We start from the raw sequence: 144,179 nt of genomic DNA, 5'->3' as shown, positions 1-144,179 counted from the left end.
ATTCTTCCCCTCAAGCATGGATCCCTTGTGATCAACTTTTCCTTGCTTTTTATTATTAAACGAATATTGAATTTTTTTTAAAAGAATTTGGCTTTTTGCCCCCTCATTTATATAATTTATGAAGGACAGTCCCATCTAATCTAGTTTCTTTAAAAAGTGTGATTCTGATAATAATAACCAATATCAACAAATATAATTGTTACATAATATTTTAGAGTAATATTTTGGAACGTGATTTAATTTATCTAAATATTTGTTGGAAATTCGATGGTTAATTTTGTTGAAAAATTGAATAACAGGATATAATAATAATATGTATATAACTCTGAATTATTTCTAAATATAAAGAGAGTAAAGTAACACTAGTGCTTTCTATTTCTTAGTTTGCCTTGCTATAGATTTTATATATTTATGTCTAAAAAATGGATGCAAGTACGTATTACCAAGTCATGAACAAAACGCCCCAAAAGCATAATAAACATAGTGGATATAACATATGAGAAATAGTGATATGATGTTCCGTGTGCCTGTTGATCGGAAAGTCTCTCTTTTTTTTCGTTTTTTTTTTTAATTTTTGCTGATTTGCGGAATATCAAAGTAGAAAGAAATGAGGACGCACAAACTACAAAGCCAAAAAAAAAAAATCAGTAACCAGTATAATGTATAAGAAACATGAGAAAATGAACATGTGGATGTGCATATATCTCCTATTATTTTCTATATCTCTTATAATCTCTGATATCTCTCATTATCTCTATATTCTAAATTATCTTATATTATTATGTTATCTTTAAATTCTATCAAAGATGTAAAGCTGTGTTTATAAATAGAGGTCATATATAATGTATTGAGCACATTTGAATGGAATGAGAAATACTCTCTCTTGTTGATCATCTCTTCCTCTGTATGATTCTTTTCTAAATTTCTTCTTTATTTATGACATGTTATTAGCACGAAACTTTATCCAAAGTGCATATGATATATCTTTCTATCCCAGCATAATTTTAGAGCATCATATCTATTATTTTTGTAGAGTATCTTTTGCTCTGTTTAAATAAAAATATCTCGAGCATTACATATATGGTGTTTCAAAGTATCCGTATTCTTATTCAACTTGTTTAGAGTAATTTAAGCCATTATATGGAATTAAAAAGATTATCTTCTGTTGTTTTAAATATCAGGCTCCATAGCTATGATTGGAGATTTTACTTTACTTTTTAGTGCTACATTTAATTTTGATATAGATATTATACCTTCCGAACTAATTATGATGAGAGGATTTTTCCCCTCTATTTTTTATTAACCTAACATCACTATTTTGATGGAACTCAAAGTTCCAATAGATACTAACAATATCCTTAAAGAGTTACCATCTAAAGTTAAATATGGTCAGAAGTCATATAATTCTAAGTTTTCATCTCATCGTAATTAAATGGCCAAAAGCCATATAACTCTGATTTTTCATTCTTTTCAAATTAAGTGACTAAAAACCATATGATTTTGACTTTCTATATTAGAGCCAGAAGCTCTACAACTTTGATTTTTTTATCTTATGGCTAAAAGCCATATATATATAGTTAATTCTCTATTTTTTTTTAAATAGCTTGAAACCATATATATTTGATATTTTATCTTATTAAATAACTAAAAGTATTTAGGTATAAATTTTTCATCTTATGGCTAGAAGCCATATAATTTGAATTTATTTTATGATCAGAAGTCATATATATATAATTTTTCTTTATCTTATTAAATGGCTAGTTGCCATATAACTTTGATTTTCTATCTTATGACCAGAAGCCATATATATTTGAATTTTTTTTATCTCATTAAAAGGCTGGAAGCTATATAATTTGTATTTTCTATTTTATGGCTAGAAGCCATATATATTTAATTTATTTTTATTTATATATATCATGTTGAATTTTCTATTTTATGGCCAGAAGCCATATATATATATATATATATTCTTAAATGACTCACATCCATATAACTTCGATGTTCTATCTTATAGCCAGAAGTCATAAATATTTAATTTTTTATTATTTTATTAATTTGCTAGAAACCTTGTAACATCAAATTTTTATCTTATAGTTAGAAATCATATATCTTAAATTTTTTTTATTTTGAAATTAAATAACTAGATGCATGTATCTTTATTTTCTTTATTAAATGGCCTAAAGCCATATAATTTTGATATTTTCTTTATTAAATGGCCTGAAACCATATAATTTTGATTATGAGAAGGATCATTATATGGTTTGTTTATAAAAAAAATTATGACAATTATAATTATAAATAATGTAGTCCAGAAAACTAATAACTATGTAGTAAAGGATGCGTTGGTAAAGAGTTTACCTTTTCTTGTTATTTCATGTTACATTTACTTAATTTAAAATTTAAGTTTTATTCTTATCTTATTCTTATATATTCTTGTCATTCAATTTGATATTTATTAATATTATAATTTCCTATTACTAAATGGCTAGCAGCCATTACACTCATGTTATTGAATGATATGAAAATAATAACTTATGATTTTTTTTAAAGCCCTGAAGACTTATGGTTTAGATATTAAGGGACACAAATGATTTTTAAAATATATATTTACTATATAGAGTCTTGAAGACTAATGACTTATAAATAGTCCTGAAAGTTTATGATTTAAATTTTCGTAGCTATATAGTTTGATTTTAGTCCTCATAGATCTTTTCAAATTTTGATTGGATTTATAAATTTATAAATAAGTTTTGAAGCATTATATAATATATACAAAGAAATGAAGTTTTTGAATAACGAAATATCCAGAAAATTTTATGTTTTGAAAAAAAAATACTTCATACTTTGAAAAAGCATAACAAGAAGTAAAGTATATCATATAGTGAAAAAATAATATATGTTAGTTCCTGAACAACTATATATAGTATTTTCTGAAGAACTATATATAATCAAAAAATTCATATAGTTCTAGAAGAACTAATAATAAAAGGTTGATATAGTTTCTAAAGAATTGGTAGTTGATAATGAAAATTATGATTCACAAACATATATATTAGAATATTTGTTTATCAAAGAGTCTTAAGGTGATAGCACAATTGGATTGAAATTCATTATTATATCTGAATTATGAAGCATTTGGATTTCCAAGTTAAAGATATATTATTAGCTTACTATATACTATTCACTCTATTTGAAATATAAAAATAAGAAAAATAGATTTATATGACTCACAATTGAGGGGGAGATTGTTGAAATACAAGTGTAAATTATGTTAGATAAAATTTGTTATTATTAATATTAATGTCATCCCTTGTATCGTATATTCATTTTGAAAAAGGCTCCAGAAGCGTCAGGAGCGCTCAACCTTTTATAAGTTTTTACCATTGGGTAAAAGATGAAAAATAACACTTTAGAAGAGCCATATCATGATTTATTATCCTGAAGATAAAATCCATAATCGATACCATATTCCTTATGAAATATTAAAGTGAAAAATGAATAATATGACATGGTAACAAGAAATCTACTAATAATTAAGAATAATTTTATAATAAACCATAAGTTTATATATTTATAGTTTGGTATAACAAGTTAGATCATCCCATATTATAATGATACAAAATATCTTGAAAAATGTTCATTGTCATTTATTAAAGAACCAGAAGATTCTTTAAAAATGATATACGATTCAAGAATTTTTATGTGTTGTTTGTTCTCAAAAGAACTAAATAAGAGAACATCACTAACTATGTTCAAAATCGGATCCGTACAGATTTATAATGTATCAACTTTATATATGGGCTCATTTAGACACCATGTGGATCAAAGTAATACTTTATAAGTGAAAGATGCATCTATAAAATGGTCACAGGTGTTTATGATCAACTTGCAGCCCTGAAATTTGCAAATACGTTCAGATAATTACATTGAGTATATAAGTTTTTGATTATGAAATCAATATGATTCTTGTTGAGATTGCTAGTGATTGTTCCTCACGTTGCTAATAATTATATGCTTAGTAAAAGACTCCATAAGTAGCTAGATCAAAGTTTATGAGAATAGAATTCCCATCTGAGTCTTGGGATGATTAATTTTATATATTTTTTGCACATAAATGCATCAAGCCAACAATGTATTGTGAATTCTCCCATTATAATTGGCTTTTGGTCAGGAGCCAGACATTTTTCATTTTAAAATGTACAATATCTATTATTTCACCACAATAATGCTCATAGATGGATGTTAAAAGTAAGTTAGGATCACCGTTGGATAAGAATCTCCTTATTCTTGTTTCTGTCTAAATGAAACAAAATAATGTTTCTAAAGGAGATTTATAGATTTGTAAGACCTACATTACATGTTCCCAATATGAGGGAGAGAAAATGTGTAATTGGAAAAGAAAACGCATAGAATGCATTTTCACTATCAAATATAGGTTCTTAGACATAGTAATATGAACTAGAAGTTCATAAAGTATTGTATTCGTAAAACATTACTAATATCTGCCAAATGCAATTATTGACCCAAATGAGAATTTTTAATTTTTATCTTCCAGCTAAAAATGCTCTTATTTTTAAGATATGCTAAAAGCATAAGAATATGATCGGTTCCAAAAGGAAAAAAAAAGAGCAAATGATCATGATGATTATACTAAGGAGGCATGAATTGCAAACGAGATTAAAACATAATTGTTTGACCCTTAAAGAAGTTTAAGTGTCTGAAAGTAATAAAGAGATCTTGTTATGTTATGTCATAAAACAAAAAGGGATTGATAAAGAAATAAAATTGTCGATAATAATTTTATTGATGATATCATGTGATCAAATAAGGATCTTATATATAAATCTGTCATGAGATACAGATAGAAAAATGGTTGGCCAACAAAAAAAAAAAGCACAATATAACAGGGATTTGTGTATCCCTAGTCTATGCACTTAAAGTGTAATGCTAGTATTATGGAAGTGGGCATTTGTACAATATAAAGAGAAATAAAGTCTTATGGTGGATTAAATTATATGTCTTATCAATATAGCAGTCTAGTAATAAATAAAGTTTTTAGTCATGTGCGTCTTAGAAATATATAATTATAATGTATGACTCACTTTATAGTGAAATTATATGTGAATCCTAGAAGGATTCAAATCCTCATATAAATTCAAACGATCCAATATATGAACAGATCTGGATCATAATGTATGAAAAATCCTTAAAGGATTTGAGTTTCTAGAAGCATACAATTATGTTCTCAAGAACATTATTCAATTAAGTCTATATACGAGGCATGTGTGGTTAATATCGACTGAAGAAATGATGTAAACATATTCCAACTTGTCTATTTGTGAAAAGATTCAAAATGAGTTCGTTATCAGTACTATTTGTGATGGTAGCATCAAAATTCCTATTGAGTTTTTAAAAGCTACGAATTACTTAAAGAAAAAGTTTGAAATGAAAGTTTTGAGAAGAATACATATGGATAAGTCATATCCATTTTGTAGATAAGTAACATCTATTATGTGTTTTGGTAGTTGCGATATTTTTAGATATGGACTAAAAATCGATTTAGACCTCCAGAAGGTAATGAATAAATACTTGATCTAGAAGTATCATATCTTAGCATCACTGAAGCATTTATATATCTATCTCGCCACACAAAACTTGATATATCATTTGCTAATTAGCATGATATAATTCTTTATCAATATGAAGATGTTAGAATGAAGTTAAAAGTATTCTTTGTTACTTTAAGGGTGTTGTGGAGGTAATATTATTTTATCTAAAGGTACCTAAGACTAATCTTAATGGCTATATATATAAAGTATTCTTGTTTGATCCTCATATCAAGAAATCATAGTATAATCCATGTGTGGGTAAAGCATAAAAGGACTATTCGTCTCATGATTTTCAAAAGATTATGAAATTCAAATTTGACGTTTTTATTTCATTACAAAATTTGGAAGGGTTGTTCATTATATTAGACTTTGCAGGCTCGAAGATGTCAACTGATATTATCAAAAGAGGGAGTTGATACATGCTGTACTTTTTTTTTCTTGTCTATGGTTTTATCACACTAGGTTTTTCTAGCAAGGTTTTTAATGAAGCAGTATTACATAGCGTATTAATGAATGATGTACTCTTTTGTTTTAGCTAGATTTTTATCCCACATGATTTTTCTTAGTTGAAGTTTTTTAACGAGGTATATTCACATATATTGGACATCCAATGAGGAGTGTTATGAATATAATATCTTTGTAGATGTTCATATATCTTCCATTATCTCTTATATCTCTTATAATATCTAATATCTCCCATTATCTCTATATCTCACAATTATCTCATATTCTTATGTAATATGTAGATTCTATCAAAGATGTAAAGCTATGCTTATAAATAGAGGCCATGTATAATGTATTGAGCACACTTGAATGGAATGAGAAATACTCTCTCTTGTTGATCCTCTCTTCCTCTGTATGATTATTCTCTAAATTTTTTTCTCTATTTACGACAGATTTATACTACCTCTATTTTTTAATATAAGAGCTTCTTTGACTTTTAATTTGGTTTTAAATATAAAATCTCAATTTACTTTGTCTTTCATATTTATTTACTTTTTTTAAAATAGTCCTTGTGATAATTGCACACATTATTAAAATATCATTGCATTATACATGATTAGTAAAAGTATTTTAGGATGAATAACACTTATTTATTACAAATAATAATTTAAATAATTTTTTTAATCAACTCAAATTAGTCAATTAACTTTTATATTAAGAATTAGAAGTAGTACTAACAATTTCAAACAGGTATTAGTGGTGTCAGCGGTTATAAATAGGAGCATGTTACGCCTAAAAGAATTTCCATATTAAACAGACCACAAATAGCAATATGATGCGCACAAAGGGATAAGAAAATGGGTCCAAAATGTGTATTTACCTCTTCTTTGGAGATTTCAACTCTATTTGATGAAAAAGCCCATGGCAAAAGAGGAAAAGCAATCAACGAAACAAAAATGAAAAGAATTTGAAGAATCCAAATAGAGGAATATTAGATTAGATCATGTTGATATCACGCGGAGCTAGCGCATACATATATAGCATATACATGCACATGTATATAAGCTTTAATCATACATTTTTCCCCCTCATGTAATGATAATAATTTCGGATTCCATTTTGAGTGCTAATCAAGAATAATGAAAATATAAACTCATCATATTTGGACCATTCAGATCTAAAATTTTTCATTAATTATTTTTAAATGAGAAAATCATTTTTAAAAAAATGATAATTAAGATATTATCTTTATTTTACATTCTATACCTATTGAAACAATAATTTAAAAAATAAAAAATAAATCTGAATGGTTCAAATCTGACTCATTCCACCAAACTATAATCCATGCTCTTTTTTTTAAAAAAAAAAAAAATAGGCAAGTTTCATAAACATTGTGTCCATGTAGTTTACGGATTAGAGCCGGGAATATGGGTTGGGGCCCGCGGGCATGCCCTCCAACCCGCCATAAAAGAGCGGGTTAGGGTTGGTATTTTGCCAGCTCGCCAAAATGCGGGCTGCTCTAGCCCGCACCGTATAACCCGCGGGTTGTGGCGGGCTGGCCCGCGGGTTGGCAGGTTGGCCCGCCTAACCCGCCACCTATATTTTTTTAATAAAATTTTTCATATAAATAATATATTATTATATTTGAAATTTTTCTTCTCTCATTTACATCTCAATTTTCATGTTACATAATACATATGTAAACAATAAATATTTTTTAAAAATAAGCATACCATATTTGTAGCAAAAATTTAATAACTACAATCAAATATAAGATAATATTTATTATAGAAAAAAAGGTATTTTAGAAAAATATGATGAATGAACTTTAAAAAAAGTTAGATAAATGCACTTCTAATTTATTAAGAGATAGTGTTTTGTATCAAACATGACATTTGTATAAAAAATTATAAAACTTATCACTTGATAAGTTGATGTTGAATGTTAGTCATGTAAAATATTTGTAATATATTGTTTTATATTTATATTGACTATTTTAAATGTGGTTAAATATAATTTATACTTGTAATTACTTTTGAAATTTTGGATCACCATTTATTAGTTTAAAAAATTAAATAAAAATAAGATTTAAAAATTGAGAATTGAAAAAAAAAAAAAAAGATGGCGGGCTGGCCCGCCAACCCGCTGTGGCGGGTTAGGGTTGGGACTTTTCCAGCCCGCCAAAATGCGGGCTGCTCTAGCCCACACCGCTAGAGCCGGTAAAACGGGCTGGGCCCGCGGGCCCAGCCCGCCAGCCCGCCTAAAAGAGCAGGTTTGGGTTAGGAAAATGCTAGCCCGCTGAAATCTGAACTTCGTCAGCCCGCTCCGCCTAGAGCCCGCTCCGCCACGGGCTAGCCCGCGGGTTGGCGGGCTAGCCTGCTTTTTTTTTTTTTTTTTTTTTTTTACGCTACCTCACACTCTTGTCTCATGGTCTTATTATCTTATGGTGGTTCTGGTCCAAGTCCAATTTCACCAAGCCTTTTTTAATTTTTAGCCCAACCCAAAAAAATTGTTCCCCGGCTGCCCTGCGCTGCGCCCCTGCTCTCTAAGCCAGTAAGCCTCTAAGTCTCTAACGCCCTAAGTCAGACAGTCAGTAAGTCACTAATTGTCTAATTCGCACTTTGCACTTCACTGTTTCGCAGTTCACGCTTCGCCGTCGCCCCTCGCTGAATCGCCTTCGCCCTTCGGTTGACCTTCACGGCTTCACCCCTACTCCTTCAGCCACCAGCCACCACACAGCAGTCCCCACTCGGCTAATCGGCTATTCCCCACTCCCCAGAAACCAGAATCGCCGGCGCCGACGCTGACCACGCATGTAGCTCACCGCGACACGGCCTCGCTTCTTGTCTCCTTGATTCGCATCGCCATCACCCAGCCCCATCATCTTCGTGTCGCAAGCTCGCAGGCGCAGCAACCTTGTTTCGCGAATCGCAAGACGCAGGCTCGAGGCTTTGGCTGGCTGTCTTCGTCTTTGATTGTTGGCTTGTTGCTCTGCTTTCTTCGTCTTTGATTGTGGCTGGAGCTCAACTCGTCCTCTCAGGCAAATCTTCCTTACCTTCGATTTCTGCTCTGCTTTCTTCGTATTTGATTGTTGCTTGGCTGCTGGATTTGATTTTGGATATCCGCTCCGCCGCTTGTCTTTGATTTGTTCTTTCTGTTGTGGTTGATTTTGCTGGATTATTGGGATTAGACGATTAGTGTTGATATTTGCAAGTTAATTTTAAAGCAAAATGGCTACTGATGGTAGTGGAACCGGAAGAAAGGAAGTTGAGATTACCGTTCCTGATGAAACAAATACGGGGGGGAACCAATCTATACAAGGAAAAACCCCTGAATCTTCTGTGCAAGATAATTCAAATAAGAGGGCAAAGAAAAATACATCTGATGTCTGGAAGTTTTTTACTAAAATTGGTGTGGTTAATGGCAAACAAAAAGCAACCTGTAATGGATGTGGAAAACCATATGTTTGCGGTGGAAAGGAGTATGGAACTTCAACCCTTAGGCGTCATATGGAGATGTGTGTGTCACTGCCAAAATATAAAGACATTGGTGACATGATGATAGACCATGCAGGGAATGTAAGATCCAGGCAACTTGATCATAACAAAGTTCGAGAAATGATTTCTGCTTGTATCATTAAACATGATTTACCATATTCATTTGTTGAGTATGAAGCGGTTAGGGAGTTGCTCAAATATTTGAATGCTGATTATAAGAACATTACTAGAAAAACTGCAGTGATGGATGTTTGGAATTTTTATATTAGTCAAAAAGAAAATCTAAAGAAAGTGATGATAGATTGTCCTAGTAGAATATGTTTAACTAGTGATTGTTGGACATCAATAACTGGTGAAGGTTATCTTTGCTTAACTGCTCATTTTGTTGATGAGAAGTGGTGACTTAATAGTAAGATACTTGCATTCTCTAAAATGGAGCCGCCTCACTCTGGGGTTGAATTAGCTAAAAGGGTGCATGATTTATTGATTGATTGGGGGATTGAAAAGAAAGTATTTTCTATTACTTTGGATAATGCTTCAGCAAATGATGTCATGCAAAATTTATTAAAAGAGAGGTTGAATTTTAATAATGACTTGCTATGCAATGGGGAGTTTTTTCATGTGAGATGTTGTGCCCACATCTTGAATCTCATAGTTCAGGAGGGTATGAAAGTAGCAAGTGATGCTATGCATAAGATTAGGGAGAGCATTAGATATGTAAGGCAATCAGAGGCAAGGAAAATTGTTTTCAAGAGATGTATTGAACAAGTTGAAGTTCCTGAAACAGTGAGTTTGAAGTTAGATGTCCCAACTAGATGGAATTCTACACATGCAATGCTTGAAAGTGCTCTTAAATATCGTCGTGCCTTTGCTAATTTGGCTTTCAATGACACCAATTATCCTCATTGTCCAACCAATGAAGAGTGGGCTAGAGCAGAAGCAATGTGTAAATTCTTGAAGCCATTTGCAGTGATTACAAATTTGATGTCTGGGTCAACATATCCCACTTCTAACATGTACTTCAATCAAATATCAAAAATTGAGTCAATGTTAAAGCATCATATGCATAATGATGATTCTGTGATTCGAGATATGGCTGTTAGAATGCTTGACAAGTTTGAGAAATATTGGGATTCATACTCTGTCATTCTTTCACTTGCAATTATCCTTGATCCACGGATGAAGTTTGATATCGTAAAATTTTCTTACTCAAGACTTGATCCTACAAATTGTCATGAGAAGGTTGAATATGTTAGGAGCAAGTTGTACAGTGTTTTCAATGAGTACAAAAATCTGGTATCATCTTCATCTCCAACCCATATTGTTCAAACTGAATCAAGTTACAATGCTAGATCCATTCATCCTGCAAACATTGTGCCGCCTAATTTCTCTGTGAGGGATCAATCTAACTACTTGGATGCCTTTGATGTAAGTTTTAATTTGTTTAATAGTTAAATATTTTCCTTCAATGTTACTAAATACTAATGTTTTATTCTTATGATGTAGGATTATCTTGAATGCAAGAGCAAAGATAGTGCGACAATAGAAAAGTCTGAATTAGATTATTATTTGGAAGAGGCAACACTTGATCCTACCTTGTTTGTAAACCTACAGGTTTTGGATTATTGGAAGAGTAACTCATCTCGGTTTCCTTGTCTTGCAAAAATGGCATGTGATATTCTTAGCATTCCCATAACCACGGTTGCCAGTGAATCAGCTTTTAGTATTGGTTCACGAGTTCTTACAAAGTATAGAAGTAGTCTTCTTCCGGATAATGTGCAAGCCCTCATTTGTACTCGTAATTGGATTCTTGGTTTTCCATTTAGTGGTAATATAATCATATTTGCTTATTTGTTTTATATATATTAATTTTTCTATTAAGTGTAATTGAGCAGTGCAAATCTAATACTCTTCTTTATGTGTGGCAGAAGATGATCCCGAAGAAGAAATAGTTTCTATCAATCCTGAAGAAGCTTCATTTAATGCTTCAAGTGTCCCACCCGATTAGATCATGTTTGGTTTTTAGATGTGTTTTGTCTGTAATATTTAATTTTTGGACACTTGAATTAATGTTGAATTGTTGCTGGATGTTGGTTGGTGTTTTTTAATTGTTTTGGATGTTTATTTGTCCTTGAATGTTGTAATTTGTAATGAAAAATGCATTCAGGTGTGAAAAGGTGCCAAAAATAGCATGTTTTCGCTTTTTTTTTTTAAAAAAAAAAATACTGGCGGGCTGGCGGGTGCGGGCTTCCACTCTGCCAGCCCGCCAAAATGCGGGCTACTTGAGCCCGCTCCGCTTTCAGCCCGCTCCGCCACGGGCTGGCCCGTATCCGCACCGCCAGCCCGTATTACCAGCTCTACACACCGCATAACCCGCGAGTTGTGGCGGGCTGGCCCGCAACCCGCGGGTTGGCCCATATTCCCAGCTATATTACGGATAGTGTGCCTTGCTATAGATTTTATCACTACTAGGGGGAAAAAAAATCTTTTATACTGTCTAGAATGGACATTTAATACCAAAACATGTGTATGGTATAGAAGCGACCGATGTTAAAAATTTCCTCTTTTTATACTGGTCATGAAACTGGTGTAATAAATGTTACTTTTAAGACTGTTTATTATTTTAACCAAGCCAGTCTGAAAAATAAAACACAAAAATTAAAAAGATCTACAATTTTATTATATCTAATAAAATTCAGATCTCATAACACTGCAATAAACAAGTCAACAACCCAACAAATAAGAAATAGCATAAGAGTAGAAACAATCAAATCTAATGAGATCATTAAAAAAAAAAAACTAGCCGCATTTGCCAAAAATGATCTCGATTCATATTGGTTCATAAAATAAAAATGTATTTGATAAATAAAGTTCAAAATTATTCATTAAACAGCCGAATGGAAAAAGAAAATTGATGCATAAACTTAAAACCAATATGGTGGCAATGAAGACAATTACAAATCTAGGCAAATATGAGCATCTAGACAACAACATAGTGAGAGCTTGAGATAGTGTAGATCTAAATGCAATAAGCACAAATCTTGATGGCATGAGTACAGATATAGATAGATAGTCACAAATCTGGATGTTGTGAGCATGAATCTCTACTTGACGATCATGAAGAAGTTGATAAACTAAAAGAAGATGACAAGTACAAAAAAGATGACGAGTATAGAGAAGATGACACGTTATAAAGGAGACGAGTGCAAGCAAAGGAGAAGAGCATGAAGAAGATGACTAGTAAAAGAGATTGTGAGAGAATGAAATATGATTTAGAAGATGCAGTTGCAAAATAAAATATGTTAAATTTTTATGTTTTAAATCACCTTCCAAAAGCTTGTATTAATTTTTTAAAAAAATTTTAAAATCTTTTTTACACTGGTTGTAATAAATATCTCATGTAGAAAGTTATGTTAGACCGGTTGTATGTGGAACCAGTCTAAAAATTTGCAAATATTATTTTTTTAAAATACTTTTAATACTTTTTACATTGACTGCACAAACAACCGGTGCAAAAAGTACATTTTACCTTGGTTATATGTGAAATAGGTTTAAAAATCTATCAATATTTACAAAGATGTCACTACTCACTTTTTTTGCACTGTTACCACAATAAACAGGCGTATTGTAGATTAGACGGAGTAAAAAGTGTTTTTTCTGATAGTAATTTATATCTAAAAGATGGATGTAAGTACGTAATACCAAGTCATGAACAAAACACAAAATGCATAATAAACATAGAGGATATACCATATGAGAAATAGTGACATGATGAATACAATAAAAATATATGGTAACCCCTTTTTTTTTTTTCCTTTCCTTTTCGGTCTTCCGTGTGCCCGTCGACAGAGAAGTCTTTTCTTTTTTTTTTCAATTTTCGTTTATTTGGGCAATATCAAAGGGAAGAAGTATAAAAGTATAAACACACATGAGAAAATGAACATGTTAAAAAGATAATAGACAGTACTACTATTTTTCAGTCTCTATACTTGAATGGCAGTATGAGTCGATATAATAAGAAAGCAAAGTAGTACGGTATATTGAAAGGAAAATAAGGTGCTGAAAACACCGCTCCGGCAACCTTACCTGAGGGGAAAAAGCAGAACCAACAACGAAAGATGACTCTGAAGTACACAAGGCAAGAGGAGAATGAAAGAACTGAACCAGAGATAGATAGATAGATAGAGAGAGAGAGAGAGAGAGACCAGTCAAGATGAAGATGACTGAAATGGTGAGGACAAGGAAGGGTGCGCGCGCGTTTGGAAAAGAAATATTTTTTAAGGGCAATTTAGGAAACTCACAATTGAGAAAAAGAGCGGAAAATAGGACCATGGAATTAAATTTCCGAGTCTTTCTTCAGTAATTTTGTGGACGCATCCTTCGGCGGCTGTTGAATTTAATAACAATAATAATAATTTGTCATTTGCCAGCCGCTAATCATTGCATAATAAATTATCGTTTCTCCATGTTTCGTTGCTGTCCTCTTTTTTGAATTCAGACTGTATAAATGAGAATAGAAACCTTTGTTTCTCAAAAGGTCATGTGCTACTTAGAATAATTGATTGGAAGGCGGAAAGATAAAAATGCCTTTTGTTTTAATTGATTTCTTTTAATTTCTTATTCCCAATTGCTTAACCCTAATAATTTGTTGTCAACCTAACATCTAATGCTTTGCAACTCACACTTTCTCTCTGCCCCCTCTCCCCTCAAGTTCAAAACTTCAAATAACATCATCTGAGGCTGGTTTCACAATTGAGGCTCTTAATTGAATGGGGGCAGTGATTAGGAGTTGGGTTTGTCTAAATAAAGTTTTTCTAAAGTATTTAATACTCAATATTATTCAATAGACACCAATAAAAATAATTCTACCAAAACATCTTTTACGAATAAAAGCATATTTTTAAATGATCAGCATATTGAGGTATGAGGGAAATGAATAATTTACGCCATCATTGGACATGCGTAGAATCTCAAAGTTAAAACTATTCAACTAATGAAGAAATTCATTTATGTCATTGCAATATATTTCTCTGATCTTATTTATAACTTATAAGACAGAAAGAGAAAGTTTTTTTTTAGTTTTATCATAAGTTACCTCATTAAATTTTTAGCATAAATATATTATTTTGTTTTTTGTTTATTATAATGTAAATAGTTATTTTTTAAAGGTGATGTGTATATATATTAAATAGGATTAAAGTTGAAAAGTTATTATATTTTAAAAGAGAGTTAATGCAGTTTAATATTTTTCTTGGTATGTATAAAACATATTGAAGCTACCCTATAAACAGGACCACAGCAGTTATGTTTATTTGTTTCAAGTAACTGCCATCGATCCCAATTGTATGCATAAAGATTGATGCACAACTAGTGCATGGTATTTATTTGGGTTTACTTTGAGGTTCAAGCGCATATAGCTAGGGTGGGAATGAAAGAAGATTGAATTGAGGAGGAGGATAGATATAGAAAAAAATTCTTAAAAAATAAATAAGCAATATATTATTATCAATTTGAAATGTAAAATCCATAGTACTATTTGTAAATACATAACAGTGCAGCTTATTTTAGGCTTCGAGTAAAATACAGAGGAAAAAAATATATCTAGTTATAAATATTTCTGTAAATTTTTTTATATGTGTGTGTTTTTTGTGTCAATAAACAATACATATTATTTCTTTGAAAAATGCTTTTTTTTTTGTTATAAACTTGAAATCATTCATGCCATTAAGTTCATCGATGTCCTACCCCTAAGCATTTATTAGGACGTACAAGTCATATAAATATATATATTTATATATATAATCTAATGATGCCATCCACGCACAATTTGGATAATAAATAAAAGAAAATTAACTTATTTGAACTTATAATATTTTTTGATTTTAGTAACATTTTTTAACCGATGTCCAGCAATCCCTTTGGTCTGTAAAACAAGAGGTTGAAGACTTAAGCTTCACCATCCACGATGTACCCACCTCTACGAAATCAATTTCAACTACATGTAGAATAATTCTAGCTATTTGAACCATCACTTTTTAGCCTCGCTGTTTCTGCTACGTACTAACATATCGATCATTTTGTACTTTTGCAGAATTTAGGCAACAAGAACTGAACGAACAACGAGATTTTTCTTCCCTTTGTAGATGAAATGATGTTGATAAACCAACATCAAACAAAAAGAAAGAACGAGGTTTTATACGCTCCCTATAATCATGAGGATATCTGCAACACCAAATTATTGAAACACATCAGATTGAAATCATCATCGTCACTTGCGCTTTCAGTTCATCTCTTTCTTCTACTAATGATTCTTTCTGCATATATAACAAAAACGGGTTACGCTGTCCTCGTAAGCTTGGAATATTGGATTTTATATATGCGTGTGTCTGTGTGTGAGAAGACTTGTTAGGAAAGGAGAGATTAGTAGAAATCAGAAATACGTACCCCATATTCACTGGTGATTGGCTGGATATACATGTCCATAACTCCAACATGAAGGTTGATAATTTGCCGATCGGTGACGAGTAGCGTTGTTTGGATTATGTTACAACCAAAATGAAGAAACGATAAACACTAAGGGTTTTGTTGTTTTTACACTAAACCTTACTCATTCTGATTCAAAATATAAGCATTAAATAACTAATAATTCTCACAATTCAAAAAGTTAGTTAAAATTAGTTAAAGATAGTAAATATGTAAAAAAAAAAAAGTAACTTATTTTCCTAAAGCACCCTTATTTATGGAGAGGGTAAGTGGGAGAGAGAATGAATGAAAAAATAGATGGGGGAGAATGACTGAAAAAAAAAAAGGGATGAGGAAGACATATAATTAATTAGGGTAAAAATAAAAAATGTATTAAATGATAAGACAAATCTAAAGTGATGCTTATGGAAAAAAAAAAAATACTTTCAAAGATTTGATGCCTATATTTTGAATTAAAGGAAGTAATTATTAACAAGGGTAAAATTGAAAAATAGTAATGACTAAGTTGGTTTATGATTTATATTTAGAACAAAAAATTCCTGCTAGATGATGCCCTAGACTTCGCCCAAAAAATCTGCTATAGCTCGTAATTAGTTTAATCCAGCATATGAACCTCCACTCGGCAACGACCCATGTGTGTAAACATATACATATATTCCAACATATCAAAACAAAATGAGGATCCTACTAATAGACTATGTGGAGCTTCTAAAGGTAAATACAAGACTTTAGATTTACATGAATAATAAGCAGCCGGTGAAAATAGATCTACAAATTTTTTATTAGCAATGACGACCTTCGCGGCATTAATTGGAAATGTAGTGTTTGTTAGTGATGCTATTTGAGACCAAAATAAAGGATTTACATAAATTGATGAGCACCCAATGCTCATCAGATCTGGACCGTCCAGATCTGATTTGGACGATCCAGATTTATTTTTATTTTTATTTTTAAAAAATAATAATTTTAATAGGTATGGGATAAAAATAAAAATAATCTCTTAACTATCATTCTTTAAAAATATAATTTTTTCTATTTTAAAATAATTATTTAATAATATTAAATCTGGACCGTTCAGATTAGATCTGGACGGTCCAGATTGCTAATCAGGTGATGAGCACTGGGTGCTCATCACCTAATAAGCACCGAATGGGGACCCCAAAATAAATTACTGGTGAATAACATCTCATTAATAAAAATAAGATAAAACAAATGTTAAAATAATAAATTATGCAAATATAAGTTTGTAACTAAATGATTAACCATTGCTTTCAATTTCTGAAAAAGTCAGCAAAACATAAAGAAAGTATATAAAGCATTTTTAATATACAAAATTAACCAAACATTTAAACAACTTATTAAAAAAAAATAAAATCACAAAATAGCGTGAAAAACACTTTTCGACTGAGAAATTCAACAGAACAAGTAAGAAGCTTGGACACACTATTCATGAGGGCAAATAACCAACAAGCATAGCCAAATTCGAGAACACAAGCACAGAAATAATGCCAACGAATATCAAGCAAGCTTGATGAAAACAATGGCACACCAATACAAGTATAGCCAAAACCACGAAAAAAAGTGAGCTCAATGTTAACCATTACTTGCCAAGACTAACAATATTGCTGTTAATAACTAATGTTCTATATTCAATTCTCACAAAAACATTTACAAACATGTGTGGGGTCCTTTTACCTTTAGTCAAAAATTAAAGACTTCCTCTACAAATAAAAACTTATGAAAGAACATTTCGTAACAAAAGAACCCAGTATAAAAGTTCACAAAATCTCAAATATTTTCTTCAACTGGCAGAAATAAACAAAATTATTTCCAAAATGCAAGATCATCTCAACATAAAACTTTACAAAAGTTGTCTCTATATACTTTTCTTATATTTTTCATGCAATTGTAGATTATGATATAAAACAATTGAAGAAAAATCAATAACAATAAATAAAGTCATTGCTTCATATAAATAAACATTGAACATATCAATCCAAGATATTAAATCATTATAATTTCAATAAAATAGAAATGAATCATGATGCAATTCAACTTAAGTTGCTTTGATAAAACAATGCTTGAGAAATGGCCAGCTAATTAATAAACTAGTGTAACAAATAGTAAAATCATTTATAAAATGCACCGAAATAAAATCATTTATAAAACTTTTCAAGGGGACGTTACACCCCTATTGTGCTCCCAAAAATATAACTTACGCCTGTATTCAGCTATGAATTACGATCATTCCTCAATCCCCTAATACCCCATGCACAGTATACTATCATCCCGTTCACAATCTATATACGATATCCACACTAATCTTGTTCAATAAAATCTTTATTATTTTTCATAATAATCTTTGATACAATTTTAAGCTTTCGAGAACCAGAACACAATATCTTGGTTCTCAAATTCCTATAATTTATAATAGAAGGACCACCCCAATACTTTAATCTATTTCAACTAAATTCTCATTGATTGCAATTTCCAACATAACTAACTCTCAAGCTAACTTATCCAACATTACTATACACAATAATTAATTCTAAAGGACAACATAAAAGGAATCAAACTCGGTCCTCAAATTATAAATCAAATATTTCATATTATTTTAACTTCCTGTTTGAATGGAGTAAAAAAGAGGAAAGAAAAAATATTAGGAAGAAAAATAGAAGGAAAAATGAGTTTTTCCTTGTTTGAATGAGGAAGAAAAGGTAAAGAAAAAAATGGAGTGTGATACCCATCTTATTTTCTCTCTAACTTTTCACTCTACAAATAGAGAAAACATGAGAAGAAAATGGACATTCCACTTCTATCCGAGCTTTGGGCTCCCTCATATCAATTGTTAATTAATAGTTACCCCTCATATTCACAAGTTTAATAATAATGGCAAGTGATAAAAAACGTGGGGGCTAAAAGAAAAGGGAAAAAACAAAGAAAGGTAAGGCATCGAAAAAGTACGTGCGTCCCCATTGATTCTATTGTTCAAGCATCGAAAAAAAAAAATTTCTACAAAATCATTTGGTTCTAAGATATAATAACTTGGTAATATATTTTTATCTAATAATTTGATTCTAAATTATTTGATGTTGTTAATGTTAATATATCTGTTTCATTATGATATTTAATATATTTTAATATAGAAGTAAGGATATTTTAGTTATTTAAATATTTACTCATTATTTTTTCTTCTCCGTTTAAAACAGGAGGAATGGTAACATTTTTTTTCTGCCAATTTTTCTTCTCATTCAAACAAAGCATAGCTATTTCATTGATTGAGGAAGATGGAGTCTGCAACAGCTGTCCAGAGAAAACTTCCTAGCACCGCAGAAAAGAGAAAAAAGAAAAACAGACTGCTCTCCTACTTCAACAATTTCAGCAAAGAAGAGGTGGAGACTACCCGCTGAACAGAGTATTAAAAAGAACACAGCAACCAGAAATCAAAGCAAGGACCTTAAGTGGATGGGAAGACGGCGACGGTGCACGGCGTCGATGGCAAGGAAGGACGGAGGTGAAGGGTACCTGGGGTTTTCGCGTTTAGGGTCGAGAACTTCTTCTCTTTCTTCTCTCTCTCGCTAACATGGGGAATCGAAGAGGGGCAAAAAGAAAAAAAAAAACCTGATGTTGATTTTTTCTTTAACTGTGAGAAATTTGCAAATAATAAAAATATTAATTAGCTATTCCATTTTATTTTATTCAGGGTCATTACAACTACAATCTGGGAATGAGGCTAGTCTGGAAAGAGCCATCAGTTCTCAGACTAAAAACCTTAGCTTCAGAGCTCAAGAGCTATATATACATATAGAGAGAGACGCAAATATATGTAACATGATATATATAAGTTTCTGAACAACTTGGCATATGTTAAAAAAAAAAAAAAAGGAAAGAAAGAAATGTACCATGAAGTGAATGTTTGGAATCACTTAAATCATTGATAGAAATGGAAATAGGCTAAGCTTCTGTTAAGGGACTTCAGTCCAACCTATTATAAGTATCGCATAAGCTATTTAGTAAATAGGTTAGACTTAGGCTCAAGCCTACTTTCATAAGACTTAGACTTAGCTTACAGGTTTGATTTATTTAACTTTTTTTTAATTTACATTATTATATTAAAATAGATCAATTTATAAAATTACTAATTTATTCTTAATCCTAAGTTTTACACCCGTCGTTCACTTACAAATTCAACTCTCTCCGTCTTCAGTTATTTACATCTCCTTTTCTTCTCTTCGATCACTCAAGATGGCCACACTAGCTCACTTCTTCTTTCCGAATTTGCGTCATTCGCTGAAGCATAATAATTGCTATAAGTTTATTTTAGTGATATCCAAGTGAATTATTATGATATCAATAGGAAGAGTTTGTTGTTATGGTTTCTGTTGGAAAAATAAAAGAAGTAAAAATCTAATTTCACATGTCGCCTATTGTATTTGATTAATTTTAGAAAATATATCTCCTTAGCTATTAAATAAATGGTTTTTCTCGCTCATACTTGCTAGGACAGTGTCACTAGGCATTTTTTTCCTCTCTAAACTCTTACATTGAAAGTAAGAACGGATCCTAGCTAGAAATAATGAAATCAATCCAATTACTAGCAAAAATTTGTTTCCATATTGAATATGCTCCTTAATATGCTAATTACTTGATTCATTTTGTAAGAGTCATCTAATGAAGAAAAAATTATCTTGAAGTCTAATATTATTATTGTGATTATAATGAATTCTTAGAAGTGTTTCTAACACTATTATAAACAAATTATCCCATCTGTACTATTGTGAACTTGTGTAATTGTATTGAGAATTTGGATTTTTTGGGTAGTGATTGAAAAATTTTAAATTCGGTGGTTATGTTAGTTATTTAATCAACTTATGAATTTAATTTGCAACTTATGTAACGGTTTGTGGAACTTTCGTCTTTAGCTTGCAAGTCTAGCATAGAGTGAAGGTAATTATAGTCAATTTATTTGACATGCTTGATTTGGACTGCAAAATGATTTACGTTATGGGCTAAGAATTAAGATACTATAACCCGCACCAAAAGTTAAAAATGAAAAATCTAACCTTCTAACTTGAGAATATAATTTGGGCATGTCTGTCAAAATTAATGAACTTAAATCAAATTAGAACTTAGAAGATTTTGTATATTTTTCAAATTTATATTTTGTGGGTACTATTTATTATTAATTATGAAAGAACGTGGCTACACATTCATCTTAAAAGTATAAAAACTGCTTTGCGAGGCTCTTAATGCTACCTTGGATTTGGATTCTGGGGTAATGATTTTCCTTCACTGGATGCCTCCATATGTTTGATCCTCTGGAAATGATTACAGGCTCACAGCACTGTAAGATCATCACCTTTATATATAAATAATATATATATATATATATATATATATAAAATACTCTCTTTATCCATTTTTATAAGCAATAACTATCATCTCCTATTTGTCCCTAAATATAAACACTTACAAGTTGTCTTAAATTTTTGCAACAAATTTTTTATTTTGTCCCAATTAAAGACTTATTTTAGTGGCTATATATTTATTTTTTGCTTCCCAAAACATCATTTCTTAGATAATAAATGTTCTAAAGATTATATTTTAATATAACCTTTCTTTATCATACAATCTCTCTTTTTCATAATTTTTTATTCTCTTTTTTATACTCTCTTTCTTGTAAATAAGAGTATTTTGGACAAACAACTTTTAATTTTTAGACATTTATTGTCTTCAACCAGTTCTAATTAACTTTTTAATCTACATGATTTAGTCCAAGGTTACTTATGAAGGGAGTATCAATTTGAGGACGAGTGTATACATCGATTAGTGTGCGTGTGAGAGATATACTCATTCTGATCCATAATATAAGAATATGGTTAACTTTTCTTATATATCAAGAAACGGATGTTTATATATCAAATGTGTCTTAAAATGATAACGAGTGTGTTTGGCAAGCACCCCAAACCATGGTTTGGGAAAAATATTAGCCAAACACCCTTAAAAAAATCAAAACCATGGTTTTGACTCCAAAACCATGGTTTTGGGAAAAGCAGAAATTTTTTACTTTTGGAGAAAAAAGGGAGAGTGTGAGAACCTATAGGATATGTATCTTGTTGTTTTTTTTATAAACATATTTTTTATAAACATATTTAATCTTATATCTTATAAATATATATACATATTAATTATTTATTAATTATATTATGTTATATATTATTAATATATGTTAATAAAAAATATATTATTAACAATTTTATTCCTTCAAATTAAAATATATCACAAAATATATTTTTTCTATAATTATCATATTAATTTATGCCAATTTGTATATATAAAAAGTACTTCTAATAACAACTATCCAAACACTCACACTTCTCAAAATCACTTTTTCACAAAATCTATTCTTCCCAAAATCTATTTTTTTCAGAATCTATTCTCCAGAAGCTATTTTCCAAACCATGGTTTGGTTTCATCCAAACACACCCCACGTTTTCTTATTTTACCTGACAAAAAATGATAAAGTTGCTTTTAATGTCATACTTTTATCATCTCTCATCTGTCTCCTCTGTCTCCTATTTTTTAATAGGGGCAAATGTGAAAAAATCAAATTAATTATCCTCACAGCATCATATATTTTGAACCACAATTTTCTTCTAACCAACTTCTTATATTATGAACTGGAAGGAATATTACTACCTCTAGTCATTGGTATAAGGGCTTGTTAAATGTTCAATTTAATTCTAAATATAAGACCTTAATCTATTTTGTCTTTCATATTTATCTATTTTTCTAGGATAGTTCTTATGGTGGTTGCATATGTTGAAGATTCCATCAAAGATAATTAGCAAGAATATTTTAGAAAAAATAATACTAATTTATTATAAAAAAACCCCCTTAAACTAATATTTTTTAATATTTATAAATTATTTATTTAATTTTTATATTAAGAATTGGAAATATTACATTGCATGAACATTTTGATCCCATTCATCGCACGTCGAGTTGGGTGACGCTGGCTTGTAACTTGATTGGTGACATTAAGGTGATGGAATGGTTAGGCTGTAGTTGAGTGACGGGTGCTAAGCAAAGGCTTGAGGCCAATGGGCCGTGCGAGGCTGGTTTCACAGAGCAGCGGGAACCTCTGCCTCCTCGCATTGGGAGGATCACAGGCTGCTGTGTCTCTAGCCCACTGTATGCTTGGTGAGCCTAGCTGCGTGAACCATCACTATTTAGTCTTCTCCGTTCCTGATACTAACATATCATTTTGCACTTTGCAGAATTTAGACAGCAAGAACAGAACGAATTAGAAGGAGAAATTTCTTCCCTTTTGTGGATGAAATGCTGATAGACCAGCACCAACAAACAAGATGTTTTGTCATGTGTTACCCAGCTCGGCAAACTGTGTGAGATGTTAGACGCTTGTGTAGTGCTAATATATGCTCTGTCCTAAATTATACGATGTGGTATTTGTCAGATGCTTGAAATCCATCAAATACAAAAAGCACAATTACAACCAATTAACAATATCTGCAGATGTAATAGGCATTGGATGGTCAAGCAACGAAAGCATAAGAAGGTTAGTATGAGAATATCCTTTAGAACGACCGTCTCCATCCATGTTGGTGCATATACTGAGCCATTCTTGCAAGGTTGACAGCAATTTCTGTGAAACTTTGAGACATTTCAGAATTATATGCGCACTGCTTCGTTCATCTTCTTCCAAGTTTGGCGCATCAAAGTGTAGAGATATTCATAAGCCTCTTGTTCAGAAGCTCCAGTTTCACTCATTTAGCATTTTAGTGATTTGGGAACGTCATCACCATCAAACTCTTCACTACTTGATGACTTTGAAGCATCACTATTAATCTTGTACTAACTCCGATCCTTATTATAAGAGTTAATTTGACTTTAAATTTGATTCTAAATATAAGACATCAATCCATTTTGTCTATAATATTTATTCGTTTTTTTAAAATAGTCATTGTAATAGTTGCACATGTTAAATATTTTATCAAATAGTAGTTTTAGCTAATACAAATGATTAGTAATGGTATTTTAGGAAAAATAATACTTATTTATTAAAAATAATTAACTTAGCAAATTTTATTAATATACTCAAATTAATCACCTAATTTTTATATTAAAATATTAAAGAGGGGAAGTAGCATGATGTAAGGCATTAGCAACTCATACGACAGCGGAAGAAAGGCGAACGACATTGGGGTATTCTTGTAAATATTCCAAATCCTGGGGCTACTAATTGAATAATCTGGAATCTGTAGAAAGTAACCTTGAACCAGAGCCACAGCCCCTCCCACTGAAAACCATGCATTATCTAAATATTCTTGCATCCTTGGCACGTGCCCATGGTTGTACCGCCTTGCCTTTGTCAGATATGATTCACAGAGATCACCCCACTAGATATAAAACAAATGCACATCATTACATTATATTCCGAAAATGTTAAGATTTGAACCTTGAAATATAACTGTGAAAATCTTCAATAAAATAAAATGAATATATGTATAGATATATACCCACTTTCATGAGGTAATGAATGATGTGGATGCCTATGTGATTGAGGATGCCAAAAGCTACTTTCTTGTTCTTTTTTTCTTTTAACCAAAAGACAAAAGCTACTTCATTAACGGAATTATAGAGCGCAAGAAAAGAAATTTTCATGTAATTTGGAAGATTGTGCATCCCATGTATATCCCATTTACAATTAACAAAATACTCTTATAATCTTTGATGTAAAATCTAATTAATTAATTTAAGTAGATTAAGGATGTTACCTAAATTAGTTAATATGATTTTTTTTCTAAAATTCCTCAATCATCTTTTTTAATTCCTTCTCTCTTTCTCTTATTTAATTATTATTGAGAAAATATCAATTAGGGTTAATTTAGAAAAAATGATAAACGTATAAATCAATATCGATATCAGCTCTCAAATTAGGTCTTATACTAAAGACCGGAGGAGTATATTAATTAACTTATTGGAGATGTAGGGAAGAGGCCATATGTGTGTGTCTATATATATGTAAAAATAATGTGATAAGTAATTAAGAATACATGCTGATCTGTGGACCACTTGAGTGAAGAGTTCAAGTTCTTGCGATGTGCCATAAACGTCATAAATATAATCCATGATGGTTATGAAGAAAGCGATATTGGTCATCTCTCTTCTGAAATATGAAAGCTCAGTTGGGAATTCATTCCCACACCCCAAAAGAAATTTTCTGTTGGCATGTTCCTTACAAAGCTCAGCTTTTCTCCATCTCTCAACGATCTTCGTTGTTTAATTTGTACATAAAACCAAGCACCACTATAAGTATTTAGTTTTTTTTTCCCCCTGAAAAACCAAAACTTTTACAGAGGATAAAAGAGATCTCTTGGTCATATCATGTAATTGTGGTTTTACTTTTTTTTTTTTGGGGGGGGGGGTTAATTCTAGTTCTTATAGTTGTGGTCAACTTTGGTCATAGCGCCCGCTACTATTACCGAATATCATTGCCACATCAATGACACGTCTTTGTCCTATCAGTGACATGCCATTTATAGAAATCTTGATCAAAGTCGATCACATAAGAACCGGAGCTAGTATTAAACAAATGATCCTATAGACAAATTATTTGAATAAGATTGTAGTTTTGGGACAGGTACGTATGACGTGGCGACCAAGCCAGTGATGAGTGGGCCGGGTGAGATAAATATACATTTTGAATGTATTCCTTATCCTTTTGTATGTTTTCCTTGATAAATTTAAGGATAAAAAGTAATTTTGCTACAACATCTACATATATCCTTTTTAGTTTTCAAGAAAAGTAATAAAAGAAAAGGAAATAAAGGACTTGAGGAAATATGTGGATGTGTGTGTGTGTCTCCCACGTTGATAATGGAAAAAAATAGGACCTTCGGCTTTAATTATAAATAGTTCGATTAGAAGGAGAGTAAATATCTAATCACTTTTATGACTACCTCATGAATTCTCTCATTTATCTGGAGCCTGGATGAGGAAGCTTAATTATTAGGGAGTTTTTGAAATTGAGTCCCACAAAACACTCCCCCCCCCCAAAAAAAAAAACAAAAGGTTTTATTCTTTAACTTCTTGTGAAATTTAGAGATCCTTCATGAGAGAGAGAGTAGAATCAGCTGCTTCAACTTCTCATTCTGATCAATTTGCATCTTACATGATTCTCTCGTGACTAGATGCCCAAAAATTCCAGTTTGAGATGTCATCTAGATCTTCATGTTTCTTCCACTTTGAATCATACATTAATTTTTTCTTTGGGTGTTTCTTTCTGACTTTGATTTCCAACATGCCTCAAAGGGACTGATATCCTCTTAGCGGCAGAACCTGATGGCCTTTTTGTGAGCAGAGACAGACATACGCGTGACCCAACATCATCAAACATTAGCCCACAAGGATTCTGAATCCAGTGATGACAGCACTTTAAATCTTTCGTTGGAGCAAAATAGAAAATTAAAAAGCACTCTAAATCTTCAACATGAGCTAACTTTTTTAACTTTTGATATAACTCATAGTATCTTCAAATCACTTTTGATTTGAGGCTAATATCTATCAGGTCGGGAACATAAGGTTAAAGCTCTTCAACAAGTGCGCTTCTCCAAATTTAAACTTGTATTCCCTCTTTACGGGAGTGTAGGATTACTTACCACATTAATTAACTGCTTATTGGTTGGGTTAAAGCATTTTAAGACTGATTCTGAATAGTAATAATTTATTGAAGTCCAATTGGGATATCAGAATCAGGTAACAGCGTAGCTGATGCTGTAATGAACGGGCTAAATCATATAATGGGCCGAGACTGCGAGCCACTGGGCTTATGAGAGGTCGACTGAAATGGTACGAGCAGCCAAGGTACGAGCATCGAAGAATTATCTCAGAATCATTTTCCCTCTGGATTCTCTTCCCTTCCCGTGGCATCTCTTTCATCTCTTCCCCCGAAACTCTTCTTACTGTTATTGGTCTCCGAATTCCATTATTTAGACTTGTAACCGATACAAACATGACTGAATGAATATACGCTGAATATATATATATATATATATGATGTTTTGCAGTTTCTCGGCAGTCTGGCCTAATCACTAATTGTTTCTTCTTTGTTGCGAAGGGTGTTCGTTACGGATTCTCTAGCAAAGAAAGGGATTTCTAAATCCTCGACTTTTGACGCGTGCCCTGCAGATTTAAGAGCCCTTTGCAGAAGGACAGTATGGGATATAATCCCCTTCCTCTTTAGCTTTTAGTTGGGCTTTGCTCTCTTTTGTATAAAAGAAAAAACACTTCTGCCATGGGATCAGACATTCCAAATTTGATCACTGATAGGTGGGCCTAACCGAATGGGTTAATCCTGGCCGAAAAAAAGAGAGAGAGAAAAATACAATGATCACCTTTGTGCTTTACTTAAATTATGAAAACTTCCCTTTTATTTTAAAATGTATATGAATCTTTCTTCAAACTAAAATATATGTTATACAAACCTCCTTTGTATATTTGTGATTTCATTTTCATCTATCTAAAATTTAAGTCTTAATTTTTTATTTTGACCAAAGTATCCCTCTTTAACATAAGAATTATTTAACATTTATTTTTATTTTTATGCTAAACATTTATATCAGTTTAAAAACTAATTTTTATACGACCAAAAATTATTTTAGTACATCTACTTTCAAACCTTCTAACATGTCATAAAATTTATTAATTTTGATTATATTATAAAATTTTATAAGTTTAATTTTTCATCTCATCAATTCAAATCTATTTATTTAGCTTTCTTTTAAATGACCTGGTCAAAAGAAGCTTTCTTTTAAATGACTAAAAATATTTCAAATGAACCTTTTTCCACCATATAATATAAAAAGTAAGTTTGAGACATTATATAAATAATTTTTATTTAGTCATTAAAATTTTTAAACAAAATCTCTGTTACAAACGTTTATAAACATTTTTACTTAATTATAAATTTATTTTAAAAATTAAATGTTAAGTCCATATAAATTAAGATTTTTAAGTTTTTGTCCCAGAAAATTAAAAAATATTTTCAAAAAAAATAAAATTAACGACAAGAACAAACTTTGAAATATTCTTCAAAATAATTTTAATTAGAAATACTGATGAAGTATAAATTAGTAAATAAGAATTTTTTAATAAAAATTTTAATTTAATAAGGATCTTTTTGAAATATTCTCAACGTAGCTAACAATTTATACTTAATTGTATGTTTGCAAAATAGAGAGAAGGTCAATGTAATTAAACTAAAATACAAGAGAGGTTAGCATATTTTATTTTAAGAAAAACATTCGAAATTTGTGAAATCCTTTTTCTTGTCGAAGAAATTTGTGAGATTGAGAGAAAGAAGAGAAACAGGAAGCAAATGATATATTTAAATATATACGATAACATTTATATCAGATTTCTTAGACACATTATATTAAGTTCTTCAATAACACATATTCATGTGTTATTAGATAAAATGGACGCTAAGAACTTGATATGAGCACTTTCTATATATTTATTAATTAAAAAAAGTAAAAACATATAAAGACAATCTTTCCCTGCAAGTAATTCAAATGACTATAATTTAATCATAATAATTTTTCTATTTTGATTGAAAAATGAATTTGAGTATATAATTAATCCAGCCAATCGTTTATTAACAAAATTCCAACTAATCAATTTTATATCCTTTTGATCAAGAAATTGATTTTTGAATCTACTTTATTACAAAAATCTTATAATAACCAATGAAGCTAAAATGGGAGGAGCACACCATTTAGATAAAACGAAATGGGTGGGCTGAATTATAATTATGAGGTACTCGTAATATTTAGTTCAAGTTTGTTATATCCGTTAGGCCAAATTTATGAGCAAGTTTGTAAGTACACATACATAATTTAACAATTAACAGTATCTGAATACCAGAAATTTATACTCCTCCAGTTCTTAATATAAGACTCATTTAACTAATTTGATTAGATTAAAAAAGTTAGATAAGTTAGTTAATTATAAAAAATATGACACGTTTTTCTTAAAATACCACAATCATCTTTCTTAATATCCTCTCTTCCTCTTCTATTTGATTATAGTTGAAGGAGTATCCATACGGGTAATTTAGAGAAAATTGATAAATATGTCTTATATTTAGGATTAAAACAAACTCAACAATTGAGTCCTGTATTAAAGACCGGAGGAGTATTTCATATGTGAATTTATAAATACATATTAGAGAGTGAGACGAAGTAGGAGGCGAGGGTGAGAAATGTAAGAATGGAAAAGGGTGACGAGTGATGATATATAACAGTTTTATCACATAAAAAAAGGAGCCATATGATAAGAGAATGAGACATGGAGTATGAAGTGGAGAGTAAGGGTGCTCAATTTCATTCATTTTACAACGAGATAGTTCCGTCTTAACAATTTTTGGAACATGCTGTTCTAATCTCATCATAATATCCTACCTTTTATTAATTTTATAAATTTATTTTACTTATCGTTATAATAATATTATAATTTTTATAATTATGTTGGTTACAATTTATAATTTTTTTATGGGTTATATGAGTTTTTAACTGGATGTTTTGATTCATAAGTAAACTTTCTTCTTCAATTACTGCCAATTTTTACCCTATTCTTTATCTATTTTCTTCGTATAATTTTTAAAATAAGTTCTTATATTCTAAATATATTTGGTTTTGAAATAAAAAAATATAAAAAAAATTAAAAACAAATATGGGACACTCTGGTCCCATTTTAGGATGGGACACAAGAAAGAAAGCTGATCTTATCTTAATTATTGGGATGGGATCAGAATAAGGCTGTCTCGGTTTTATCCCATCCTATGAACATCCTAAATTCCTAATAGAAAGGCATGAAGGTGTTGATAGTTGAAATTTAAATCTCTAAATTGTAATTAATCAATTCAAATCTCTTCATTATCAAACTAATTCTTATTTTATTAGTGACGGAAAGATTTTTTTTTTCGCAATTAAAATTATCACATATTTTTTTCCCAGTAACATTTTCGGAATGGGCCGTTGAGTCTCTTTATATTTTAAATACACAATTTAAATAATGAATTCATTGAGATGACAACAATATTTTTACACCCCAATTCCTATCTGCTTCGTTTGGGAATGCGTTCAAACATGATAAAAACCATGTTAATAACTGCATCTATTCCATCTCTCATCCCCCTCTCCCATTCCCAATTCTTCTAAAATTCTTTTCAGACTACCAGACTAGAAAATAATAAAAGTGAGATATGATGAAAGTGTGAAAATATTTTTAATATTTATTATCAAATTAGTTAAAAAAATTGTGACAGTACACTTCATAATAACTAGAGAAATTGAAGAATTCGTAGGCAGTCATCATTAATATGATGATAGTTCAAGCAAACTCTAGCTCAGAGCAAAATCATGTCCCATTAAGATGACAAGTGGGATCAATTATAACAAGTCACAACACATTCATATTATTGATAATGAAAAGAGATAACACATATTCCATGTCCAATGTATAACGAAATCCTAGATAACGATAATATTTAGTGGGCATCATAATGTCTGTTATGCCCATGGCAAATACCCGGGGGGGGGCCCAAAAAAGGTCCTTGAAAAGAAAAATATGATAAAACACATGCCAAAGCAAAGTTCAGACAAGAGTCATATCTCATTACTAAGAATGCTTAAAAACGAATTACATGACCAAACTTGCTCTTGCATCACTAAGGTGCTTACTTGAGAATCCGACTGAACCAGCTAATTCACCTTGTGACTGTGTTCACTTATGGCGAATAGATGCCACCCAGTCCTTGTCAAAGCCAAAATGTTCCAATAAATCACACAGATATTCAAATTGCTTCCTTTTTGATTCATCCATCATTGTCTTTGGAATGTCTGATTTTAGAAATTCCAACATGTTAGCTAAGGTTTCGTATCCCAACTTGCAGGTCATGGGATCCTTTTGCGAGATCTTCCATTCCAGTAATTGTGGATATTTGACAAAAGCCTCTTTTAGCAAAAGAGCTCGTCTTGCCTCAATCTTGAATAGACCATGAAAATCAACCAGGTCCTCTTCTGAAGGGTGTTGATCAGATATCGCAGAGGAAGTCGATGCTTCTATACTTGGTGAAAGCATGGTTGGATGCAAAGGCAAAGGAGCTATAAATAAAAAGGATATATCAGAAATTATGGGCAACTTTGAATGATATATTATGGTATTAGTTCTGTTTTGGGCAGTTCAAAAGATACCTTTGTATTTTTCTTGAGCATCTTTTGAGTCCTTCACAACCAGTGGTTTTTCAAGTTCAACATGTGCTTGTGTCTCAATCAAGTCCTATATATCAGCCAACAATTTAAGTCTTTCAGCTTGTATTCTACATAACGTTGACCTATAAAGAACAGTGTAATGAACCTACCAGTGATGAAGTTCCCACTTTTGATCCTTCTGCTGCAGGATCTTTACGAAGGATTTCCTCCTCTGCACATCAATTGTCAAATGATATAGTTTAAATGCTAAGTTGACTTCAACGAGAAAACTTAGTACTTAAGTTCACTGTATATTTTTAATATAGTTTTGCACGAGACCCAAAAATGTTTTGACGGCAAGCATTAAATTAATTTTTCAAAGTAGAGGAATATAGATAGTTAAGAATTGAGTGAAACAATGACTACCAAAATAATAATTTAACTCTTAAAAAAAAAAAAAGAAGCTGTGTACTGAGAGTAGTTGGCTAATAGTGAAAAGTAATACGGGTCAAGATACACCTGCTCTCGACAGCCTCATTGGAGGGTCGACAACTTTAGATTCTTGTAACTGAGGATGATTCTCTGCAGCCGCTAGAACTTCTTAATGTAAAATTTTCAGAAACTATTTGTTGATATAAGAAGCATCAAAAGAATATGCAGATAAAAATAATCAAGAAATCCATACCAGAAATGCCATCCTGCTTCAGAAGGTAAAAACTTGAATTACTTGTGCCAACGCTACTTGGATTATCAACTGGAATTGTAGAAGCGACAGTAGCAACACCTTTGCCTTTCTTTGAATATGTTAACGCAGCACGTGATGGCAAGGAGTAGTTTCCTGCAGAAGAATTTCCAATCACTGTCTCATAGACTGCATCTTCTGAAAGCAAACTTAGAGAAGACAATTTTTTAATGAATTGTTTCGCGAGCTATGTAAATGAGGTCTTCTACACACCTGGGCTTTTGTGTTCTCTTGGCAAGTCTTCTGGCTCTAACATAGCAGATAATGTTTGTTTTAGATTCGGACAGTCACATACACGAAGTAGCTCACATCGCAGTCTAATCCCTTGGCAGAAAATAATCAGATTTGGCAGCTTAACCAAACGTAAAGTTTTGAGACTTGGAACCAGGTCTTTAGAACCACCTTGAGAAATTTCCTTGCTCTTGCCCTTTATTACATACTCCAAATCAAAGCAATCTTCTATTTCCAAAGTGTTCAACCATGTCATTGTTTCTGCGGTCGATTCTGTGAACAGAGATCTCAGCCTTGGACATGATTTTACAGTCAGCCTTTGAAGATTTGATAGATTGAACGAGTCTGCAAACAGTAGACCTTTGATAGTTTTGGACCTGTCCCCTTCACATACTTGGATAAGACTAGGAAGATCTTTCAAATTTAGGTAGCTAAGCTCTGGAAGTATAGCTTGGACACGGTCTTCCCTTGCTTCCTCGCTTGAACATGCTATCCCTTCATTCATTAGAACTTCCATTCCATGACACCCTACTATCTTCAAAGTTCTAATTGTTCTCAATGTTTTAGCTGTTGATACACTGAACAACGACCTCAACATCGGGCAAGATTTTACTGTTAACCTTTCGAGTCTGCATATGTCGCTGAACGGCCCTGAAAGTAATCATACAAAGATGCTATTATACCAAATGTATAAAAAATATTATTTAAATATTTTGTCCTTCTGAAAAAAGTGTATCTGAGTGTACCCGTGTACCCACTATCACTATCATTGTCAGCAATGATTTGCACCAGCTGAGAACAGTCTTCTATTGCTAGATCACGCAGTGAAGATATGTATGTCATCATCCAGAGCGGGATGAGTTTTAATTCCCCACATTTATAAAATTTCACTCTTCGAAGGCTGAGAAGTTGTTTATGACCATCACATATGTACCTCACATGAGGCAGATTGTTCAAAGCCAAACTTTGGAGGGATGACAGTAAAAGTGAATTTGATTCCATATTAATGGCAGCATGTTGCGTAAATTGAAAAATGCCTTCCACTTCGCAGTTTTCAAGATGAATGCTTTCTACACTTTGCACAGCTATTTCGCTGTTATGTCTTGGCGCAAATTCCAACTCCTATAACAGGGTCCATATGATCAATAAAATAAAAATATCATGAAGGGTAAAAAAGAAAATAATTATCCCTCAAAGAAGCAAGCTTCTTATATGAGTGTGCGTGTATACATCAACAAACTAGTATTACCTTTGTAAACTTGTCACCATCTTGCTGACTCACTTTTGAATCTAAATTAGATATGCTACTCAGCTGTGAACATCTCCTAATGCATGCTTTAACAATATTTGGCCATGTTATTTGACAATTTTGCGGACAGATGTTAATGATACTTGGCAAGTCAGTCAGCTTCAACACTTTTAGAACGGGAAGATCAATGATCATCTGAATTCCATTCCGACTTTGAATTCCTTCATGATTGTATATGCCAAATATGTACTTCAACTCACCAGCATCTTCGACTTCAAGACTTTCCAGCTCCAAAAAGCCAACAAAAGATGCTGGCAATATGAATTCCAGATGGTCACATCCCTTAACGCTGACTTGTTTCAGCTGTGGGAACAGAGGCCCTAACGAAATAATGTCATCTTCCTCCTCATCTTTTATGACATGTTTCAGTGCACTGCAATCTCTTACTTTGAGAACTTCCAACAATACCATAGTTCGAGCAGTGGCACATGTGAAGATAGATGTCAGCTTTGGACAATCCTCCAATTGTAAGTGCTTGAGATTACACAGGTTAAGCGTGCCCACGGAGACAATGCAATGCAATTGGCTACTTTCCACAATAAATAGCTCCTCTAATTTCTCAAAAAGACCAAAAGGAGGCGAACCTCGGCACAAGACTTCCAAGCACTTCATGCTTCTAATTCTCAGCTTCAGTAACCTGGGGAAGACACTTTTAGCCTCATATAGCTTGTAATGAGTGGTGTCAATCAGACATTCTATGTTGTCTGAATCATGAAGCAAAAGTTCTGTTAACTCGCTCATACAATCTCCGTTTGCTGGAATCATGTCAGGAATGATGTTTTTGCAATCTCCATGGATTTTTTCCTGGTAAAAAACCTCCAGTTGCTGTGCCAGATTCTTGATAGCTTCATTTGCCGTAGAGACATTAAAACCATTTAAAGATATGAATTTGGAGGTCGCTTCATGCTTCATGGTATCAATGGAGCTTCCAATTTCTAGATGATACTTTTTCAATACCTTCGAAGAGCCAATTCCATGAAATAATTCGATGATATTCTGATCATTTGACTCCGCTTCCTGAAGATTGTTTTCAATAAAATACAGCTCTTCCAGTCGAGAACATCTTGCCAACACATCAAAAGGATTGCCTCCCATTTTGCTCCCTGATATTTCCAACAATTTTAACTTCTCTAGATCCACTAATTCTTTCGGTAACTCGCTGATTACACAGTATAATAGCTCAATGGTATCAAGCATCTCCAGGTTTCCCAAAACAGATATGTCGCCCAACGTCCATCCTCTCAGGCAAAGAGTTCGCAGCTTTTTTAAACTTCTAATTGATGGGGGTAGCAATAGTTTTGGGGTTGTCAATACAGAAGCAGATATTATGGCGAGCACCTTGAGCTTTGTTGTCTGCTCGAAAAAATTATCTGGAAATCTTGGTGAGCGACCATCATTATGGGAGACAACTAAAATCTCAAGTTGAGGGCAGTTTAAATGATGTCGAAATTCATTTACATCTTGGCAATATAATCTTCTTTTATCTTTCACTGAATCCCTCTTTATTAGGGCATTTATATTCTTTTTATGCCCCATAATCAGTTGCGTATCTTTTGCTGACGACAATGCTACCTTAAGCACCAAGGTGTGCATGTGACAGTGTCCTTCTTTGGATTGCAGTAACAAACAACAGTTATCCATTTCGGTGATGGCTCCATGCACGATGTCTCTAGCTCTTTGATGTGAGTCAATATTTTCAAATAGACTCGATCCAAATGCAAATCTGGTCAAGATTTCAGGGGAAATTTTTGAACCTTTCGGGAAGAGAGCACATAATAAGAAAAGTGAGCTTGCTTGATCCTGCAACTCATCAACACTAAATTTCAAGCTACGATAAACCATTTCTTGTTCGCTTCCGAAACCAAGGGCTGTAGAATCCCTCAGTTCTTCCAATGCTTCCTCCCACACAGTTGCGTCTTTGCCCTTTAAAGCTCGAGCAATAGCTAAAATTGCAACCGGTAATCCTTGACACTCTTCAACAATCTGTCGTGCCACACCTTCAGAGCTATCTTCTATTACACCAACATGCCTTTGGAATAAACTCGAAGCTTCCTCTTTGGTTAGAAGTGACAAGCAGACCTCTTTTTGACAACCCATCAAGGGAAATGTTTGGTGTTGCCCAGAAGCCAGAATAACCTTGCAATTTGCATGAAGGGGAATCCCTATCTCTTTAAGATCAATCAGGCTCCACATATCATCTAGGACTAGAAGAAATTTGCCACCCATTTTAAATCTTTGGTGCAATCTTGCAGCCTTTCCTTCTTCAGTTTCCTCTATAAGCAGCAAGCCTAACCAGTCTGCGATAGTGGCTCGAACACTTCTGACATTTGGATACGGCCCTGTCACATATATCACGTCGTCAAAAAGTTTCAAGCCTTTTACAGCTTTGCACACTCCCATGAGCAGGGATGTCTTACCGCAACCTGCTATTCCAGAAAGCCCAATGATATTTATGCGATCATCATTTAGTGCCATTAAGAGTTCGTCGCTGGCCTTTTTTGTAGACTCAAAAAAAAAGAAATCTTCAGAACTGCTGCTTTGGTATTGGGCTATGGGCTGTGAGTCCTGTACAGAAGAGGATTTGCCTTTATGATCCGTCTGCGATGGATGAATTGCTGGGGAGCATGCATTCAGCCGCTTCATTTTCTTTGTCGTCTTTGCTAAACGCTTGCCTTCATTAAATGGACACATCCAGTTGGGGGAAATCCCACAAGAATAACTCTTGCTTGCTTCCGCTTCGCCTTCCAGTTTCTTCACTTCTTCTATGACCTGTTCTGCTTTCTTCAGCCATGGCTGAACATCTCCAGAAAGCTTTACAGTTTTAGCTTTGACTTCCTCAATTTGAGCCAGTAAATTCCTTTTTCCATTTTCAAAATCTGTAACATTAGCATTAAATCGAGCTTTCCGCGTTGCTGATCGTGCTATAGACTTAATTCTTAAGTCCTAAAAAGTGAACACAATAATAGATAATTAGGTAGCCATTGATGCAATAGCTAGGCTAAGTCTATCTAATTATAATCACACACAGATTAAACATTTGCATTACCCGCTTTGTGGCTTCAACACCATCTGAAGGCGCAGACACGCTGCTTAGTTGTGGACATCTCACTATATATGGTTTATTCAAAGATGGATATTCCATCACATAATTTTGTGGGCAATAATCAATGATACTTGGTAAGCCAATGAGCTTGAATACTTTCAAAGCAGCAAGTTCAATGAGTTGGGTCTGATTTTGATCAGCTTCGTAATTGGATTTACCAAATACATGTGTCAACTCAGCAGCATTTTCTATTTCCAAAGACTCTAGTTGTGAGAGCCCACCAGCAACGGAGGCTGGCATTATGCATTCCAGATTATTACATTCTTTGACAGTGACATGTTTCAAGTTTGGGAACACATGCCTGTCTGGAGTCACGTATCCCTCCTTCTCATCTGCTAGTATATGCTTCAATTTAATGCAACCTGTGACTTTCAACACCTGTAACGTCTTAATTTTCTGAGCAGTAGCAGCTGTGAAGAGAGATATCAACTTTGGACAATCTTCCAATTCTATGAGCTCGAGATTGAGTAACTCCAGCTTGCCTAAAGATGCCAATAGACCACAGTGCTTTAAAAATAGCTCCTTTAGATTCTGGAGAAGGCGACGAGGAGGTGGACCAATACACAATGCTTTCATGCCCTTCATGGCTTCAAGTTTTAGCTTTGCCAACCTGGAGAAAACAGGTGTAGGTGATTGATGCTTCATGGCGTCAATTAGGCATTCAATGATGTCAGAATCACGAAGTGTAAATTCAGTTAACTCGTCCATATATTCTCCTTCTGATAAAATCAAGCCAGGAATGATACTTGTACAATCTCCTGGAACTTTTTCCAAGAAAAGAACATTCGGTTTCCGTGCTAGACCTTGGATTGCTTTCTTTACGATAGAGATGTCAAAGTTATTTATAGACAAGCATTTTGATGTTGAATCATCACTGAAAGTATCTACAGAACTTCCAAATTCTAAATGATATCTTTGCAATTCCTGATAGGAGGCAAGTTGCTGAATTAATGTCCCAACATTTTGATTATTTGACACCATGTTTTGAACGGAATTTTTAACAAAATACAGCTCCTTCAATTGTGAACACCTTGCTAGCAGCCCATAAGGATTAGCACCTATTATGCAATATGATACTTCCAACAATTTTAACTTCTTCAATGTCGCTTCAGGCAACTCCATTATTTCACAATACGATAGCTCAATACTATCAAGCATCTTTAGTTTTTCAAAAAATGACGTATTGTCTACTTTCCATCCATTCAAGCAAAGAGTTCGGAGCTCTTTTAGTCCTTCAGGTGATTGCGGCAACGACAAAGTTGGACTTGTCCAGCGAGTAGTATTCTTTATGACTAGCACTTTGAGCTTTATCATCCCTTTGAAAAAGGCAGGGGGAAATTTTGATGAAGATCCATTGTCATTGGACATATGTAGAATCTCAAGTTCAGGACTATCCAATTGATCTGGCATCTCTTCTGTAACATGGCAATATAATCTTCTTGTTTCTCTAAAATAATGTTTCCCATCTAGGTCCTTTAGATTCTGGCCAGGCCCCGTAATCACTCGAATCTTCTCATTTGCCTCTGATAAAGCCACAGCACGAAACATATCATGCATTTTGATATATTGTCCCTTTTCTTGTAGCAACAAAGAGTTGTCCTTGAAATGGTCAATGACTGTACGTACTTTGCTCCTAGCTCTTTGATATGTGTCGACATCTTGAAAAACGCCCAACCCAAATGCAAATCTGATCAAGGTTTCAAGAGTAAGCTCCGAATCATTAGGGAACAGAGCACATAGTAAGAAAAGTGATATCTCTTCTTTATTCTCTAAATTTTCAAAACTAAACTTCAAACATTTGTAGGGATTGTCCTCTTTACTATCCGCACGCCATAAAGCATGATTTTTTAACTGAGTCAATGCTTCCCTCATCGCATATACAGGTTTACCTTTCAAAGTACTAGCCACAGCTCTAATGGCAACAGGTAACCCTTGACAGTTATTTGCAATGACCTCTTCTGCCTCTTCTCTGATTTCATCTATTATTGCACCAGCACGCCTTTGGAATAAGGTCCAAGCGTCCTCTTTTTCTAAAAGTGGCAGATGAATGACTTCCTGACAATCCATAAAGCTACATTTTTCCCGCTGCCGAGTACTTAAAAGAACCTTGCAACTTTTACGAAAAGGAATCCCCATGTCCTGAAAATTAAGCATTCTCCACACATTATCCAGGATTATAAGATAGCTTGTATCCTCTTCAAACGCCATCGACAGTCTTGCAGCTCTGGTGTGTTTAATCGTCTCTGTCTCAAAATCCAAATCGAACCAGTCTGCAATGGCTTGTTGAATATCAGGGATATTTGGAGGATCGGACACTTCAACAAAGGCAATCTTGTCAAAAAGTTTCCTGTCCTGCGCTTCCTTGTGCACTAGTTTTAACATGGAGGATTTACCACAACCCCCCATCCCATAAAGCCCAATCTTTATCTTCGTATCATCTTTCAGTGCCGTTATGATTTCATCACGCGCCTTTTTAATAGTCTCAAAGAAAATGAAATCTTCCGGAACGGACATCGCTTGAAGTGACGAACGGTGTGCAAAATCTAGCTTTTTTTGCAATTCAACTTTGAGTTCCTTCATCTTGATCGTCATATTTTCTGCTTGCCTGCCTACAATACAACGACATATCAAGTTAGGGAGAACCCCATTACAACGGCTATAGCTTCCTTTTGCTTTCTCTCGAAGTTCCCTTGCATTGTTTAAGAAATATTTTGCTTTATTCAAATTCGGGTCAGTGTCTCCTGCAGGAACTCGACTATTAGCCTTGGCTTTTTTAACTTGGACTTGCATGCTTTTAGTTGTTGATTCTAACAATTCTATTTCACCACCCAGATCTTCAACAAGGTCTTTGAATTCCCACCAATAACGGTGAGCTTGCTTTACTGCCTCTATGAATGTAGTTGCCCCAACTCCACCCGCACAATTGACTAAAATGTCTATCCACGGCGCCATTGAAAGCGGCTTAACCTGATTAAGAACGACAATATGTATATATTTAGAAAGCCATTCATGCAATAGACAGACAATTACATTAGACAAGTACATATCCATCAAAAATTCAACTTTTGGGTTTTAAACGTTGGTAGTAACAACTATTTATATAACTTTGGCACATGGAGTTTCAATGACAAGTTCAGCGTAACAAATAACAGTTGTGTTTATAATTGATGACAACTGCAAGTTCAGCAGTAACATCTATCTTTTGAAAAGGGGAGAATTCTGCCGAATGATTAAATTCACAAATCATTTATTGAAAAGGTTCCTAAATTGACCACTCATATAAAGTAAATTTACCAATAAAATTATGAGTTTTTGTGATAGGAATCACAGTAGAACAGTAGGAAAAATAATGTTAAAACTGATGTTGATTCCACAAAGTATTTCCTCCTCGAGAGCAGAAGGAAAATTACAGCAGATAACTCACACTAACCTCACAAAAAGGCACAAAGGACTAGCACACTGAAACTAAAATGGAAAATGACGGGGAAAGACCCTCTTTCTCCGCCCCTAACCTAGCTTTTGAGAGGCCAGTCCTCTTCTCACTACACCCACAATACAAAATAAGTCCTTCCTTCGCTAAGACACACCAACGGGCCAATATATGTATATATAAATCAAAAAGTGATGCACACAGTCCCCAAAATACCCTTTTGACCACACGTAGTTTGGGTCTGAAATATCCTCAATAATACTGGCTTTTTACTCCTTCTCCAAAATAGGATGGTAAACATCTGGTTATTAAAAAGAGATTCTATCAATTTGTCACTCACATAACATAATTTATTTAACACTGTTTACCACTCAAACATAAAACAAATCATTATTACAAGCGGAACAATGAGCATTTACCATCATTAGCCCTTAGGAATAATATATTTGTGAATTTTATCCTTAGGCTAGATTCTACCTATTTTATTACTTATTATCAAGAGGATCGATATGGTAATTTGGCAAAACAATTTAATGTCAAAATAGTTCGAGGATCTGCAGTGTAATTGGTTTCGTTTCATGGGGCTAATATATCTTCTTTTTTTTTTTTTGCCAACATGGGACTAATATATCAATACCCTGTTTCAGTGATTTTCATATGTCATTCTTCATATTTTTATTTCTGGTATTTTGAAATTCAGAAAAGAACAATCAGTTGCGGGAAGGAAACAGAAAGCAAAATTGCTTGATTTTAAAGTACCCTCCGGGTAAATATCAAGTCGCCCTGTTCCATGCCTTACAACCATGCATATTGACTACTCTACTTTTTGATAGAACCAATGGCAAAATATTATTTATATCATGGTATGTCTTTTCTTCGCTTCAATTCATCCTTTCTATAGATCAGACCTGGCCTTTTTATTTAGTTAACTGGAAATCCGTTATTTTTGTCTTTATTTTTGGATAACCTTTTCTCGGCCAGTATTTATGTTTTTTCATCATTTAGAATTAATTATTTTAAGTAGAGCATATTACTGCTATAATTTGTACTCCTCCAATCTTTAATATAGGACCTAATTATTCAATTGATTTTGGTCCTAAATATAAAATCAATTTCTCATATTTATCAATTTTTTTAAATTATCTCTATGAATACTCTCTCAACCATAATCGAGTAGAAAAGGGAGGGAGGATATTAAGAAAGATGATTATGATGTTTTAGGAAAAACATGTCATATTTCTTATAATTAACTAACTTATCTAACTTCCTTAATCTAATCAAATTAATTAAATAAGTCTTATATTAAAGACCGAAGTAGATTGTACATTCTCATTGTTATTTATCAATCTTTAGAATTAGCAATAGGCTTAGCATTAAATTAGGCTTTATTAGATTTGATTGGATATTAGATATGGATGAGATTGAATAAAAATCTAATTTAATTTTCTTACCTAATTAAATTAGTTTACAGGGAGAATCCCATAAAAAAAAAGTTTAAAATTACCATGTCTTAAATGAGGTTTGATTCTTACATTTTAATAAGTTTTTACAATACTTAACTTACAAATAACAATACTTTTTTTTAAAAAAAATTTATTTAGCATTTAGTAATTTCAAGTTTTTTTCCTGATTCTCCCTAGTTTATATAGTATTTTTATTTTTATTATATAGTAGTATATTTCAAAGGGAGAAGGTCACCATAGTGCCTTGAAACTCGTGAAATTTCTCATTTCATGGGTTTTAGTGGAATAAGGTACTTGTTAATTCTCTATACCAATGTTGTGAACTCTTATACTTTACTTATAAATAGCTATGTTCTATCAATAATAAGTTAATTTTTTTGAAGGTAATTGTTAATTTCCTGTACGATTGTTGTATATTATTATGCTTTACCTTTTTCAGGGAGAAAAAAAGGCACGTGTATCCTCTTGTTTTCAAGACGCTATTAAACCCTAAATATGGATACTTTCAAATATGAGTTCCCCACTATATGGGTGACCAGCTCTTTTCACTAATCTCAATTCTGTTTTAGGACTGTGTTTTGTCTAAGCCAAAAAAAAAAGATTCATAAGGTTGCTTGTTAATTCCCCATTCCCGTGTTACGAATCCTTCTGCTTTACTTGTTTATTATTGTATTTTAGTACTCCCTCCGTTCCTTATTATAAGAGACAAATAACTAAATTACGTTGATAAAAAAAACAGTTAAAATTAGTTGAGCACAATTAATATGTAAAAAGTATAATGGCTTTTCCAACAATGCCCCTATTAATAAGGAGAGAGAGTATGAAAGAGAATAATTAAATTATTAAAAGAAAGAGAAGTGGGAGGGAGAAAGAATATGAGTTGGAGACAAAATAAATAGGGGTAAAATAGGACATCAATACAAAAAAATAGAGACAACTTTTAAGTGTCTCTTATATATGGGAACATGTCATAAACATCAAATGTCTCTTATAATAAGGAACGGAGGGAGTAGTTTCAAAACTGTATGTGAATATTTTATTTTAGAGTAAAATATTCTGGTTATCCTTTTAATTTGTATCAATTACACGGATCTCCCTTTTATTTTAAAAATATACTGTTTAATCTAATAAGTTAACACTGTTAAAAATATTCTTAAAAAATTTTTAAAAAATTATTTTTAACTAAGATTTATATTAAATAAATTTTACTTACTATATTTTACCCTTCATTCTAATAAATTCTAAAATAATGTTTTTACAGTTAAATAAATTTCATTTATTTAAGGCAAACATAAAATACTTGATTAAAAATTTAACTATTTTTTTAATAAATATATATATACTTTGACTAAACTTGTTCATAAATTTTTGAAATAAAGATGTGTTTAAAAATTTTGAATTATAAATTTAAATAATTTATAAAATCTTTTAAATTTATATTACTTAAACTCTACGATAAACAAAAACTATGTATGTGAAATATGTTTTTATTATTTAAAAGAAATCAAAGTAAATAATTTGTAATGAATATGATAAAATATTAAAATTATAAAGTTTTATGATTTAGATCAAAATTAATAAATTTTATAAGATATTAGAAATTTTAAAAATATACATATTAGAATTATTTTTATTTTATAAAAAATATTTTTTTCAGAAAATATAAATGTATAAATAACTATGATATTAAAAAGGGGCATTTTGATTTAAAAAAATAATTTAAAATCAAACTTAACGGTCAACTAATGATTTGAATGGATGAAAATTGAATATTAAATATAAGAGGGAAGTTTGTGTAACATATATTTTAATTGTAAGGTAGATTTATATATGTTTTCAGAATAGAAAAAAAATTTCTATAATTAAAATAAAATAGAAAGATGGTCCGCGTACTTTACTTTTTATTTTACTTTATAAAAATTAAGTAGTTGGTCTAGTAATGATCAGACTTTTATGGGGGCAAGCATCGGGTCAAGGGGTTCAAATATTTAGTCACCCTTGACATGCCTGCCAATGGCCGAAGCTTGAAAATTGGTCTGACCTGTAGTGGCCGAGCCCCAATGATCGATAGCAGTGACTCCGGCGTTGGTGACAGAGTTCCGGCAGTGGTGGCTCTACCAACGTTGACGGAAGGAGTTTTTCATCCTAAGGGGAAAAAAAAACAGTTATGTAAATGTGCTGTAAATTTTCATTTCATTTGAGTGTCTTGGAGTGAAATTTCTACATTTGGCAGCATTTTAGTGGAATAAGGTTCCTTCCATGAAATTAGGATGTAGTCATTCTCCCTATTTTATTGGGGAGGAAGTTTTTTACCTATATCAGCTCCCTTGGAGGAATTTCTCACTGCTTCTACTCAGGATGCTTATTTAACGGTTATAGTCAAAATAATAAGTACTGGAACCTGAATTGTAATTAATGATCAACAATTGGTCATGTTTTAAATTTCTCACTGCTTCTACTCAGGATTTGCATTCCGCGATTTACTCATCACCATGACAGTCTGGTCTCCGCTGGTCAAGTTATGAATTTCCAACAGTACCCGGCCCAGCGGTTTTCCAGTACGAGTTCTATCCACAACGCCCTCGTCTTAGGACAATCCCCAAGGGTATGATGAAGATTTTCAGGTGCGTCGTTGCATTAGCATTAGTGCCTAGGCCTCCTCAGACGTCCTTCATTGGTTAATAACCTGACGTGCAGAGCCAGCCACATAAACATTTTCCCCCACCATAGGCTATTTTCCAAACCTTCGACGACATGGCGTCACTCGCTGTCTCATCATTCATGATGGCATTATAAGCCGATTCAAGGCAAACAAGCCACTATAATCATGCCTCCACTTTACTCTCCACCGTGCATGATCTATCACCACTACTAAAATATACACGTATGTGCAGCGGTTATAAAAAAACTGCTACAATCTGTACGAGTTGTAGCTCTTCTAGAGTAAACCGCTATAAATTTGCAACACTTTGACCGCATAGGAGGTTATGGCGGTAGTTTGTAGCCAAAAAAACAAATGGCTACAAAATTGCAGCCACTTGGTGCCATCTTTGCAGCGGCTATGCCAAAGGAACAGCCACAAATAAGGCGCAGGTGATGCCGCGTTTATAGCGAGCACTTGGTAGCAGTCATGGACAAAGCATAAAAAATCAAACTGAACACTAAATCAGTTGAAGTAGCAGTTCAATGACAAATGGTTAGACTAGAGACAACTTAGGATCAAACCGATTATATTAAAATAATTTAATTTAATCAAAAATAATAAAACACAATAACATTAATAATCATTAATAACAATATACGAGGAAATATAACAATAGTATGGGTGTTTATGGGACTAGACGGAGACATCCCGTTCCCATAGCGTCCCATCCCAACTGAGGATGTCCCATCTCTCTCTGTTTTTTTTTAAATTTAAAAACTAACTATACAAGGAGTGTAAGAACTTATAATAAAACTATGTGAGAAAAATAGATAAAAATGAGAAAACAATGGCAAAGAAAAATATTTTTTGTAATCTTGAGAGACAAAAAAATAAACAAACCTAAAATGTGCCCTACAAAAATATCATGTAACCCATACAATAACAACTTATAAACAAAAAAAAAAAATAACAATTGATAGATATCATTACCAAATACAGTAGTAAATAAAATAAATATATAACAACTTAAAATAAAGATAATATATCTAGATGGAACCGTGACCGGGAGAGGGATGGGACACCCCCATCCCACTTTCGTCCCATCCCATCCCAAAATGACTGGGATAGGGATAGGATAGTTGAACGCCCCTAAATAATAGTTTGATTTTAAGAATAACAAAGTATAATAATATTGAAAATTTTGATCTTTACGATTCATCAATAACTAAAATTAATAATCATTGATACTAAAATCATTATTAAAATTCATTCAAATCTATAATAACTGAGATATAGGAGTTTAATTGAAAAAAAAAAAGACTAATAGCAATATAATCATTCAAAACGATTCATCACTAGTTTTTACCGGTTTACTCTCGATTCGATACCGATTCAACTCTTGACCAGTTCAATACCCAAACCAAATAGGTGAACTGGCCAGTTCAGTTTGATTTTTTGTTCCTTAGTTATGGGAGACAAATCACTGCAAAAATTCAAAAATCTCGAACATTGTAGCGATTATGGTGAACCATTATAAAGTTGGTTAGAGAACTACTACAAGAGACTTCACGCTACGATTAACCACTGCAAAGATTAAAAAAATTTCCTGCTAATTTTTTTTGTAGCAGTTCTCTAACTACAACTACTGTTGTCATGGTGTGCTCAACTCGTTCCGAAGTTGGCAGCAGTATGTACAACCGCCACAAACAACTACAACGGATTTGACCATGCAAGAGCTGCTATTCAATCGTTTGCCACGATAGATTTTGCAGCGATTACACAAGTCACTACTGTCAAGTATAGTGTAACTTCTGTTAAGTTATATTATTTCTCAACGTATTTCAATTAGGCTTTCTGTTATGTATTTCACCTGACCTCTAGTGTATATATATCCCATTTTCTCATTAATGAAATTATCTTATCATTCTTCCACATACGGTCACATGGTATCCAGAGCCTTTTGACTTTTCCACTTTCTTTTTCTCTCTCTTCACTTTAACCATTAGGTCCTCGTTTTCTCCGCTTCCTCTTTTCCTTCTTCTTTCTTCGATATTCTCCAAGCTCCATCCATGGTGTCTTCTGCTTCCTCCGAATCTGCTATTGATCAATCCAATCCATATTATATTCACCCCAACGAGAATCCTGCTCTTGTTCTTGTCTCTCCCCCTCTCGATGGATCAAACTACCATGGCTGGTCTCACGCTATGCGAATGGCCCTGTTATCAAAAAATAAGCTCAAGTTCGTCGACAGTGCTCTTTCTCGTCCCTCATCCACCGACAAATTTTTTCCGTGCAACAATCTTGTGCAAGGCTGGTTGACCAAGTCTCTCACTCCAACAATCGTAAAGAGCATTCTCTGGCTTGATAGTGCTTCAGAGACTTGGAAAGATCTGCAATCGAGGTACTCCCAATCTGATATCTTCTGCATTGCTGAAATTTAGGAAGAAATATATAGTTTGCGACAAGGTTCTTTAACTGTTAGTGAGTATTATACTCAGTTGAAAATTCTGTGGGATGAACTCTCAAATATTCGTCCAATCAAAGCATGTTCTTGTGGATCCACTGATAGTGCTCAAGCTCATATAGAAAAGGACTATGTGATTCGGTTCTTGAGAGGATTGAACGAGCAGTACACCTCTGTAAAGTCTCAGATCATGCTCGTTGATCCGCTTTCGCCTATTAACCGCGTTTTCTCTCTTGTTTTGCAACAAGAACAAGAACTTCATCTCTCTGTTCCTTCCACTCCTACGGTTTTATTGGCCAAAGGTCCACCTCGCTCTGCCAAACCGCATAATGGTCTGTCTAAACAGTGTTCATACTGTGGAAAGCCTCGACACACTGAAGAGACTTGTTATAGGAAACACGGATTTCCCCCTGGTTTTAAATTTCGGTCTTCTGCTGCTGTGAATAATCTTTCAGTTCCAGACTCTGGTATTGTTCAAGCAAATTCCACTGCAAAGCCTCCCCTGCTCCCCACTCCTCCATCAACAACTGTCTCCACAGCTTCAGTTCTTCCTCAACTTTCGTCTGAACAATATCAACGCCTCCTCAGTCTTCTTGCCTCGCCTCAGACACCTTCTTCAATTAATCACATCACCTCCTCTCCTATACCATCTTCAGGTAAATGCAATTCTATTTCTACCACTACTCTTGTTACTTGGATCATTGATTCAGGTGCCACTGATCACGTTTGTCAAAGTAAGCTTACCTACAGGTTCTCATGCTATCTCTACCATATCTGGCACGGTCACTATATCTCATAATCTAGTTTTGACTAATGTTCTGTTCCTTCCGAATTTTTCCTTTAACATCATTTCTGTCTCCTGTCTAACTTTGAGTCTCAACTGCTTTCTCATGTTTTCTCGCTATTGGTGCCAGATACTCTTAATCAATCCTTTTCTGATGATTGGTTCAGCTAGGCTGCTTGAAGGGCTATACATTCTTGATGCAGATATGTCATTACCTCAATCCACCTCCTAAGTTCATTGTGCTGCTACTTCCTCTGATTCAGGTCACACCCTTTGGCACCTTCGATTGGGTCAAATTTCCCATTCTATCTCTTCTGTATTGCATAAATCATTTTTTGAAATTCCTTATACCCCTCAACCCCTTCTTTGTGATACTTGCCATTATGCTAAGCAAAAACGTCTTGTCTTTCCTGTAAGCACAAGCTCAAGCAATAAAATTTTTGATATGATTCATGTTGATATATGGGGTCCTTTTTCTGTACCATCTGTCCAAGGTTACAAATATTTCCTCACTATAGTTGATGATTTTTCTCGCTACACCTAGATTTCCCTCATGAAAACTAAGTCTGAAACCAGAACACATCTTACAAATTTTTTTGCCTTTACTGAAACTCAATTCTCCACAACTATTAAAATTCTAAGATCTGACAATGGTGCAGAATTTTTACTCACTGATTTTTATAAATCAAAGGGGGTTATTCACCAAACCTCTTGTGGTAATACACCCCAACAAAATGGTATTGTGGAATGTAAACACCAACACATACTAAATGTTTCTAGAGCTTTAATTTTTCAATCTCAACTTCCTATTTCTTACTAGTCTTTTGCTGTCATGCATACCACTTATATCATTAATCATCTTCCTTCTCCTATTTTACACAATCATACCCATTTGACAAACTTTTCAATCACTCTCCTTCCTATTCTCATTTTAAAGTTTTCGGTTGTCTTTGTTTTGCCTCTACTTTCCCCACTCATCGTTCTAAATTTGATCCGAGAGCAAGAAAATGTGTCTTTCTTGGTTTTCCCATAAGGTCCAAGGCTTTCATCTTACTTGATTTACATAATCATCAAATTTTTCTTTCATGAGATGTCATCTTTCGTGAGCTTGTCTTCCCATTTAAGACTAATCCCACCATTCAGCCTTCTTCTTCAATTCCCACCATCCAATCTCCATCTCCCATTCTTGATGATGATCCTATACCGTCAATTTCTCCTCCTTCTCCTTCTCTTTCTCCCCCTGCTTTATCGTTTCAACCACACAATTCTCCACTTATTTCTGTCTCTCAACCTAATTTTACATCTCAATGTAATCCTTCTCCTGTTACCTCCTCCCATTCTCATCCTGATCATCCTCCCATCTCACAGCCCCTTCGACGCTCATCCTGACCTCATCATCCTCCTACATATCTGCATGATTATCATTGTGCCCTATTTTCTTCTACTGACCAATCATTAGGTACAAGTGGTTCTCGTTATCCTTTGTCTTCTATTTTATCTTATTCTACTCTTTCTTCAGCTTACAAAAACTTTGTCTTAGTTGTTTCTACTATTCCTGAACCTAAAACCTATCATCAAGCTATGAAACATTCTGAGTGGAGGGAAGCCATGAATGCAGAAATCCATGCTCTTAAACAAAATCAAACCTGGACACTTACCTCTTTACCACCCGGCAAGAAACCCATTAGTTGTAAATGGGTGTTTAAAACCAAATTCAAAGCCAATGGTGACATTGAAAGATATAAGGCTCATTTAGTAGCTAAGGGTTATACTCAAACTGAGGGTCTTGATTATTTCGACACTTTTTCCCCTGTGGCTAAGATGACTACTCTTAGACTTTTACTCGCTATTGCTACTGCTAAAAAATGGTTCTTACATCAGCTTGATGTTAATAACACTTTCTTACATGGTGATCTTCATGAGGAAGTCTATACTTAAACAGGCTAGCAGGCAATGGTACTCCAAACTGTCCACAGCCCTATTATCTTACAGCTATACACAATCTGTGTCTGACCATTCCTTATTTTTTAAAGTTGTCTCTTCTGCATCTTTTACTGTCATCTTGTTGTATGTAGATGATGTTGTATTGGGAGGCAATGATATCTTTGAAATCACTAGAATCAAACAACTTCTTGACAAAGCATTCACTATCAAAGATCTAGGTGAACTTAGGTATTTTCTTGGCCTAGAACTGGCACGCTCAAAAGAGGGCATCTTTCTCTCCCAACGAAAGTTTGCCTTAGAACTTCTTGATGACACTGGTTATCTCGGATGTAAACCAGCTTCTACACCCATGGATCCTCATCTCAAACTTTCAAAGGACAAAGGTTCTCTACTTGATAATCCGCTGTCATACAGAAAACTGATTGGTAAATTGCAATATCTGACTACCACAAGACCTAATTTAAGCTTTGTCACCCAACAACTTAGTCAATTCATGTCTGCTCCACGTGACACTCATTTGCAAGCAGCTCATAGGGTCTTACGGTACATTAAATCATCACCTGGTGCTGGTTTGTTCTTCTCTTCTACCTCTGATCTACAGCTCAAAGCCTTCAGTGATTCAGATTGGGCTGGCTGTGTTGATTCCAGACGTTCTGTCACAGGATTTGCCATCTTTCTTGGTTCTTCCTTAATTTCATGAAAAGCCAAAAAGCAAGCTACCGTATCTAGATCATCTTTAGAAGCTGAGTACCGTGCCTTAGCCTCCACAACTTGTGAACTTCAGTGGTTGCTTTATTTGCTGAATGACTTTGATGTTTCTTACCTTCGTCCTGCTGTCTTATACTGTGATAATCAGTCTTCTCTTCAAATAGCAGCTAACCCCACATTTCATGAACGCACAAAGCACATAGAACTTGATTGTCACCTAGTTCGAGAAAAAGTGCAAGCTAAAGTCATTCACTTGCTACCTGTTAAATCATCTGACCAGCTTGCTGATGTTTTCACCAAGGCTCTTCACTCTACACGTTTTCATGAGCTCATTTCCAAGCTTGGCATGAAGAACATACATGCTCAAGCTTGCGGGGGGTGTCAAGTATAGTGTAACTTCTGTTAAATTATATTATTTCTCAATGTATTTCAGTTAGGCTTTCTGTTATGTATTTCACCCAAGGAACAAAAAACCGGACCGGGTATTGAACTGGTCGAGGAAGTGGTTTAAGGGTTAATGGTTAGACCGAGGTCAGACCGGGGTCAGACCGGTTATATTAAAATAATATAATTTAATTAATAATGACAAAATATAACAACATTAATAATCACTTATAACAAAATATAAAAAAATACAGCAATAATTTAGTTACAGCACATAACAAAATAATTGAAAATATTCATCATTACAATCTTTTAATCATTAAAATTCAAAATATTATATTTGATATAAAAATATTTGATTATAAAATTTTTACGTAGTATAATAAAGAAACTGCATTCATCTCATTGTTTTGCAAGACGGTCATTTTTTTTATTATAAAATATGTATTTACAATTTACATGTCATGGAAGATAAAAAAAATTAAATTAAATGAGACTTTGAAAAACGAAAAAAAATGGACAGAACACATTATACTAGGCTTGCAAAATAAAGGCTATACATCGGGTCTAACACTTGACTTTAATTTGCACAGGCTTTTTATTTTGTTGGACAGAACACGTTATACTGCACCTCAGCTTCTGTTTCTTTCTCCACCGTCTTATTTTTTTGATTTTTTCGACTTCATGTCTCTTCTCCTTCCACCTTCCTCCTCCCCCCCCTCTCTCTCTCTCTGAAAAACTCACTTCTTCTTCAATGGGTTTCAAACAAAAGCAACAAGGATGTGGCTCTCTACAAAAACAATCGGCAAGCTCCTCTCCTTCTCTTTGTCTTTCCCTTTCATCCTGCTCTTCCTTTTCCTCGCTTTCATTCTTCTTCTTTCAAATCTGATACGTTTTATCTGTGGCTCTTCTCTTTTTGCCTCTTCTTCCTCCCATAGGACATGGAAAAAAGGAAAAGATCGGACAACCCACCTCAGCTGGCGGTTATCCGGTTTTTACTGGTTTAGCCGATTCGTTTCCGGTTCCTTTTATGCCCGGTCTACCAACCAAACCAGACTGGACTGAAAGACCGGTTCACCGGTTTTTCGGTTGAAACGGCCGGTCCGGTCCGGGTTTTTTTACCTTGATTTCACCGGACCTCTAGTGTATATATATCCCCTTTTCTCATTAATGAAAATTATCTTATCATTCTTCCACATACGATCACAACTACAAATGTTGTTTGTAGCTAGCACAAATAACCACTACAAATGGATGCCTTTTGTTAGTGCTCCACACTGTCTTGCACATGTTTCAGAGCACCTTTTATTCCTGCCCAGGTATTCGAACCAGAACACTCAATATCGATGGGTGGTAGGAGGTCATTGCCACATTTATATTTAATTCTGATGACCTTCACCCAGAAGTCATTTCGTTGGTGGATGAGCTTCCAACCCGACTCGGCCATGCACGCTTGATTTTGGTTGCGCAGGTGTTTCATACCAAGGCCGCCTTTTTCTTTATCCTTACAGGTATGTATGTTGGTGTTCAGATGTCAAGCCCCACACGAGACCACGGTTAGTTTCGTCAATGCTTTTCATAAACGCTGGCATGGAGATGAGAGGTCTGCATAATATACCCAAGTATAGCTGATGTCACAGCGAAGACCAATATTCAGAGTCCAACAAGCAAGAGTGCATGTGCTTTCCATTGAGTCTTGAACGGACTCGATCTATAATGTCCTCAGAGTTCCCATTACTCACTCACTTGTGGTGAAGTGGGACTCCCAGGAACTTGCCAACGTTAGCCATCATTTGAAATCCAAGGCCATTACTTAGTTCCTGTCTTCTATTGCGGTTAATGTTTTTAGAGAGGGAGACTCAAATTTTACTTGTATTGACTTTCGGGCCACAGCTGGCACAGAAAGTCTCAAGGCAACCTCTTAAAATTTCAACTTGTTGTAAAGAAGCTTCAGCAAATAAAATAACATTATTAGCAAAAAATAAGTGAGATTGGGGGCTGTTCTTACGAAGTTTTATTGGCTTCCAATCTCCTTTGCTGTGGCCTTTTGAATCAAGTAGGCTAACATAAATATCGTCTTCTGCTCACAACAATACTAGCATAAATATGCGTCACGTACCACGATTTTCACTCTTAATTCATAGCCCGAACATGAATGAATTAGGCCTACTTTTCCATCACTTGCACACAGCGAATTTTCTCATTCCATAAACAACCTCTGTAGCCTTCTGTATCTGCTGCTTCTACATACAGAAAACCCAACTTCTTAGCAATCTAGGATGCTCTTTGCCCTGCACCGCCTTTCAACAGGAACCAAACAGTCCACATCATAAAAGGTCATAACCTCTTGAATTAGTGCTGGAAACGTCTTTGCTCCAGTTCTCCGAGAGTTCCATTTGAGGAAATTCCTAAAGAAGTCGCAATGTGGGTCAAGGTTGAAGGCTTCCAAACATGATCTTTTTTTTTTTTTAAGTTGCCCAGAGTATCCTCCCACCCGAATCCGAACGATAAGAGACTAATCTTTCGGGATACTATCAAGCGTCATAGCGGGATCCCTCCCAATAGAATTTTTTTCATATACACCGTCTCAAGGATCAAACCTAAAACATGACGTTTAAAGTGTTTAAGTCCCTTCTACTTGAATCAATACTTATTGGTAGCATGATCCTATTTATTATGAGGATACTTCGCTTCCCCACTCACTTGATCCAGCATGACTATCTCTATGTGAAAGAGTCATTCATCACTGCATTGAGCCTAATGACTGGCCCAGTGTTCCCTGTACTAGGCTGCTGTTTCCTAGCATATCAGATTGGATCTCACCCATTTTATCCTGCTTCTCGAAGGCTTCATCCATGAGCCTCGTATCTGACGGCTTCGAGTCCAATTGTGAGAATAGATTGGACAACACGACTAGTTCCTGACCCACCCCGCCATCCTTGTCAATGGATTGCTTATCACGCACCTGGATTTTATTCCCTTGATGGTTTTCTTTGCCTTGACACATGCCTTTATTTTAAGGAAAAATCGTAAAAATTAAAAAATTACACACAAGAAGCCGTTCACAAAAATTATTATCAAAACCCATACTAATATTGTAATGAGCCCCTATTATAATTTTTCAATTTCAGCGTTTTTTTAATAACAATTTTCCCTTATTTTAATTGCCGCTTTCCTCTTTTGAGACGTTAAGACCCATTCCTTGTTAGCATCATTATTGACATCCACTTCAAACTTCCTCATTTCTCTAGCATTAACCCCCTCAACCTAACCTTTCTTTGACCCCACTTTTCTCGTATCATTTAGCGCTACATCGCTCTAAAACTTTGGGAAAAGCCCCTTTACTATCTCCTGAAGATCCTCCATCACAATAAGCATTCATACACAACATATCCGCCTTATTTATGATCTCTTGCTAAAAATCCGCTTAGCAATTATGTCTAGCCCTTACCATCAGTCCTCCTTTCCGTCCTTTTCATTTCCAGGCAGCTTACTCACTAAATCTTCCTCCAATAGAGATGTCGTCATTGCTTAGGCGTCGGACAATAGTAATTCTTTCTTAAGGTATGTTCTGATGGCGCATTTTCTGTTGCTGCCTCTTCCTTCTCATTCCTATCCTCCTTGATCTTTTCACCACAGTGATCCATATGATGTCCATATCGTCCGCAGTGGAAGCAAACCAGGTGAAGTTCCTCATATTCAATCCTATAGTCTTCTCCAAAGTAATCAAAACCAAGCAACAATGTTTGCTGAACTTCAAAGCAAATTCTCACAGAACCTCTTTTTTTTGAGAAGGCAGTAGTTCAGTCAATCTTTAACGTTTTCCCAACTATACTGTCGATGCGGCAAAGGAATTTGACGCTATAGAGCTCGATCAGCAGATTTGGGAGCCGGATCAATGCCGCTATATGCTTTTGATTTTCTGCTTTCCAATGATTGAATTTTGGTTTCCAACACTAAACTAAAAGGTAATGGTCCGTGATCATCCGTTGCCCTTCCTAAGCATGTAGTCACTATCATCTTGAGTCAGAAAGGACTCAATAAAATAGCCATTATTCAGCAGTGTCACCTTAATAGGATTTTTTGTTTGTAAACCACATTTTCTCCATTTGTTGTCTCATGGATCCAAGCAAGAAGGTCTTCCCTAACAACTTGACAATGACTGAATTCAAATAGGGCCTGCACCATGCAGCATGCTCGCTTTGCTGTTACTCTAAGGTCTCATTTGGTACGAGACATTAAAAATGAGAGACAAAGATTGATATTAAAAGTGTAAAATTATATTAAAAGGATATTTAGTATGAGTAATTGTATGATACCTAGGATTAGACAAACCCATATATGTAAGATTGAGGAATGCCATAAGGGGAGGTGATATTCTCTAATTCTATCTATATGGGATTGCCTAATCCCATGTGATAAGAAATCACTGATGTTAAACATCCTCTTAACATATATTTTCAATCTCAATCATAATCTTTATCCCTCATTTTTAATACTTTGTACCAAACGTAACCCAAGGGTTCATAGTTTACCCTTCTTCCCCCACAGCTCGGGTTCTTCCTCCTCAAATGCTCCCCCCCCCCCCCCACCCCCAAAATCAAGTTCATCACGGCTACATTACTTACTATTCGGCTCATCTTAGCGAAATAGTATTTCCACCCTTTCAAAGCCTCCAGTGCACCCATGTTCATCTCGAGGTAACTAGAGTCACCAAGGCTTAACAACTTGTCTTTTAATTTTGTACAGGTAGATATTTTCGCTATCCCGTTTATGAACCCGTTCTTCTCCTACCGATGTAGTCATCACAGGCGGCCCCCATCCCCACTTGTGAAAGGGGGTCCGCTCCTGTGACCACCTTTGGTCCCTCCTCCTTTTCTACTGACCTTCGCGTCCGTTCGTCATCATAGAGCATGAATCTTGATGCTTGTCAAATCTTTAGTATTTTTACGGTTCAAGGCTATTGTCAACCCTGAATTCTACTTTTTATTTTCCCCTTGAAAAGAAAAATGTATTACTTTACTTGATCTTAAATATAAGAATTAAATAAATAATTTATTTCAATCTTAAATATAAAATTATAATTTTTTGTCTCATTTAATTTTTTTCCCTCAAATTATCTTTATTGTTACACATAATAATATGTGTAGTTAATAATGATAGTTTCTAACATAAATTATTGAAGAAGATTTTTTTTTTTTTTAACATAACAAAAGAGGAGGGGTTTTATGAAAATCATCGCACATTTTTTTGCAGATAACTAATTTTGATAACTAAAGAAAAAGAAGTTGTATGCATACACACACACACACACACACATATATATATATATGAATTCGTTGAGTTCAAAAACAAGCTAAAAGATGTAGCATAAGGCAAAGAAGGTAGCATCATCAGAACAACAAAAAGCAACAATCAGAGCATCCTAACCTTTATGCTTCAGGTTTTCGTTGATCTTTAGGAGAACAAAGCAACTGATCCAGAGAGAGCTAAATCCAAATAGTCATACCAACAAATCAGCGCACACAACAACTGCGAAACAAAAGGGCGGAGAACTTTCATACAAGTTAAGGATGGATTGAAATCCATATAACATCGGAAAATGAACATATATAATAAAATGAAATTACTGGCTAATCTCTTGATATAATAAAAAGAAAATCCATTATATTCTTAAACAACAATTTACATAGGAATTTCAAAATGACTGACGCGAGAAGTTTTAATCCTGGCTGCCACATAATATCTCAAATGTTAGGTGTAGAAGTTCAAGAAATAACTTAAAATGAGTAGTTTACTAAGCCCAAAATAGTAAAAGGTCAAGTAGCTTATACTAAGCCTACAAATAGCCTAAAATTTCAAAATGGAAATTGTGTCAAAACCCCTTGCATTTTAGTTTATAACAGTTGATGGGGAAGGAGGCTTCTTTTGATCTATTTGAGCTAAAAAACATATTCTACATACAAATATATAAGGGAATAGCATGTGGAATTGAATTAAAATCAATTGAATTTAAAATTCAAAAACTAAAGTTTAAAAGGTCAAGTAAACAAGAATCGATAATACCAACAAACTGTTGGTTAAGATGGTAAACGATTTCATCCCTATAAGAAGGAAAACACAAGTTCAAATCCTAGAAAGTACACTTATTAAGAGAGCTTTAACCTTAAAGCTATCGGTCTGGTAGAGATAGTATCAAGTCCAAAATAACTGGAGGATACTATAAGTTACACCCAAAAAAAAATGAATAGTACAGTACAGAAAAAGTAAGAATCTAAAGAAGTTTTGCTTGAGTTCCATGGTTCTTTTAGCATTTAATAATCTTAGTCAAACATGGAAATAATCTAAGGCTGGATAATAGAGGAGGAATCCATGGTTTATGTGAAGCAAAGAGAAAGAGAAACTCAAGCTTTAGCTGTAACCTAGATAGCAACATTACCCATCATTGCATCTTGCTTGTGTTTATGTTACTATTATGCTTCTTAGCTTGCCAAGAGTAGAAGAATTATTTTAGCTTAAACATGTGGAATGACTTTCTTAAATTGTGTCATGGTCATGGTTAACAATTCTATTCATGCATAAACATGTGAAACATGCAAAAGGATTTAGGAACTTCACATGGAAAGAAATTCAAGGGATCCTTTTACGCTTTTTCTTATGAGAAAAATTACATCTAACGATTCATTTATTTGAAGATTTAGAGTTGAATGACTTTAAATTATAATTATTATAAAAAACCAAATTCCTGCTAAAATTTACAAAATATTTATTTAAAATCATTATTAAGTTTTAACATCATAATACCAGAGAATTTAAAATGATAATATTTCTAAACTAGAGTAAAAGCTAATTCTAGTAATAAACCCTAATATCAATAGCAACTGTCTTAAAATATATATATATATATATATATATATATCTCTATATATATAAACTAGAAGTCATTTGGATAAGAGATCTTAAGGAAAATTTTAGCAAAAAAATCCTGCAATTGTGATATTTCGATTCAAGCACCTAAAATTTCAAAATGACAAAAAAAACATGAACACAAATTGAAATTTTGAAATTCAAACACAATTACAATAATGCCCTTTTACTTAAAAAAAAGGCTTGGAACCCCTTGTCGAAGGTCAACGGCCACCCACCACCAGCAGTAGGCTGGCCGCCCGCCTACATCAAAGCTCCAGCCACAGAGGGGCTGGCTGCTGATTGGACCTTTTTTTTTCCCAGGGCTAATTAAGGCACTTTTTTCTTCAAAGGGAAGGAAAGTGTGGTTGGTGGCATTTGATCCCCAACCATGCGGTTGCCACAATTAAAGGTGACCACTAAGCCAAGAAGACTTCACAATTACGTGATACAAGAAAAAGTATAAATCAACTCCTTTATCTTGCCTCCAAGTCTTGACAGCAATTTATATGGGAAAAAAAATCTTTATTGAAAAATAACAAGCCCGGAGTTGGGATTAACAACACATTTTATTTTGGATACATAACACATGAATCAATTAAAAGTGACAATAGTTTATCTGAAAATAATAAGTCCTAATTATGAAATAACAGGCCTCGACTTGGGCTTAACAGCATCTTTTTTTTTGTTTTTCCCGATACGTAATAAGTGAATCAATTAAAAATTATAACACTCGATTCTGGGAATAACAAGCACTGATTGTGAAATAACAAGTCCTGAGTAAGGATTAACACCACGCTTTTGATTATAGTAATTATATCATTTATAATTATAAAAATATAAAAATACTTTTTAAGGGTGATTTTTTTATTAGTATTTTCTTAATCAGAAAACTCATTATTTATTCAAGATTGGCAGTGAGAAGAAGAAACAAATAGTAAGTAACACAAGGCAAATAGGAACATTAAAACATAATAGTAAGTAACTCAATAAGGATTAAGGATACGGACTCAAATTGATGAAGTATGAGAAAAACGAACACATATAAGAAAATGACATTACCGGCTACTCTTTTTGTTGTATTTTTGGGAGAATGACATGCGAAGACCAGAGGAATGGATTATTGCATACGTAAGTGTCAGGAAATAAGCTAATTAGACAGGAGCTCTTGTGTCTTTTTCTGAAATTAATTTTTCTTATAAAATTATTACATTGCCTAAAATTACATTGGAGCTCAGTAACAAATTCCGCATAAAGAAACCTTGATTATGGTTAATTACAACTATAACAAACTATAAGTTCAACAATGATAATTGTTTTGCATAAATAACATTCTTGGTTTCAAGCATAAAAACTCAATGACAAGTTTAGTGGGATCGATAATTAATAACTTTTATCATAACTGCTCAAATTTTCTCTACATTAAACGAACCCCCGTATCCATGTAGTTAATTAGTGGTGTGCCTTGCTGGAGGTTTTATTTACATCTAAAAGATGGATCCAAGTACTACCAAGTCATAAACAAAACACACTAAATGCATAATAGAGAGAGAGAGAGAGAATATATGAAAAATAGTGATGTGGATGCAATAAAAATATTTGCTAACCCTTTTTTTTTTGGGAGAGTCTTCCGTACCTGTGGACAAGAAGCCTTCTTTTTCCTTTTTTTTTAATTTTTTTTGGTTGATTTGCGGAATATCAAAGTAATCAACCAAAGGGAAACTAAAATGAAGGATCAGATTAAAAAGGAATGAGGAGGCGCAAACTGCAAAGCAAAATGGAAATATTCAATAATGATTATAATACAGAACCAACATGAGAAAATGAACATGTAAAAAATGATTTATTATTTTTCATTCTATAATTGAACAGCAGCATAAGTCAAGAAAAATCAGAATATGAGAGCAAAGGCAGAGTAGCTCCTACTAGAGGGAAAGAACACAACGCTTGGCAATCTTACCAGAGGGAAAGAACAGAACCCGCTAGAGTGCTTGAATAGATTCTAAATAGCAACAAATGCAATATGAGAATGAAAGAACCAAGCGAGAGCAAGCGAGAGAGAGAGAGAGAGAGAGATTGAAGACCGAAAGGAAGTCTAGAAAGTTGTATGTTATTTAGTCGGGTCCTTTGTCAGTTCACATTAACCTCTAGTAATACATGTGTTCCCTGTCCTTGCGAGATGGTCCACAAAAGTTTTGAGAATTTAGAAGAAGATGATGGCGAGACGAGCCGCTCATCATTAATAATAAGTGTTCCTTGTCATTAATAATAAGTGTCAAGTAAAAACATGGAATAAAAAACCGGATCGAACCAGCCAGTTGAACCGGTGAACCAGTGAACTGGCCAGTAGTTCAGTTCGGTTTTGATATTAAATTGGGAGGAGGAGTTGAACTGGTAGCAAACCAATCAAACTAGTGTGAACCGATAAAAACCGGTAAAAACCAATGTGAACCGGTAATAAACTTATTTGGATGATTATATTGTTATTAGTCCTATTTCTTCTCATTCAGCTCCTAATATATCAACCCTTATAGATTTAAATGAATTTTAATGATAATTTTGTTATCAATTATTATTAATTTTATTTAATAATAAATCATAAAGATCAAAATTCTCAATATTGTTATAACTTGTTATTGTTTCAATCAAATTATTGTTATATTTTCTTATATTTTGTTATTTTTAATTAAATTAAATTATTTTAATATGACTGGTTGGACCTCGAGTTGATGCTAGTCTGACCAACTGACCTTTAAACTACTACCTTAACTAGTTTAGTGTCCAGTCAACTTTTTTGTTCCTTGAGTAAAAATGCGGTGATATATATATACAGTCAAATGGTGGAGTGAAATCAAATCACAATTTTAAAAATAATTTTATGATATATTATCTCCAGTTATAATTATAAGATCTCATTTGTCAATACAAATGAAGTCTTATAATTAAAACAGAAAGTAGCATAAAATAAATATAGATTTGTTTCCATTTGCAAAAATATGCTTTTTAAAGTACCTTTGGGTGTTCCAAATACCCACCTGGCCTTATTATTCCTGTTGGAAAAAGAAAAAAAAGAAAAGAAAAAGACTATATTCTCTTCTGAATTTAATAGGCTGTACGAAAAGCATTCTCACTGGTCGTTTTCAACCATGCCATGGATTTATTCTCTCTCTCTCTCTCTCTCTCTTTCTTTTTTTCGGAGACATGGCAGCGTGGAGCCTTTAAGAATCCCCCCATCTCAATCTTATCTTTACTGCTGAATTAAAAAGTAAATAGTGTTACCAATAAAGATCAGATCTAATTGAAGGGGTTAGTCTCTCACATTGTGACGAATCAATATTCAAATCCCTGCTGAGACAGATACTCACATTTAGTGCCCAACAGTGTCTTGAATAGAATTATTTCTAATTGGAAGATACCTATGCTTTGGCAAAATAAATAAATAAATACTCCACCAGTTCTTAATATAAGACCCAATTGTTGAGTTGATTTTTGTCCTAAATATAAGACTAATTTCTCATATTTATCAATTTTTTTCTAAATTACCTATATGGATACCCCTTTAACCATAATCAAGCAGAAGAAGGATAGGAAGTATTAGGAAAAATAATTATAGTGTTTTAGAAAAAATGTGTCACTTTTCTTATAATTAACTAATTTGTTTAACTTCTTTAATCTAACCAAATTAATTAAATAGGCCTTATATTAAGAATCAGAAGAGCAGTTGAAATTCTAGAAAGAAAATGAACAAGCGGGATTATGAGAGCATCTCATTCTGCATTATCATAGTTAACGGGCCTTCTCACATCATGCGCAGGGGTGCTAAAAATTAGAAGTAATGTGTTAATACAAGTTTTCATGCCAAGCTTGGATTAGGGATGAGCATTCGGGATATATTCTTTGAAAATTGGTGTTTGTTAAATGTTTATTCATTGAAAATTGGATCATTATTGTATCATCAAAAATCAATAGTATGCCCAATCTGTGATGTAAAGTTAAATTAAAAATCACATTATTTTGTAGCATAATACACAAAAAATATATTTTATTCAATAAACTTGATTATGTATTGTTATAAATTTTATTTAGGAAAAAAGACATAAAAGTGACACTTGAATTTCATAACGCCAAATGGTTTGCTGAATTTGAGAAATCCCAAGAGATCAAATTGGGATTATCATGTTAAAAGAAAAGACCAAATTACCCTTCATTTTATTTATTGTTTTTAAAATACCAAAATCCCACTGGCTGGCCGATCGGTTGCTAGAGTTCCGGCGATTGGCCAACAATTGGCCACTGGAGCTCTGGTGGTTGAAAACAATTTTTTTTAAAATTTTTATAACTTCAGTATAACGGTTAACAACTTTTATAACGCTATTAACAACTTCTGTATAGCAGTTAATAATAGGTTTTATGGGAAATTCAACAACTTTCGGCGGCCGGAAACAATTTTTTTTGAAAATTTTTACAACTTCAATATAACAGTTAACAACTTTTGTAACACCATTAACAACTTTAGTATAGCAGTTAACAACAGGTTTTCTGAGAAATTCAACAAATTCCGGCAGCCGGAAACAATTTTTTTAAAAATTTTTACAATTTCAATATAACGGTTAACAACTTTTATAATGCTATTAATAATTTCAGTATAGTAGTTAACAATAGGTTTTCTGGAAAATTCAACAAGCTCCGGCGGCCGGAAACAATTTTTTTGAAAATTTTTATAACTTTAGTATAACCGTTAACAAGTTTTGTGATGTTATTAACAACTTCAGTATATTAGTTAACAACAGGTTTTTCGGGAAATTCAACAATTAGTCGTTGGAGTTCCGGTGGTGGAAAACAATTTTTTTTTGAAAATTTTTACAATGTCAGTATAACAGTTAACAACTTTTATAATGCTATTAACAACAGGTTTTTCGAGGAATTCAAAAAATAGCATTTTTACACCTTCAATAATACCGTTAACAAGTTCTGTAACTCTATTCACAACTTCAGTATAGTATTTAATAACATGTTTTCTTAAAAATTAAAAAAAATGGCATTTTTACAACTTTAGCAACTACTTTTTTTTGGAAAAATTTTTACAACTTCAGTATAACGGTTAACAACTTTTTTAATATTATTAACAACCTCAATATAGCAGTTAACAACAAATTTTCTAAAAAATTCAAAAATTAACATTTTTACAACTTCAGTAATGTCGTTAACAAATTCTATAACCCTATTAACAATTTCGATATAACATTTAACAACAAGTTTTTTTAAAATTAAAAAAAAAAGGCATTTTTATAACTTTAACAACTACTTTTTTTTGAAAATTTTTACAACTTCAATGTAACGATTAACAATATTTATAACTCTATTAACAACTTTGATATAACAGTTAATAACGGGTTTTTTGAGAAATTCAAAAAGTAGATTTTACAGCTTCAGTAATGCCGTTAACAAACTCAAAAATCTGTTGTTAACCGCTATACTGAAGTTGTTAAAAGAGTTACAAAAGTTGTTAATCTTTATACTGAAGTTGTAAAAATATTCAAAACAATTGTTTTCCTTCACCAGAGCTCTGGCGACCAATTGTTGAATTTCCCAAAAAACTTATTGTTAACTGATATACTGAAATTGTTAATAGCGTTACAAAAGTTGTTAACTGTTATACTGAAATTGTAAAAATTTTTAAAAAAATTGTTTCCGACCACCGAAACTTGTTGAATTTCCCAGAAAACCTATTGTTAACTATTATACTGAAGTTGTTAATAGCGTTACAAAAGTTATTAATCGTTATACTAAAATTGTAAAAATTTTCAAAAAAATTGTTTCCGACTGCCGAAATGCCAGTGACTAATTGTCGGCTGGTCGCTGGAGCTCCAGTGACTGCCACCGCCAGAGCTCCGATGACCAACCGGCCAACTAGTGGGGGCTTTGGTATTTTAAAAACAATAAATAAAATGAAGAGCAATTTGGTCTTTTCTTTTAACATGATAATCCTAATTTGGTCTCTTGAAACGAAATTGGGATTTCTCAAATTCAGCAAACTATTTAGGTGTTATGAAATTCAAATGTCATTTTTCTGTCATTTTTCTTTTATTTATTGTCACTTATAATATATATATATATATATATATCAAAATTTGATTTATGCTAAATCAAGCTTATAAACTACTACTACCACGCCCAAAAAATTTTGCTACCTCTTGTCTTAATATAAAAACCAATTAATTAATTTGAAAAAATTAAGAAAAAAATTGCTTTAAATTATTTATGTTTATTTTTAAAAATTAATTTTTCTAATTTATAAATTAATATATAATCTAATGATACATACAATATTTCAAAATGATCATATAATATAATTAAGTAATCTCTCTAAATTAGTCAACTAAATTTCAACTTCCAACAGCAAGTCCGCGTGAAATGCAGTCAATGGTATATTGATACTTCATTTTTGTATAAATAACTTTGTATATGTTTAAATTATTTTATTTTAGCCAATTTTACGGCATACAGATAACTAAAATAAATTTTACCTCATAGCGTTCAAAAAAATCTTATTTTAATTAATTATGAGGTTTCCCGAATTAACTAATTATGTCTTTAAATTTAAAAATGTAAGATAATTTAATGTCAAAGTTTTGAATTGACAAAGTACCCCTCGCAGCCTAAACTTTAACGCTTAACGTTTCTTTTCAAGAAAAGAAAATCGTACACTCTCGTGTTTTTTTTTAAAAAAAAGTTAATAAATTACTTTTTTAAAAATGGTCTTGAGGACGATAAAGATGAATTAGGGCGATCAGAAAACAATTGAAGGCCCTTGTCCATTCAATTCGAACCTCATTCGGGCCCTTATCACATGGGCACGATTCTGTTTGAAAGGTAAAAGCAAGTTTTTAAGAATTGGTTCTTCACGGAGAGACCACTTACTTCAATTCAAGGAATCAAAATTTAAAGTTTTGTTGAAGGAAAAGCTCATATTTAGAATCTAATAGTGTTTCAAATAAAATTATCTCTAATAAAAAGATATATATGTCTACTAAAAAAGAAAATCTCGTCTTCCAACCTTCGCCATGCTTAGATAGGTGCTGACTGCAACATCTTAAAATTTTATTTGGATTTATAAGTAGTTATTTATAGAAAGTTTGGATTAAATCTTTGATAAATATATATAATAACAAATTCAAAAAATAAGATATTTAAAAGAGAGTCAAATAAAATAAAACAAAATTATAAATAAGTGTATAGGTATTTAAAAATAAAAATAGAAAAAAATGGCGATGGATGATGATGATCATCATAATAATAATAATAAAAAATTCAAATTCAAATTTTGAATCTGTTATATGAATTTTAATAATATATAATTATATAAAAAAAATTTGAGTTTAACTTTAAAAAAAAACTTTTGAATGATTCTGGTAGATTTCATATAAGTCGGTTATAATGAGATTTCAATAATAATAACAATAAGATAAAGTAATTAATTAACTAAATGAAGATTTATTAATTTTAAAAATATAATAACTTAACCCTACTTCCTACCCACTCATTCTTCATCCTTTAGTCGCCACTTAATTTCTTCTTTAGCTTTTCCACTACTGTAAACTTGTGATTTTTTCAGAAAGCATTACTCCTTATGCTCTAAATATTCCATCCTCATAAATCAAAATAGATTCAACGTAAACTTTTTCATTCTTATTTCTTTTCCATTTTTTATTTCCTTTCCCATAATTCCTCTTTACCTCATTCCTTTCGTCCTTTCCCCTTAGTCCACCGTAAGCCTTCTTGTCATCATTATCTCCAAGCCTATATATATTTATTAAGGTGTGCACCTACTTTTCTTTTCCTTTTTCGTCTCTCTCTCTTCTCACATTTAACAACTATTATTCATGAATATACACACATATACATTAATAGGAAAAAAGATGAGAATGGTTTGACACCATTGACTACCATTTTAAAACTTAATGTTTCTTTCTTCATTGATTCTTTTTTTCCCCTCCCTCATCCTCTTCCTTGTATCATACGTTTTCTTTTCAGATTTTTCTACCTCTTCGTATGACTCTGTGTGTGTGTTTATATATATGCTTGGTGGAAATATGACTATATACCCTTTATATCATCACCTTTTTCAGTACTTCTCCCTTCTAATAATAGGTGTGTATATATATAGGCACGTATGTATATATAAGACTTGTGTGTGTAAAAGACATTCGGTACTCCACCCTTTATATATAGGCATGTATATACCTATAATACATTCGGCAATATATATAGTAATTTACGAATGGTTAGTGGGATGAAAGCTAAATATATTTATATATATTGAACTTTACAGACAGCAAGGATTTCATATAAGCTATTATGAAATGTAAAATTTTAATAGTACTTATGAAAAGTTAATTAGAAGAAATTAGTAATATGTGTTGTGGCATATAATTAGAAGAAATGTAAAATTTTAGAGTAACTTTCTTGTAACATTAAAATAAGTATAGGATATAATTATTTGTCTAAAATTGTAAATTAATATTTCATTATGTTGACTTTGTAGACTCTCTTCGAGAGCCTTCTTGATTGGAATTATTATTGTGATTGTTGGAGAGCTAGAAGAAACCAAGTAACTTGGGTTTTTTCCATGTGTGTGCAATCTATATCTATTATGATTAAATTTGTTTCGATTCTATCGACTTAATTGGTACAAATAAATAAACAAGACTGAAAAAGTGAAATGATATAATAATATTATCTTATATGTTATTTGAATTCTCTTGCAAGTATGAATGTGTTTTGGTTGTTTTGTGAAAATTTATGGTAAATTATTTTCTTTCAAGTATACTCGCATATACAGCATTTGCTACATATTCATGACATGCAAAGGTGGTTGGACTTGGGAGTTTATGATACTGATATATATATGACAAACTGTGACCACGTGGTTTGCCTCCACTTAGCACAAAGTGGTTAGCCTTTTTAGGACATCGTTTCTTAATATTTACCTGGCCAGGTTTGTAGAGGGGGAACATGAAACAATGACACCTCCTAGTTCTTTTAAAGAGGGGAGCCATAGTTTAGGCTTGGGCTCTATATCTTTGGCTAAATATATCCTAAGTACTGGAGCAGCTTTGGTCAGTCCAATGTGTGGGCCAAACCATGTATAAACCTATGGTTCTGGTCAGCGGAATAAGGTTGAATGGAGCAATAAGAGAGGAAGCATCCATTGCATATGAACATGATATATTATTAAATTAGTTACATATTTTGCTAACAATTATTTAAGCTGTTGCAATATCTGTTTGTCTAGCTAATATGAAAGTGGTTGGGTAATGGTTGTATCTACATGGTTAAACTCTGGTTACTGAGATGTTTGTGCTCACCCCTTTAATTTAACATTTTCAGGAAAAGGTTCAAAATGAGGAAAGGCACCTGAGGAGTGAGCTTGAAGGCTGTGTTGTATTCCTTATGTGTGGTACATATTTCCTCCATTTATATTTAACTTTGCCATGACTTTAGGATATTTCTGTTGTGTTCTTTTTTTTTTTTTTTGAAAAAAAGAATATACTCAGGTTTACATGGTACCTCTACTAATTTAATACTTAAAATTCTATTTATACTTCGATCTTAGTCTTAAAATAGTTTTATTTTTGCTTGTTAAATAAGTATAACAGTTTTTAACCATGGTAGACTTTTGTCACTCTAGTTTTATTTTTCTATCATGGTTAAGTTTTATCAATTAGGTTTCAAATTTTTCTACCATAATAGATATCTTTTGAATTTGTCTTCCTTGTAATTATACAATCTTATGTCATTATGATCATTACAAAAGAATAGTGTTACACTGACATATTTCTGTGTGTGTGTATGCTGTTGGATGCTTGCATATTTATTTACAAGTTGGCCTTCCTCCCTTTGTTACTCCTTTTTTTTTTGGGGGGGGAAAAGGAAATCTCGATACGGCAGAGAGCGCAGGTTCCAGCCAGCCTCAATTTATACCTAGGACTTGAATTATACGAGTACACTGTATTATTTCTCATGATAGAGCTCGATCACACATGCGACAACAGAATTTGACAATATCACTCGATAAATATCCATTATAATTGTTTTTTGACCAGCAATATCCATTATAATTTGGTTTCACAGTCAGGTGGCAAACATGATAACTTCTTTCTAACAGGTTTGGTTATATAGAGCCATGGCCTCAAAAGTTAAAAGCAACCGCTTGCTCTTACTGCATTTAGAAAATGTTTAGATGAAAACAAAATCATGGTTTTAAAAGTAATTTTACAGTATATGAAGTAAATATGTGGAGAAGTTTATCTCGATTTGTAAAAAAATGCTTTTAGAAAGTGTTTTTGACAATAGCCAAACACCTTTTTAGTCATTTACCACGCGAAGAAAATGGTAGTTTTGCTTCAAGCTTGTCACCAAAATTATTTTCATCATAATTGTCAAGTAAAAGTACAGTGATATATATATAGCTGTTAGGTGAAAATCAAATCATAATTTTAAAAATAATTTTATGATATATTTTCAGTTATAATTATAAGATCTCATTTGTAAGCATAAATGAGATCTTATAAGTAAAAGGAAAAGTAGCATAAAATAAATGTATAAAAAAATTTGTTTTGATTTATAAAAATATGCTTTTTAAAAATATTTTTGGGTGTTTCAAATACCTACCCGGCCTCATTATTCCTGTTGGCCAAAAAAAAGACTATGCGAAAATCTGGTCAAAAAGCAAAGAATACTAGTCTAAAATTCTATTTTCTTCACGTTTCCTTGGGCCCCTCTTTTCTGAATTTAACAGGCTGTACGAAAAGCATCCTTACTGGTCGTTTTTAACTATCCTATGGATTTATTCTCTTTCTTTTTTATTTATTTATTTTTTTGGATTTTTTATTTATTTCTCTTAAGATAGTGGAGCCTTTCAAAGCCCCTCTATCTTTTATTTATGTAATATTATAATAATATTTGTTGTAAAATATTATATCTCTACCATCCATTTCTTCGTCCCATGACTCACACACTGCATAAGAAAGAAAGGTATAGTTTGAGTTCTTAAGAGAAATTCATTTCAATTGTCATCTGTTTAATCAAATTTCTTAAATTTTCAGATTCAGTTAACCTTTCTACCTACTTTTTATAAAATAAAAAAAAGCATTAAAAATATTTTTAATTATTTGCAAAATAGTTTTTAAATCTGAAAAATCAAACTCTTTCTAAATAGCAATTTTGATATTTGGTTGGTTTAGAACATAATTAATTTTTTTAGCACTAAAAAGGGAACAACCTAGGGGTGTGCATGGAGCCCAAATACCCATTGAGTCCGCCTGAGCCCGAAGAAAAATTACCCAACCCAGCCAAAAAAAAAAGAGCCCGAAAAAGAACGTGCATCTTTGGGCTAGACATTTCATGAGTAGGGCTAGGCATCAGGCAAGACATGATGCCCTGCCTATTTGGCCCTGCACATATTAATTTATATATATTATAATTTATAAAATAATATTAATATATTACATTTCTTTACCCCCAAAAAAAGTTATTCCCTCCTCTTTGTAATTTAATTTATTATTGTCACATGTTTGTTGGTTTTCCATTTTAGGGATCTAATTTTTCTAAAGAAGCAATAGTATTTTGCTTTTAACTTGTTCTTTGTGAGTTTTATTGGATATATCTTATTATGTGTTACTGTTGTAATATTCGCTATTTATAAGTCAGTCTTCCCCTCTATGTCATTAACAACTTTCTTTGTTAGAGAATGGAGTTCATACATTACATATTTGTATAAATCAACAATTTTGAACATTTATATAAGATAGAAAACAAGATTGGGGTAGGAACAGAAAAAAAAAATTGGGGTTTAATTATCTGAATTACATGTTTTATTTTTTATTTAATTTATATTTAGTTATTTTGTATTAATTTTTTATGAACAAGTCATATGATGGAAAGAAGTCTTTTAGTTGTATAAACTACTAACTGCATTGTATCGCATAATAAGTGTTTGCATATTAAAAGTGATTATATTAAATTATTAAAAGATTTTAAGATTTTTTATTTTTCTTTTTACAATTATTTCACCCTATTTTTATATGGTCTATATTAGTCTTGTTAACCTATTGCTTCAGTTTTAATATCCTTTTGCAATCATATAGGTAACATTTAATTTTTGTCACTTGAATGGATAATTAAGCTTCTATTACATCGCCATCCCCAACCCTCAATAGAATATCTCAATGTGCTTCAATCCCTCTTCAATTTTTTCAGATGTTTTATTCTTTTCTCAATTTTATAGAGATTAATGCAAACCGTTTGAATTTCAAGACTTTAATTACACTCTTGAGAGTTGTTTTGTTCTAAATGGATTATGAACATTATTTATTTGGATATTTGCTGACACTTGTTTTAAATTATTTCTGGATAATTTCAATGTGTGAAAATGTAAAATTATGAAATGTAATTTTCAGTTATGGACGAAAGTTTTTTTACATGTGATATCAGCAGGTCATCACCATTTGGGTAGCGAAGCCCGCCCTGCCCAGCCCAGCCCAAAATGGTAAAGACTTCTATAGGCAGGGCCGGTTAACAGGCTGCAAAATGCAGCTTGCTCATACTTCAGGCAGGGGTCCAGCCTTGCCCGTGTGCAGCCTAGCAACCTAAGTTAGACTATGCAACATCCTAAATTTTGTGGGAAAATAGTAAATAAAGACCCTAATATGTGAAATTGCGATTTGAGACTCTAAATTTGAAAAATAGCAAATAAAGACCCGATCCCATATTATAAATATGAAATATTGGTGAAATGTCTAAAATGTCCCTTAGTCAAGTTGTGATTTGGTCTACTAAAATTGTCATTCGCTAAAGTGAACTTGTCATTTCCTATAATCAACTCGTTATTTGGTATATCCTCAGTCAAGTTGTGATTTGATCTACTGAAATTATTATTCAATAATATGAACTTGTCATTTTTCCTAGTCAACTTGTCATTTGGCATACCTGACTTGTGATTTCAGACATTTCATCAAGATTTGATATTTACAATATGGGACCGGATTTTTATTTGCTATTTTTCAAATTGAAGGTCCCAAATCGTAATTTCACATATTGGGGTCATTATTTGTCATTTCCTCAATTTTATTTTAGCAGTTTAAAAGAAATAATTATTATTAAAAAAATATAAAAATTAAAAAAAAAAAAAGGAAAAGAAGTAACTTTTTCACCGGTGAAAAAGTTGAAGGAAGTTTCTTAAGGGGGGCGTCCCCTAAAAAATATGCAAGGGATAAATAAACCCCCCACAATTCACTCTCTCGCCTCATCTCGCTGGACAGGAAGGGTGAGAGAGCGTGGAGCATGCAATAGTTTTTCAATTAGTCATTCATGAGGAAAAGGGAGATAATTTAGTTATATAAAATTAATTTTATTATCAAATTTTTTTATAAGTATTTTTACATATTTTAAACTTTCTAATCACATTATTATTATAGTCATTAAAGAAAAATTTGGGAGATATAGAGTAAGAATTGAGTTTTGACAAAAGATGACTATAGGAATTTAAAGGTAAATGAGTAGTTAATTTTAAATAATTTAGACTTGTTCATTTGTTATTTTTAGTATTTACAATTAAATTTTTTAGTTGAAAATCTATTACTTATGATATATATATATATATCATACTTGTACCGAGTAAAATTAAGTTAAATAATTTTTTTGGATCATTTTACATCTTATTGATATTTTAATCTGTTTAAAATGTGAAATAGGCTAAAGATATATCATTAGAAAAAATTTGAATATGAAAACTTAAACTGTAAATTTACAATTTTATACAATTAAATAAAATCAATATTTATTTATAATTTTATACAATTAGGATAAAAAATGACAATTTACAATTGTTTTCTGATAGCCCTAATCATCTTTATCGTCCTCAAGACCATTTTTAAAAAAAGTAATTTATCAACTTTTTTTTTAAAAAAAACACGAGAGTATACGATGTTCTTTTCTTGAAAAGAAACGTAAGTGTTAGAGTTTAGGCTGCGAGTTAAAATTTATTTTAGATATTTGTATACCGTAAAATTGCCTAAAATAAACTAATTTAAACAAATACAAAGTTATTTATAAAAAAATGAAGAATCAACGTATCATTGATTGCATTTCACGCGGACTTGCTGTTGGAATTTGAGATTCAGTTGATTAATTTGGAGAAATTATTTAATTGTATTATATGATCATTTTGAAATATTTGTATGCATCACTAGATTATATATTAATTTATAAATTAGTAAAATTAATTTTAAAAAATAAACATAAATAATTTAAAGTAATTTTTTTGTTTTCTTAATTTTTTCAAATTAATCAATTGGTTTTTATATTAAGACAAGTGGTAGCAAATTTTTTTGGGCCTGGTAGTAGCAGTTTATAAGCTTGATTTAGCATAAATCATATTTTGATATATATATATATTATAAGTGACAATAAATAAAATTTATAACAATACATAATCAAGTTTATTGAATAAAATATATTTTTCGTGTGTTATACTACAAAATAATGTGATTTTTAATTTAACGTTATATCACAGATTGGGCATACTATTGATTTTTGATGATACAATAATGATCCAATTTTCAATGAATAAACATTTAACAAACACCAATTTTTAAAGAATATATCCCTAATCCAAGCTTATCATGAAAACTTGTATTAACTCATTACTTTTAATTTTTAGCATCCCTGCGCATGATGTGAGAAGGCCCGTCAACTATGACAATGCAGAATGAGATGCTCCCATAATCCCTCTTGTTCATTTTCTTCCTAGAATTTCATCTTTACTGTTTGATAAAAACTAGACGGTAGAGATATAATACTTTACAAGAAATATTATTATATTATTACATAAATAAGAGATCGGGATAAATATTTACTTTTTAACATATTAGATTTAAACTATTTATTTCTTTATTTTTTGCCAAAACATAAGTATCCTCCAATTGGAGGTAATCCTACTCAAAACACTGTCAGGTACTAAATGTAGACACCTGTTTCAGTAGAGATTCGAATTTTGATTCGTTATCTTATGAGGGATTAATCTCTTTTGTTAGACCTAATCTTTGTTGGTAAAACTATTTATTTTTTAATTCAGCAATAAAGATAAGATTATGAGATGGGGGGTTTTTTGAAAGGCTCCACGCTGCCTGTCTTAAAAAAAAAAAACAGAGAGAGAGAATAAATCCATAGGATGGTTGAGAACGACCAGTGAAGATGCTTTTCGTACAGCCTATTAAATTCAGAAGAGAATATATTCTTTTCTTCCTTTTTTTTTCTTTTCTTTTTCCAACAGGAATAATAAGGCCAGGTGGGTATTTGGAACACCCAAAGGTACTTTAAAAAGCATATTTTTATAAAGCGAATCAAACTTTTTTATATATTTATTTTATATTACTTTCTGTTCTAATTATAAGATTTTATTTTTATTGACAAATAAGATCTTATAATTACAACTGAAGGTAATTATTTTTAAAATTATGATTTGATTTCACTCCACCATTTGGTTATATATATATCACTGCACTTTTATTTAAGGAACAAAAAACCAGACTGGGCACTAAACCAACTGAGTTAGTAATTTAAAGGTTAGCTGGTTGGACTGAGATCAACCCGGGGTCCAACCGGTCATATTAAAATAATATAATATAATTAAAAATAATAAAATATAATAATATTAATAATCACTAATAACAAAATATAAAGAAATATAATAATTTGATCGAAACAATAACAAATTATAACAACATTGAGAATTTTGATCTTTATGGTTCATTATTAACTAAAATTAATAATTATTGATACCAAAATCGTCATTAAAATTCATTTAAATCTATAGGGGTTGATATATTAGGAGCTAAATGAGAAGAAATAGGACTAATAACAATATAATCATTTAAATCGGTTTATTACCGGTTCATACCAGTTCACACCGGTTTGACTGGTATGCTACTGATTTAACTGCCCCCTAATTTAATATCAAAACCGGACCGAACTACTGGTCGACTCACTGGCTCACCAATTGAACCGGCCTGTTCGATTTGGTTTTTGGTTTCGTGCTTTTACTTGACACTTATTATTAATGACAAGGGACACTTCTTATTGATGACAAGCGGCTCATCTCCCCATCATCTTCTTATAAATTCTCAAAACTTTTGTGGGCCATCTCGCAAGGATAAAGAACACACGTGTTACTGGAGGCTAATGTGAACTGACAAAGGACCCGACTAAATAATATACAACTTTCTGGACTTGCTTTCGGTCTTCAATCTCTCTCTGACTCTCGCTCTCGCTCGGTTCTTTCATTCTTATATTGCGTTTGCTGCAATTCAGAATCTATTCAAGCGCTCTAGCTGGTTTTGTTATTTCCCTCTGGTAAGGTTACCGGACGTTGTGTTCTTTCCCTCTAGTAGCAGCTACTTTACCTTTGCTCTTATATTCTAATTCTTCTTGACTTATGCTACTGTTCAATTATAGAATGAAAAATAATAAATCATCTTTTACATGTTTATTTTCTCATATTTGTTTTGTATTATAATTGTTACTGAATATTTTCTTTTTGCTTTGCAGTTTGCGCGTCCTCATTCGTTTTTACTTTGATCCTTCATTGTAGCTTCCCCTTAGTTGATTGCTTTGATATTCTGCAAATCAACCAAAAAAAATTTTCAAAAAAAAAAAAACGAAAAAGAAGGCTTCCTATCCACAAGTACGGAAGACTCTCCAAAATAAAAAGGGTTAGCAAATATTTTTGTTGTATCCACATCATTATTTCTCATATATCTTCTCTGTTTATCATGCATTTAGTGTGTTTGGTTCATGACTTGGTAGTACTTGGATCCGTCTCTTAGACATAAATAAAACCTCCAGTAAGGCACACCACTAATAAACTACATGCACACAGGGGTTTACTTAATGTAGAGAAAATTTGAGCAGTTATGATAAAAGTTATTAATTATCCCACTAAACTTGTCATTGAGTTCTTATGCTTGAAACCAAAAATATTATTTATGAAAAACAATTATCATTCTTGAACTTATAGTTGTAATTAATCATAATCAAGGTTTCTTTATACGGAATTTGTTATTGAGCTCCAATGTAATTTTAGGTAATATAATTTATAAGAAAAATTAATTTCAGAAAAAGACACAGGAGCTCCTGTGTAATTAGTTTATTTCCTGACACTCACGTATCGATAATCTATTCCTGTGGTCTTCGCATGTCATTCTCCCAAAAATACAACAAAAAGAGTAGCCGGTAATGTCATTTTCTTATATGTGTTCGTTTTTCTCATACTTTGTCAATTTGAGTCCTTATCCTTAATCCTTATTCAGTTTTGACCCCTTTTGTTTTGTAGCTTTGCGCCCTGATTTATTGGTATTCGGATTTCGCGTTCCCTGGGTTGATCGCTTTGTTCTTCTACAAATTAACAAAACTAAAAGATAAAAAGGTCAGTGTGCTTTGATCATCATCAACACCACCGCTGTCATCACCACCACTCCTGCTATTATGTTTTAATGTTCCCATTTGCCTTGCGTTACTTACTATTTGTTTCTTCTCCTCACTACCAATCTTGAATAAATAATGAGTTTTCTGTACCCAAAAATCACGATTGGCAAATGTCATGAACAGTCTGATTAAGAAAATACTAATAAGTTTTTTTCACCCTTAAAAAGTATTTTTATATTTTTATAAATTATAAATAATATAATTACTATAATAAAAAAGTGTGTTGTTAATTCCTACTCAAGACTTGTTATCTCACAACCAGCGGTTGTTAGTCCCAGAATGGAGTGTTCTAATTTTTAATTGATTCACATGTTATGTATCAAGAAAAACAATAAAAAGTGCTGTTAAGCCCAAGTCAAGGCCTGTTATTTCATAATCAGGATGATTATTTTTAGATAAATTGTTGTCATTTTTAATTGATCATGTGTTATATATCCAAAATAAAACATGTTACTTTCCACTCCAGACTTATTAATTTCTTAATAACAATTTTTTATTTCTAGATAAATTGTTGTCAAGACTTGAAGTCAAGGAGTTGACTTGTACTTTTTCTTCCATTATACTACTTTGAAGTCTTCTTGGCTTGGTGGTTATTTTTAATTTTGGCAACGAACATGGTTGGGGATTAAATCCCACCAACCCACTTTCCTCCCCTTTGAAGGAAAAAGTTCCTTGGCCAAAAAATTTTTTTTAAAAAAATAGCAGTGCAATTGGCAGCCAGCCTCACTGTGCTATTAAAATAAAAAGGGTTAATTAATCTGCAAATCCTTATAGTTTCAATGAATTTTGAATCAGGTCCCTATAGTTTTTTTTCTTTTTATCAGGTCCTTATACTTTTACCTTTTTTTAATTAGGTCCTTGTATTTATTTTTCTTTTAATTAAGTCCTTATAATTTTATTAAATTTTTAATCAGGTCCATGTAGTTTTCATTTTTATTTATTAATTAAATATAAGTTTAATTAAATAGATTAATACTGAAATATAAAATATTAATAATTAAATTTAATTAATAATTATGTAATAAAAAGTAATAGAATTAATTAATTCAGGAAAATTTTTTAGAACAATTAATTTTTTTGCTGAAAAAATTAAAATCATTATAATAATTCAATATCTTTAGAATATTATTGTTTATAAACTAATATTAAATAATATATACTATTTTCTGTTTATATAATAGTATTATTAGAATTTATAAAATAAAAATAAAAAATTCAGAGACTTAATTAAAAATAAGGTGAACTTATAATGACTTGATAAAAAGAAAAATAAATACAAGGACCTAATTAAAAACAGGTGAAAGTATAAGGACCTAATAAAAAGAAAAAAAACTATAAAGACCTGATTCAAAATTAGTTAAAATTATAAGGAGCTATGGATTAATTATCCCAAATAAAAATATATACTTGAAGCATAAAAAAACTATATTTTTGAATGTGACTGTTATTGCAAACGTATACTTGAAAATGATCAGCCCCTTATTTTTTTTTCTTTTTAAAAAAAACTGATGGTCTTACTTGACGGTCGTTATTTGTTATAAACATCACATATTATTACACTGTGTGATGATTATTGCACACAAATGTCACGTAAGAATACCAAGGAACAAAAAACCGGACCGGAAACAAAATCGGTCAAGACAGTGGGTCAAGGGTTACTGGTTGAACCAAGGGTCGGACCGGTCATATTAAAATAATATAATTTAATTCATAATATTAAAATAGAAAAAAGAGTCCATAAAACTCTTGCCCAGGCCATTAGCTCGGTTGCCACAAGAATGCACAAAATTACTAGAATCAACCAACAAAACCTTGCTTAAAGCACATCCTTCGACCTTCATCAGCCAACAAAACCCGCAGACCCCAGCAATTTGAGTACATCCTTCATCAATTCCCAGCTCTGCACTCACATACTTCAACAGATCTCTTCTTAAGCGTCCTAAATAAAGTCTCACAATCCAGTTCAACAAAAGTAATTTAAAACCGGTATGATTGATTAAATTTGAACTAGGCGAGCAGCAAAATCTAGGATTTGGAGAGGCGAGTAGGCGACCACCGAGCTTCCTCTGTCTCTGCTCTCCACGACGCATGACAGATCAACCATCGTGCCTTCGTCTCTACTACAAGTCGACCACTGCGTTGCTCTCTCCACCCTCCACAGCAACTTGACGGCGCTATAAGGGATTTGGGGCAGGGAGAACGGTCGACTAGAATGAACTCAACGAAGAAGGGAATAGGAATCTTGGTCAACCATCGTGCCTCCGTCTCCACTACAAGTCGACCACCACGTTGCTGTCTCCACTCTCCACGGCAACTTGACGACGATGCAAGGGATTTGTGGCGATAGGGAGAATGGTTGAGCTCAACAAAGACGGAAATGGGATTCTAGCCAAGAGATAGGGACCGAGGGAATTGTACCGCAGCGTTGCAATTTTTTTTTTTAATGTTGGACAACGTCGTTTTGGGCATTGAGTGAGGAAAAAAATTAAACCGGCCAACCCCCAAACCGGGCAATTGACTGGTTTAATACCGGTTGGACTGATTTATTACCGGTTCTATAGGTGACTGGTTTTTTTCTTGAACCAGACTGGACTGGAGATTGATTCACCAGTTTTCTGGTTGAACTGGCCGGTCCAGTCCGGTTTTTTTTTCCTTGAAGAATACTCATAAAAGTTACATGAATAAATAACGACTTTAATTGTAAAGCCAAAGATACGTTAGAAAATACTTGACGTAGACAGTCAAATATTTGGGCCAAAGAATATATGACATGTAATAAAAGCTTAGGTAATGGGCAACTCCTTTTTTTTTTTTCCCTTAGAATTTTTTTGATTAGAAGGCAAAATGCATTAAGGGAAGAAACATAAAAGTTAGGTAATACTGCCATACCTTAAGTTTGTCCAGTGAAAGCCATCCAGGAAGTACAGAAAGAAATAGTACGTTACTTTCGTTTAAGCAATATAATATAATTGTCCATCCAGCCTTGTTGATGCTAGAGAAATCTTTCCTAATTGGTTTAGATGAGGAAATAATGTACAATACAGTTTTGAATATATAATCCTTCAAGAATATATGACTTTTCCCATAAAATATACTATACAGTTTGAATATATTAAAGGTTCATTTTTAAGACATTTTTAGGTGTAAATTAGTAAAATGAGGATAAGAGAACTAACATAACAGGGGGGAAAAATGCAAACAGGATAGACTTTTTTTCTTTTCCTCCTGGACAACAAGGATAGACTCTGACTTTACAATTCATTTATGAGCCCATTTGGAATAGCTTATAAGTAACTTTTCAATCATGATTTACGGAATACAAGGTAAATATATAAGAGGAGTTTTGTCTCGGTTTACGTAAAATGTGTTTATAAGTGATTTCAATTGTGATGGCAAATAGGGTCTTAACTTCATTGTCCATTATATCAGTAAAACATTCTATATGTCCATAGCTTTTGACTTCTTAAGTTATCGTTTTTACGTCGAATGCTTTAATGAGCAGACAATTGGAATTACTTTAACGGTAGTCTCATATTTCCTTGTCAGATGATGACAAGCGCTGTGGGTGGTTTGGCAGAGATATTGGTGACTGACTTATCGAAGGAAGGCAAGCTATTTATGTAGTTTCAATACTTGCGTTGAAGACTTTGAGGAAAAAAAAGGTTTATTATATGCTAAACGAAGAAGTGTGCTGAACGCAGTTGAAGAGGCCAAAAAGAGAAATGAGACCCAAGTTGACTTTGAAGTTCAGCAATGGATACAAGAAGCTGATTCTTATATCTCTCGAGAGGATCCTATGCCAATGAAGACATGTCTTTTTGGTTGGTGTCCTAATTTCTGCCGGAATTACCTACGAGGGAAGAAGGTAGCAAAGTGGACGAGAGAGATTACAAGCCTAATAGAGAAATGTGATTTCAGTAGAGTGGTGCATGGAAATGAACCTCCAGGCATAGAATTCTATTCACAAAACTTTATTGATTTTGAGAGCAGAGAATCAGAATTCCAGAAACTTGTGAAGGCACTAGAAGATGTAAATTTCTCCATGATTGGATTATATGGGATGGGCGGAACTGGTAAAACCACTCTAGCAAAACAGTTGGGCATACAAGTTAAAAATTCTGGAGCATTTGGAAGAGTCATATTTGTTGTTGTGCCTAGTCCTCCAGATATAAAAAAGATTCAACTCAACATTGCAGGTCAGTTGCGTTTGGATTTGGGAGAGGGAAAGGAAGAAATGTACTCGAGGATTTTGTGGACAAGAATCGCTAGCGATGAGAAAAGGGTACTCATAATACTAGATGGCATGTGGGAAAAGCTAAATCTAAAGGATATAGGGATTCCCTATGGCCCCAATCACATGAATTGTTGTGTTTTGATAACCACACGTGATTCAAGAGTTTGTGATGGAATGGGATGCCAACCGACAATTGGGCTGCAGACATTAACAACTGACCAGGATACATTGAATCTTTTCGTTGAACATGTTGGTACAACAAAAGAGGATCTAATTTTCAATGAATACATGAGTCTTGCACGAGAAATCGTACGCGAGTGTGGAGGACTACCAATTACAATTGTGACAGTAGCGACCACATTAAAAAGTTGGCGTCCAAGAGACTGGAAAATTGCTTTGGAAGCCTTGCAGCGTTGTGAGCCATTGCATAATGTTCATGAGGGCATGACGAAAGTTTATAATGAGGGCATGACGAAAGTTTATAATGATTTGAGATCAAGTTATGATAGACTTGAGGAAAGTGCCAAACATGTGTTCCTGTTATGCTCTCTCTTTCCTCAAGGTTATGAAATTCCTCTACACCTTTTATGCAAACTTAGTGTAGGACTGGGCCTTTTTGAGGAAGTTCACAACTATTTGGCAGCAAGAAGCAAGGCAATTAGAGTAAAAGAGATAATCAAATCATCTTCTTTATTGTTTGAGCCTAAAGAAGCATATGTAAAGATGCATCGCATGGTTCGTGAAATGGCCTTATGGGTATCAAACAAAGACATGCAGGTCGTTATGGATTCAAGGACAAGTGTAAAGTCACACATACGATTTTTGTTTTGGAGTAGATATGGCCTTCCCAATCAATTCGATGGCACTAAACTTGAGATTCTAATACTTTGGATAAAAGGAAAAGTGAAGATGGAAGATTCATACTCAATCTTTGAAGAGATGGCAAGACTCAGAGTTTTAGTTTTGCACTATGCTGGTGATCATAAATATGTCGCTGTATCATTGAAGCCGCTTCATTCGCTGAAGAACGTCCGAACTCTTATCTTGGATGGTTGGAGATTAGGTGACATCTCTGTTTTGAAAGTCCTACGTGGTCTTGAGATTATTGAGTTGACCAATTGCTCAATCGATGAGTTACCAGATGAAATAAGGAAGCTGAAGAGTCTGAGATCATTAGGATTAAGGAAATGTAAAATTGAAAGGAATAATCCTTTTGAAGTGATTGAAAGGTGCATTCAATTAGAAGAGCTGGATTTTGTTTTGAATTGCAATTCTGAAGATTGGAAGGAAGATGGTGAGATAGAAAATATAGATGAAGTTGTTCCAGATGTTTCTCCTCCTACATTGAAAAGGTACTCTATAGCTTGCCCTCATCTTAAATATTTTTATCATGATGATAATGGCATGCTAAATTGCCTTAATACTGAGAATGTAAAAAGCTTAATCTCAAATGCCATGTTTGAGAACATTGTGAGAACAGCAGAGGTTCTTGAGCTGGGAGAAATAAGAGGTGTGGGATGGAAGAATCTTGTACCTGACATCATTCCTTTGGAAAATGGAGGCATGAATGATTTAACTAAACTTTGTTTGTATTCTTTAGTTGATATGGAGTGCATCGTTGACACTAGCAATTACGATCTTGATTCTAAGGTGGAAGTCTTCTCCCACTTGGTTCAGCTGTTTCTAGATGGTGTGGATATGAGAGAATTATACCGTGGTCCTATGATCTCTGGATTTCTCGAGCGGCTAGAGATTTTAAAGTTGCGAAACTGCAAGAAACTGCGCAGTGTATTCTTCGATAGAAATCTCAAACTACCTCAACTGAAGGTCTTGCATTTGATAAATTGTCCCATGTTCCAATCATCAATCTTCCAATCATCTGTTGCTCAAAATTTAGAGCAGTTGCAAGAACTAATAATCAGTGATTTTGAGGAGCTGAAAAGAATAATCACATATGAGAGCTTGGGAGAGGGAATAGTGGAAGTTGATAATGAAAAAAATAGTTACAGCACACTGTTTCCAAATTTGAGAACTCTTGAAATAAAAGGATGTGGCAAATTAGAATGGATATCACCGCGCCTTTATGCCAAAGACCTTCTCCGTTTGGAAGCTGTAATTATAAGAAAATGTGAGGGGCTGAAATACCTATTTGGTGAATGCCGAGGACATGAGGGCCGGGTTTTGCATGAAGAGATTATGCTCCCTTCATTGACAAAAATGGTACTTGATGATGTACCCAATTTCATCACACCATTTCCAGAATGTAACACAGATACGCAAGACCATACAACTTCACTGGTATGTTACTCTTACCCCACTTTGAATTTTACCTTATGATTTCTCATTCTAATAGTAAATGAAAGGACTGGTCAAAATTCTACATTTTCTAGAGTGGATATTTCCTTCTTTATTACTATATTTCATGAGTTCTTATCAGTTAAAGTTTTTGCCACATCGCATTAATCACTTGAAATTATTTTTGTCCGAAAAATGTGTGTGTAGGAATTACTGGCCTCAATGAAAGAGAGTCAAAGAGCGAAGTGTCTTTTGAGACGATCATTAAACCTGCAAAATGTAAAGCAGATGACAATTGTGGAATGTTCAAATTTAATGTCATTGTTCTCTGTATCCATTGCCACAACTGTAAAGTTGGAGAAGTTGACAATCCAGAGGTGTCATGAGATGAAGCGCCTCATAATAAATGAGGAAGAGGATAGTCACATGGACAGTATCTCCATTTTCCCAGAACTAGAGGAGCTCGTAATTGTTGACTGCGGGAATATGGAATTTATTTTTCCATCTACTTTTTCAGTGTGTCTTCAAAAATTGAAGTCTCTGATTATTGGAGCTGCTGCAGAACTAAAATATGTCTTTGGCCGTGAAGAGTATTTATCAAATGAGATAGAAAACAAAGAGCTTTCCATCGATCTCCCTGCTCTGGAAACACTAAGCCTTACAGATGTGCCAAATATCATCAGCATTTCTTCAAATGGAAGACAATTGAATTTGGAAACCGCAAAGGTAACCCACTTTGACTTACTGTTTTATAGCATGTCAATATTCTTTTAAAATTTTACTTCGGTATCATCATTGATTATTAAGTACTTATTGTTGATTATAGTTTGATTGTTGTCAAATCATTGAAATCTTAAATTGGTAACTAAGAGAGCATACCATTTCCCTTTTTTTTTGCTTCGTGTGTGCATGATATAAATTCTTGTCAAAACAATTTAATCAACTCTTATTGAAATTTATAAAAACAAATGTTTGTAGGAATCACTAGGCTCAATGCAAGGGACTCAAACTTTTCATACAGCTCAGTGTCTTTTGAGACAACCAGTGAACCTAGAAAATATAAGGCAGATGACAATTGTGCAATGTTGGAAATTAACATCACTGTTCAGTATATCCATTGCTACAACTATAATGTTGGAGAAGTTGACAATCCAAAGGTGTGATGAGTTGAAGCACGTCATAACAAATGAGGAAGAGGATCATGATCATATGGACTACATCTCCATTTTCCCAAAACTAGAGGAGCTCGTAATTGTTGATTGCAGGAATATGGAATCTATATTTCCATCCAGTTCTTCAGCACGTCTTCAAAAGTTGAGGTTTGTGATTATTAAAGCTGCTCCAAAACTGAAATATGTCTTTGGGAGATTTGGTCGTGAAGAGTATTTGTCAAATGAGAATGAAAATAAAGAGCTTCACATTGATGCACCTGCACTGGAAACAATAAGCCTTATAAATGTGCCAAATGTCGTCGGCATTTGTACAAATGGAAGACACCTGAGTTTGGAAACGGCAAAGGTACGTAGCACTTCGAACTGACTGTTCCATAGCATGTTAATATTACTCTAATTTCCGGGCACAAATATTGCCCTTTCTATTATTAGCTAGTTTCTTTACAACAATGCTTGGATATTCTTTCAAACTTGCACATTTATATGATTGCTGATTATTGGTTTTTTTTTTATAATATTCTTTCAATAGTTATCTGTTTTAGATAGACTAATCTAGAACTTACAATTAACATGCATATGCAGAATTTGAGCAGTCAAGGAGAAATAGAATCCGAAATAGAAGAAATAATTGATGATGAAAGACCAATGACATCAAGTGTGAGCGCCAAAGTTCTCAACTTCCGTATTCTTCGAGAAATAAAGATCATAGAATGCAGAAAGATAAAAGCTATGTTCCCTACCTCTACATGGAGAAGCCTATCACAGTTATGCAAGTTATGTATATTAAACTGTGAAGAATTAGTTCATGTAGTTGATGAGGATTCATATGACTATGATCATTCCAGTGACAGATACATTCTCCCAAAACTGGAATATCTTCAAATCCAGAATTGCAACAAATTGGAGTCTATATTTCCTTCCTCTTTTCTTCGAGGCCTTCCAACATTGAAGTCTATGATCGTCCAGCAAGCTGCTGCTCTGAAATTTATTTTTGGAAAATACCATCAGGGAGATTATTTATCTAAAGAGAAACAGAATGGTAGGTTTGAGGTTGGTCTCCCAGCTTTGAAAACACTATCACTTAGAGAAGTGCCACATATGATCAACATTTGTGCCAAAAGATATTCTGTGATGCTGCCATCTCTACAGCAAATTGGTTTAGACAACTGTCAGCTGACAAGGGATTCTCTAAATTTGACGGGTTATTGGAAACCTGAAAAGGTAACGCCTCTCTTGGCTTTTGGTTATATGACATGTGCTAGCTAGTGCTGTGCTTGTTTGACCCTCTTGCTTGAATTCTTTTTTTTTTTTTTTCAATTAAAGTTCAACTTTTAGTGAAATGGGCTAACTCAACAAATTCTTAAGAAAGGTGACTGTAGTACTTTCAATTTCGAAACCAATTCTAATCTTTTCATTGGATGAGGTTTATTAAGAGGATTACAAAAAATAGCTAGCTAAGATGAGGATCCATTCCTTGCAAAACCTTGCTGATCTGTTATCTCAATTTCATTTATGAGATTTAGATGGAATATCATTAATTCGTTTTATCAACGCCTTTTGTTAATTTTTACCAATTGAGTCTGAATATTTTAGTTCACTTTATTCTTATGCATGTGTGTAGATACATACGTGTATGAGTATATAATGTTTCTGCCAATAATCTATTATCCATTAACTTGTTGAATTTGTACTGAAATTTGGAATTGGACTGCCTCTGCTAGGAATTAAAGAAAATTCGTCGCTTGACAAATCTTGAGGTTGGGAACTCCACAATAGACGAGGTTTTTAACCTGGAAGGAGTAAAAATTGGAAGACTAGTGAGATTAAGCTTACAATCCATGATGCTGAAAAATCTAAGTGAGCTGAAGCAAATGTGTAAGGGCCCTAAAAGTAGTTTGAGCTTCGACCATCTTCGCAGTCTGAAGGTCATAGGATGTAAAAGCCTAAGAGCGATCTTCTCCATCTCGATACGGAAAGAACTGCCAAACTTGTTCCATTTAAAAATAAAAGACTGTGAAGAATTAGTTCAGATTATTGAGGAGGATGCCCAAAAAAGTGCTGATGATGATAGGCAACAAATTAGCTTCCCAAAATTAGAAAAAGTTCACATCCAGAACTGTCATGGCTTGAAATTTCTCTTCTCAATTTCCACACCCAACATGTTCCCAAAGCTAGAGAGTTTGGAAATAGAAGCAGCCTATGAGCTAGAGCAAATATTTAAACGCAAACAAGATGATACACAGAAGATGGTGGTAAAAGATGCGTTTCCAAATCTCTCATATTTAAGACTCATAAAATTGCCAAAGCTTGTCACTGTTTGTTGGGGGATGCCGTTTCAAACTTTGCCAGATCATCAAGTGGTTGATTGTCCTAAGTATCAAGGTATGAATGTAACTAGAAAAAGTTCGCTCCTTTTAATTGCTAGTTTTTATTAATATTAATAATATGTAATAATATTGAAAATACCACCGCAGAAATTACTTCTCAACAAGTCCAAGAAGCAGAACCTGAACATTTGGATTTAGATATTCAAGCAGCAAATGAGGAGCCACTTTGTCGACATTCCAATAATGTCGAGGCTCTGTCACATGTGGGAGAAACAAGTTCCTTGCCAAACTCAGCAGAGGTATATTGGAATAATCATTACATGGGGAAAATATCATACATATGTTGCCTAGTTGTTAAAGGATTCTAACATGTGCACTGTGAAAAAAAGAGAAATTGATGCATTAACAAGACGTATCTTTTCCTATTGTAGAGCATGAAGAAAACAACAAAGGAGGTTGAAGCCAAGGAATCTACTCAAGCTTTAGAGAAACAAGCATTTGAAATTTCAACGGTTAATTTACTACCAAGAAGGGCATCTCTACATGTAAGTTTACTGATTACTTGGTTATTTTTAGTTTAATAATAAATTGCTTCTAACATGGTCTTAATCTTTTATTCAATGTTTCAAATAGGGGTTGAATGATGAACAGACGATGAAAAAACCAAATGAGAAACTCCAACATCAAGTCCTTGGAGAAACGAAAACAACAAATGAGGTTCCTCAAAAAACCAACGTAGTACCACTTGATGATGATGATGTGCGTTATAACGTAAAAGAGTATTGATTTTGAAGTTGCATTATTATTACGACACATGACATCCTATTATTATCTGTGTTGCTCAGAGTACTGATGCTATATTAAAGGAAAGAGTTCGAGAGGGTCGTACCTCGGAGGATGTTGAGGTAGCAACTATGTTAACTAACTTAGGAATGAGAAACTTATCAGAAACATTAATCATTCTGCTACAATAAGAGTTTTCAATGGTTATTGATCAGTGTGCTGTGCGCTTTTTAATCTAATAATATCCGTCATATGCTCGAACTCCAATAAATATTAAGGGATTATAATTAAATCACTTGAGACTTACATTTCTTGGTGTATTTTTGCAGAGTGTCACTGAACATATTCCAAGAGAAACAGGAATTATGGAACCTAAAGTTCATACTTCCACGATTTATTCAGAAGCAGGGGGCTCACAATTTGGTCCATCAACAATAGTAAGTTCACCAAAGTCATGTTAAACTTATAACATGATTTTATACATGTCAGTTCCAAATACCAGCCATTCATCTTTACATGTCAACATCAGCAAGTCTATCCCATGCACCTTATCTCCCTTTACTCTTTTTTTTTTTTTTTTTGGGGGGGGGGGGGAGGAATTTGAATGGTAGACAATGAAAAAGATTTAAGAATTAATGAAGTTAACTTAGTTGACTACTTAGTTAAATATTCTGTTGTGACTCAGATTGATAAGGAAACAGGGAAGGAAATTGGTAAAGACGTTCCTGCTTCAAAGTTACCTGCAGCCAAAACTGCACAAGTTTCCGAGGTGATCAAAATGGTATCTCCAACCCCTTTACGTGTCCAAACGTTGCAAGAAAAAAGAATTGATCAGTGAATAGAAAGATACAAAAAAATTTTACCTTTGGTGTTATTCAGAACTCAAAAGCAGGAAAGGAAGTTGTAGGAACAGCTTCAGAGGCATCAGTGGCTGCCACTTCAAATTCAAAGGTGATCAAAATGGAATCTCTAAGTTCTATCTATTCTTCACATGAGAGAAGTTTCCATGCGTTTTGATGACTAATTTTTTTAGTACATAAAATTGGTGCAAAGGGTTAGGATTGACTCATATGTTCATATTTTATTGACTAAGACCATGCATTTGAATACTATTGTAAATCCCGCCACATGAAAAAAAAATTGGAAGTTTAATATGACCTTTCCAATGGATTTGAACGCGGATCAAGCTTCAAGAACAAATAAGAATGACTTATTTTTGTATATTCATGTATGGTATTATAGTTGGTCATTGAACAACCAATGACTAAACGAAATTTGATAGACCAACTCGCAGTTGGAGAAGCAATATAAAAAATGAAATTCAAATTCCCTATCCACTAGATGTGTTCTTTCATTGTATGCATAATGTTGTAGAACTTTAGAGCATAATTGGAGTTGCAAAATAAGTGGAAGAACAACTTTCTTCATGTTTTTTAGGTTGATGGTTTGAAAGAAACAGCAGAACAAGACTTTCAAGAGCAAGTTAAATCTAAGGAGGGGATGACGATGATGCCAATTCAACAAAAATGTTTAGGGTTAAAGACGCAATCTGGAGTATCATCGGATAATTCTTTAGCCAAAGAATTATCACAAGTAAGTTTGATTATCTTTATAAACCATTGTTTATTACATCTTTGCAAGCCATAATACCAACAACTATACCATTTATCTTAATTCAAACCGCCTTTTATAACCCATGTATCTAAATTTTGCAAGAAAAAGGAATTGATCAGTGAATAAAATGATAAATTCAGTACATTAATGAACTTACTTTATCAAAAAAAAATTTACTTTTGGTGTTATTCAGAACTTAGAAACAGGAAAGGAAGTTGCAGGATTAGCTTCAGAGGCATCGGTGACTGCAGCTTCATCAAATTCAAAGGTGATCAAAATGGCATCTCTAAGCTGTATCTATTCTTCACATGGGAGAAATTTTCATGTGTTTTGATAATCATGTTTTTCCTTTTGGTCAAAAAAAAAAAAAATCATGTTTTTCCGCTTAATCATACTTATGGGAATAATGTGAATTCCATCAAATTCGAGATTTGACGTAGCTTTTAAAAATTGATTTCCTATGTTATATTGCTTGTCAGCACATTCTGGAAATATTAAAAGACATTACAGAAAATTTTCGATTTCAAAGATGTCAACAACGGCAACATTGTTATCACATTCAGAACTTGTACTAAGATGCGGACTAATAAATATTTATGGGAGAAGAATTGACTAGTGCAGGAAGAGATAAAGTATATCCTATGAATTACATGAAATAATAGAGTTGTTTTATGGAATTAATTTTATCTTTTGATCAGAGCTCAAGAACAGGGAAAGAAACTGGGATGCTGGTTGCTTCACAGACAGCAGTGTCCACAATTTCAACAAATTCAGAGGTGAACAAAATGAAATTTCCAAACTCTTATTTACATGAAATGGGGTTCCATGATCTGATCAACATAATCTAACGTATCAACTGTATCCAAAAAACAAAGACATAAATGTTAAGACTAGTAGACCAAACAAAAGGCTCTTGCACTCTTGGAGAAAACCAAGAATTCCTTTTTGTTAATCTATTGGAAAAAGAATTTGCACAAGTTCATAACCTGCTTCTAATTTGCTTAATTCATATTGGGAGAGATGGGCAGACCACCACTCTAACTAAAAAAGCAAACATATTAGTGAATTTAACAGATTAACAACTCGCATATTCAAATATTGATGTTTGTCAGAGTGCTAATAAGGAAGCAGCAAGGGGAAGTGTTGAGACATCACCGATGGCAGCAACTCCATTTGACTCGGTACATCTGATGAGCTTTGACTTATGTTTGCAAACAGAAATGCATTTTTAAGAGATGGAACCAAATAAACTACAATAAATTTTTCACGGTGCTCATGCAGACTGGAGAACAAAAACTGGAGAAGGGCTCAAAACCAAATATTCCTAATGTTATTCCTTCTCTCTATCACCGTAAGTGTCTTTTCTTTTATCTGATGCTTCTAGTTTTTATTTCAATTATCCACCAACTTACTGAGCTATTACAGAATCACCACAAAATGGCACTTCTGGCCCTTCTCCTACGTTGGAGATTCTTGAAATTTTCCAACATGTGGAGTTAAAAGACGGTGAAGCGGCTATACTTGCACAAGCACTTAAGCAATATCCTGAATTATTGTTGCCTCGTGAACAACGGACCCATCGGAGAATAGCATTTTCCTACAGAGTATTAGTTGACATATTGGTCGTGCTAGCTAACAAGACTCCATCTAACATTACAGCACCAGAAAAGTCAACCTTGGACGATAACTTGCGTGAAGCAATTTCTCTTGGGTTCAGCAAAGGTTGGGTTGATTCCGTTCAAGCCAAAGTTTGTGGTGTTCACAGGTCTGATGTCTCATTGGCACAAGAGAAAATTCAAGCCATGGAGGCCGAGCTTGAAACTTGCGAAGTGAACTTGAAGCAAGTTCAAAAAGAAAAGGAAGAAGCCAGAAGACGTCTGGAGATGGCACAGAGCGAGTTTAGGGATATAATAAGTGCTAAGCATAGACCATTTGGCATTTAGGCTGTTTACACTGTGTTTGGTTATTTGGTTTCAAATTCTAAAAGAACCTCAAAACAGTGAACAATAAAAGTTTAATGCCTATTATATATACATTCTCCCTATATATATTCAGCTAAATGATGGGAGTAGGAGGTTTTAATTCTTGTGATGTATTTGAAAGAAATACTCAGCTGACTGTTGTAAGTAGTTGCATTTGAGTTCTTGGTTGGTACTGATGAATTTGCCTTTTCTGTTTTTGGTTCAGATTTGATTGTTGTTAACAGCCTTAGTACTTTAGTTGGAGCTAAGAAATGCCTTATAATAATGTTTGAATATATAAATTACGTTATACTCTCGTTGAGATTGAGATGGTACATATCTAATTTAGACACTTTAATTTTAAATTTTTGTTTTCCAGTTAAAATATTGTTTAAAAATGAAATTCAGCAAATTGCGCAATTTTTAAATTTAGCATTGATGCAACTATTATCATTAATTATAAAATAATGCAGATAGCATACTATGCTAAAATGTCCACATCCAATGACTTTATATTGTGGACGAACATGTGGTTAAGCTTTGGTGGTAAATAATTCATTATATGATATATTAAACTGAAAGTAAGATTATCAGTGATGCATATTTTAACCTTGAAATTAATATCTTCTCTTAGGCTGACATTATATACAACTATGATAAAAAATGATAAATCGAAGTACAGTTTGAATAAGAAATGAAAGAGATTAGCTTGGAAATTTTAAGATTCTAGTAACATTTTTTACTGACGTCTAGGAATCCCTCTGGTCTATAAAAAAACCGTCTTCCTGTAAATGATAATACAAGGGGTTGATGAATTTAGCTCAAATTATGTTATATAAACATCCAAAACAACATGCAGCTTGATGCGCTGGGTAACACTAGCTTGGTAGTCCAAGTAGGGGCAATAAGTTGATGAAACTACCCCAAAAAAAAAAAAAACAGACCAAACCGATAAGGATAACTGAAAAACTAGTGAATTGATTAGTGGTTGTGGTGTGGTTTGGATTGGTTGTTCAATTCTTGAATTGACCAACGGACTGAAACAGTTGATTTTATTTTTTATTATATAGTTCTTAATATCTCAGTCAGATTTGAATAAATTTTAATAATAATTTTGGCATGATAGTTATTAATTTTAATTATTAATCAATCATAAAAATCAAAATTCTCAATATTGTTATACTTAATTATTGTTACAATCAAACTATTATTATATTTTTTTTGTATTTTATTATTAGTGATTATCAATGTTATTCTATTTTGCGATTTTTAATTAAATTATATTATTTTAACATGACTGGTTTAATTTCAAGTTGACTTAATCTCGACTTGACTACAGTCTAACTAATTGACCATTGAATTACTATTTCAACTTATTTAGTGTCCCATTCAGTTTTTTTTAAAAAAAAAATTCCTTGAATGGAACATGGCTTTGGCATCATCTGGTCGATTTGGAGAATTGGAGGATGCGATTCGCGCTGGCCTACCCGTTCTGAGTGGAGAGCCGAGCCAAGAGTTCAGAGCAAAGGCTTTGAGGCTTGTGGTTCCTGGAAGAAAGGGCATGGCACGAGGAAGGACCACAGGCTGCTGCTTCTCCGGCCCACTATGCCTGCTGGGCCTGGTGGCTTGATCCCCCACCTTTCATTCTGGCACTTTGCCAATGCTCTATTTCTGACCTCTGCCATTTTGATCAACATAACACACACAAGGAGAGGGAGACTATTTCTATTATTTGCAACACCAAATTACTGAAACACATATCAGATTGAAAGTAAATAACAATTAAACAGGCAATAAAATTGAGGAGAATCAAGCAAGCAAAAAAAACATATGCACTTAACCAAGCACCAACAAAGAAGAAAAATATGGATAAACCAGCAAAGGTTTTGGACATTTAAGTATATTTTTGCAACGCCAAATTATTGAAACCTATCAGATTGAAAATGATATATGACATGCAACAAAGTCTGAGGCCAAACAGACAAACCTGCATTCAACCTGGGAAAGAGTTCTTTGTCCTTCCCAATATCCTTATTCTCAATAGAATCATTTTCAGCCGCTACTTCGTTTCAATGCAGCTTCAGCAAATAAGATTATAACAGAAAAAGAGAAACATAACCAGTTTTCCTGACAAGTTAGCTTTGTTTTTATTATCATTTCCCATAGAATTCAATTGTTCATGTTAACTGATCCTCACCATACTGTCAAATTTTACTCAAAATAACTGTTTTTCAAACTATAAGATGAGGAGCTTCACACTACACACACACACACACAAAAACAACTATCCTGCTGTTAATTTGCATGAGAGCCGTAATAGGGAATTTAATGTGAAAGGAAATTTGTGGGAAGGTGCTGAAGGACGGCAGAAACATAAAGCGCAACCTTTTGGCCTTATATAATTAAAGCAATTTGTGGTATTGGTATGTACCAAATTTTACGGTGATGGCTCTTTTTTTACTCATTTCTACAATGTCGACATTTTGTGGTATTGGGGCAGTCACGGGACAAATGAAAGCAACACATCAGAACGAGAAAAATGACGAAGTTTGCACAAGCACTAATTGAACTGTCCAAAGAAGCATCACAGCAAAAGTTGTCTGTCTCAGATATTAACACTCTCATAAACAGGCATTTCACCAGCTGGGTCCTTGGGAATCCCTTAATTAGCGACATAACCTGGGTCTCCAAGCATCTAGAACTTTGTACTTGAGTGTGATCTTTCAATTTTTTCATGCAACCATCACAATGCTTAAGAAAGGCATAAGAGAGGTGTTTGGTGTGATTATTTTGCCTGACAGTTTATGAGTTAATACCTTAGTGGGTGGAATAAATGGAAAGTAAGATGAAGCCAGAGACCGTAGGTTCAGCAACCTAAGAAAACATATTTTCATGTTTGTTGTGGTCGTAGCATCCTGCATCCGAATCAAGAGAATCAAGTTTTTTAAGGTTTCCCGCGAAGGGGTCACTGCTTCTCATTATCAGTCTGAGATCTCAATAAAACAGATGCATGGTTGTCGTTGGAATTAAAAAAAAAAAGAGGGAATTGCAATTAGGTTCTAAGAAAAGAATTTAATTACTCTAAAGTCTATTAACAATCAAAAAGCATGTAACGACAAGTTCTAATATAGAAAATGACAATCGATTTATACTGCTTACTTATTATTTGAATTTTTTAGTAATTAAATTCATTTCTCGGAACCTTATAGCAATTCTCTCTAAAAAAAAAAAAAAAAAAAAAGTCACATAATCATGGGCAAAAAGAAGAGCTCACGGTGAGAAGGGCAAAGAGAGAATAATCTTTCTGCGGTTATATATATTATGCCCTTTTGTGCATATTTGTATTAATCCTTTGGATTCCATTTATAAAGAGCTAAGAGTATGTTTGGATTAGCAGTGGCAATGGCAAGAGTAGCTTTTTTTAAATCTGACTTCCGCAAACTAAAGTTAGGGTACAAGTCAGACAGTATAATATGATTTATATTTGGATTGGTTTTTATTACAAAAAAAAAGTTAGTTTGACAAACTAACACTTATTTTGATAATTAATAAAAAGGTAAGTTTAAATGTAAAATGACTAAAAAGAATACAAATTTTATTAACTAATACATATTTAATATTATGTGTACATAATGTGACAACTGTAAAAGAAATATTGAAAATAAAATTATTAAAATATTAAAATTATTTTATTATTAGGAAGAAATTAAAAAAAACTAAAATACTTAATTAAATATATTACATGGATAAATATACCCTCTGAATCAGTTCATATAAATATCTAAAAAATGAATAAAAATTTCATACCAACAGATTTAAATAAGGGTACTGCTCTAAAATCACAACTTCTAATAAAACAAGAACATATAACACTAGAAAAACTCAAAATACTGTAACTTTTCCCCCCTTTTCACCGCCCTGGTATTTTTCCCACTGTGAAAAGCAAGATTCATAGGTTTCATTCCAAAAGTCCATTTGAACCCAAAAGCTAGATTGTAAAAATGGGGCGTCAAACATCACTTTTAACCAAAAAAAAAAAAAAGAGCTTTTGCCTGCCTGTATGCACATTTGAACCCCAAATGTGATCCCAAACAAGCCCTAAATATAGACGGAAAAAAACACTAGCGTGTAGATGTAATAGGAATTGGGTGGTCAAGCAAGGAAAGAATACGAAGGTTAGTATGAGAATCTTCAGCATGACCATCTCCATGTTGGTACATATATTGAGCCATTCTTGCAAGGTTGAGAGCAATTTCTGTGAAACTTTGAGAGAATTCAGAATTATGCACTGCTTCGTTCATCTTCTTCCAAGTTTGGCACATCAAAGTGTAGACATATTCATAAGCCTCTTGTTCAGAAGCTCCAGTTTCGTTCATGTAGCATCTTAGTGACTTGGGAATGTCACTATCAAACCCACCACTTGATGATGACTTTGATGAAGCATCACTATTAATAATCTTGTGTGATGCAAGGTCATTGGCAAGTCGTACAATAGTGGAAGAAAGGCGAATAATATTGGGGTATTCTTTTAAATACTCCAGATCCTGGGGCCTAATTGAATCTGGAATCTGCAGAAAGTAACCTTGAACTAGAGCCACAGCCCCTCCCACTGAAATCCATGCATTATCTAAATATTCTTGCATGCTTGGCACGTGCCCATTGTTGTACCACCTTGCTTCTATCAGATATGATTCACAGAGATCGCCCCACTTGAAAAATTAAACAAACACACACGATCATTACATTATTCTGAAAATTTTAAGATTTGAATCTTGAATATATATATATATATATATATATATATATATATGCCTACCGCTTTCTTGAGGTAAGGGATGATGTCGATGCCTGTATGTTTGAGGATGGCAAAAGCTACCTCATTGACAGAATTATAGAGTGCAAGAAAACATATTTTCATGTAACTTGGAAGAGTGTGCATTGCATGTATATCCCATCTACAATCGACAAAAGTATATTACATTATTGGAGATGATGTGGACAAGGAGCTATCTATATATGTATATGTATGTCTATATACATATATACAGATGATGTATTAATTAAGAATATATGCTGACCTGTGGACCACATGAGTGAAGAGTTCAAGTTCTTGCAATGTGCCATAAACGTCATAAATATCATCTATGATCGTTATGAAGGAAGTGATCTTAGTCATCTCTCTTCTGAAATATGAAAGCTCAGGTTGGGAAGCCATTCCCACACCCCAAAAGAAGTTTTCCATTGGCATGTCCCTTACAAAGCTCAGCTTTTCTCCATCTCTCATTTCTTTCCACCATCTTCAAAGTAGAAATTAGATATCTTCAGTTATGTAATTAAGTAGTAGCAGAAAACATAAAAGTATACGAAAGATAAAACCTGCACAATTCATTGTCTAACTATATGTAATATATTTTCTCAGTTTGTCGTGTTATTCAAAACTGGTAAACAATATGACTTCCTATAGAATTATTGGATATATAAATAATTTGGCTAAAAAAAGAAAAGACAGAATTAGTTTGTTTCGTTTACTTTGATGTATATTTTAAGTCTTGTTGATGGGTGACTTGGACAACATTGAAATCCAAACGAGCAAGCTTAAGCAAGGCAGGGGTCACATCATTGCTTTTCTGGTATAAGTCAATGAACCATGGAGCTTCAAGTCTGGGAATCCTCCAGTGTAGGGGAATCTCCAGTGCATGACTGATCATTGCTGATATATCATCACTATCTTTCTCCTCCTTCTTCACAAATTGTTTCAGATAATTACTGCAAAAATCTCTAACTTCCTCAAGTATAGTTTCACCTTCCATTGAATGAAACGATGCTTCGTACAATGATAGAATTCCCTTTGTATCATCCAAATCAAAATTCCCTTTCTCATCTTGAAAACTTCTAAAAACCTCTGTGAAAAAAGCAGTACATGCATGTTAGAGATTCATTAGTCAATACTAAAAATCAGTACAGTTTGATTTGGTATGCCTTTTTTCTTTCCAGTGAAAGCTACAATACTGTAGACACTAAAGACCTGAGGTTACAAGTGAAATCAAACCCGCAACCTCCTAGGGGGAGTTTTATGCAGCTAAGTTATAAGGCTACTGTAATATAAAGGCATTTAATTTCAACAGTATTTGTTTTACCGTAGTAAAATTAGAACAAATTACCATACTCTTACACACTAAACGTCTTCCCTAACCAACACAGAAAGTTTTGCTTGCAATAGTGACGTGTTGCAAGAAGAGATATAGATATGTGCATTGTACATTGAGTAGATAGGCAAATGTCTTATGTCAAGTGGGGCCCATCCACCTGCAAATATCTTTCTTCTTATAGCATCATGGTGCTGTAAATAAAAGAATTCGGGTCCAAGTTAGTAGTACCTGATGACACATCAAATCCATGTTGCCTTAAGATTCGGAATTGAAGAGCAATGGTGTGTAAGTCATCAGACTTAGTTTTCAATCTGTCTTCATAATTCTGGGCGTACACATGTTGCAGCATGTCTCTTATTTCATGGACGAAATGGTGAGACACTCCCAGCTTTTGCAACCCATCTGTGAATTCAAGTTTGTCCAAATCATTTGTGAGTTGGGAAATCATCTTTCTAACTTGCGCTTTCAGTTCATCTCTTTCTTCTGCATATGATTCTTTCTGCACAGAAAACGAAAACAGGTTAATTATGAAGGACAAGAATTATTATAAGAAGTTAGGAAAAATGAAGAGATTATTAGAAGTCGGAAATATATGTACCCCATATTCACTAGTGATTGACTGGATATGTTCATAACTCCAACTTGAAGGTTGATAATTTGCAGATCGGCGAAGATTGGCGTTGTTTTGATCAGAAACGAAATGAAGAGTAGTAGAGGAAGTATTACATTTAACAGCGAACACTGAGGATTTTGTTTTTGATGGCGAGAGCACTTTGAAGAGACTGCAATTTGGGAATGAGGCTAGTCTCGGAAGAGCCATCAGTTCTTAGTCTCAGACGAAAAGCCTTGGCTTCAAAGCTCAAGAGTTATATACGTGTGCGTGCATATAGAAAGAGAGAGAGAACATGATTTATATACTCCTTCCGTTACTTTTTTATAAGAGCCTCATAACTAAAAACTAAACAATCTTATAAAACAGTTAAAATTAATTAAAAATAATAAATAAGTAAGAAATGAATTTTTTTTTTCAAGTTTGCCCTTATTTATAAGGGGCAAGTAAGAAAAAGCAGGAGAATAATAGTGAGAGAAAGTATGAAAAGGAGGGTAGTATGTCAAGTTATCAACTTTTTAATTAATACAATATATAAAATTTATTAGGGGCAAAAATAGTAAAGGATCAAGGAAATTCAAATTTCATGCTCTTATAAAAAAGATCGAAATGGAATATATATATATTCCACCTCTAAGTTTGTAAATTACAAATGAGATTTTATAATTAGAACCAGTATCAAATTCGTGAACAAGTTGCCATAAGTTGTTAAAAAGAAAGAAATGTACGATGTGGTCATCAATAAGTTAAGTGGATACACTCTTGACGCTAGCCAGATACTTTTAAAATTTAGGTATTATTAAAATATACGGAGAGATAAAAAAAGTTTGCTAAATGCCATGCAAATCGTGGGACTCTCGTGTTCTCAAATTTTATTCAGGTAAAACAAAAAAAGAGTTTTTAGATTTTAGATTTTATTCATTTCCACGTGCCACACGAGTAATTTCAAACGATGATTTTGTCGGGGCCGTGAGGTGGACAGCAGAATCAAAGAAAACAAGCTTCAGATTCATTACCGCAAATGCTTTATATTTGGTTATATTTCAGAATTTTCACATCATTGTATATTTATTAATTTTAGATAATGAAAAAAAAAACCATAATGAAAATCTTAATACATTCATATACTTTTGATATTATTTCTTTTTTATCTTTTTGTGCTTTTAATCTATTTGCCCATAACCCATGAAAACTCTGTTAATACCACGTCGGCTTCAAATTATAAGCATTAAATAGTTAACTAAATTACGCAACTCAAAAAGTTGCTTAAAATTGGTTAAATTTAATAAATAAATAAAATATAACTTATCTTTCTATAATATTCCTATTTATGGAGAGAATAAGTGGGAGGGAGAATGAGTTAAGAAAATAATGAGAGAAAATGAGTGGAAAAGAAAAAGGATGAGAGAGACATATACCTAATTCACGATAAAAATAAAAAATATATATTAAATGATCAGAAAAATACAAATTAATACTAAAAAAAACCCTTCAAAGATCTAATGCTTATTACATTTTGAATCAAAGCTAGTAGCATAATATTCTTCTTATAAACTAATTTATAAATTTATATACAATCTAATGCTATATAAAGATATTTTACTCATCAAATCATATCACATTCATTATAATTAACAAGTTTATTTGTCTTTTTTATTCCACTCAAACTGAAGAATCTCAGAGCAATTAAAAAGCACCTTTCATCATGAACAAGAAGCTTGGTGGTTGAAGGGATCAGGCTCAAGTTGGCAATCCACCGGACAAAACATGGCGGAATTTTGGCTGCTCTTGGAAGCCATCTCACCGAATAGATCTAATCTGACCTGATCCACAAGATTCATCACCAGCCACCTTCACCACAAGCCCCATCCCCCCGGGATCCACATCACCTTAATCCCACACTCGGGTAACCACCCAGCGTTAGCTAGAGTCAGGAAAACAGGCCGAGTCTATTGGACCGGTCAGTTTATACTCAAAAATTGAGGACTGGATTTGAAAATTTTCTTTTGAAATGAGAAACAGGCTTAAAAGGATTGACCTTGTAGAGTCGAAAACTTAAATGGGCCGGCCCATTTATGCTTTTTTATAATTTTTTTTGTTTTTCTAAATTTTTGTGTAATTATAATATTATTAAATTTTTTACATTGTTAATGATATTTTGAATATTTAGTTATTATTATCATTTTAAATTTAAATTTTACAGAATGGTTTGATTTATTTAGTTTTAGACGGGAATTTGTCCAATTAAATTTTTAAAAAATAGGTTAATTTGGACTTTAATAATGATTTCATTTATATTATATGTGTTGATATTTTTAAACTATATATATTTGATAAGAAAGTATTTTTATACTTATATAACTTATGATTCTGTAATTTGAATTGGAAATTTACAAGTTTCAATAACAATGTTTCTTAAACTAAAGTAAAATAATAGCTAGACTGTAAAATTTAAAAGTAAAATTCCTATAAAGAAGAGAAACTTGATATTTTTACTATGAAAGAAAAACATACTTATGAAGAAGAGTAATTAAGTATAGTGATGATAAATTTCAAAAGATTAATGATAGTGTTTATTTATTACACGTTTGCACTATAGATGAAACTTTTAAATGTTGTTATCTTGTTGATGAATGTTTTATATATTCTTAGGCGTTGATTGATATTTATATATATATGATATTTTATATTTTATTCATATTTATGTCTTTTATTAATAATTTTATCGATTTATTTTCATATTTTTTTAGAAAAATTTATGAGAAATATGAAAAATAATTTTTTTTAAAAAGGCCGAAAGCCTGTTGGCAAGTCCTGAACTCATTAGTTTAAGGGTTAAACCTAGCAAATTAAGATATTTTTAAAATTTTGACTCTATATAACCGACCTTTTTAAAGTTGTCAGCCCTGCCAGGTTAGTCCGTATTTCCACCTCTGGCAGTACCTAGTCCAGCTTCTTGTGTTGAGATGGCTAATTAGGCGTTTTATACACTGCATGTTTTATCTTGAATTATACGATGTGGACCTCTAAATTACCTTTATGTTTAATTTCTAATCAACCATAAGAAATTTTCTGGCATGAAATATTAACTTTCGACTTTTTTACCAGTATACTATAAAAAGTAAAAATATATACTAAGATATTGTAATTTTAAAAGTATTTACCAATATACTATATTTAAAATCGTTCTTCAGGTTAATTTTCAAAGTTGTCCTTCTAATGAATGATTTCTTTAGAATAAGCATCAATGTGCGTGAAGTGACTGAAAATCGTTCTTCTGGTGAAGGATTGCAAAACTTCATCTCCTACTAAACGACTTCTCACCTTCTCTCCTAATAAATGAAAATAAAATGATCATTATAATGATTTATCAAGCATTTGAATGAAAAATCATGACTAAATAATGGGGGAAAAAGTGTTGATAATTACATAATACTCCTCCGGTCTTTAATATAAGACCCATTTAACTAATTTGATTAGATTAGATTAAGGAAGTTAGGTAAATTAGTTAATTATAAGAAAAGTGACATATTTTTTCTCCAACACCATAATCATATTTCTTAACACCCCCTCTCCCTCTTCTACTTGATTATGATTGAAGGAGTATCCATAGGAGTAATTTAGAGAAAATTGACAAATATGAGAAATGGGTATTATCTTTAGAACCAAAACCAACTCAAAAATTAGGTCCTATATTAAGGACCGGAAGAGTAATATTAAAACTAATTGTGAAATGAGTATAAGATGTATATTGAATAAAAAAAAAGTAATAATTATTTTATTATAACAAATAATAAATAAAATTTAAGTTTATAAGGAAAAAATTATCCACCTTACTGATAGTGACTTCCAATATGACATCTTGCCCTCCTTCTCAGACATTGTGGCCATTGCTGTATGTCAACTTTTTGAGATTCAAGTGTCTTATTTGTTTACGTAGTTAGCGTGTTTGAATCAAACTAAGGTGATTCATTTAAATGTATAGATTGTCGATGAGTGACAAATGCTTATTTGATGATTCAACATGTTCAAAAGTAAAAGCATTATATTTAGCTAAAAATATTGTAGGATTATCTAATAAAATCATGATGATGAGGGTACCATATAATGAGACTCAAGTTGTGTAGGATCGATAGAGATGAGGAGGGATAGAGATGAGGAGGGATGATGGTGAGGGTGATGTGTCAAAAGCTTAAGTAAAAATTGGAGATTCATGTTCGCTTGCATTTTCATTTTCATTTATTACAAAGATTTATAAATATATTTAGTTAAATATATATTTATTAAAAAAATTAGTTAAAGTTTTAATCAAATCTTTTATGGTTGCCTCAACTAAATGAAATTGATGTAACTATAAAAGTATAATTTAGGAATTTCTTAAAATGAGGAGTAAAAGAGTAAATAAATTTAATTTTAATATAAATTTTAGTTAAAAATAATATTTTTAGAATATTTCTAACGGTGTTAACTAATTGAACCAAACTATATGTTTTTAAAATAGAGGAACAATCTATGTAATTGATGCAAACTAGAAGAATAGTTAGATTATTTTACTCTTGATTCAAAACACTAATGTAGTGACATGTTATCACTGATTCAAAAATGCAACATAGCAAATAGCAAGGAAAAGGCAAAATGAAAAAAAAGAAATTATGAGTGCCTTTCATTCATTTCAATTTTTCATTACTTACACCTTATTTTTACCTAAAAAATATATGAAAGTAATAGTTCACTTGAAGTTGGTAGAACACTTTCTTTCTTTCTTTTTTCACCAACTTAATATATACTACATATTTGATATTTAGGGTGTACATATAATTATTTTTCAGTTTTATCTTACCAAATTAAACTCCTGAAGAAGTATACTTTCATAAGACAAAATAATAATCATATACTAAAAAAAGATTTGAGCTTATATCAAAATTTTAACATTTTAATACAATATAATAGATGATAGTTTTAGCGTCAAAATAAGAGGCATCTAGTTTTTTTTTTTTTTGAGTTACAGGGGGCGGAATCAAACTCGCAACGCACACACCCCACACACACACACACCCCACTCGGCCAAACGGCCATTGGTAGAGGTACCTGGTTTAGAAAGAGTACTAATATTCCTGATTGTTGAAACCACTACTCACCTTCTGAAAATTAGAATAATGAATTATTAGCTCATCAAAGATAGTATGGATGAAAAATCAAATTCTATATCACAGCTGCAAATTTTTTTTAAAAAAAAAACAAGAAGAGAAACAACATACCTACAGTAGCAGTAAAAGAGCTTGTCAGGAGTGCAAAAATAAAAAAGCAAGAGAATAATGAAAATAGAACAAGTGAACCATCAAGGGGAGGAAAAAGAAGAAAAAGAAGAGAGAGCTCCGAGATGAAAGGAGATGAAGCAGAAAACAAAAACTAAACATGTAAATATATAAAAGCACATAGATTGCTGTGACCTCATGGGTTTGCATGGAAAGAAAGAATTGAGTTGACAACTAAGAGAAGTAAGCATTGGGAAGAAAATAGTAGAAAGATTCTCGCGTGGGGAAGTAATAGTAAAAAAAATAAAATTGTTCTTGAACGATTTCACTTTTTGATTTAAAAAAAATAAAATGTTAAAAAGTAAAATCATTCATGCCAACAATGATTTTACTCTTTATCAGATAACATACAAATCATTCTCGTATTGTTCTTGACAAAAATGACTTGTGTATAATTTAAAAATCGTTCTTATCAATAAAAATTTTAGTTGTAGCATATTGATAAATACTTTTGAAATAGCAGCATTTTTGTATATATTTTTACTTTTTGTAGCCTGCCGGTAAAAAAGCCATTAACTTTCTGTGCTGGAAACAGTGCGTGGAGATGACGGAAGGAGATTGGATAGCAGAGAAAAATTACGAGGAACGGTCCGAGTAACCTAATGATCTCAGCAGATGCCTGAATACTTTTTTTTTCCCAACCTGATAATAGAGATTTTCATTAATAAAAATACACAGCCCAAAAGGGGTCCAATGAAAAAAGTGCAACAAACTAACAGCCCAATAACAAAAACGCTAACCCTAACAACAATGCCAAGGAAGCAAAGGCGGTCAACGAGCCCTTTTTACCAAAAGCGTACATCCAAGTCATTAAGTGTCCGTTTAAAATAATTTATAAATAATTTTTTAATTATCATTTATAAAATACAAGAAAAATATATGAAAAGAATTTTGTCTTAATTTACACAAAACGTGCTTATAAACACTTTTCAAAGTGATTCCAAACAGGCTCTAAGTCAGGATTTACAAAATCACCATCAAAGCAAGCAGTGCCAGACATCACAGACTTGTTTATTGCCAGATAGAAAGAGAAGATCGCTACAAAAGACCCATCACCACAGAAAGAGAAGAACAGAACAAAACAAAAGACGGACGTCCCCTCCGCTAGCGGAAGGCGCTGGGGAGAGAGACGCCGTGACTGCCACTCGTGCAAAAACGAGAGAAAGTGAGTTCTCACTGCCTGAAGAAATTTCTGGAGAGGGAGAGGGAAGAGCTCGCCCCAAAGGCGAGAGAAAACATCATCAGCCTCTCAAATCCAGATTTCTGAATGTGTGAACAACAAAGGTTCACTTGCAATCAAGGGTGTTGATATTTTTTAGTAGTTACATATACGTATTGCAGGCAGCTAAAATAGCTAAACGCCAAGACAAACCTCATGCTTGTTTGAATTAATGTTTGCAAACTGTAGTTGAATAAAAGCCAATTAATTAAATGTAACTTATCTAGATAAGTTTTTATAAAGAAATCAATTTCTCATAAATTTGTTTGAATGATATATTGAAAAATTAATTTCAGAATATTCAAATCTGGGGCCCAAAAAAAAAACCAATGGTTTGACATTAATATTCAAAAGTCCAATAAATTCCTTTTAAAAAAGATTATAATAGAAAAAGAGAAACATAACCAGTTTTTCTGACAAGTTAGCTTTGTCTTTATTATCATTTCCCATAGACTTCAATTGTTCTAAGTAACTGATCCTCACCATACTGTCAAATTTTACTCAAAATAAGTGTTTTTCAAACTATAAGATGAGGAGATTCATACTACACGCACACAGAGACACACTATCCTGCTGTGAATTTGCATGAGAAAGCCTTAATAGGGAACTTAATATGAAAGGAAAGTTGTGGGAAGGTGCTGAAGGACGGCAGAAACATAAAGGGCAACCTTTTGGCCTTGTATAATTAAAGCAATTTGTGGTATTGGTATGTACCAAATTTCATGGTGATAGCTCTTCTTTGGACTCATTTCTACAATGTCGACATTTTGCAATTTGTGGTATTGGTATGTACCAAATTTCATGGTGATAGCTCTTCTTTGGACTCATTTCTACAATGTCCACATTTTCATATGCGATTTACGACCACAGATACCTGGGGGCGGTCACAGGACAAATGAAAGCAACACAACAGAACGAGAAAAATGACAAAGTTTGTACAAGGAATAATTGAACTGTCCAAAGAACCAACACAGCAAAAGTTGTCTTTCTCAGATATGAACACTCTCCTAGACACACACTTCACCACCTGGGTCCTTGGGAATCCCTTAATTAGCGATATAACCTGGGTCCCCAAGCATCTAGAACTTTGTACTTGAGTGTGATCTTTCAATTTTTTCATGCAACCATCGCAAGGCTTAGGAAAGGCTTAAGAGAGGTGTTTGGTGTGATTAGGCTTCTTGACAATTTATGAGTTGATACCTTGGTGGAATAAATGGGAAGTAAGATGAAGCCAAAGACCGTAGGTTCAATAACCTAAGAAAACATATTTTTATGTTTGTTGTGGTCGTAGCATCCTGCATCCGAATCAAGAGAATCAAGTTTTTGGAGGTTTCCCGTGAAGGGGTCATTGCTTTTCATTATCAGTCCGAGATCTCAATAAAACAAATGCATGGTTTTCGTTGGAATAAAAAAAAGGAGCAATTGGAATCGGGTCCCAAGAAAAGGATTTAATTACTCTAAAGTCTGTTGACAACTAAAAAGCATACAATAACAATTTCTAGTGTAAGAAATGACAACTGATTTATACTGCTCACTTATCATTTAAACTTTTTTAGTAATTAAATTCCTTTCTTATGAGCTTATAGTAATTCTCCCTCAAAAAACAACATATAAAAAGTCACATAATCATAGAAAAAGGAAGAGCTCACGGGGAGAAGGACAAAGAGAGAATAATGTTTCTACAGTTCTATATATTATGCCCTTTTGTCTATATTAATCCTTTGGATCCCATTTATTAAAAAAAAAAGGGTGTGTTTGGATTACGTGTAACAGAAGTAGTTTTTTTCCAATCTCAGTTATGCAAACTGAAGTTGGGATAGAAGTCAGATAGTGTAATGTGATTCATGTTTGAATTAGCGTTTGTAAAAAAATCAGCTTAATAAACTAAAATTGTTTTGATGATTAATAGAAAAAGTAAATTTAAATGTAAAATGATTGAAAAGAACATGAATTTTACTAAGCAATACATATTTAATATTGTATGTATATAATATGACAATTGTAAAAGAAATATTGAAAATAAAATTATTAACATATTAAAATTAATTTATTATTAGGAAGAAATTAAAAATACTAAAATACTTAATTAAATATATTACATGGATAAGTATACCCTCTAAATCAGTTCATATAAACATCTAAGAAATGAACAAAAATTTCATATCAACAGATTTAAATAAAGTTGCTACTCTAAAATCACAACTACTAATTAAACAAGAACACATACCCCATTTTAGTGCACTAGTATTCTTCCCACTGTGAAAAGCAAGATCGATCAGTTTCATTCCAAAAGTTCATTTGAACCCAAAAACCAAATTGCAAAAATAGTGTGCCAATCATCACTTTTAACAAAAAAGAAGCTTTTGCCGGTTGAGATGCATCTTTGAGCCCCAAACATGATCCCAAACAGGCCCCAAATATAGACGCAAAAAGAAAAACACTAGCATGTAGATGTAATAGGAATTAGGTGTTCAAGCAAGGAAAGAATACGAAGGCTAGTATGAGAATCGTCAGCATAACCATCTCCATGTTGGCACATATCTCGAGCCATTCTTGCAAGGTTGAGAGCAATTTTTATGAAACCCGGAGAGAATTCAGAATTATGCACTGCTTCCTTCATCTTCTTCCAAGTTTGGCATATCAAGGTGAAGGCATATTCATACGCCTCGATCTTGTTCAGAAGTTCCAGTTTCATTCATGTTTTAGTGACTTGGGAATGTCACCATCAAACTCACCACTTGATGATTTTGATGAAACATCCCTATTAGTAATCTTGTATGCTGCAAGGTCAATAGCAAATCGTGCAATGGTGGAAGAAAGGCGAATAATATAGGGGTATTCTTGTAAATACTCAAAATCCTGTGGCCTGATTGAATCATATTGAATCTGCAGAAAGTAAACTTGAACCAGAGCCACAGCCCCTCCCACTGAAATCCATGCATTATCTATATATTCCTGCATGCTTGGCACGTGCCCACTGAAATCCACGAATCTGTCAGATTTGATTCACAGATATCACCCCACTGGAAAAATTAAAAAAACACACATGATCATTACAATATATTCTGAAAATTTTAAGATTTGAATCTTGAATCATATATATATATATATATGCATACCACTTTAGGGATGATGTTGATGCCTGTATGTTTGAGGATGGCAAAAGCGACGTCATTGACAGAATTATAAAGTGCAAGAAAACATATTTTCATGTAACTTGCAAACGTACGTGTGCATTGCATGTATGTCCTAGCTACAATCAACACAATATATTACATGATTGAAGATGCGAAGAGAAGCTCTATATATACACAGACACTCTTCCGATCCTTAATATAAGACTTAAATAACTAATTTGAATATATTAAAGATGTTAATTAAATTAGTAGATGTGATATTTTTTTTTAAAACACCTTAAGCATCTTTCTTAATTTCTTTCCCTCTTCTATTTCATTATTGTTAAGAGAATATCAATGGGATTAATTTGAGAAAAAATTGATAAACATGTGAAATAGGTCTTATATTTAGGATCAACGTCAACTTATCAATTAGGTCCTATATTAAGGATTGAAGGAGTAGTAGTTAATTAGATTAATATGCTGACTTGTGGACCACATGAGTGAAGAGTTCAAGTTCTTGCAATGTGCCATAAACATCATAAATATCATCGATGATGTTTATGAAGGAAGTGATCTTGGTCATCTCTCTTCTGAAATATGAAAGCTCTGGTTGGGAACCCATTCCCACACCCCAAAAGAAGTTTTTGGTTGGCATGTCCCTTACAAAGCTCAGCTTTTCTCCATCTCTCATTTCTTTCCACCATCTTCATTGTTTAATTTATACATAAAGTCAAGCACCACCATAAGTATTTACTTCTGTTCTTATTGAAAAACAAAAGCTTTTAATGATGATAAAATACACCTTTTGGAGTCATGCAAGCATGTAATTGTCTGGTTTTACTTTTTTTTGGTGCAAAAACAAAGTTTTTAATTCCCATAGTTGTGGTAAACATCAGTCTCACATCAATAACACCTCTCTGTTTTCTTTACCTTGATATATATTTTAAGTCTCCTTGGTGGGTGACTTGGACTACATTCAAATCCAAACGAGCAAGCTTAAGCAAGGCAGGGCTCACATTATTTCTTCTTTGGTACAAGTCAATGAACCATGGAGCTTCAAGTCTGGGTATCCTCCATCGTAGGGGAAGCTCCAACACATGACTTATCATTACTGATATCTCACTATCTTTCTTCTCCTTCTTCACAAATTGTTTCAGATAATTACTGCAAAAATCTCTTGCTTCCTCAAGTATAGTTTCACTTTCCATTGAATGAAACGATGCTTCATACAGTGATAGAATCCCCTTTATATCATCCAAATCAAAATTCCCCTTCTCATCTTGAAAACTTTTGAATATCTCTGTGAAAAAAGCAATACATGCATGTTATAGATTTATTAGTCAATACTAAAAGTCAGTACAGTTTGATTTGGTATGGTTTTTTCCCTCTCCAATGCAGCTACAATATTGTAGACACTAAAGATCTCTGCAACCTCCTACATACATGGGAGCTTTTATGCCATTAAGTTATAAGGCTATTCTAATATAAGGTCGTTTAATTTTTACATTATCTGTTTTACCGAACTAAAATTAGAACAAATTACCACACTCTTATGCACTAAAAGTCTTTCCTAACCAACACAGAAAGTTTTGCTTGCAATAGTGATATTGCAAGAAGAGATATAGATATATGTGTATTGTGCAGATGGGCAAATGTCTGATGTCAAGTGGGGCTCATTTACTTTAGGCATCTATCTTTCTTCTTACAACATCATGGTGCAATGAATTAAAGAACCGGATTGGCCGATTCAAACCAGAAACCAATGAACTAGTCAGTAGTCCGGTCTAGTTTAACAATAAAAGCGGAGGAAAATTGAACCGGAAAGAACCGGTGCAAACCGGTCACAACCGGCCCACCTGTTGGTTTAGATGGTTTAGCCGGGTTGTTTGAAAGAAAAAGAAGAAGAAGAACCTGAGACTATTTCATGCGCACAAACAAAAAATATTGACTGAAGAAGAAGAAAAATAGAAATAAAAGAAAGATGACCGTTTTCTTCAGTTACTACGTTTCTGCATGTTTGCTCTATAAATAAAAATAAAATTTATTTCATCCTGGCTCTGCAAATACATTTGAATGAAGGTAAGGGAGGATGGAGGTATGAAAACGAAAGAAAGAAGAGGGGAACATCTGAATGAAGAAGAAAGAAATACTGAAATAGAGAGAAGAATGAGAACAAGAGAGAAAGCTACCAGAGCATGTGAATGCCTAACCCATCCCACACAAGATATAAAAATATTGAATAATGAAAGAAAATGATACAAAAATATGAAGTGGTTCAAACGGAGAAGCAGATCTTGAAAGATGTGAACACTTGAAACTGAAAGAGGTGAATAAAAAATTAGATTTCCCATGCAGTTCAAGTGTCCCACGCAAAATCACCCTACAGGAATAGATGGATTTAGCTAATAAGTACTTGTATCATATTATTTACTACATATATAATTTCTTAAATATATCTTTTATTTTATACATTTTTCTTCATATCTTTATTTTAATTTCTATTCAAAATAGCTAATATATAATTTAAAACATAACATTTTAATTATTACCGATTTGATTAGGGGTTAGCCAGGATCTGACCCATTAACTCTTAACCCAGTATCTTGACCGATTTAATTATCAGTCTGGTTTTTTGTTCCTTGTCAGGGTGTTGCAAATAAAAGAATTAGGTTCCAACTTAGTAGTACCTGATGACACATCATATCCACCTTAAGTATCTATCTTTCTTTTTTTCTTTTTTCTTTTTTTTTTTTGCTATGAATAAGCATCTTCCCACTAGGAGAAATCCTATTAGAAGCATTATTAAACAAAAGAATTAGGATCTAGTTTATAGTACATGCCTGATGACACATCAAATCCGCGTTGCCTTAAGATTCTAAATTGAAGAGCAATGGTGTGAAAGTCATCAGACTTGGTTTTAAATCTGCCTTTAGAACTCTTGGCGGACATGTTTCTTATTTCATGGACGAAATGGTGAGACACTCCCAGCTTTTGCGGCACATCTATGAATTCAAGCTTGTCCAAATGATTTGTGAGTTGCGAAATCATCATTCTAGTTTGCGCTTTCAGTTCATCTTTCTTCCGCATATGATTCCTTCTTCACAACAAATAAAAACATTTAATTTTCCTGCAATGAAATCCAAGATAATATAATGTCCAATATTCTAAAAATCATTCAGTTAAAATAAATCATAAAAATATGATATTTTTGCTCTTTTTAGTAGTATTTTCATCAAATTACATTTAATTCAAATTAATCATAATAAGTGCAATTAAGCCCAATAAATATGATAAAATCCTAAAAAAAGATTAAAAAATCATAATAAAATAAGGACTCATAAGAAACATTAACAACTAAAGGTGTTATTAATTTCATAATTTGAATTCAGTTATACTTAACTTAAAATATAACTATTTTATGTTATTATAACACGTTATAACCAAAACGTATTATTGAAATTTATGTTAATTAAATGACATACATAAGCATATTCATATAAGCATATAAATTGACAAGGGACAGTGATATCGTTAATAAGTCACACTGCCACTATTAACAAGTTATGATGTTATTAATGACAATGCTATAATTGATAAGTTACACTGCCACTATTAACAAGTAATAATACAACTATTGACACGTGAAAGTATAACTAATGACAAGTGATTTTACAATTTTATGTCACTAATAATTGGCTTTTGGTAACAATTTTATATGACACTATAACCAAAATATATTAGTGTAGAGAAATTGATGATATCATAAGATATTATGTATAACTTGAAATAACATTTTTTTGACTTATATCAATAGATAAATTGTTGAGTAAAAGTGCCATCATTGAGAAATTGTATTGTCACCATTAACAAGTGAATGTGTGGTTAATAATAAGTGACTTTATAATGTTACATCAATAATAATTTACTTTTAATAATAATTTTATATCATATTTTAACTAAAATGTATTAATGCAGAGGAAGTGACTTGTCATTGGCTTGCATATAAATATATTACTTATCTCCTTTTATTTGACTATCTCCTTCTGATATAAAAGGAGCTGTCAATTATGGCACCTTTACTTGTCAATGTGAGCACCTTAACCGATCAATGAAAGTACTCTTAGTTGTTAATTTTCTTGCTGCTAAAAATCTAATATAAATTAAAGTTGGTGTCCTCAATTGTCAATTCCGGCATGTTAACTTCTTAATACAAACACTTTTACTTGTCAATTTATAGCAAAGCCTTCTTTACCCCAAAAAAAAAAGGAAAAAGAAAAGAGCCAATACACATAAATGAGATAACAGCCTTCATTTACCACTAAAATTAAGTCAATACAAATGAACTAAATGAATATGCCATTATATTGATTGTCAAATAAGTTACAAGGAATGATATATATCTATTTGTACATTTTTCTCCTTCTCTTGGCTTGGCTTGTCATTGAAGTTACATATAAGCTATTTCTTATTTATAAAAAAGGCCATACACAAGTTAGGCATTCCTGTTATATACTCTTAGACTCTATACATCTATCTTGTCCCTTTGCTTTCATGTCGGGATCATTAAGGTATAACTCCTTCAATTCATCACCCATGCTTCAATATAACCTTTTAACTCTTTTCTCTAAAGTTCTTTCATGTCAGGATCATGCAAGATCATTGCAATCAATAATAGACCATGCATGGGGAGGTTGCTATGCGTTGCGAGTGAAATCTTTTCCAGTTGGCTTCCGTAGCAGCAGATTGCTCCTTATCGGTGTACAGAGCACTGTCACAGACAATCACGTAAATAAAAAACAGAAAGAAATATAATAATCAAAAGTATAAAATAAACATGTAAAATAAGCATATAAGGCCAGAAATATGCTTGTATGCTATAATGATGTGAGAAAAAGCACATTTCTTCTTCGGGTTATTCAAAGCACATATTTCATAAACTAAAATTCTATAATGATGTAACTCTATTTATGTGAACCACCTGATATTGACAAAAAATATATGATTGTATGCTAGAGACGCATGAGAAAGAACACTAAGCAAACTAAGAAATTTAGATTAATTAATTCTATTGATTAAGTTTTTATATTATGATATTTATTATATCCCAGGACTAGATACGGATATTATGTTCTATAAGAATCTTTTATCATACCTTACCTATTTTAAAAGAATAAATATAAGATATTAAGACTAGATTTGATTAGATAAGATCCTAAGTTTAGCTTATTAGTTTATCATTTGCCCACATAAAGGCTTATTCATATTCTTATCGATTCAAGGATTAATAATAACTCAAAGGCCCTATTTTCCCTCTATCTCCAATACTTCAAATTCTACAAACTCTATGATCGCAACTTTACCGCACAAATTACACATCTATATGTGTATACACATATATAAAGCATCATTGCAAAATTCCTAACATTCATTAAAGACTATCATAATGCATATAGTTGTCTAATTAAACACGTAGCTAGTCATATGTGAATGTTGTGCATTGCTAACAGAGATATTGTTCAATGTCTTGTAAAATAGATTCAGATATTATTTGATGTCTTGCAAAATGCATTCAGATGTTATTCATTTCTTTGGGAATACAGCCAACAGAATCGCATTAAACTACATAGACAAGCCATTCATAATCTCTTTTGAAATATTAAGAACATATCTCTTATTAGTAGACATCCAACAAATAAAAACCACATTGAACCTCGTTATGCTAATGCAAATTCATTGTCGACCAAAGAAAATTTCAAAAGAAAAAATAAAAGAGTTTGCCTCAATGAAAGAGAAGGAATACATTACCAAAAATCAAAGATTCTTCAACAGATGAACAAAGTGAGGAGATTCACTACAACTACATTGACCTTCAACAATAAGGGCGATGAGGACGGCTTTCAACAACTCCGGTGATGATTAAGAGAATTTTGGCTAGTTGCTTCAGATGAGAATATGTTCTTGTGATGAGAGAAGTAATTGAGCGATTTAAAACAGGAATAGGGTTTCAAAATTGCAAGACATTTAGTGTGTATTAGTAAGGGCAATGGGGTTCTTTCACAATTAACTCAATTGCAATTAATAAGTCCCTTTGGGACTTCAGATCAATTTGCAAGTTTCATGGGATTTTTTTTGTAATATTTTGTGTTTTTTGAAACATTCAGTGCACAAGGGCCTATCCGCGCAGTCGGACCAGAACATATTTGCAAATAGAGCAGAGGGGGAGAGCTGAACGGAAAAGGATAGCTCCACGTAGACATCTTTGCAAATATTAATCCAAATGCAGTATGTACAAGTGCCGATAATAATTATCATCAGAGTAGAACACGAAGAAAGCTCTTTTGTTTCTATCACTATCCCAAACATCATTTTTTTTTTAATGTAGTTAGCTTTTTTCCCCCTTTGTCTCAACTGCAGATTGATTATTCCAAACACAGAAATCGCATCACTCCATGTGTCAACCACACATATCTTGGCGTTATTGTGAAGACATTATAGATATGATTCATAGCTTATGCTTTAATTAATAAAGTTGTCCCTTATCCCCCCAAAAAAAAAAGAAGATCGAACCCAGCTCATCGACAAGTCATTGATTGTGTGAGGTACTAGATGATATTGATGATTGTAAAGTATAGTCATGTGGCATAAGAAGAAAATCTTTGTAACCAACCAACACAAGTCTGTTCTATTGTTATTATTTACTTTACTGTATGGTTGATTGAGAATGAGAAGGATTGAGATTAGAATTGAGAAAAACTATTATGAGTAATTGTTTGTTATATAAGATTATTGTTTGTTACACAAGATTATGTAATCCCATGTGAGTGTGATTGAGAAATATTACATCTCTCCTCATGGCTCCTACCTATATGGGTTTGCTCAATTTCAGGCGACGAACAATTTCTTATATTAAACAATCATTTAACATTTTTTTTAATCCCAATTATAATTTTTACTGCTCATTTTCAATGCTTTGTATCAAACAAAGTCTATTAGGTACAAATTTTTGTAGTCCATGCATGCAATTAGATTCAGGCATCTAACATTTCAAAATGACAGAAAAAGAAGTAAATCTAAATTAGCATTTTGAAATTCAAGAGAAATGATAAAAATATACTTTATTTTTTTCAAAAAAAAAAAGAAAACAAAACAATTGAACCCCTTGTCGGACATCATGTCGGCGGCGGCCCCCAATGGCTTTCGGTGTTTGGAAAGCGGCGTAGTTAGGGGATCAAATCCCACTAACCTCACTTTCCTCCCCTTTAAAAAAAACTCCTCTTGCAAAAAAGGAAAAACATCCCCACTAGTGGCTAGCACTAGAGTTCTGGCATTGCTGGGCAGCTAGCCAATAGCTGGGTGCTAACAAGGGGCCAAAACTTCTTTTATATGAAAAAAGGAAAACCATATTGGAGGTACTTATACTTTCTCTCAATTTTCAATTTGGTACCTATGTGTTTTTTGTTCTGAACTAAATCTTTAATTTTGCTTTATTAACATCATTAATTCTTATGTAGAGACTAAAAATATCAATAGAACAAAGTTATAAGAGTTAATGTTGCTAAAAAGATAAAATTAAATGTTTAATTAAAGGGAAAAAATACATAGGTACCAAATTAAAATTTGAGAGAAAGTATAGGTACCTTCAATATATAAAAAAAATAAAATAGTATTTTTATCATTTTTTTTTTAATTTCAAATTTTCAATTTCAATTTACTTTCTTTTCTGCCATTTTTAACTCTTTAGTGTCTGAATTGGAAAACAATAATTTCACTATTCTTTTTCCCGAATCTTCTCGTATTCAAAAGTCCAATGAATGCTTTAAAAAAAAGAAAAAGAAAAATCAGAATCTTGCCCAAACAAAGAAGAGTGCGTGTGCGCAGATATAGTAAGCAATTCGATCATGAGTGTAAAAATACAGGATTTCTGAATTTCAATTTGATACATGTGGAATAATGATCTGGCATTTGTCAAATTCGAGTCACTAATTTGGGTTTTCCAAATTTTAGGGGCTCTTTATCTAGAGTTTTTCTTATTTTAATTAAGGATTTACATATACCCACATGATTATTGCAGGTGATTCAAATAAAGGACGTTAATCATTACAAGGTATTACAATCATCGACATTGAAATTGACTTGAGCACCACACATTGGCGATGCTAATTTGTGACTCGTTCGGACACTACTAGCCACAAAATTTCCTGGAATGACATGTTCCTGACGTAGAGGTATGTTTGAGACTTATTGTTACTACAATACCACTCATTTCTTTTTTTTTTAACTCTGATTAACTCTCTAAAAATATATTGTATGTATTTGCTTGCTAAATGCAGAAGATATAAATCCCGTTTATTTCTGCTCATCGTCTTAAAATGTTTCTGATATTTCATATGTTTCGCGTAGAAACGGAACGGAGCCTCAATGGTTTATATATTTTGTTTACATATGAATAGTGATGCACCAAACACATAATGGTTACCATGAGAACAGGGGGACCAGTGATGCATATCAAAATGTAAAGTGGAAGATTTGAGTATCAATTAAGTTACATTTATTTTAACCATAGATGGTTAATATATTTCATATCTTGATATCTCCGCTCTGCGTTCAAGCCACACCCCACCTGAAAACAGAGGTAAACATACAAACAAATGGGGGATGAGAAGGTATATACTTACAAATCCAAAGATGAATGTAAGAGGAATTATCTTAGTTTAAGTTGAACTAATTCATCAAAAGTTCTCATTCTTTTGGTGTTTAGGATAATGCAATGCAACGTTTAAGCATTAATCCCATTTATGTCTAACAGATAAAGGACCATTCTCCTCAATGTCTTAAACTCAGGCATGATATAATATTGGTTTTCCTTCCAAATTGGATAATTTCATGAAACTATACTGAACCAAAAATATAATCAATCTTGCTGAAAGCATGAAGAATGAAACCAATAATCCATCAAAAAATATTAAAAGAACAGGTTAAAAATTAAAGTGAGAGGGATGTAATTCAGCAATATACATGTTAATCTTGCACCATCATTACATTGTCCTGCCATTTACCTCCAAGTTAATTTGCTAGCGAAATTGTCTCTTCCTATATATGTGCTCTTGTCTATAAGACTCTAAATTCTATCATGCCTCTCCGTGTTCATGTCCAACCTTCTCAGTATCTTAGCAACAAGATATATATTTCTGTGTTTCACCCAACATCTCATTAGCCAAATTGTAAATATGCAAGCATCAAAAGCACATATGCATGCAGTGAAATTATAAGTATTAAGTAGTTCAACTTTTTTTCCCCCTTGACTACTTCTTTTCCAGCACAAAAAATATCTTTCATTGTAATCATTCCAGAGGCACTCTACCAGATTATAATATTCAATCATTAAACAAGAAATTCATTCCAGATCTGCTTCACATAATGCTTTTTATTTTATAGAACAGAAACCCCTTTTCAACTACAACAGTCAAATCAGTTCAACTTAAATTAGTGAGAACCGTGAACACTATAATGAAGGATTCACAGTAATCAAATACCTTGCTAAGTGCTAGACACCGAAGGGGCATCACCCACGAGCTTAAAATCCTGCACCTCCTTCGAGTTCAACCATGGCTTCTCCAAAACCTTGGCTTCATAAACTTTTTTCTTCCCACCGTCCGTTGCCTCCAGCGTGATGTGGTACAAGGTACCAGCAACCACCTGCTTTTTTGTGTTTATAACCCGCCCAAACTCCAGAAGTGCATTCTGCATAAATATGGTAAATTTAATTAGAAAAAAAATTCAATTAAAAAAGGATACAAAATTTACAATTGAAATTTCCCATTCTCAGATATTACATATCTAGAATTCAATAATACATTACGAGAAATGCATGATAACAGTGGAATTTAATTCAAGCGCCGAAACACTAAAACAACCATTAACATCAGCAAATCAAAATGCTGAAACAGATTATCAGCCGACCCTAAACAAATTTAACATATCGGATTTCTCGGGAAACAAACAAGTGCAAAAGGAATACCAATTTAGGAGTGAGAGAGATCGAAGAAGAAGAAAAAGAAACCTCTTTTTTGTTGTGTTCGTCGACGGCGAAGCGAGCAAGATTGTCGATCTCAAGGCTGTTCTGGTTTCCTTCAACCTCACGAACACCACCCAATGCTGCCATTTCGCTTTACTCTCTCTTCGATTATTCGATCTCTTGCTTTGATGGTCTTCTTTTCGGAGTCGTCCTCTGCTTCCTCTTATATATCGTTTCGTTGGTTAAAATGGCGCCATCGAAGGAGATCATCTGCGGGACAATCCATTATGGAATCATGTACACGCCAGCGTGTCACCAATCAAATATTTTCGTACGTTTTACCGAGGAGGATCAACGATATGTAGTCATTGGGTAGCCAAGGGGAGCACACGAGGCGATTGCGTCCTAGCTTTCTCCTTTTCTAAGAATTGTGGGTTGTGGAAGGGCACTAGTTCCACGCAATTTAAGTGTCTGTTTGGATCAGCGATTGGAAAAACAACTTATAAAAAAAGTAATTTATGGAAAAGTGAAATTAGTAAAAGTTAAATTAGATAAGCTGAATTGTGTTTGGATTGGAGTTTAGAAAAGTCAGTTTGTAAAAGTGAGATTGATAAAAACTTGTTTGGATTATAGTTGAGTAAAAGTAAGTTTGGCTGAAAAATTACCAAAATGGGTATGAGTTTTAATAAATAATAAAACATGATAAAAAATTAATTTCAAATAATATAATAAAATTAAAATAAATTAATATGAAGAAATCAAATTTAATGAGTGGATTAAATTTTAAAATTTTAAAGAAATCATAAAAAATATTTTAAATATACAGTGAAACATGGAGAAAAAAACAGAACTGAGATAATATAATAAAGAAGTGAAATTTAATGAGTGGATTAAAATTGAAAACTTTAGAGAAATCATAAAAAATATTTTAAATAGAGAAAAAATATTTTAAAAAATATTTTTTTCCGGAACTTTGAGAAAAAATCATAAAAACTTTAGGGAGGCACGAAAGAAAGACTGGAAAAGGAGGAAGGTCACGGGCAGAGAAAAGGCAGAAAAAGAAACGAATAAAAAAATGGAGAGAGAACTGACAAAAAATATAACGGTCCAGAGAGCTTTGTAATCGGGCATTGCAATTTCAAAAAGCTTCTTAACAGAGCTTAACAGATCGGGCTGTGCAATCTGATTTTTGGTGGATAAGCTGGATGGCCCAAACGCTGATCCAAACTACCTTCAATATGCAATCGGGCTTATTATAGCTTTTCATCGGCGTTTGGCCCATAAAACGCTCTCCCAAACAGGCTCTAAGTAGTGGCGAATAATCACCTTTTGCTTTATTTTAGATTTCTTCTTCTTTTTTGTATAATTAGATATAGAATTTTGCACCAAATATTCACAACAACTAATTGGCTTTTCAACTGAGTTGTATTTATCCTCGAAATTTGACACTAAGTACTCCATCGGTTCTAAATATAAGACACATTTTGTTGTATAAATTATATTATAAAATGGGTATTCCTTCAATCCTAAATATAAGACTTATTTTGTAGTGTAAATTATACTACAAAATGAATCTTACTACAAAATAGGTCTTATATTTTGGACCGGAGGGAGTACATAACAATTATTAGGTTAATCCCCTGCATAATTAGGTTAGTTTATCTTCTTTTAATATTATTTTGACTTTCATAAAAAAATTAGTAAATTAAATAAGTAATTTTTTTAATTATTTGATCAACTTGAAATTGAGATGGCATTTCGGGCGGGTGGAGACCCGCACGCTCCTCATTTCCGGGTTTATGCCTTTTTGGGGCGGGTCATTTCAGGTTTGCAAACACTCGAAGAATCACGAACCGCGAAAACTGACCGATCCAAGCATTCGAGGTCCGACATTCTTCTACAGTTATGTTCTTACGCCTTGCGCTGTAAGAAGGAAGTCCGCAAAGCACTGCGAAACGAGCTTCGACCTTAGCTCCAATGGCTTCTCCAACTTCAGAGGCAGAATCGGCTGGAAATAGAAACCTTCTCTCTCTTTACTCCAACTATATCTGGAATCGTCTGCACGGTTTGTATGCATTCATCGGCAGGTTCTACAACCTTCATAACGTGGCTGCTCGTTTTAGATCACGCAAACGTCGGGAATGCCTCCCTCTGCCATTGCCTTCCAGCTCGCTGGACTCTTCTTTGTATGGTCATTTGACATTCATTTATAGCTTTGTTTTGCCTGCGAGATATTCAGTGAGAGTGAATTTGTTAAGTGTCATGTTGAGCTCGTTTGGTTGTTCCTTGACTTGCAGTGATAAATTAACTCTGAATTCAGTGTCTCTATTTGAAGATATTTGCAGTTCCTGTGTTCTTTTTCTCATTGCTCTGGCCATTGGGCTCCTAGCAAAGATTAGCTGCCATAGACTTTGAATGATTTCAATCAATGAAATATGCAAAGTTTATAATTGCACGATACTGAATGATTTATGGGGTTCCTTGCGGGAGAAAGAGGACTTGTTTCATTCCACTCAACCAGTTCCTCGCTACCCACATTGAATTGAGTTAATAGAAATTTGAGAAGAAATGAACTTCAAAAGCAATTTTGCATGTCATCTCACTTGTTCTATAATGAATAATATGCTGATTCAGAAGTTTGGCGTCCTTGCATCGCAGGTTTATGAGTAAGCCATCTAGAGCGTATGATGTTTTGGAGGATATATTTGAACATGTTCTGAAAAATTTGCATAGCATTCAAAAGAATCTGCAGTTTTGGCAGTCCAGAGCGGAGGTTAGTTTTTTTTTTTTTTTGGGGGGGGGGGCTGTGTTTAGGCTGTAAAGCCAATAGTGTTCATTGAATGCACTTCAATAAGTCATTGTAAACTTTGTTGGTTCCCTGTTTTCGTATTCAGAAATCAGATGCTAGCAAAGCATATTTCATGATTCTTGAGAGAGGTCCAAGGGCTTTTATTGATGAAACAGTTCACTTGTTGCGTGGACGTGAAGCTAATGGTTCTTCCATACAGCAGCTGAGTCAATCTGCATCTGTTTATATAAACGAGAGAGTAACTGTCTTAAGTACCTTAAGATATTCACTTGCCACGTTCTTGGCTCAGGTTAGCAGTTTGCTTCATTCAACTGTCAGCTAGTTTGTGTTAATATCATGATGGTCTTACTCTCAAACATATTATTTCTTTCTTCCTCTTGTTTAGATTGGTAATTCTATGCGATGTAGGCATGTATGGTTGTCCTTTCACATGGCTATATTGGACATTTGAAGGTGCTATTTTTGATGATATTGATTGGATTTTTGGATCTAAATATTCTAATATAATGAAGATTTTGTTAGCTATCTTGAACATTGTCTTAATATTGTTGGTTGTAGCAAATATGAAAGAGGGTTGAGCTATCAATCCTCCTTAATATTCCCTATGCGTTGCTGAACCAGTTTGGCTGATTGGTCAGGTGGGGTTCCACTGTGAGTTCTGCACTTGCTAAAAGTAGTCTCATATTTCTAACACTACCCCTAGTTTCTCACTACCCCTAGTTTCTCTCATAACAGATTTGTTATGAGTCAATGGTTTAACCGGTTGACTTGGTTTCTCTCATGACAGATTTGTTATGGGTCAATGGTTTAACGGGTTGAATTCAGTCGACTCATGAATTTGTTGCAGTTTGAAAATATTGTATATCCAGCTGCATACTGGTGGTGTTAAAATGGATTATTTTGTGCTTCCTCATGGGTGTTCAATCCTAAGTTTCTCTGGTGATTTTCTTTGTTGGCCTGTCGGAGAGATCGAAGGGCTTATTTAGATATTAATGTATATTGTTGGTGGGATAATGGAATGTATTGATTGGTTTGGTGCAAGAGTATTCTGCCAATTGAGAACAATGTTTTTCTTCCTGGGACAAAATTGTGTTCAATTAATTAGGAAAATTGCGGAACTCCTTCACAAAATGATGCAGTTAACCTTGAAACCCGTGCTTTTGGTTAGCTTTTGCCTTTTGTTTTTCTTTTTTGTCTTTTTTGTTCATTGGTTTTGGAAGGACTCTGATGATCTATTTTTTCTATTGATGCAATCTTTTATTAAAGGGGGAATGAGAGGGAGAATTATGATTTAGCGACAACTCTTAGCAAACAACTTTTTATTATGGAAAAAAAGCTTATGAGGTATTAACGGTGAATAAGATTGGATAGTTTTCTTTTATTGATCCCCCTCCCCCCTTTCCTTTTTTTCTCTTTTGTTTTTGGTCATTTCTGGAGGAGTTCCTATTATCCTAAAATAAAATGATGCCACTGAGCTATCCCCAACCAATGCCTTATCTTATTCACTCTATCGTGGAATATAGCTTCATGATTCAGTCCGCAGAGGCTTCAAATAGTGCTCTTCACATGTGGGCATGATCACTTAATTGAATTTAGTTTCTGGAACGTAACATGATTTTATAAACAGAATAGTCTAAAACTATGCTGGGAACTCAACAGAGTAGCCGAAAGCCTACAATGAAAAATAAACAGGTTCAATTTAATGCACATGAGATCAATTTTATTTGAAGCCATAAATTTATTGATATTACATCAAATGCGAAATTTCAGATTTGCCCTTAGGTTATCCTTCTTATTATGTTTGGAAAAATATTTTCAGGTTTATTTTGAAGTTGATAGAACTGGGGAGGAGTTAGTAAAGGATCCAGAGCAGAAACTGCCCTCGTTATTGGGTACAATTAACGATTTGTTCACAACTTTAGAAGCATCTATTGGACACCTACATGCAATGCGCCAGGTTTGCATGAACAGAGCATCAGTTCCTCTTTTCTTGTTTCTTTTTTCATTTTGTATTTTTATTTTCTGATGTACGATTTTTTAATGCCAATAAACTGGAGGCAATTGTACTTTGCATTCAGTTTCAATACTTGTTTCCAAATCTGTTGGTTTCTTCTTGCAGAGTGATTCTTCTGTCGATGGGACCTATTCTTTTCCTCTGCTGTTTGAGAAGCTGCCGGAAATAAATCATGAGGGGTCTCAATGGACAGATTGTGAAATTAGGGATGCTATCAATTCTGTTTATCGAAATTTACACAAGCTGGACAGTTATATATCTGTACTTGTAAGAGCTTTTATCTATATTCTGGCATTGGCTTATGGAGGAGATAATTATCTTAATATTACCTAAATGCTTATGATTGCCAGAAAATTCATTGTATGATATATTCTGTAGTACTCCTTTATCTACTAGCATGTACGGCTTTTGCAGCTTGGTAACATATCCTAGTAATACCTTTTAATATGGAAGAAAACTGATAACTATTAAAACATAATTTCTTTTTGTGGCGAAAATTTATGAACCATGCAGTGACATGCATGGCCTTGGAAAGAAGAGAAGGGGTTTGTTCTTGGTAGACAATTCAATTTTTTTCTACTCACTTAATTATCAATATTTATTTGCTTTTTGGTTTAGCCTTTTTTTTTTTTTTTTTTTTGAGGTTAGCACCCCTGAGCTCGTTATTATTTTTGTTGTCTCTAAGTTCTACTTTCAAAGTTGGTGATGACAAAAATTTGTAATTGCGCATAAAAATGTTAAAAAGTGAAAAAAGAGATTTCTGGATGATTATTTTCAATCTAAGTGCTTTTACAGGATCAGTCTCTCATCTTGAAAGTCATGTTATAGTAGAGGCTTAGGAACCACAAACATTATTGTTGAATTGCATCAATAAAAATGTTTTGGGTTAGACACTTGAAACCTGCTTGTGCTTTCATTCCCCTGATGGCCTAGCTTTGTTAGAGGGCCTTAGTCTGTCCTGACGAGATCATGACTCCTAGTTGTTGCTCAGTTGCTATGTGAAGTTGACAAAATTGTGTATTGCCGGACTGAAGTAGCTGGGGATTCTCATTTTCAACTTGTGATATATATCGAATTTAATAGCATTTTGCAGATATTAAAAGTTGGAGCGATTGCTCAGTTGGTACATTATATTTTCTTGTTTTCAATTGGCATATACCAATTTGTTGGTAATTTAATCAAATTTTAAGATGCAATCCTCTAGTTGCCTTTTACTTTGGATATGAAATACACTGGTTGTCTTTTGTTTCAGGTTACCAAACACAGAAAGCCAAGGAAAATAACTCAATATTGGATCCGCTATTCATGTGGTGCAGTTGGTTTGTCAGTTTGCTCTATCTGGCTCCTACAACGTAGTAGATTGATGGGAAGTTCAGATATTGACAATTGGATTCGAGAAGCCAAGGACTCAACAACTAGCTTTTATACAGAACATGTTGAGCAACCGGTATATTTCTTCTCGTGTATTTCCTAATGGATTGTGTGTCACCTCTTAGTTTCTTCCACTCTGTGAGACATGCTAGTATAAAGGAAAAGCAGGTTGTGGCAATTTGAACTAAGGACCTCCTTCAGAGAGGAGCTGTTCATTTCATTTTCTCATTAACCTCTTACGGTTTGTTGGTAATCTGTTGACATCTTTAATATTATTAATAAACTGAACATTCTGCTGTACCTTTTTCCATTATCAATGGGCACACTCTTTCTTCAATTTGTGTCCTTCATTCTTACTGTCTTCCCTTATATCTGTGAAAAGTGCGCTGCATTGTGCATTCTGGGGTTTTGAAATTATGGCGGTAGCTGGTAGGGAGGATGGCAACATAAAATAGATCTAGAAATCATCTACCAGATAACCTTTAGTCCCCATGGTTGATAGGCTTTGGAACAGACTAGAAATAAAGGACAAGTCATTTTAGTAATACTCATAATTGGAAAGAAAAGGGGGGAAAAACCATTGCTAATTTTACTTTCTGCAGGCATAGTTATACTTGAATGCAAGTAATCAGCATTCTAGTATCTTTCTAACCTGTAATGCACTTGCAACACTCAAATTGTCTTAAAAATGTCTACAATAACCAACTAAAACCCAAGTACAACAACAATAACAAAGCTTTATCTGGTAGTTGGCGTAAGTTACATGGATTGCGTGGCGGCATTGCCATCGGCTACCAATAACCAAATAAAATCTGAGTAGTCCCTGCAAAAATTATTTAAAACCAGCACATTATTGGAACAGATTTTTTGTTTCTCGCATCAGTACATGATAGTTTGGATGTCAAGTTATATGCTGATGCAATAAGTATCCAGCTTTTGTCTATCAGAGATGAACTTTTTGAGACATTCAGGAAGAGGCATGAAGGTATAATGGAACAAGAAGAGGTGAAGTTAACTTCCGACTCACTACACAGGTTATTGTTTATCATCTTGATATCATCTAACTTTTCCTTTCTTTGAACTAGAATAGAACACGAATGTTGCAATGTATGTTGATTCTCCCCTAAAAATTCCTGAGGCTTCATATTAATTTGGGGTGTTTTATATATGCCATCTTTGCACGTTTGATGAATGAGAGAGGATACTATCATGTTAGCTAAAAATAAATTACCAAGTGGTTAATGAGTTTTTTTGCCCCACGTAGGAATAGTAGCAACTAGCAAACATATAGCAAAAGAAGTGAGAGGAGGATAAGTAAAGGGGAGGATAGAAGAGAAGAAGGCAGATGTGAAAAAAAAGGATTGGAGAGAGAGAGCTAACAAACCATGAGAGTTTTATTAACAATTAGTCAAAGAGGTGGCCTGTCTATATTTACTAAAGGCTTTACCTTCAGCCCAAATGATAACATTTCAAATGCAATATAATACGTAATTCCTAACAAAAAAGAAATTATAATCCTAAAACAATAATTTTAAATCCATGTTTTTAAATATTTTGTATTTAAATTTTTATGATTCTAGAATTTTATTTTAGCAACCATGACAACTTATTCCTAACAGAACAAATTAACCCCAATTGATTCTTAAGTAAACACTCCTTATCTTATTCAAAATCCTATTTTTTATATTTATGTGTAATTCTAATTCACAAGTAATTGATATTATCTTTCCTAGTCTATTTTCATAATCCATTATTCTTAAAATTCACAAGACTGGGCAATTTTTCATGAAATGGTTCACTATACTGTTGATAAATGTGCATTATAAGTAATTACTAATATTCTGACCTGAAGTTATTGATTAATAAGCATATGTATAATTTTACTTGTCCACAAGTGTTCCATGAACCATGCATCAAGGATGTGAAAGTTATGTTAGGATGTTGTAACAAGTGCTTGGAAATTTTGATGTGAAACTGCGAACTGAGATGAGTTGACTTCTGATGATGTGTTGGTAGAGAAGTTTTTGGTAGCTTGGAAGCTGAAACTGATCTACACATAAACGTGGGGAAAGGACATAAATCATAAGCTATTTGCAGACAAAGATATTCTTTCATTTCCTCTGCTACTGAAAGTTAAAACAAATATACTTGGAGCTCGCTCTTCCATTTTCATTGTTTTGATATATAATGATTGCTTTGGTGGTCTTCTTTAGAATTATGATTTTCCGGCTTTCTTATATTCAATATTTGGTATCAGCCTCACCTCATATTGATGAAATTGGGTTGTAAAAGATATGTTTTTTCAGTAGCATTCCTGATCCTGTCATCTGTCTTTTAAAGGAATACTTTAAATTATACCTAATCATCAGCTTTGTCATGTGAAAATTTGTATGCAGAATGTTACTGGCATTCAGTGAGCAGATTAAAAGTGAAAAGTTACCTGAAAACGCCTCAGATCAGGAAATGCTTGAAATAGTTATGGCTCGGTGAGTTTTGCTTTCTGTTCTATAGTAAGAACATACATTTTCCGATAATCTCTGCTGGCAAGATATATTAAGTTAATTGCGAATTTGAATTTGTATTTGAGGTTCGAATGTGGATATATTGTCTGTTTGTGGGGCCCTTTTTTTTTTGAATTTTTTCTAAAGGCTAAAAATTAGTATGTTTAGGTATAGAAATCTCCTATTTTCACCGGATTTAGGACTGAATTGTGACTGGCTCCCAATCAATGAAATCTGGGGGTTGAAAGAGCTTCTCTGCAGAGTTTCTTACATAATTATTTAACATTAATACTTGCCTTAAAGACATCTTTTTATGAGAAACAATTGATTCTAGCAAAAAGTGGTTGAATTACTCTAGATTTCGCCAAGGTCATTCTGACCTGGGGTAAATCACTATTCAGTCAAGCCACTATTCTGACCTGATTTTGAAATTGGGTAAGGATATATCCTTCCATGTTGGGTGGGTTGTTTGGTCTATAACTTTGTAGTAATTCTAGACAGCTGAAATTGCTCTCCGATATGAGTGGCATTTATGACAAAAGAAAATATGTTTCCTTTGCAGTTTTTTTAAAACTGTTGATGAATTATGGTTTTAAATTTCCCCATAGTTCAAATTTCTTTGTGATTTGATCATTTAGATTGGATGACTTGGGTTCCTTGGAAGTTAAGACACAGTAAATGATGGCTGCTGGGGCAAATGATGGTTCTAACAAAAATTTGATTCATTAACTTTGAAAAATTTAAATTTCTGAACCTGAGTTTTTTTTTTGATTGGGGTGTGGGGTAATGTTTGATACGGTATATAGAAATTCTGATTTTCCTTAGGAAACATGGATGTCGATGAAAGATGGAGACAAGTATATTCAGAGAGTAATTATATTTATACGTCTTGCATTGTAGTCTTTTCCAAATTATATAATAGAAAGAAACATTTAAGTTTTTGGTTTTTAAAATATTTAAGTTAGATTCTTTGTTTGTAGCACACAAAACGACCACTTTGGTCCTCTTGACATTGTGAACTTCCTTGTCATAATAGTTCATTTGTTTTCTTTTTAACTGTTTAGGAAGGGTTCCTTGTCCCAGGTTTTGTACTTTATCAAAATTAAATAAAATGTTCTCTTTTGTTATTATTAGAAAAAATGTTTCTCATGTTAAGTAATCAGGCACTGCTAATGTAAATGCAGGTATGAGAAGGAACTGACGCATCCCATTCAAAGCCTTCTTGGTGGAGAGCTGGCTCGGGCTTTGCTTATTCAGGTAATGCCGCTTATGTAATATATGTAATTTATGTCCAAGTTTCCATGTCATTACTGATCAACAGCATTTGCCGATGCATACAGGTTCAGAAGCTCAAACTAGATATTGAGACGTGAGTTTTACAAACCTTGTCCCCTTTGTGAATACTTTTTTCCTTTTAATTTCTTAAGATGATTTTTTTCCCCCCAAAATCAGGGCAATGCTTGAGCTGAACCAAATACTCCGGGCAAATGAAATCAACTTTGCAGTTCTTGCTGCGTTACCTACTTTTTTTCTCTCTCTCTTACTTATCATGGTAGTACGTGCATGGTTCAAGCAGGTGAATGCCCTTTTCTTGTTTCTCCACGTTCCCATGAAGCCAAAAGCTTATAGTTGACATGAGATATAGTAGCTCTGAATGAAGATAATATACACTATTTGATATTAGCAAAGTAAGGTATGATATTAGACTCTGTAGTGGAGCCCTGAAGCATGATGAGATTTTGGGCGAGCAAGATGAATCGGGGTTAGGTTAAACAATTCATTACAGATTTTCCCACTTATATTTTGGGATGAAGTTGCAAATTACAGCAGATTAGTAGTTTCACTTGATGCATATAAGAGTTTTGATCTTTCTCCCACCCACCACCCCACCCTCTGTTTTGAAGGCAGATTACTATTTATATGACTATTTTTCTTAGGAATTTTAAAAATTGTGGGCTGGTGGGCCGATGCCAGGTTAATGAGTTACACTTTTCATGATTTATGATATGCGTCATCATTAAGTATTTGAATAACATATTTTGTTAGGTTTGACATGAAATTTTGTTTTTTAAATAATCAGGACAAAAAAGCTGAGGGTAGAGGTAGAGTTGCTCGGCTTCAAAGGAGGCTTCTTGTGGTGGAGGTTGAGAAAAGGATTATGCAGTGCCAAAATTTTGCTGAGCGAGGGATGGTAAGAACCTAAACTAGCACGTTTATATTGCTATTTCTCAAACAGTGATTGCAGCCTGTATCGATGGCTCATCATTGTCAGAGAATTGCTTTACATCATGTTAAGAAATTGCTTCCCTGTCTATCTCCGTGATCATTCTTATAATCACATTCATTTTCTTTCATTAATCGTCTACATCTCTTCCATTTCCCCATGACACAATTCTTGAGCTTGCACATTTAGGGGACATGCTAGTGAATGGAGTGTTCATAAATGGTGGGTGATGGAAATAATGATCTTAGGGTCTTGAATTAGCATTCAAGCTTAAAAAGTATTCACATTATTAGGCTTTTTTATCTTATTTTTGTGATGGCCTTATTTACTTTCTTGGGAGTAGGGAGGGGCAGTTATTTTCAAAATGCATTTTTTTATATGGATTTTCAAAGTGCGTTTTAGTTAACTGAATGATGAGCAGCCTGTAAAACGTACTACATTAAAGTATTATAGTCTTAGTCTTCCTTCGTTTCTTTCTTTTCCCTTAACAGGAGAAAGATGCACAATGCATGTTTGGGTTGATATTATATAGCCTGAATCGCCTCTATAGGTCTGTAAAGGGCCATGCAGAAGCTTCTGGCGAATGGCAATAGTAAGTATTACTTGTACCATTTTGTTTCTCCCCCCTCTTTCCTCTGACCCATAAGATGACTAATTTCTTTATATATGGTGTTTTTCGGAATCTGTATGATTGCATGTTAAGTAGGATGGAAAATAATGGACAAAAAGGAGAGAGGAAACAACATTGTTTTTTTTTTTTTTGGTAGCATATTTAATAGGGAGAATTGCTACATGATTCCAAGTGAAGAATGTAATTACCGAAAAGTCCTATAGCAAATGAGCAGCATGTAATGCTCACTTGTCATTAGAACTTTTTGATTGATACATTCCTTTCTTGGGACCTCATAATATTTCTCTCTATTAATTTCTTGATGTTTTTGGAGGAATAAAAGAACTTTCTTTTTTGAAATATATATAACGTTCTGAATTGGTGGTGTTATTTAAATCTCTCATTTTAAATTTCTCTTGTTTGGATGCTTTCGGAGGGGAAACTATCTAAAAAGTATATTATTATTTATTATTTCTCAAAATTGCATATCAATAAATCATATCATCTTAATCAATCATTGTCATGAATTTGTAAATATATTATGTAATTAATATTAGTAGATGAATTGTGACATAATTAACAAGTGATGTTATGGACAGTTTGCGACAGGATATAATTGATCTGGCGAGTCCGAACTTGCCAACTGCATACAAGCTTACAGTGACTTCACGCATGGAGACCGTGTATGATTGCCTACTTCCTGTATTAAGTCGCAAGTAATGTGCTTTAATGTTTCTTGTTTTTCTTCCTTTTCCTTTCCTTTATTTTTTCAAATGGTAGCTTCTCTCTTAGATCATCAATACAATTTTTGGATTTGCAAACTGTCTGAAAAATGAAAATATATTGGACTTTATGAGAAGGCCAATTCTTATACTTGTAGAGCTTTTCATAATTCTTTTGACACCCGAAAAAACCGTTTCGTTTTTCAAAAACCAGACTAACTCCCAATTTAATTTCGAATTCTGACTGATCTAACCCCACCCAATCATAAAAATAGTTCTTCTATCCAAATCAAGCTATTGGCGACCTCAATAAATGCTTCAACTGATCTGGCCAATCCATTCTTTAATCCCGACTTTTCTTAATATTTTGTGAATTCAATAAATATGTTCTATGGTTAGGACCCAAGAACATGTAATTCAAAATTTTTAACATATATAAATTACTATTTAATACATGCAAGGGAAGTATGAAGGTCAGATGAGAGAGAAACCACCAATATAGAAAATGTTTTGCTTCTCCTAAGGAGGTGTAAAGAAAAATCTTAAAAAATAATTGTTTAATTTCAAAATTTTAAATTAGTATTGGTTAGGAGAAAATGATTATACTTAAAAAGCAAATGACAATATATTTTTATAGTAATTTTTAATTTAAAATTTTGAAATTCAACCGCTGTTTTTTTATTTTTATTTTTTTTCATATTGTAATCCTCTTTATGTCCTAAATATAAGACATATTTAATTAATTTGATTAGATTAAGGAAGTTAAGTAAGTTAGTTAAGTATAAGAAATGTGATACGTTTTTCTTAAAATATCATAATTATCTTTTTTAATGCTCCTTCTTTATTTTTTATTTGATTATGATTAAAGGATAATCTATAGGGATAATTTAGAGAAAATTGATAAATATAAAAAATACGTCTTATATTTAGGATAAAATTAACTTAATAATTAAATCTTATATTAAGAATCGGAGGAGTTTTTTTTAATGATAATCCACCGCCCCGCTTGCCCCAAAAATCGTAATGATAACTCAACACTTTCGTATTAAACAAAAACATTACTCTAAAACATCGTCTTGTCTTATCGCATGACCAGGGCGTGGGACCCACAACATCTGTGCAAAATATTAATTACCAATCCCTCCCATTGTTGCTTTTTTCAAAAAGAAAAGAAATGATGAACCAAATCATGAGATGAAAAAATTGGTTAAAATTAATTAGAGATAATAAATATACAAAAATGTAATTTATTCTTTAAAAGCATCTTTATGTAAAAGGTGGGCAGGAGAGGGAATGAATGGAAAAAGAGAAGTGAGAAAATAAGTGAAGAAAAAAAAAATGAAAGAGACCTATAAGTAATGAAGAATAAAAATTAAAAAAAATCTATTAAATATGTAGACATTTTGCACAGTATAACTTATAAAGGGAAATATGTACATTGAAGAAATTCAAAAAAATTTCTCTTATCACTGTCCATACTTTTTCTCTTTACATGGATCTTATAAAAGTAGTATTCCATTTTAATTTTTTTTAATTGTACAATATTCCTCATATTTGTAGGCAACAGAATTTATTTAAGAAAATCATACATGACAAAGGAAAAGCAACAGCATTGCAAATTAAATTTCTTATCCTTTAGATGTAAATCATGTAACTGATATATATATATATATATATATATATAGGTACCAATAATTTTTCTCTTTCACCGCTAATAGTTTTTCTTTAATTTAATGGAAAGTCCTTATAGCCTATAACTTTACCTATGATTGACCACATACATACATGTGCGTGTATACACTCATCACTTGTCATATCCTCCAATAATGTCTGTTTCTTTCGTAGCAGCAGCAGTAATAATAATAATAATAATAAATGTTTGCATTTGGTGCACTTTGCATGGAGATGGCTCAAAGGTGGAAGTGACCGTTGATCGAGAAAAATGCCCGTCAAACTCATCATTTCTTTCAATATTGTAGGAAGTTAAATTAATAATTTGTTATTCACAATGAAACTAGAAAAAATGATTTTAGCTTTTGGGTGATCTTCATATTTTAACTTTGTGAAACTAATTTTTCAATATATTATCTAAAGAAATTATTTTTTATATTAAAAACATATATGAACAAAAATTATATTTCTCCGGTCCTAAATATAAGACCCTTATAGTGTAATTTACACTACAAAAGAATTTTATATTTAACATCAGAGGAGTATTACATTAATTTGTCTTGACTTTGATTAACGTTATTAGTACTTGACCACGTCTTTGTTGAGTTCCTGTCTTCGTTGCAATTGCTTTCTTGCGTCTTCTTTTGAGAAATATAATTAAAAACAAAACCATAGTTCAATTAATTCCTTACAAAAAAGCAATAGAATGAGTATCAATATTATAAGCTCCCTCCGTATCTTATTATAAGCAACATAGAATTCTATTACATAGATCAAAAAGTTAGTTAAAAACAATAAATATGTAAAAATTAGAAGTTCTTTCTTCAAAATACACTTATTTATAGGGGAGAGTGTGACAACCGTTCTTTTAAAACCCATGTAGATCAAAATTTTTAATCTATTCGAATGATTAACCATGATAGAAAAGAAGAAACCTTAAAATTTCAAAATCGCTATCATGGTTAAAAGAAATAAACTTATAATAAGAGTAACATCGATCGTTACCTTGGGCCTTAGACTTCCAAAGTCTAGAAATATCATTCAACCATTAGCCCAAACCAAACTTATATTTTCAAACAAACGAACTGATAACTCAGTTTAATATAAACTATAGAGGTCATTAGTCAAAAGTCAACACTTTCGAAGGAGCGTTACATGCAAAGTCTAAGATGTCTCGGGCCTCCTCGCGGCCCTGTCATACCAGATAGTAGTAATTAAAAGTATTATTTTATATCATGATAGTAGATGAGCCCTATGTGGCAATATATAACAAGTCAGCACATAGAACAAAAGCAGGAAGGCTATACAAGCTATAACAACACACTATGCCTCCGAAGCTTTCCCTGATGGGCCACCACCTGAACTATCACCTGAAAATGTTAAACCACGGAGTGAGACAAATGCCTCAGTAACCAGCTTTCCAACTCATCATACATACTAACACGTGCTCGTGAGGTGTCAAGTAGGACAGTTATTAATTCTCGAGAACTATAGATATATCCATAAAAATATAATTTCAGTCATCAAAACCCTCACTATGGGGGTCAACACACAAGCCAAATAAGTCTATCCCTCACTCTAGGGGATCAATCAATCATATGGGCCTATCCCTCACTTTGGGGGACGAATAAGAAGCCACAAAGGCCTATCCCTCACTATGGGGGACGAAAGAAGAAGCCAACCAATGTGCACCAACAGCGGCCTTACCACGTGGTAGAATAGGACTCAATCCAAAATCCAAATAACAACCAATCATTCACAATATAATAAAAATGTCTCAATCTTTTCTTAGTATAATCCATAAGATATAAATCATATATCTTTTCCAAACTTCTCACTTACAATTCCAAAAATCCCATAAAACAATTTTCATAGCTCAAAAGATATAACATATCTACTCAAGTTCCAAATATCAAATATTATTCTAAAAACAGCAAAATACTCACAAACAACATATTAGCACATATAACAAGTAGAAAGTGGTTACCTCTCGCCAGAGCAATACTAAGGATTACCACAAGATCAATCCTTTACTCAACCAATAATTAATCTACACAATTAATATAACCACATATTAATATTAATTAATTAATTAATTAAACTTCTTTATATTATTTAAATTTCTAATTTAATTAAATTTTTACTCTAAATTCCCGCAACTCTCAAAAATTTAATAATACTTCAAATATTTATAACTAAATAATCTAATAAAAACTTTAATGGTACAACTACCATACATATATATTTCCATAAATAATAAACTTTTTAGCTACAATAATTATTTTAAAATCTCCAGTCACCCAATAAATAAAACTAAACTGATTAAAATCTTAATAATATGCCAAACAACCCAAATAAATTACTTAACTTGAATTTAATCGGTAAAAATACAATGTAAGTTATATATAACAGATTTTTCAACTAGAAAAACTAATTTAAATACTAAAAACCAATAAATGGACAAATCTAACTGATTAAAATTAACCACTCATTTATTTCTAAATTTCTATAGTCATCTTTTGTCAAAACTCAATACTTATATCATATATAAGTCTCAAAATTTTCTCTAATAACTATAGTAATAATGTAAATAGGAAGCTTAAAATATACAGAAAATATTTATAAAGAAAGTTTGATAAAAAGAAGTAATTTTATGTACCTAAAATATCTTCAAAACTTGTCCTCTCCTTTACCGATATGCTCCTTTCGTTCTTGCACACTCCAACTCTCTCTCTCTTTCTTCTTGCGCTGCCGGGGGAAGGGAAATGAATTGCTGGGGGTGTATTTAACACCCCCGACACATTTATTGGGGGGAGGGGGTTTTTCAAACTTAACCCCCAACTCCCACCATCCCCCCAACTTTCCACCGATAAGTTGGACTTTTATTTTTTTATATATATTTAAAATATTATTATATTATATTATATTATATTATATTATTTTTTAATTATTTTAGGATATTACAGAGAGAATATAAAAAAATTATTATAATAAAGAGAATTATGAAAAAGAGAATATGTGATGGAGAGAGATAATGGGTTAGAAAATAAGACAATAAATACTCCTTTAGTTCTTTTTTTTTTTTGAGTGAATAATACGGGGTTCAAAGGCCCAATTTTATAAGCCTTCACTGATTGTGGGATAGCAACTCCCATCCAATCAGAAACAACAGCCTTCTAACAATTGGAGGAGGGCTTTCAAAAATTATCTTCCCCTCATCTATCTGGAAACTATAGTTTGCAAGGCAATTTGCAGAAGCATTGCCTTCCCTATACACATGCTAAATTCTAACATTCTCAAATCTATCAATCTCGACCTTTACAATTATCAATAAACTGGAATGACAATCAAAATTATCAACTATACTAAGAAGAATATTAACAATAGCTAAGGAATCACATTCAACAATTAAATGTCTGACCCCAACCGTATATGCCTTTTGCAATCCAGCAATCGCAGCCCAGATCTCAGCCTTTATAGCCGAGCACGACCCCAAATTTCTTGAGAAGCCCCTAATCCATTTTCCATCACACCCCCTCAATAATCCACCACATCCAGCCAAGCCATTACCCTTAAATGCTCCATCCGTATTTAATTTCATCTAGCCATTTTCCGGAGCTTCCCATCTAATGAGCCTCTCACATCTCTTGCCAGCAAGCCCATCAATACCATCTAATGTACTTCTGATTTCAATCGCATATCTCTTAACAATAGCACTTCTATCACTTGGCATGACAAAATCATTTTCAAATAACCCCCTATTTCTCCAATTCCATAACAACCAACACGCAATTCCAAATTCCACAACCTTCCTCTCATCTCTGTTACTCAAACACCATTTAAACCATTCTTTGTCGTTTAGCAAGTAAAAATTTGAGTTATGATCACCCTCCCTAATTGTTCCCATAGTTCTGTTGCACATTCACAATTTCGTAGCACATGCATAATAGTTTCAGGTTCCACATTGCACTTATAACACAAAGGATTACCTCCCATTATCCTGCTTCTCCTTGTTACAGTAAATAGCCGGTTATGCGCAGCCATCCAAAGGAAGACCTGAACTCTTCTAGGCCGCTTCCATCACCGAATCCTCCTCCACAGCACATCCACTACTCCCTCCTCCTCCTTCTTTAATAAATTGTACATATCAGCCACATTGTACTTACTTTGCAAATCTGACCCCCATTTGATTACATCTTCCCCATACTCAGAGTTGGGAGATGGTATAATACGTATAAGGTTCCTCCTTTTTTCTGTAACACACATATCCAGCTTTGCAAAATCCCATTTTCCACTACTATCCACCATGTCCTTAACCTTACAATCCAGATTCAAATCAATAACTTGGACTGTTCCAACTTAACCCCTTTATCCACCCAACAATCCCTCCAAAATTTGACTTTCTCCCCATTTCCCACTTCCCAGCTTACACATTGGATCAATTGAGGCCATAAATGAGCTAAGTTTTTCCAGATCTCCGAATCTGAATTTTTAATAGTACATTCATCAAACAGATTCATACGTCTACCATATTTCCCTATTAAAACCATAGAACACAGGCTATTCTATTTCGCAATTAAATTCCATCCCAATCTACCCCACAAAGCATCATTCATTACACCCAGTTCCTTCAAGCCATACCCTCCTTTTTTTTGTTGTTGTACATAGTAGATCCCAACCAATAACATGAACTCTTCTTTTTTCTTTCATCACTTTGCCAAATAAAATCTCGTTGCAATTTTTCCAATTGCTTCTTTACACCTACCGGTATAAAGGGGTGCCACATATGAAAATAGTTAATTGATTAGTCACTGATTGCACAAGAGTAAGCCTCCCTGTCAAAGAGAGAGTATGTTTTTTTCCACCCACTCAATTTATTCTGCATTTTATAAATGAAAAACTGCAATTTCTCCTTATTGCTCCTCCTTGTTGTGATATAGGCTTCCAGATACCTCCCTAAATCCTCCATTCTCTTGAAGCCTGTCAGATCACAAATCTCATTCTGTGTTCTCCTATCAGTATTCTTGGAGAAAAAGACACTAGTTTTATTCATCACTTTTATCGTTTGACCAGACACTTGACCAAACTTCTCCAGAATCTCAACAACATTTACAGCTTGATCTAAATTTGCTTCACAAAACAATAAAACATCATTAGCAAATAACAAATGTGAGACAGCAGTGCCCCTTCTTCCTACTCTCATTGGATTCCATTTCTTCAAATTAACACTATCAACAATCAAGTGTGTTAACTTTTAAATTCCTAAAACAAACAAGCAGGGTGATAAGGGGTCCCCCTACCTTAAACCCCTTGAAGGTTTAAAACCCTCTCTTTTCACACCTTTCCACATAATAGCCAAGTTAGAAGTGCTAATACACATCTTTATGACTTTTATAACATGATCATCCAATCTGATTTCATTCAATATTTTTTCAACAAAATTCCAAGACATTCTATCATAAGCTTTTTCAAGATCTATTTTTATAGCCATAAACCCCTTTCTGCCACTCATTCTATTCATTGAGTGAACCATCTCTTTGGCAATTATTATACTATCATAGATACTTCTTTTAGGCATAAAACTAGTTTGAAAAGGGGAGACTAGTTTATCCATGATGGGCTTGAGTCTATTTACAATCAACTTTGTCAAACCTTTATACAACACATTACACAAAGTTATTGGTCTAAATTGACTTGCCAATTTTGGTCTTTCAACCTTGGGGATCAACACCAACAATGTGCTATTGATTTCCTGAATCCTCTCTGGATGCTTTCACATTTCTGCTAGCAAATTATACACTAATTCACCCCCAATATGCCAGTTATGATGATAAAACAAAGCTAGAAATCCATCTTCCCTAGGAGCCTTATATCCCCCCATTTGGAAAAAAGTAGTCTTCACCTCTTCCCTACTAATGCTTCACCCCATCCTAGTCAAAGCATCATTATTAATTCTCCCCCAACCTTGATTAGTTATGATCCAGCCTCTATCAGCATTTTCTTCACTAAATAAAGAGACATAAAACTCTTGAAACATATTGGCAATTAGTGATTCCTCCTCCACCCATCTTCCTTCACTGTCCTTCAGCATTTTTATTCTATTCCTCCTCCTTCTTATCAAGGTTTTAGTGTGATAATACCTTGTATTTCTATCACCTTGGCCGATCCACCTTCCCCTAGATTTTTGAAACCATATCATCTCTTCTGCTTTAAGTTTTCCATCAATTCCCATTCTGATTCTTTCTCAAGATTTATGAGGAATAGATTACCATTCCTATCCAAGCTTCTTTGCACACCAAATAGCCGGTTCATCAAGTTTTTCTTTCTTATCTCAATCCTCCCAAAAACATCCCTATTTCATCAGATCAGGTCTGCTTTTAAATTCTCTAGATTTATGTGCGTCTCCATTCTATCATTCCAACAACCTTTCAACATATCCTGAAAGTGATAATGCATCTGCCAAGCGGCCTCAAAACGAAACGTCCTTTCCCTTGCGGTAAAGTTTTCAGGACATAGATCCGCTAGCATAGGATGATGATCCGAATAGATTCTGGGTACAGTTTCACTACAGCATCAACAAATTTGCGTTGCCACTGGTCATTCGAAAGTACTCTGTCCAATCTTTTAAATACTCTATCCAACCTTCCCACTTCGGCCCTTTCCAAGTGAAAAAAAGGACCCTTTGCATCTACATCAATAAGGCTATGATATTGTATCCACTCTCCAAATCTTTTACACCGTGCTTCATTAACCCTTCCACCTCCTTTCTGTTCTAAAGGTGTCTTTATCTCATTAAAATCCCCAGCTATCATCCAAGGGTCATTCACATTTCTTGCCAAATCACCAAGTTTCTCCCATAGACATTGTCTTCTAGCTTCATTCGGGCTACCATACACTGCAATAAAAAGACATTTCTCCTCTCCCCACTTCAAAAGACAATGAATAAATTGCTCATCCTTATCTAACTCCTCCAGATAAACACTTTCCATCTTCTAAAGCACCCAAATACCACCAGAAAATCCCACAACCTCCTCTAGTTCTATTTATAAGACACTTTTATTATGTTTCATACAGACCAAGAAAAACCTTAACATTCATTAACTCTAATTTAGAATTTAATAACTTTTCAACTTTATCCCTATTTAATATTTATTATACCTCATGCAAACAAAGTCAACACAATAATAAATAAGGGGTAAAATTGTATATCTATACAAAAAAAATTTCTGTGTCCTATAAATAGAAACCAAAAAAATCTTCTCGTTTTGTCATATAAATAGGACCAGAGGAGTATATTAAATATTAAAATAAATAATTAATGGGAGCAAAATAGGAAATTTACTACAAAAATTTAAGACAACTTACAAATGTAGCTTATATTTAAGGACAAAAGGAGGATGATAGTTGTTGTTTATAAAAAGATGTGGACGGAGTAGTATTTATTTCTCTCTCTAATGAATGATATTTAGAGAAAATAAGTATTTAATATTTTAAAAAAATCATGCAAAAAAATCGGAGAAATTACTCTCAGTCACATACACTGAGACACACATTATTTCACATCTCTTTCAGTTTTCTCTTTCATATAAAAAGAAATAAATGCAATTGCCGCACTTTGGGCACGGGTAGCTCAAAATTTTTTGGTACAACAAGAAGATATTCCGAGGCTGAAAGCTGCCAAAAGCCATGAAAGGTCCGTTTGGTATGAGATAAATTGAGGAAACAGGGAAAATTTTTTTTTAATGAATTTAATTGAGAAGAATTGAAGAAATAGGGTCAAAATTTTTAAATTTATTTTTTTGACTCGATTATCCTACATCTCTAATTTATCAAAATTTTATAACCCTATTTCTCTAACTTTTTAAATGAAATTCATTAAAATTTTTCTCATCTCCCGTAGGCTCCAATTTTGTCATACCAAACATACCCTGAAATCTCTCAATTTAATGGTTCTCTGATTCTCTCTATCAAAATCTCATGAAGCTTCAGTTCACTCTATTCCTTCCTGCTATCAAGTTCTTTCCTATCAAATTCTGTTCTTCCTTGACCCAAAATACTTTTGAGTTATTATACGAAAACAAAGCATAGCTCTCTCCTTCTGTGCGGAACTTACTAGACATGGTCGCTTCAGCAGGAGAGTTTCGAGATTTAATAAAAAGCTCAAAGATACAGAAGAAAAGCAAATGGCCAGTTCTACAATCAAATTAAAAATGGCTTGAGAAGTTGAAAAATGATGCCTATGAAGTCCTTAAAATTTGCAGACACTAGTTCTATCAAGTTGCACCTATTTTAATGAGCTCTCTGGTAAAATAGATAAGTTCGTTAAGTTACGGGTCATCTTGAAATATTAGTGAAACTGCATTGGAGGAGATGCCCAAACAAATTGCCAAACTACAAAAAAAATTTCATAGTTTGAGTACATTTGTGTGATGGGCACCCAGCCCGAATGGGTTGGGAATCAAAGAGCTAGAAAGACTCCCTGATATACAAGGCAAGCTTTCCATTTTAAAGTTGCAAAATGTTGATCATTCCATCGATGCTTTGGAAGCAAATCTGAAAGGACGAGAAGAAGATTGAAGAGCTAGTGTGCTGAAGATTCTCGGGCGATCAAAAATGTAGTCTGCATATTTAAAGAGATTGACCCTCGAGAATTATCGATGCACTAGCTTTCCTCCTTGGGTGGGAGACTCATCATTTGGTAATATCGGCATGAGGTTACAAGCAAGGTCGAATCCGTAACCTCCTAGTTAATAAGTCTACTGAAGAATTAAAAATTGTGGAAGGGGACAGAAAAGGAGTTATTCAGAACACTTGATCATTTCCCTCTTGACTCTTTGAAATCTCTACCATTACATACATACATACATACATATATATATTGCTTTCGAAAGTTGTTTCTCATTGATCCTTCCTAGATAATTGTTTGCCCGTTTTATTTGCAGCGTCTTGAAGTTGAACATGGTGAGGAATTAGCATTGCTTGAAGAATTGAGAATTGAGAATTGAGAATTAAATATGATTTGCATTGTGTTGCTCTTGCTTTGCCATATATGATTTTCTAAATAAATCATGTTTACTATAAATATAAGGAATATCTTACAATCAAACAATTAAAAAAATTGGATAACTAATTACTAATTTCCTTTGATCCATCTAAAAAAGATTTGTTTTAGTTGATGCATACAAATTGTGTATATCACAAGTGCACATGTCGATCAAATAATAACGAGTGAGTATAAAGAACGTTTTTATGGAGAATCAGGCAAAATAGAATTTAGACATCAACATTTTTATTTTCAATTAAGTCAAGTAAGCTGGATTAAGAGTGATCAATTATAAGGAAAAAAAATAGAAAAATTCAATATTAAAAGCAACCTAGAATTATTAATCCCTTACTTGTTTTATTTTTATGGTTTATGTTTTAATTTATAAGGCACTATAATATTTTTTTAAAAATATATAATTAATGTTTTTATTCTGAAAAAAATAACTCAACTCTCAATAATCCCCATTATTCAATATCTGTTATTTTATTCATGAGAATTGAATACACTCTTTCAGGTTCTGTGTGATGTAAAAAAAAAAAACAAGAAGAAGAAATAAAATTTAAGAATTTTAATGAAATAAAATTGGCAAGTGTTAAATAATTTTTTATTTACTTCCTAATGATATTAAACACCTACCAGTGGAGAAAAAAATCCAGGCTGGCTATTTTTTTCTCCCAGTGGCGCCCTTTGCTCCTTTTGATTCATTCATTTCACCCGCGATCTCTTCATTTGGAGGCAAAACGTTGACGTTTTGTTGCCGCGGAGGGTAGCGAACGGGAACGGCCGCGGAGACAAGGCGAACCCCGATATCTTTTCTCTCAGACTCTCTCTCATCTTTCTCCTTGTTAACTTTTTCTTCTCATGGATGCCATTTTCACAGTATCAGATCTTCACCTTATGAACAAGAGAGAAACCCATATACTCACCCTCCCCTGATCACTTCTTGCTCTCTCAATATCTTCAACACTCGAGTCTCCTTCTACTTCTCTCTGGCCGATCCTCTTCTTCTTCAGTTTCTTCACCCACCACCAGTTCAATCCCTCTCCCCTAAGCTTCCCCTTCTTGCAAAGTCACCAACTATCTGGCAAATGCAGCCCCACAAGAACCTTCCCTACTCTGTCCTCCGCCAGATCCCTCCATCCCCCCCCCCAAAACATCTTCTCTTTCTCGTCTTTCTTGCTCTCACAAGATGACCTGCAATGAAATAATAATAGTTGATGAGCTCAGCCCCGAATTTTGAACATCTGAAAACCCTTGATTTCTTTTCAAAAGCTTGCTTCTCCTCTTATCTTCTTCGATCTCGCCCTCATCTTCTTCCCGTTTCTTCGTCTTCACTCGTACTTGCCCAGTGCAAGTTACTTTCAGCAAAGAAGGTTCTGGGTTTTCGAAAGCTGATCGTCTCTTCTTTCCGGTTGGTGAGAACATCGGAGAGGCTTGACCGCTACTGCCTTTCATGCTCAGAGGGGCGGGTAGAGAAATCTGAGTTCATGGAAGAAAAAGCTGGGCACGAAGAAAATGAAGTTTGGGCTCTTCAATGATTGGGAACAATATTGGTATGAATGAATATATTATATCATGTTCATTAGAGTCTTCCAGACTAGATGGAATAGCATGTAATTAGAATCACACACACACACATATCATTTTGCAAGCTGTATAAATTAAAAAGGGAATTTATAAATTACAAAGAAATTTTCAAGGACATAAAGAAGAAAAACAATACTTACTTGATGCTTGGGTATGCTTTATTGGAATTTTTGCTTAACGTATGCTTTGTTAGAATTTTTGCCTTCATCTTTCCGTCCTTTTGCACCGATTAAGCAACGAAAGCCCCAAATCTCGAAAATCAGATGACATTAAATAATTGTACAGTTGATGTATTTCATCGAGTCACAGGCATCTCTACCAAATGTGGTCTTTAATAGATACTGATATTGTGATGGATTAACTATAATCCTCCACTTTTCCAACCCTTTCATGAGTTTCTTAAATTTTTCTTGTGTTTCTCACGGTTCTTATTTCTTTACATGGCAATCAGGAACAACTTCGAAAATCCAATGAAGATGCCTTTACCCCTGTGGTTGTTTCTACTGGCTCCTTTCACCACGGTCATCCTAGATTACAACACATGGTGGGGAAAAAAAATACAAGTTGGTTACAGCCATTAAGTAGACAACCAAATAGATGCCACTAAATTCAAATTCCTTTTTTCTTTTTTTTTTCAGGAAGTAACAATGTGCCTCGCAAAATTTCTTTACACTTGCTATCCGTCGCTTTATCAATGAGGTCACCTCAACCCTCAACCCCAGTTTTCCTCTCTAAGGACTAATTTACATTTTTGAATTAAAAAGGACGGAAAGTAATGATTTAAGGTTACAAGCAATAATCAACCTACGACCTCTCACTTATATATAAATGAAGTTTATATATCACTAGGTTATAAGGTTATTGGCCGAGGATTAATTTAATAATTACAGTCCAAACTTCAAACTTATTTTGTGGAATTTATTTCTAAGCGTGTGAGTAATTTACTAAATGTATATCTTATAAATTTAATATTTTGAACTGCTTTTATCAAATATATCTTCCTTTATATATAAATGATGTGGTTGATATCAATGTTCATAAGTTTTCACTTTTATACATTATCATATTAATAGTTTGATGATCCATTAAACACATTATTTTTTTTATTGGCCAAACCAAAAAAATAAAAATAAACATGTCCTATGTTTTTCTCATACCTTGTTAAATAGGGATGCTGTGAGGCATTGATTGGATCTGGACCGCTTCATTTAATTCATTAGTGCTTAATTTTGATGTTTAAGTCAATTTAAATAAAAGCAAATTTTTTTTATAACTAAGAACAAAATTGCATGTACTCTTATTTTTATTCTTCAAAAGAAGGAATGAAAGGACAGAAGAGGATAAATGCAAGGAAAATAAGAAAGTTATTAGAGTAAGGAAAAGACTAGGGCTATTCACGCTGATGAAAAAGGAAGGAACAGGAAATTTGTCCCATGTTTTGTGCCATCCAGGTATTGTCTTGGTCCTGGTCAGGATGGGATGGGACCGGGATTTCCTGTATTTTTTTTTTTTGCAAAACATTTTTTGCCATGTTGTTGGGCTTATTCCAATGGTTTTTTTTGTTGTTTTTTCCCCCTGTTTTTAGTTATGAAAGCATTAATTTATTTTTCTGTTTTATATTGGGGGTTAGCTAGCTCTCTTGAGCAGAAGCTCAAATAAATATAATCAGTTTTTTGTTTTTATTAGAAAAATATATATAATCTGTAAAATGAACGATATAAAAGCCAAAACATAACCAGTAAACTAATTCAAATAAATATGAAGTCTTAACAAAATAAGAGCCACAATATTCAAAATACAATCTATAAAACGCGATAATTGGATCCGTAAATCTAATATCATGACATTTGATCATTTTATCTTTCTCTCATTTTAAAAGTATTATAGCCATCAATCATTTGTCAGGTGATATGCTGTTTTGAGGGAAAAAAACTCATTGATAAATCAAGTTAATTAACTCCCTTGATAATCTTGAGTTGTTTTTATTTCCCGTGAAGAGTTATTTTTCAATACAATCCTTAATGATCTCATGTACTGACGAGGCACGCATTCTCTGTCTCAAAGAAAAATTATCTATCTCTCAAAAAGTATTGAAAAAAATATATTAAAGTATACATTTAGTCCTTTAACTTTGTATAAGGTTTCAATTTAATCCCTTAACTTTAAAAATTATACATTCAGTCCTTTAACCCTAAAATTATTAGGCTTTAATGATGATTTTTTGTAACAATTATGGATGTTTTGAAAATTAAATTTAATATGTTAGCATTTGAAAATATTTTATCAATATTTAAGATCTTAATGTCATCATTTTTAAAAAAAACAATTTAGGATTAAAGGACTAAAATTATACTTTTTAAAGTTAAGGGACCAAATTAAAACCTTATACAAAGTTAGAAGATCAAATATGAACTTTAGCCAAAAAAATGCAACAACCTGGGCCCAACAATGCCCCTAACTTCCATGTCGCTTCACTTATGACATGATAAAAATAAGCAAAAAAAAGAATAAAAGTCACACTATTATCTGAACAGTCTCATTTTTTGTCCCGTCCTATCCCATATAATCAGGATCAGGACAGGCCAATCAAGACGTGTCAATTTTAAACACCCCTAAAAAAAAGTACCAATTATAGATATGCCATTCATAATTACCTCTTTATTATATTTAAATACAATACCCAACAATCGGAATCAATTTGGGTTAATCCTAAAAACAAGCACCAGAGCTCATCTCTTTTGGACCATTCAGATCTGACCTGGTCTAAATTTAATTTTTTTAATTAATTACTTTTATATAACAAAAGTTATTTTTTAAAAAAAGTGATAGTTAAGAGGTCATTTTATTTTAGATTTTATACTCATTAAAGTAATTATTTAAAAAGAAAAGAAAAAAAGGGATTAAATCTAGATTATTTAGATCTCATTTGGATGGTTCAGATAGGATCAGCTCTAAAGATGAGCAACTAAACTGGTTCTCCCAACTACCATTATGTTCATTATCAAGGAAGTATCTTCCACCACCATGGTTGAATAAATAATATTATCATTAGGTAATAGCTCAAAAATGGAAGTTAAATGAGTTTTGATTGGAAAGAAGGTCCATCCAACCCGTCGTTTCTTGGAATATTCTGGCCTTTGTGAAGTTAAATTAATACTATATCTGGTCTTATTTATAAATTTCGTTTTTAGATTATAAATAAGGTCTTATAATTAGGATTGGTAGTAATTTGTTATTCATAGCGAAACTAGAAAAAGTGTTTGGCCCAGGAGTATTGTGAATAGCCTTGGAAAATACGTATTAGGATTATGATTTGATGTTTTATATACAAGTCCATTGAAAAGAAGAAGACACATCTCGCACAAGTGCAAAACGCTAATTTAGGATCGGAGATAGTGTATATATTAATTACTTATTCTATCTAATTATCAATAAATCAATAAGTTTTATTCCGTTCTGGGTCTCAACCACCTCAATGACGTAGTTGGGCAGTCCTGTTCTTTTTGATAGAAAGAGAATACACACACACACACACACACACACACACACACATATTCAATATGGAGATGCTAAGAGAGACAAAACAATAAAAAGGCAAATGAGAATGATGTAAGGACGACGATGAGAACGACTGGAATATATCTTCAAATATGATAAGTAGGCCATTCACAGTGACTTTTGCATTCCTTCACGACAAAGAGTACCCAAGAACGATTGATTATATTAATTATTCCATCCAACCTTAAATATAAATTATAATTTTTGAAGTAGGACTGATCTTTTTATAGTTTTTATTTTGTATTTGTCAAAAAAATTAATACATTTTTTATTCTCGATTAATTATATG

The 144,179-nt window shown here is 33.0% G+C and overlaps 8 protein-coding genes across 8 annotated transcripts; 4 read left to right on the top strand and 4 right to left on the bottom strand.

Moving 5' to 3' along the window:
• The first annotated feature begins 9,857 nt into the window (after positions 1–9,857).
• Positions 9,858–11,640, top strand: LOC114761531 (zinc finger BED domain-containing protein RICESLEEPER 2-like). The gene is made up of 3 exons (XM_028950928.1): positions 9,858–10,978; positions 11,057–11,378; positions 11,479–11,640. Exons 1-3 carry the CDS (start codon positions 9,983–9,985, stop codon positions 11,556–11,558), a joined length of 1,398 nt encoding a protein of 465 aa, XP_028806761.1. The 5' UTR covers positions 9,858–9,982; the 3' UTR covers positions 11,559–11,640.
• A 19,017-nt stretch (positions 11,641–30,657) lies between these two features.
• On the bottom strand, positions 30,658–31,857 carry LOC114761540 (uncharacterized). Its single transcript, XM_028950936.1, has 4 exons — positions 31,828–31,857; positions 31,479–31,540; positions 31,312–31,396; positions 30,658–31,221 (listed from the first exon to the last, which is right to left on the bottom strand). Exons 1-4 carry the CDS (start codon positions 31,844–31,846, stop codon positions 30,842–30,844), a joined length of 546 nt encoding a protein of 181 aa, XP_028806769.1. The 5' UTR covers positions 31,847–31,857; the 3' UTR covers positions 30,658–30,841.
• A 14,442-nt stretch (positions 31,858–46,299) lies between these two features.
• Positions 46,300–47,735, top strand: LOC114761617 (uncharacterized). The gene is made up of 3 exons (XM_028951036.1): positions 46,300–46,631; positions 46,713–47,350; positions 47,609–47,735. The coding sequence occupies exons 1-3, from the start codon at positions 46,300–46,302 to the stop codon at positions 47,647–47,649; spliced, it is 1,011 nt and encodes a 336-aa protein (XP_028806869.1). The 3' UTR covers positions 47,650–47,735.
• Positions 47,736–49,086: 1,351 nt separating this feature from the next.
• Positions 49,087–89,332, top strand: LOC114761610 (uncharacterized). Its single transcript, XM_028951025.1, has 22 exons — positions 49,087–49,387; positions 49,554–50,102; positions 50,184–50,447; positions 51,453–51,586; positions 78,511–78,571; positions 78,666–81,496; positions 81,701–82,219; positions 82,472–83,011; positions 83,248–83,886; positions 84,387–85,047; positions 85,140–85,291; positions 85,424–85,504; positions 85,626–85,751; positions 86,105–86,212; positions 86,461–86,556; positions 86,655–86,726; positions 87,213–87,368; positions 87,583–87,657; positions 88,088–88,165; positions 88,502–88,570; positions 88,671–88,740; positions 88,815–89,332. The coding sequence occupies exons 1-22, from the start codon at positions 49,087–49,089 to the stop codon at positions 89,330–89,332; spliced, it is 8,100 nt and encodes a 2,699-aa protein (XP_028806858.1).
• A 5,543-nt stretch (positions 89,333–94,875) lies between these two features.
• Positions 94,876–95,865, bottom strand: LOC114761601 (myrcene synthase, chloroplastic-like). The gene is made up of 2 exons (XM_028951013.1): positions 95,728–95,865; positions 94,876–95,252 (listed from the first exon to the last, which is right to left on the bottom strand). The coding sequence occupies exons 1-2, from the start codon at positions 95,846–95,848 to the stop codon at positions 94,876–94,878; spliced, it is 498 nt and encodes a 165-aa protein (XP_028806846.1). The 5' UTR covers positions 95,849–95,865.
• A 9,469-nt stretch (positions 95,866–105,334) lies between these two features.
• Positions 105,335–106,453, bottom strand: LOC114761590 (1,8-cineole synthase 1, chloroplastic-like). Its single transcript, XM_028951005.1, has 2 exons — positions 106,248–106,453; positions 105,335–105,635 (listed from the first exon to the last, which is right to left on the bottom strand). Exons 1-2 carry the CDS (start codon positions 106,451–106,453, stop codon positions 105,335–105,337), a joined length of 507 nt encoding a protein of 168 aa, XP_028806838.1.
• A 7,668-nt stretch (positions 106,454–114,121) lies between these two features.
• LOC114761636 (cysteine proteinase inhibitor) lies at positions 114,122–116,180 on the bottom strand. Its single transcript, XM_028951053.1, has 3 exons — positions 115,823–116,180; positions 115,296–115,503; positions 114,122–114,382 (listed from the first exon to the last, which is right to left on the bottom strand). The coding sequence occupies exons 1-2, from the start codon at positions 115,922–115,924 to the stop codon at positions 115,300–115,302; spliced, it is 306 nt and encodes a 101-aa protein (XP_028806886.1). The 5' UTR covers positions 115,925–116,180; the 3' UTR covers positions 114,122–114,382; positions 115,296–115,299.
• A 1,574-nt stretch (positions 116,181–117,754) lies between these two features.
• LOC114761626 (protein DGS1, mitochondrial) lies at positions 117,755–128,035 on the top strand. Its single transcript, XM_028951045.1, has 14 exons — positions 117,755–117,963; positions 118,436–118,550; positions 118,672–118,875; positions 120,406–120,543; positions 120,706–120,867; positions 121,853–122,047; positions 122,905–123,005; positions 124,368–124,457; positions 125,657–125,729; positions 125,813–125,841; positions 125,925–126,048; positions 126,553–126,663; positions 127,188–127,288; positions 127,906–128,035. Exons 1-14 carry the CDS (start codon positions 117,755–117,757, stop codon positions 128,024–128,026), a joined length of 1,773 nt encoding a protein of 590 aa, XP_028806878.1. The 3' UTR covers positions 128,027–128,035.
• Positions 128,036–144,179: the final 16,144 nt, after the last annotated feature.

The sequence above is a fragment of the Neltuma alba genome, unplaced genomic scaffold, assembly GCF_004799145.2.
Source record: "Neltuma alba isolate B1F8T4 unplaced genomic scaffold, ASM479914v2 tig00001702_pilon, whole genome shotgun sequence".
In the NCBI taxonomy this organism is placed as follows: domain Eukaryota; kingdom Viridiplantae; phylum Streptophyta; class Magnoliopsida; order Fabales; family Fabaceae; genus Neltuma; species Neltuma alba.
Note: the sequence above shows the minus strand (reverse complement) of the source record. Positions and strands in the feature narration are given on the sequence as shown.

Excerpts from the sequence above, each read along its gene's own strand:
- LOC114761540 (XM_028950936.1), bottom strand. Across the intron at positions 31,397-31,478 it reads AAGTGGGAACTTCATCACTG|GACTTGATTGAGACACAAGC; the intron begins GTAGGTTCATTA and ends GCTGATATATAG. Across the intron at positions 31,222-31,311 it reads TGCTCAAGAAAAATACAAAG|CTCCTTTGCCTTTGCATCCA; the intron begins GTATCTTTTGAA and ends TTTTATTTATAG.
- LOC114761590 (XM_028951005.1), bottom strand. The coding sequence starts at position 106,453 with ATGAGAGATGGAGAAAAGCTGAGCTTTGTAAGGGACATGCCAACCAAA. Across the intron at positions 105,636-106,247 it reads TTCACTCATGTGGTCCACAA|ATTCGTGGATTTCAGTGGGC; the intron begins GTCAGCATATTA and ends CAAATCTGACAG.
- LOC114761531 (XM_028950928.1), top strand. The coding sequence starts at position 9,983 with ATGGAGCCGCCTCACTCTGGGGTTGAATTAGCTAAAAGGGTGCATGAT. Across the intron at positions 10,979-11,056 it reads ACTACTTGGATGCCTTTGAT|GATTATCTTGAATGCAAGAG; the intron begins GTAAGTTTTAAT and ends CTTATGATGTAG. Across the intron at positions 11,379-11,478 it reads TCTTGGTTTTCCATTTAGTG|AAGATGATCCCGAAGAAGAA; the intron begins GTAATATAATCA and ends TATGTGTGGCAG.
- LOC114761626 (XM_028951045.1), top strand. The coding sequence starts at position 117,755 with ATGGCTTCTCCAACTTCAGAGGCAGAATCGGCTGGAAATAGAAACCTT. Across the intron at positions 120,868-121,852 it reads ACAGTTATATATCTGTACTT|GTTACCAAACACAGAAAGCC; the intron begins GTAAGAGCTTTT and ends CTTTTGTTTCAG. Across the intron at positions 123,006-124,367 it reads ACTTCCGACTCACTACACAG|AATGTTACTGGCATTCAGTG; the intron begins GTTATTGTTTAT and ends ATTTGTATGCAG.
- LOC114761636 (XM_028951053.1), bottom strand. The coding sequence starts at position 115,924 with ATGGCAGCATTGGGTGGTGTTCGTGAGGTTGAAGGAAACCAGAACAGC. Across the intron at positions 115,504-115,822 it reads ACGAACACAACAAAAAAGAG|AATGCACTTCTGGAGTTTGG; the intron begins GTTTCTTTTTCT and ends ATATTTATGCAG.
- LOC114761601 (XM_028951013.1), bottom strand. The coding sequence starts at position 95,848 with ATGCTGCAACATGTGTACGCCCAGAATTATGAAGACAGATTGAAAACT. Across the intron at positions 95,253-95,727 it reads TGGATTTGATGTGTCATCAG|AGGTTTTTAGAAGTTTTCAA; the intron begins GTACTACTAACT and ends CTTTTTTCACAG.
- LOC114761617 (XM_028951036.1), top strand. The coding sequence starts at position 46,300 with ATGGTGTCTTCTGCTTCCTCCGAATCTGCTATTGATCAATCCAATCCA. Across the intron at positions 46,632-46,712 it reads TGGAAAGATCTGCAATCGAG|TGAGTATTATACTCAGTTGA; the intron begins GTACTCCCAATC and ends TTTAACTGTTAG. Across the intron at positions 47,351-47,608 it reads CTCTCCTATACCATCTTCAG|ATACTCTTAATCAATCCTTT; the intron begins GTAAATGCAATT and ends TATTGGTGCCAG.
- LOC114761610 (XM_028951025.1), top strand. The coding sequence starts at position 49,087 with ATGAATGCAGAAATCCATGCTCTTAAACAAAATCAAACCTGGACACTT. Across the intron at positions 86,213-86,460 it reads AATTTGGTCCATCAACAATA|ATTGATAAGGAAACAGGGAA; the intron begins GTAAGTTCACCA and ends GTTGTGACTCAG. Across the intron at positions 88,166-88,501 it reads CAATTTCAACAAATTCAGAG|AGTGCTAATAAGGAAGCAGC; the intron begins GTGAACAAAATG and ends GATGTTTGTCAG.